Source organism: Bombus pascuorum, chromosome 14, assembly GCF_905332965.1.
Source record: "Bombus pascuorum chromosome 14, iyBomPasc1.1, whole genome shotgun sequence".
Classification (NCBI taxonomy): Eukaryota; Metazoa; Arthropoda; class Insecta; order Hymenoptera; family Apidae; genus Bombus; species Bombus pascuorum.
Window position 1 is genome coordinate 6,050,830 of NC_083501.1, and position 144,179 is coordinate 6,195,008.

Genomic DNA, 144,179 nt, shown 5'->3' on the forward strand with positions numbered 1-144,179 from the left:
GAAACTGGAAGATAGTCCGAGGGGGCGAGAAGCTGTCTTCTTCCCAGTGAAATTTGTAATATCAGAATATCGCGAGAAAGCGTGTAACATTATCCCGAGAGACCTACCCGGTTCTCAGTTATTCCATGTGTTTACGTTCAATAACGTAAACGCTGCGTCTCGGGGAATTCTTTATTCAATCGTAAAGTTGCAAGCCGGGCGCGAGATGAAACAGAACACGAGTGACCATCATTTTGCATAGATGAACCAAACGTGTTTAAAATGTAAACGGAGCTTAACGTACGTGTTTTAACGGGAGAGAAAAAAGAAAGCGAGAGAAAGAAGTTGGAGACGTTCGGATCGCGATATTCGGCCGCGGAATTTAGGAAAGTTGCGGAATTCTTAAGATTGGTTGGGTGAAAGAAACAAATCCATTAATCGTTGTCCTATTCTCTTGTCACGCGAATCGATTCCCATTTACCGCGGAATAGTTTAGAAATCCGTCGAATCGCTCGAGATTCTGCAAGTCTTACAATCGTATTTCGAGATCTCCGTGAGATTCGTCGGTTAAATTTTACGTCACCGAACGAACACGCCTAGAATCTTAAAGTACCGCGTTTTTGGTGGAACTCCATGTCCCGAGCTCTTCGTCTATAAGTCTGTAAACTTTTATGTAATAGAAATGAAATTTAATTTATAGAGAATAACAATTGTATTAATCGCGCGGAGTACATGATCTATTAAGTAATATATTTGCCGGAATTGGAAAGCAATTAATTCGAACACCATTAGCCGCAGACTAATCAAATTATAGCAGTGTTACCATGTAATATCGGGATCCGAATGCCATGTTAATCCTGTTAGAGCGTGAGTGACTATTAACCCTTTCGACGTGGACAGTAATTGATGAAAAGTGCTATGGGTAGTTCGGAGTATGGACAGTCTCGCAGAATATCGAAAATTCCTCACATATTGTCCATTATTTTGCGCAGTAATCAAAGATATTCCTCTCGAATAGATCCCGGTATGTATCCCTATTAATATTTCAAACTTTGCTTTGACTTTCCCTGTTTAAAGTAATTTGAAAAAAAAATTGGAAGAAGAATGCATAAAACACGATGGAATTCGAATGAATTGTTTCTACACGAGGAAAGTCGGGTTCCAGGATATCTTCGAGCAGCAACCTCCCGATGGAGAGATTCATCAATGGATCACGGAAGCATTGTACGTGGTATACTCTCTCTTTCATGCTACTGCAGACACGGCGCGTGACCTAAATCCCAAATACTTCCTCGGGGTTTTGTCACGAGCCTGTACAAGCCTGTGTGCAGGAGATGCTCAATGTCTGGCGAGGAACGCCAACCCCTTGTATTCACCCCTTGCACCTACCCCTTGCACTCACCCCTTGCAAAGCACAACAATGGTAGGGCCACGGAAACGATGTCTGAGAGTTCTCGCGCATAAAAGCCGCCTGGTCTCGTTAAAGTCTGTTGTTCGAGATATTGGCCGTGCATACATTAAGAATAGGCCCTATGATGAACGATCTCCGAGGATCGTGCAACTTTTGAGGACTCACTGCCTCTTTGATTATTATTATCGGTGTTATCATCGAATAAAATTATCGAGTATGGTAAATATGTATAACTAAATATTATAGCGACGAATGATGGTAAATAGAGGATTGTCACGTGAAATGAAATTTTCACGTTTTATCACGTAGCTCAGCTTATTTATGTATTTTCCAACTCTCTTTATACGCACAAAGTGAATACCTCGGCATAAGCAACCACACAGTTCACTAGATTTCACGTAATACGAATTTTTCTTTATGAATTCTCTTTTTCGCATTGACTCGAAGTTATAAGATTACGTTACTTTCCATTTAATTATTTGTTTAAAAGTGACCCAATTTTCACATGCATATATGGCGGAAACAAATTTGTGGCAGGGCCATGGTTTGTTGTTCCCCTTTTTTATGACATGCTGGCCTTGCTAAAAGAGATGGAAATGGGACGAGTGTATTTTTCCTGGCGCCACATCATGGTGGCTACTCTGCGCGTATGTAAATGCAATTCGTGCCGCAGCGTGCTCAATTTTGTTTCCCTCGGTTGACATAGCAGTGTCGTTTGTTACTATTTATGGAATTAAATTAGCGATTAAATAGTTTAAGGGGCCGCGACTCGCGTATACAAGAGTATAAATAACTTTGCTTTGAGTTCTGACATGAGGAATGGTTATAAATATTCAATTGAAATTTTCTTCGTGGAAATTTCTTAAAACGAAAAAGGAAAGAATCGATGACCAAACTCCTTTAAATGGCGCCGACATCATAATATCATAAACAGAAGAAAGACTGCCGTCCAACGGAGAAGATATGGAATTCTAAATGCAAGTCTCTCGTTGGGAAATACGAACCGGAACAATTTTCTTTCGCAGACAAGACAAAAGACGACGGGTAATTTCCAGTTGACTTCGTGCGCTGCCAACGACAAACGGGTTCGCATAATTTTCGCCTGCAGCACATGGCTTGTTCGTTTTTTAGCCGTCCGCAATTATTGTTCTCCAGTACGGTGCCACAAATTTTCTAGCCGATTACGCGCGATTATGCACTACAAACCCGGCGTCGCGGTATTTTCGCAATCACGCCTACTGTCCACGATTTCCATCTCAATGAAAATCATCGATATTGTTATTGGGCAGTGGGAGGGCGTGTTTTCGCGCTAGCGTTTCTAAAAATGGATTAAACTCGATGAATCAATACATAGTTTCGTAGAACGTCGATAATTAATTACAAGCTTATACAAAATCTTCGAAACGTTCAGGAAATAAATTTTCCATCCGAGATAAATACGATATGTCAATCTTTGTTGATTTTCTCATTTTTCCCCGCTAGTGGGAAGTATTTTAATACGAAACATTGACTTGTCCCAATTTTCATCTGTGTGATCCTCATATAGAAGTGAAATGGAAATTTACATAGAACCCAAGTTCCATGAGTAATTAAGGAAGTTTTTAATTGGAAGAAAATGGAAAACCATGGAGTAAATGCTATTGAAACGATTAACAAGCTAGATAATATGATTATCAGGTCGCGGTGCGTGTATCCTCATCGCCGGGTGTCCCTGATACAAGCCCTTCTGCCTGGTGGAAATGAGCTGGAACAACGGCATGTATATCGGCCGCGCATAATAGAGTTATTGTAACGAGTGGTCGCGGCGGGCTACGGTGTTATTCGGCGTTATTCGAGGGCTGGCAAGGGGGGTGCGATCATAACATAACGCATGGGAATGTCAACGGGTTGCATTAATCGTGGCGGACGAGCTGCGCCGGCTCCATTTTATTGAATTATATTAATCCATTATAATACGCCGAGGTGGATTTATCGCGTTGCCGCTAGCCATTATTCCGAACGAGAGATCGGGCGCGACCGTAAAATTAGACTATCGAAACGTTGGCGGCAGTTATCGGTTGTAGCACGATTACGTTCCGAAGAGAGCCCGATTAACGTTATCGATGTTTGACGTATTGTAGGAAAGGGGATTACCTGTAGTCAACGAACATTACACCGTTCACCACGTATATTCGCCCCTAACGTTCTCTTTGTTGAATCGCATTCGCAAATCGCTGTTTAATCGCGGCTTCGTACGAGCGGTGAAACATTAAACGCGTCACTGCTCGTCATACCGTGCTTCTTTAGATCGAGGTATCAGAGCTTCGTATAATTTTCATTTCGCAAATGCGAGTTCTAAGAGTTGTCTCTCCTCGATTTGTAGCGCTACTGGCTGAAATATGAGTTTCATTATTCGATATTAAACGATATTTTATTTGATACAACGGAGTTGGGGAATAAAAAGCGAAGCTGCGAGTTTGACGAATCATAAATTGTGCTTCGAAATGCGTATTTGATTTTGTAAATGCCACGGCATACTGCGAAACCCGGGTTTATTTCCCAACAGATAGTGAATAAATATTAATTATCTGCTATTGGCCGAGCAACGTACACGTTACGCTCGTATGGCTGTATGAAAATAACGCGCGCCGCATTAATTTTCGCTTCGGTCTTGTGTATCTGCGTAGCATATTGGGTTGTACGTTCAATTTCTCACACGATATATCGTAAATACATTCCTCGAGTTCTGCTTGTTTTTTTCCCCTTGCCATACGAATGGTTTCTACATAAACTATTCTACTCGATGTCGAAGTATCTCTACAATATGGAAACCGAATAACATCACCAGTGTGTTCCTGAATAAAAAAAATCATATGCACTATGGGCCTTGGTCCATTCGAGATAATCGTAATGGTCGTTTTCACTCAGAGTTACCTACCCATCAAACATACTGGTAAAGACACCATATATATGAATTTATAAAATGCAGCACTCGGTTAAGGGAAGAAACGCGCACGGAGAATATACAGGAAATGTTCGCCGTAACGACTCGTAACCAAATAAGACGTGGCATGCATTATTGCATAGGATTCCACGAAGTAATAGAACGCGCAGCAGCGCGCATAACATGATACACACTGCATGTAGAACACAGAAGTCGCGCTATCATTTATGAAAGTTGGAACGAGCGTTGCAAGGAGTAAGCAGAAGACGAGCGCGGTCGCTTCGGAGACGTCGAGTCTCAATAATTCCGTTCAAGGAAAATAAATGGTCGCTTAACGTACAACGGACGTATAAGTAATTCTCGAGTTCCATTAACGTTAAATCCAGAAGATCTATTGTCGCTGCTATTTTACCGTTCGCGCGTTTCTGCCGCATAATGAATGCCCTCGCAGAAACGAGACAATAGGGTGTAATTTAGTAAACGGTCGAGGTTCGCGTGACGAGCATGGCCCGGGAGGCCGTTACAGCCAAGCTATACCGACGAAATTGAGACGTATTCCGAATGGATTGCCGGCTCCCCGCGCCGAGAAACGAGCGTTTCCCAGGAGCGTCTCCGCTTCCTTTCCAGTATATTTACCCGGTTCCGAGCTATTTTGTTCGCCTTCCCTCCAGAGCGTGGGTCAAGAAAATGGAACCATTCCAAATCAGATTACACCATACGTCGGGCATTTAAAACAGTTTCCATCATCCTCGTGTCCTTTGGCGGAAAACCGAGGATTTTACGAGCACGACAAACAGCTTTAATACAGAGACGTTTCCGATATTCGAGTTTCTTCTGACCATACTCATAGCGAAACCTAAATCGATAAACATGCCAGGTATATGTAGTCAGTTTGCTACATATAATCGACAATTGAATATTTTTGTAAAGAGTCTTTCATGTTCTAACAATTTTTCCAACATATTTGCGATGATATCTTCGAGTGTTACTATGCTAGTTCCTTTCCTTTTGCTTTCTTCAATAACCGACGTATTCATTTATTATTTAGGTATAGTAGATTTAGCGAACGTGATAATAAAAAAAATAAGACCAAGGATCGCACTTGATAAAGAACAACCTTCTTTATTAATAAATTATCAATTAATGAAATCTTCGTACAATTCTATTTCGGAAATTCCGAATAACATCAAAACCTTATGGAATGTCCTTTACGGGACCGTTAGCAGAATGATTCTATCGTGTTGGGCAAAATAGAAGGAGAGGGGCAGAGAGATAAAAAGACAGAAATGGAGAAAGGCAGAGAGGAAGAAAGAGGGAAAAAAAAAGAGAGAGAGCGTGCGAAATTCCAGTCGGTCGATGCACGTCTCGAGTTTGCTGTTTCTTAACAAGCAAAAAAAAAAAAAAAAAAAAAAAATGGTGGGTACAATGGGAGGAACGAAAAGTCGGGGGCAAAAACGCGGAACAGTAGAGGCGGTAGCGGTTAGGCGGAAAAAAGAGTAGGAATGATATCGTCGGTCGGAGAGAGGATGGCGCAGTGGCGAGACTCGGATGCCTGGCTCTCTCTAATACAATTGCTTCTACAGCAAGTTTCTCGTGTATAGAATGGCGGGTTGAGCTGGCTATAGAGGTCTGGCCTTTTCTCCGCGAACGATGCTCGGTGCATCGTGACTCGAGGTATCTTGCCAGAAGTGCAGTTACACTGCACGGTCTAACGGCGTGCTGCACTCCTTATTAATAGGTGCACTTGGAGAACTGTGCACGCCACCGCCGGACTCCGGTAGCCTAGTCTGCCGAGCGAAAGGTTAACAATGGACCTGTACCAGCCGGAATAGAGGAGGGCTCAATGGTTCTCGCCATTATTTATAACACATCGTTTGAGCCGAGGAATGGCCAGAGCTCGCAAGTAAATCGTTCTGTCGTTTATTAACGTTATCCATGAATTCATAGCGCCCCGGTGTTTGATGAATTTGCGTGCCGCTGACGCGTCACTATTATTTCTCTCGATTCATCGCGCAATCCAGTTTATGGAACGCTGGTAGTTTTTGCTCATGAAGTATTTGTGGAATCATTCTGAATGGAACGTTAATTAAGAAGGGAACAACGGACTCGATTTACTCTTGCGTTTTTATTCAGATTTTTCGTTATTAGTCGTATTTACATGACACGCTAATAAAACTCATGCTACTTGATGTTCAAGCCATGCACAGAGAGGATTGGAATGAAGCAGGCTCCAGGGATATTGCCTTCAGATATTCATTAATCCTTTTCGTCGAGCAATCTCTCTCGCCGGGGTGCCGTAATACGGTTTACCCCGGCGGTGGTCCAATTTATTTTAACAGACGTACAAACCGCCCGCGCCTGTAGCCGTACTTACTGTCCTGACCGGGTCTCGCAGTGGGGTGGCTTCTTATTAATAGCTGTGCTTAGAATCCGAAGGTCCCTTGTAGCACCTTGTACCTTTGCTGGCGTTAACAATAGGTACCGGATGGAACGGTATAATGAGAGGCCACCAGGGCCAATGGCAGCGTTACCGAGAACTTACGTAACAAAGAGAGCGATTTACAGGTCAATGTTTCAACAGAATTTCACTAGAAAGTCTATTATCGACGGAGACGTGTCAGAAACAGGCTGCTTCGTCTTTGTTATTCCAACCAATTTATCAGATTATTCTGACGCTTGTGTAACTTAATGCCACATAATACACCCCTCTGTATATCAATTTTGATAAGTTATTCAAGTTTTCGTTATGCGAATTCGAGCATAGCTGATTTTCGTCTACATGAATCTCATTTATTTGAACGCAATTTTAGTTAGAGTTCGATAAGAGATTTCCGCGCTATACTTAAACTAATTGACAATATCGGAAAGTACAAAATCTCCCCTTTCAAACACCGTTTGAGTTATTTCGATACGACCATTCGTTTCTGAGATATAGCAGTTCAAAGTGAATCATAATTTCTGAAAGTTTACTCAACGCCATTGATCTACTTCAGCTCAATGCCACTGACGTACCTCAAGCACCTGTGCGCTGGTCAGTGACAGACATCGAGTCAGCATTTTTTTTTATTACTCCTACATGCGACGCACGCGTTTTCAGGAAAAAATGTGGGTCACGTCGTTCTGGCTCCAATTGATGTGCTTTTTTGCGCGCGCTTTGAACGTTCGGCTTCGAAGCACTATAACTGGAAAATCGTTTAAGATACCGACGCGAAACATGCGACAGTTTCGAGAGTAAGTTTTGTTCTACATTTCTTGAGTTTATTTCTTTTAAAATTTTGTTTCTTTGCGGATATACTCGCTCAAAATTGTTCTTTCTTATTATTACGAATAAATTGGTTCATTCTAATCTGTAATATTTCATTCGTTTTATTGATGACTTTATTACCGCTGGATGAGAAAACCTATTGTTATCGTCTACTTATATCATGAAATTCAAAAATTAATAAAAAGTGAAATTTATCAGTTAGATTTCTGAGAGACTCATTTTGTGATTTACATTTTATGACATTGCATTTTATATAAATCGATACGAAATGAAAAAAATCTTCTCATTTAAGAAAGTTACTTTTTACTCTTTACTTAAAATAACAATGAAAGACGTACCCTATATATAGTTTATAGGATATAGGTGGCCTGAGTTGAACGAACTCTCAGAGTTAATTACGCTTGGTAATTGCAACTCGGGTCTCAGGGCACTGAGTTAATGTGCAAGTTTTGCAGGGATATTCTTTCACGAGCTTTGAATCACACCGCTTTCAGGCTACTTCCATATACCGGCGTCGTACGTTTCATCGCCGTGTCGGTTCTTCGTCGTCCGGCTCGACACGTAATTTAATTCGACAGCGTTTGTGACCCGTTCGAAAAATCCAATCAGGAAGTTACTATTTGTTTTTGTCGGATCTATACTCGCGGTCGCTATCGTGAATTTTTGTTAATTAGACGTGGAATTCAAGGTACGCGATTTAGCTCGCGAAACATCGAGTATTATTCGAGTTAATGAGAAACCGTGTTTCATAGCTTTTGCAATTGCAGTAAATTTAGCAACTGTAAGGAACAATCACGGTTTTGTAACGAATCGTTGAATCGTGTAACCTCTTAAAGAATTCGACACTATTTGCACCAGGGATTAAACCTATTTTTTTATCGGAGTAAAATAAAAATGTGATTCCTATTCGTTTTTCGAGATTTTAATAAATGGGACATCTCTGATTTCTCGTTTCATCGTGGTTGGAATTAATTGCTCATAGGTTGAATGATTCAGTATAGACTCGCATTGAAGCGGGCATTATTGAAGCGAGCAATTCGATATATCCCCGAAGCGGATTGTTTTGGTTTCGACGTGCCAGATCGGAACTGATTGACGCTCTGGGATGTACTCGGCCTGACCCGGAGTTAATTACGGAACCTAAGCGAGCCGCAAGCTCACTCTAAGCTGCTCGGACCAAGTTCCCATTATAATTAATTAATTAGCCGTATGAGATGTGACTTAATGGATAGTCCACTGTATACCCTTGAAATACCATTTGGTTTGATTGTCGGTCGAATAGGTAATTACCTGTACGATCATAGTATCTCATCACTGATGCATAAGACGCAAAGAAAATCTTCGAGGATTTATCAGGAAATTTTCCCCAAAGGAATGAAGTTACTTTAATTTATATTTCTATAATTTACACGTAGTACTTACCAGAGTAATGGCGTCTTTGATCGATGGGCTAAACGTCTCGAAAGGGCGCTCGATAAAGCTATTAGCATGTAATGGAATTTATTCCACAAACGCTAGCTAGATTATCGTTCGATTGAATCTTGATTGGGCCATGTCTGCAAGGTGATTGAACCAGCTAGTGTAAATTCAGCCTCAGTGTAGCGTATCTTCGTGTCTGTCAAGGCAAGTCTCAATAGTCGAAACACCAGATAAGGGCGTTTAACATTGATGGGCAGTAAGATGAAGACAATCGATAGCTTTGGTGTATTTTTATTAACCGAAAGCCTATGCTATAATAAAGAATGCTATGTGTATACATATCTTCTATCTATATACAATAAATTCATCTTCCACAATGTCACCGTATAACACAGTTGGCAACTCGAAATCGATTCTCCGTTCTCTCGTTTCTTGGCAGGAGTGACGCGCCACTCGGTCGCGTTTATTCGAGAAAATTCCGTATGCCGGACGATCGACGACACGCGGTGGATACACGAGAGTACAGAGATAAAGGGATAGGGAGAGGCAAAGAGAGAGAGAGACAGACAGAGCGAAAGACAAAGGGAGAGACAAAGAGAGAGAGAGAGAGAAAAGGAGAAAAGTGAGACAGAGCCGCGGCAGTTAAGATTTTTCCGGTAGCGGTGGACGCTTATGGAGAAAAAAATACCTTGAACGAACTCGCGTCTTCTAAAAGACCGCCCTCTTAATTAACTTTAGTGCTGATCGTCGGGACTATCGATTAGAGTAAGTGTAATATTGCTTGCGCAGCACTAGAAGGACGAGTATCCTCGCGGTATATTACGAGAGCATCGTCAGTGTGAACATCGTTTCTTCTTTTTAAGTCGCGATATTTTATATGCTATTATTTACAAAAAATCCTCACGTATCGTACACACAATATATAATACGAGCATCGAAATGACGGGAATACTTTTTGGAGGATGGTGTGATTGTGGATGTTTGGAGAAACGGCATTTAAAAAATCAGTCTTCCTAGGAGAGATTCGAATGTTTCAAAAGGGGTCGTTTACATCGTTGTTCGGTTCATACGAATGGTCGAGAAGGATCGGTAATTTGTCTCCTTTTGTCCGCTTTTGTTTCTAGAAAAAAAGGTCAGAATCGCTTGTTGTCTTTTTTGTTTCTCGTTACTGAGCAATACATTCGCAAGTCTTTTGAAAAGAATTGTATCTCTTTTCGACCCGCTTCGAATATCTTTTTGGCACGTGTTCACGGTCTCGTTTCTCATTGTCAGATCCATTCACGCACGCGGATTAATAGACACATCACGACGATCCGCGGAAATCAGCGACCAATCGAGACTCTTCGTTAAAACCTATGCGCGTCAGTTTTGGCACTTTCCTTAATTGAATTGCCTGCATCGATCATTGACGCCCCGCTCGATCTAGTATTTAACGGATTCCTTCTAAAACTGAGCAACCTATATCCGAGTCGTGCCCGCAAACGGGACTAAAAATTAGCGCCATGTTGACTCGTTCTTCGACGCTTCTTTTTCACAGGACCTAGTCGTCGTTTCCATGATCCTGACTAACCAAAAATACCTACACAGCTGGGTGAGTTCTTCATTTCGATTCCACGGTGCTCAGTCTCTTTTCGAGACTCCTTTGGCTTGTGCTACGAGTTCAACGGAGTGGTGCCGATATTGCTGATGAAACTGGGACACGCGTTGTCCGCTCTGTCTCCACTTTGCAACGAGAAATGCCTGTAGGACATGTACGCTTGTGGATTGGACGAAAGTGGCTGGTCTCTCTTCTCGGTGGACCTCTGCTTCTTCATCTTCATGTAACCTAACACGGAGATCAACACGATGAACACCACGAAGCCCATACAACTGCCAACTATCAGACCCAGTCTTCTGGTCAATATGTTCGCCAGACTTCCTCGGTCGCTCATTGTTCCGTCGCCAACGATCGAATCAGGCGCGTCTAGGGTTCTAACCTCCGTGCACTGACTGGTGAGCGAGTTCACCATCGCGGGACGGGCCGAGCCCTCGATCACGTCGTCGTGAGAAGCGTTCCATTGCCAAGAGCCAATGTCCTCTGGGATTGACGTGCCCCAGCTGCCCAGTCCCAGCACGCAGATCAGGTACCGGGTGTCCGAGGCTAACTTCGTCAGCCTCACCGAACGTGCTTTAGGATCCAACAGCTTGCCTCGCACCTGGAAGTTGTATCGAATGGGGAAATTTAGTATTTCATTTTGCAATAAATACTCGGACTACTGACAAGGGATATTCGTAACTGATACACTTAATATTTGTCATCGTTTATGATTTAGAAACATTTAGATAAAAAAATGAATCGGATAGAAGGATCGCAAGTGGATTTTTTAAATCAAGAATATATTTCACATGAAGAAGTTGATTCGATACTAGTCGATGTGAATGTCTTCCTGATAGATTCCATATTCGTAAGTGAAACTTCGAATACAGCGAATATAAGGAATATATCGGAGTAAAGCAAAACGTATAGACCTTAAAACGATTTAGAAATTATACGGTGTGGAAAGGTGTATAGTAAGGAGAAATTCAAATATCTCTGCATGTTTTATCGAGACTTTTATGCAAGCAGAGAATAAAGATATACGGTTACCTGGCAATTTATGCGACATTCACAATAAAACAATAGACAGGGAGAAAACGTACCTCATCGACATTGTCCAGCGCGTGGTAGGCCACTTGGTAGCCATGAAGGCCGGAATGGTTTCTGCTTTGCCAGGACACGAGGACGGAGAACGGTTGGATGTCCTGAATCGCGAGCTTGAGAATCAACGGAGCGGAACAGAACTCGTGGGGGTCGAGATCCAGGAAAACCAGACCTTGCAATTCCGGCGGCTGTTGGCACTTGAGGAGACCGTCCTCTACATCGCCAACCCCGACACCGTTTCTTCCGCGACCGCGACCGCCTCCTACTCCACTAACCAGCTTCTGGTGGTCCCTCAACCATTCCCAAAGCTCTTGAGACTCGCAGCCGCAGACCAGAGGATTCTCTGCAGGAAGCGACGCGAAACTTAGATGTTAGGAATCGCAGTTGATAAAAAAAAAAAAAATACAATAAGACCGTAAAATGGAGCAAAAATCTATTTCTTTCAGTTTGATAATTTTAGATGAAATACATTGAATATCTGACTGGACTGGATACTTTGGTGAGCAATTGTATGTTAAAGCAAATTGTCTGTGTTTTATTTTTATGTTTTATTCCATTCATTGATGATATTACACGAATTGATATTATTTTCGTATTTTTGAAATTTTGTAAATGTAAAGAAAGTTTGCTTTGTGAACATGGAATTTATAGTATAGGAATCACACGATAGAGACACGAACATGATCATAACAGAGCAAGTTTGATGGAGAGCTATGAAAGCATTGATCGAAGACAGCACGTGAGCAGAACTGTGTGTTGCACAACTGTGTACCGATTAAATTTGAAAATCTTTGATAGTCGAAACAGAGCAGGATTAGGGAAGGTAGACGACAGACATTATACCGTAAGGGACCAGTTTGCAGACTTGAGAAGAGAGGATGAGAGAGAATAGTAGAGTGTGTTTGATTGTTCAGATGTTGAGTATCGATTCGAGGCGATTGTACGTGACCAGCGATATGATTGGATTTCTAACACTAGTAACTCTATTTGGATCGATAGCATATAGAATTATTCTCTCTGCGTTCAGCTGGCCGCTCGTTTAGCAGAAGTTATGCGAGCAAATGAAACATTGATACTGCGTTAATTCTTTCCCGAATTCTTTTTCTTCGCATTTTTCTTTTATTTTCTTAAGCGTCATTGCACAATTTTTTAACCCATATATAGACGTTAGCACGAAATGTAATTCAAAATATTGTATGAAATAATTCGAAAAGAACTATCTTCGATCATTACATTACCTTCGGCGCGTAGACTCCGAATCTGCGTCTCGAGAGGTCTGAACGCATTCAACGGTAGGTTTTCCAAGTAATTTCTACTGAGATCCAGCAATCGTAGCTTCTTGAGCGGTCTGAACGCCTCGCTGGAGATGGCGTTGATCCAATTACCATAAAGATGCAGCTCCACCAGGCTGACCAAATTCTTGAACGTCACCTTGCCCACAATACTGATCTGATTGTACGAGAGGTCCAATATCTGCAAGGACTTCAAGTCCTCCGGGAACTCGTCCAGCTCTTTCAGTAGATTGTGGGTCAGATTCAGGATCCTTAGATGCTCCATCCCTTGTAACCTCTCTTTCGGTAAAATGTCCAAGTTGTTGGTTCCCAGATGCAGGGTTAAGAGGTTAGGCAAACTTCTAAATGCCCCTGGTGACACCCTCGATATGCAATTCTGGCTCAAATACAAATGCAATAGAGCAGGGAACGCCTCGAAATCTTGCGACGTTACTATGCTGAGATTCGTGCCTGATATGTGCACTTCTTGAAGAAATGGGTACTTCGCTTCCGAAGGGAGAACATGAATCCTATTCAAGGGATTCCTAGTCAAATTCAACCAAGTTAGCATAGGAAGATTCTGACCGGATAACGCTACAGCTGGAATTTGTCTGAATTTATTCTCAGAAAGATCCACCTTGCGAAGTGTCGAAGAATGAGCAAAGAAATTTGCAGGAAGAGCGTTTAGATGGTTATGACTGAGGTCTACGGAGGTGAGACAGGATAGGTTGGCCGTGGCAAAGCCGGACATTGTCTCGATTCGATTGTGGCTGAGGTCCAATTCCCTCAGGTGTTTGAGGCTGGCGAAACTGGCCACGTCCACGTTCACGATCTCGTTATTGGATAGCGTGAGGATCTCGAGGTTCAAGGCATTGGCCAAGGCCGAATACGGAATGTCCTGGAACCGATTGTGATCCAATTTAATCTCTCTGAGAGACACGAGTCTGTCGAAGATACCCGGAGGTAGATTTCGTAGGTTGTTTTTGTTTAAGTGTAACCGGGCCAGGTTTCGATTTAATACGAAGATGATCTCCGGTAACTGAGAGATCTCTGCACTATCGACATACAATTCCTGTAGAGATGGCAGACCGTTCAAGCTGTGTTCTGAGATTTGGCTGAAGTTATTCCCAGATGCGGCTAGAGTTCGAAGGCCTGAGATGTGTAGGTTAAACAAGGCAGGAGCCGTAAGGTGATTGTCGTCGAGATTTAAATCGGATAAATTATTGAGTCCTCTGAAAGCTCCGCTCTCTATATTTATAATAGAACAATTCTTCAAATTCAACGTTCTGATTGGTAAATCTTCTTGAAAGATGGCGTCGTGAAGGACAGTTAGATGATTGTTCGCCAGATCTAGGACTTTCAACTTCTTCAAAGCTGTCAGAGCGTACGGATCCAATCGCCTGAGACCGTTATCCTGAAGGTACAATTCTTCCAGTTCATGCAATTCGGAGAACGTTCGTGCTGTAATATGACTGAGTTTGTTCATGCTCAGTTCAAGGAATTTTAGAGCTTGCATGGGCTGAAAGGCACCGTCCTCTATCCTGGATATCGAATTGTTGGTCAAATAGAGTCTCTCGACCAGCAGCAAATCCCTGAACAGTGGCGCCTGCAGGTGTGTCAATTTGTTATGACCGAGCCACATGATCCTAACCGATGCTTGGCCACGCAAAGAGTCGTTGTGCAACACGGCTAGGCCGTTACTATCCAATTGAATGGAGACCAGTGAACTTCCACCGGACGTAGATTCCGAAGCGGATAACTGGAACACGTCTCCCAGTACGGTGAGCTGATTACCTTGCAGATTGACGTGTTGAAGACTGTGCAAGGTTCTCAACGCACCTGTTTCCATGTCGGTGATTGCGTTGTTCTGTAAATGGAGCTCGAGTAACGATGGAAGGGGCGAAAAAACACCTCGTTTCACCTCGGTGATGTTATTGTCCTGTAACCGTAACTCCCTCAGTTGATGTAATTTTAAGAAAGTGCCCGGTTGAAGCTCATGGATCTTGTTACCGTCGAGAGACAGCGAGGAGAGGTTCTCGCAATGCTCGAGGAATTCCAGCGGCACCTTTTCGATGTAGTTGTTGCTCAGATGCAATTGGGCCAATTGGGTCAGACTGGTAAGACCTCTGCCATCGATTCTTCTGATGGCGTTCTGCTGAAGGTAGACAACCGCCAGGCTCACGCTGCCGATGAACGCGTCACCGGGGATTTCTAGAATATTATTCTCCGCTAGGTAAAGCTCACGTAATTCAGGCAACCTGGCGAACACTCCGCCGATGTAGTGAATGTGATTATTGCTCAGCTCGATGTTGCGTAATCTTTCGTTCCCCTTGAACGTCGCCACGTCGAGAAACACAATCTTATTATAGCTCAGGTCAATCGATTCGAGTTCCTTGAGCGAAATAAATGCGTCTTTGTGGATAGTTTCTATGGAATTGTAATAGAAAGATAGAGTGTGTAAAATTGGACACGATCGCAGGCAATCCTCGGACAGTTTCTCGAAGTTGTTGCTACTTAAGTCTAGGATCAACAGCGCGCTTAATAGACTATAGCCGTCGTCTGGTAGCTCGGATATTTCGTTCCAAGCGAGTCTCAGCGAGGCGAGGCTCTCTAACCTTCTTAATGGCGCCATGGGAAACAGCTTTAGCTTGTTTTCCGTTAGATCCAGATCACTGAGACTGTCTTCTAACCCTGCAAACGCGTATTCCGAGATTTTCGATATTTGATTGCCCTTTAGAGTCAGCTTCATTAGTTTTAATCCGTAAAAGCAATAGGATGACAGGTCCTGTATCAAATTGCCTTCAAGATCCAAGGCTGCTAGTTTACGAAGGTCAGCCAATGATTTCTGCGGCACGTGGAGTAAACGGCTTGAAAGTAGGGCCAAGGATTCTAAACTGTCTTTTAGATTCGTAAATGCACCCTCGCTGATTTCTCGAAGGGATGAATGCGATATTTGTAGATGCCTGATCTGAGAACCAGGCGGAAAGCAGCCGTCCTTCAGTTCCTCCACGGTTTTGTCCAGCTCGTAAACGCTCAACGACTGCACCATCGTGCCTGTTCCTGGAAACGGTCGTAAAAGGCACCGCCATTAATTTCATTAAGTCGCGATAACGCGGAATTTAGATTTGACAGCATTGGTCGGCCGAATGTTCGTTCGCAGTTTATAGAGAGAGTAAAGGATAATGACGTCGTTTGAAGATGTTGTTCTTACTACGCTGTTATTATGTTACCTTTTCGCTACGTGCGATCGTATGATAATATTTTACTTCGAAACAAGATTCTGGTGCATTAGAATCGGGGCACTGGCTGACTTTACAGCGTGATTCAATAGCAGCAATTTAACTGGTTGAACGTTTGCCTGATTGCTACTTTTTAAGAACTTTTTCTGATTATTAAATTGTGGTTTTACTATGCAGATAACATAGTAATTCAATAACTAAAATTTCTTTAAATTTTGACATTTTTATAGTCTGATTCGTCTCTGCTTAATGTACTATATGTATATGTACGACAAAAGTTACCAGCTGATTTAATCACGGCACAAGAAACAATTTAATTGCTTCAGCATCATATTTTCCATTATTGTGACCCGCAGTAGTTAATGGTGCCAATTTTGCCGTTTAGTAATAGTTTGTAAAATAATATCGGCTGTGTTGAGAACAAAACAGAATTATTATGAACCATTTACGTCATTATCGTTCGATGACCCGCGGCGACTTCAAATTTCTATCCCTCAGGAAACACGGTGAATTTATAGCAGGTGTTCGACGTATTAACTGGTTAGCTGTTTTTAAGGACTATACTCGTCAATGAAGAGATGGCAATATTTTGTGTTATGACACATTCATATGAAAACATTCATTTCGTTACAACTTAATTCTATTGTAACAGCTACGCGTACTGTGTGCTTATTTTTATGCGACACATTTTATATACACACTTTTCAAAGAGGTCGCAACAGCTAACCGGTTAATGGAGCTCCAAAAATGTAAACATTACGCTTCTAAGAAAGAAACATTTGTTGCTTCGATAGCATCGTTATTGAATCAGCCGGTACGTGACCTCGTCAAGAACTCGAAACGTTTACGCGCTGTCGCCGCGGCGTAGTGGCCCATTAAACCCTAATTGATCCGCTATACAGGGCTCGCGCCCGCCCCCGACAAATTGGTTACATTGTTATCTTGATTATAATAACAATCTCTCGCAGCGTGTTGGCGACGTGTTTCGATGCAGCCCGTTTTGTTAACGAATGAAAATTGAACTGCGAGGCGGACCATATCGAAAAAGTTTCTCCGTCGGAACTTGCATTACCCTTTTCCATGTTCTTCGGCGTAGAGCCCCGTGACGACAGTTCATGGCGTTTGCATTAGGTTCTCAGCCAATGTACTCACCGGACGCGCTCAGAACGCTTAAGAGAGTGCTCCTCAGGGTCTCCTCGGTGGCTCCGGCGCATTCCAGGAAAAGCCCATCCTCGAAATTGTAACAGGGACAACCGGGAATTGTTTCAGGAGGCGGGCACTCAGCTATTTGGCCGGTAGTTCCCGTCAACGCAAAATTGTGGATCAGTAGAAGCTGGAGAATCAGCCTGAGGACGCCTCGCGTTGGGACGTTGGAAGGTCTTCTTCGTCGCTCTCGAGATCTCGACATCGCGACGCTGTGAGCTTCTCCGCTGGCGAACGATCTTCCTGAAACGATACAATGCAGAGAAAATTGTTTAGATTGCTCTCTTTCAATTTACTTCTTCATGGTTTCGGTGTTGTGATTAAAATAGCTTTAAAAGGAGTTTAAAGTAGGCCTCGGGTTGATTGTGATTGGAAGAAGGTATTCTAAAGTCCTAAAGAATATCTGCAAAAAAGAGAAAATTTCTTTAGAAGCGAGGACCTTTGGAGTAGCCTGTATATCGTCAATTATCGCGATCGATGCAGCGTTCCGAACGATAATGAACCAGTCCGATAATAAGAGTACCGTCTCTGCCTCTTTCACGGTATTTTTTTTTACTCTCCGTTCTTATCTGTCTTCGACATCGTCATCAGACTGGAAAATATTAAGAAGAGTCGAGAAGAGGAACTACCATTACGATGTCTTCGTGTTCTGTCTTTTAATTATTACGAGCCTGAATGTCTCCTGCGCAACGCGGCTGCGATTTAATAATCTTCTTGTTAGCTTAATGATAACGTCACTCCTTATCTACTCTCGTTGACATTTTCGGAAATTGCACATCTTCGCTAGTGGATCAGCGAATTGTACGCACGTCTTTCTTGTCATTTACTTGGCGTTAAAACGATGCTAACAACCAACGAACCCCCGTAACTCGTCGTTTCTTGATAATTTGTGAGCTTTTTCGAGGAAGAAATCTCCAGCTTCAACCACTCAGAAGATGCAAAAGTTTCGAAAAATATAGGTAGAAAGAAAAAAGATTTATAAAGCGAAACAGGGTGCCCGTCTGACAGGATAAAGGTGAATCAAAAAGTGGATAATTATAGCGGAGCAGGCTAATGATTTTTATCCAGCGCGTCGTGTTGCAGCCTCTACTAATTAAACGCTAATTAGCTAATGTAGGGTGGATTGTCAGAATCGGAAGGGGATGGAAGAGGGGACAGAGAGAGAGAAAAAAAGAGATAGAGAAAGAGATAGAGGGAGAGAGAGAGAAAAAGAGATAGAGAGAGAGAGAGAGAGAGAGAGAGAGTGAATATGGTCGCGGTATCTTAACACGCGTTTCCGCTGGGCTCGATCCGTTGTTAATAATTTTGCAAGGAAACGTTCTATCAAGAGAATCATTTAAATAGTCACCCGCAGCGATGTTGTCGATGATTTCTAATGAGTTCCCGTCTGTGTGGCGTCCGGCTTTCATATAGCGGAAACACACGATTCATTTATCGTGTTGTTCTCAGTTCTCTTCCTTTCTACACGCATTTACTGCAGGATTAACATTTACTTGAAAGGTTGAACAGAATAATAAACTGTTATGTATTGTAAACAAGTAATGTAGCTTACTATAACGATAAACGATCGTACATGCAGTTGTACGAATATTATAATTCGAACATGTTAGACATTTCTCAAAATTCAATGATTCCAAGGTGGAAACATTATTCAATTAACGATGAAATCGTTTAGATTTTCTGATATCAATTGGGAATTCCACGAAACTTTCAAAATTGTTAAAAAAGTGCCATTGATAGATGGTTTAGAGGCTCTAGCCCAGTCGTGAAAAATGGTGTATCTACCTTCTATCCTCTTTATCTTCTTCGTACGAAAGAAATACGAATATAGACGAGGTAATTAATATAACTGTATAACTGTAATTATATAACAATAATAATAACATAAGGGTATAAATGTAATTAATATTTCTTAATTACTAGGTTGTTACAAAAGTTCCACTCTCGATTCGGTCGCTCTTAATTCTTGATACTTTTCCGTCATCATTCACCATCCGTCACTTTCTCATCGATCACTGTGCTAAGCAAAGTTTGTTCCTATGCGGGCCTCTCTCGATTAAATAATTTCTGGCTTTCGTTGCCCGATTTGCCCGTTATAGATCGCTTGTGCGCCGTTAATGTATCACATAAATAGCAATCTTCCGGCGTGCCACGCAGTCGGGATACGCGGGTTTCCGCGCGAGACACATTCTGAATACAGCGATTTCCTGTAATAACAATCGTGGAATTATGCATGCCAACTGCGTAGACCGCGGATCCGAGGCTCATTCCGTCGCATCTGGCGCATGGATCATATCTGGGACCTGTAAGCGAACGACAGGTGTAATAATGTACCTGAAGATATCGGGAAATCTTCTGGAATATGGAAAAGAAATGGAAAATGGATCGTATAATAAACGGCGAATTATTCTGTTTACCGGTTTAATCTATTTAATATTAACGCAACATCTCATTTGCGATTGTTTTTTTAGGTAATCTGTATAATTGAATATAGTATGTATGTAAAACGTACTTTTATCATTAATATCAATAAAGGATCGCCGTTTACAATTAGAAGTGCAAGGAACGTATTCGTGTTTTCGTTACTGTTACCGTTATTTCGTAGTGGAATTGCAACGAAGGAAATTACAAAATACAGACCGCTTCCCAAACCGCGAAATAAGCGGTTCCCGTTTTTATGCAGCTGCAACTGCGAATGGTTTCCCGCGCTTTTTGTGTTTCGACCGCACGAACCTCGGCGGAACACGGGTAGGCCATTTAACGCGCTGAGTGGTTAGGGGTTAGCACCGTGTCGAAAACTCGGCGTGCATATCGTGAAAAAGAGATCCCGCACCGGCACTTGCCTCTATATTGCCCGGAAATTATGCTTCTTGCGTTATAACGAACATTCAGTTTCCTGACTCTGCAAAAAGACCAGAGAAACTCTGTTTCACGAATTTCCTAATGCGGCGCAGCAGGCAAACTTGATGGAAACAGGGTCTAGATCGAAGAGAAACGAAAGTTCTTAATCACTCGAGGTAATTTAAATGCGATTTAAATTTACTACGAACTGATAGCTAGGTAAACTAACTGGACGGCACTTTAAGATGTAAACTTGTCAGATACCGCATCAGTATTTAACTTATTGCCGCCTTTAACTCCAAATTTATCGGTGGTTTATAAGCTAAACTTGTCAATTTGTAAGTTTATGCGGGCTCAAATTGTTTCCAACTTCCAATTAGAACTCACTGGGAGGGAAAATCTTCACGCGTTAAGTGCAGTGTTGGTCACTGATGGTTCGACAGTAAACTTTTCGCTTAGATAATGGATAATACATGTATACGTTAGAAGACTTCACCCCGCAAATCAGAAACTCAGAAAAGACTTTGATGATTTAAAAAAGAAAAAATGTATCTTATAAATTCACCAAACATTAGTTGGTAAATTATCGCGACGATCTGGGAAACTTTTTCGACGCTTCCCTTTTATATTACATTGTTCTCGATATCCAATTTCAAGAACCGGTGTAAAAATTGTGTCATCCTTTTAGGTTCTTGTAAGTTTCATGCAGGACCTACACTGAATTTCTGCTCTGATCAACACGAGCTGCAGGAAAACGATGATCGATGCACTGGTATGAACCGGATCATAACTCGTCGTGTACTTGGAACATCTGATGGAAGACAGGCGAGTCGCGGGTGATCGTTCATGTCAGCGGACGCCTATTAGCACGGACACGTTACTTCCATTTCCGGTACCGGTAATAACATCGCGAATTCCTGTCTGCCTTGGAGTATTACTTTGTCGGAGAGAAGTTCTTGTTCCATCGTGGGGCGTACTACTACGTCGCGCTTGTAATCCCATAAAAGCCGCGTGACGACGCTCCCTTGCGTAAAGGACGCGTTTTTACTTGCTACGAGTGGGCCACACCGCCAACCTCGTTCTCTTATAGCATTCTCTGTTCCGACGACCCCGTTTCGACATCATCGGCCGCATCACTAACGGCGAAAACTTGCCACAAAGGGTAACGTGTAATTTTTTACGAGCAACTCGTGCTATTTCCATCAAAAAGTGCGACCAGGCGTGTATATTTCCTTGTGAGATCGTAATTTGCTGCTGACATAAGGGACTCTAGTTGTAACCGATGTTTCTTAACAGCGTTTAATTTTTCGTCTTTTCGCTTTTTACCTCCTATTTACTGATTGCAATGGTGAATTTAAGAACTTCTGAGTTTTCCTTATGTTATCGCAACAATTGATACATAGTTAGAGATGTAACTTGAACTAATTAATGTAGATGTGCTTTCATAAATAAATAGAATAAGTGATAAAAATTAGTGAAATAAATATATCGTGAATTACAGAGAGGGATTGGAAGAATTTTAGAATTAGCTCTGCGGTTTAGAAAATTTGTCATTGGTACATTAAAAAGGAACTGTACTGGAAGAAGTTCTTGCAGAATATTGGAATAGAAAAGGAGCGGCGTGTTAGGAGATGAAGTAAATGGCGTTCTTCTCACAAGAGATTAGACGGAATTAGAATAAGTTAAAATAGTTATAATTAAGTACATAAACTGTGCGATACTTTAAGTTGCAAAATCCTTGAGATAATGGTTTGGAATGTTGTTCTTACGATTCTGAGCATTCTATGTGCTAAAGAGATTATAAGTTTGCCTCCTTGTATATAAAATAAAATGTACACGGCTTAACAATAGGAAAATCTAGTTTCTTTTAGTCCAGTCGAATATACAAAACGAAGCTGCAAACAGAATTTTGAAACAGCTGTTAAAACAGCTGGTCTCACGTCGAGCTGTGGCTATGGGAAAAAATGACGCTTTCTGGCCTGGTCCTCTGGAATTCAGATTCTGCGGCGCGTTTTACCGTACAACCGTGATAAAACGGCAGAAACATTCGGGGAGGTCATGAATCTGTAAAAAAGCGGAAGTTAAAACGCGTTCGGTCGAGCAGAGTTCTCGCAAACGGGCAACTTGGTACCGCTGTCTCGACCATTCTAAATAAAAACCGTCTCGTTTTTCACGACGACGCGACGAACACGTCTTCGTCGCGTTCGATTCAACTCCACTTCGTTTGGGTTGCCGTATATTTCTTTTATTTTTTCTTTTCCCCTTCTCGTTCTCCGTGGTTTTCTTGTTTTTTTCTTTCCCCTCGTCGTTCAACCTCATTCGCGGCGTTGATTGCGACCGCACAAAGCAAATATGAGATAAAAGTATTGTTTTATAGCGCGGTATTGTTCGAGCGGTTCCGACGAGGCACACAACTGTGAAAGCGGAACGAATCGAATTGTTTCGAACGTTGGATTTCGGCATGATGCTGAGGAAAAGCCTCAAATTGGTACTGGCGCAAGCGAGAAATTTGGAAATGCTTTCAGTTGTTTAAATATATGCCCGCCACGAGTCGCTCGTCGTTTATGTTCCTCTCGAAAACTCTGCTTCCCAAAAAATCATTCGATGTATCTCCAATATTTGGAAAGAGGTTTGCACCACGCCCATCTTCTTGTATTTCTCTTGCCTCGACAGATTACGGAAACTCCAAACAGGAATCAGATCTACAAAAAGAATTTCTGTAATTTGAAAGAAATATTTTAACGTAATAATAATACAAGATAATTCAAGTTCTTCCAGTCAAGAAGATAGTAACTAACGAAATAAATACCGAGCAAATTGCTCAAATTTCTTTTAGCGCAATATAAATTCGATAAAGTTTAATAATGGAAATTGACTAAAAGAATTGCAAACTTGGGCTCTTAATGGCTTAAATTAAATATGTCGAATGATATTATCTTAATTGGATCATGAAATAGAATTTCCTTCGAAAATTCTTCCTCCACTATTCTTGCGTGTTATATCAGCCAGTATCAACACGATATTCAGCCACGAACGGAGGAATTGGTGGGACGATCAAAGATGTATTCACGTGGAAGGGACAAGCTTCGGAGTCGATCGGGAGACGCTTAAGAAACGGCGGTAGCTTCGGGGGATTCTCGAGCATCACTCGCCAGCCAATCGTACGAAGATTAATGTTTAAATTGAAAACGTTCCCTGAATCCCAAGTGATATTCTGCCTTAATCGACCACCTCCAAAATAACCGAGAGTTACACTGTGCAACGTTCGATGGTAAACAGAAAATAATCCGACCAGAGTTCGCCGACGTTGGATCTTCTGCTCATGCGTTCGACTCAACGCGTAATAGCTCGTGTATCCGATGACAGGCATTTGTCAACGAGATCCCCTTCGAGATTTTTTATGGGGATCGGCTCGATGAAGAGTCTTTAAGGGAACGTTATGTTAGGTTTTATGTGGTGAATCGGACGAGATGTGCTTTGGGATAAAGTCGAGGGAAAAGAAGGGACGTGTACAATCAATCACAAAGGCCTATGTACATTTCCTAGATTTTATATATCCAATTTATTCGGAGAAAGCAATAATGCATTTTCTCATACAACTTGCGCAAGATGGCTGTGAATTTATTAAACATAATAGTGTACCTTTAGGAGGAACGTATTTTATATCGTATTTTATATCCTTTTATTAACTTTTTTGAATATCGTTGAGATATCGTGTTATTTTTTAAATACGTATTCAGGTAAAATTAATACCGCAAATATTGCTAAAGTTAATGTCTTTGTTAGAACAAATTCAAATTCAACGAATGTACGTAGATTGTAGAATGGATAACGATGGGAAGAAAATACTTTTTAAATGAAGAGTATATAAATGGAAGGAACGAAGAGAATGATAAAGAAGAGGAAGAGAAAGGGAGCGATAAAGAAAATTGAAAATTTCACTCGGTGAAATTATTTTCTCATTTCCTTTGGATTTGCAAACGTTATTCGTTAACCGTTCTACGGCATACGTTATAACGCATTTCTCATTTATGCAGAGAGCATTTAAATGTAGTCAGAGGTTTTGATTTAAAATCAGTAATTAATAATTAAACAGCGGCGTATTTATCGAACACTTGGAAACGGTAGTTAAACTCGCATGTCAAATCGATCGGACAACGCCAGACGCGCGGCCGTATTTAATTCAAGTAACGATAACTGGTACGCTGCTTGGCGCATTCGTGCCACCGGATTAAATTACAATTCATATTCTTCAGAAAATAAATTGTACAAATAGAACTGTGTAAACATGAAGCCTCGTCGACCAACAATCCGCCTACAAATCTTGCAATACGGAATATCGGCTACCTGTCCAATCATCCTACTGTGATAAATTCTGTTTATACGCTGCTTAAAAGGACGAAAACTTCGTTCGGACGATTCATTTGACCCGGTGTACATTCCGATATCGCATCAAAAGATGTTATTCTATCAATAGGTTATCGAGAAAACCACGCGATTTCAAAGAGTGATATTATCTTTTATCGAAAATTAATTAAATAGTGTAACCGGACGATAACTGAAAAGAAACCTCACAGTCCGATCTGATTTCAAGAAGTATCGCGTCAATTCTGACCTGACTAGGGCTGTTTCATTTACTCGGTTCGTCCAGGCTTTCTACTTACCCGCCACGCTTTCCTGGCCGAATCGAAACTTCAAAGATCGTTCGATTCCTGGGAGCAGCTACTCACGATCAGAGAGATCGACTTCTCGCGGATATTGCTCACCGGTGCATCGGCTTTTAACCGGTTTACCTTGTTCCCTGGTGGTAGAAGGGCAAAGGCTAAGTTCAGTCGGCCCCGGGAAGAAGCTTCCAATTTCCGCGTTCTCGCGTCCGCCTATCCCCTTTCAAACGTTTTCACTTCGCCAGAGAGATCTTTCTCGGCAAGTGACTCCCGAAGAATCTCGGAAACTCGAGGTTTAAGTGAATTCGAACCGCGCCTCGGCTAAGATTACCACCTCCCAATTTCGCTTTTCTCGCGATCCCCGTCCTAACGGAGATCGCTCCGAATTCCTCGAACGCCACAGATCCTTTTCTCCGTCGTATAGTTTTTCGTCGTTGCCTCGGAATCGCGAGCCGTTTCTTCCAACGAAACTTCTCGTATCTGCGCGAACTATCTATCGAAACCGGCTGTGTATTCGAACGATCCTCGTAACTGTTGGTTCGAGTCATTCGTATGGAATAGTAGGCTCGATTGGAATAGATCTCGAATCGACAACGGCTGCTGCTTGACCTAAATTGCCGTCAAGATTATGATAGTTAGGAGAACGCCTTTGGAGATCTCTCGATTCAGTGGAACGATACTCGAGCAAACAGAGATTAACGATGTTGCTGTACCACTTCTCTCTGATCCTCGGGTTTAGCGGCGTCGTGATATCGTACTCCTTTGATTTCGAATCTTGGTTTGAGTTATAGTCGAAAGATCCACATGACCCGAGGGGTTATTTTCCAACAAAGTTTTCTACTGGGTCATTTAGCCGGGTTGTCCGAATTGGATCAAGAAGGACTGCTCGTGTCATTTGTCTGTGGGTTTCCCAAACGCTACGAAACAAGTTTAGAGTTCGAGCATAATTGCGAGCAAGTGAAATTTTGAAGCTTTGAAGTCGCTGCTATCACTCCGGTCATACGTGAGTTTTGCTCCCTTCGCGTGCTCACGCTTTTGCGATTAATTCAAACACGGTGCAGTGGGGTAAGGTTTGGAATTCGATTCAAAGTTTCTAACGACGACTGTTTACACGTGCTCCGGATATTACTAGGGCGAAAGATCAACAGATTTGTCTGAGTATCGGATACAAAGCCAAGCATAAAAATAAGAGGATAAAAATATCTCTGGATAAAGAATTAATAGACGAGACAAAGTGTGGAACGGTCTATAAAGAGTGGGAACACTTTTGAGAATTTTTCAACGCCCATTAATCACCACGTGTAAAGGAATCCATGAAATATGTATATGAGTTCCTTTCCATTTTTCTTTCAATCATAATCTATGATAAATACGGCTGAACAAGGTTCCCTTGATGTTGAAAATAGATTATTTATCATTCACGGAGAAAGTTCATTAAAATAAAAAGTTACACAGAGTCGTACATAGGAAAAAATATGTATAGTTAAGCACGGTATAGCGATTTCTTGATTCCATGGGAACACAGAATATATCGATGAGAGTATATACATTCCTAGTATTAATAACTACACAATTAATGCAAATGAGGCAGTCAATTATTATTGCGTGGCTGAACATGTAAAATATCGCAGTATTTTAACTTTTTCATTGGAACATTAATTTTAAAATTCTCGATAATTCAAGGACAGCTTATTAGACCACTGAAAACTTTCTATGCAAACATGTCATAAAATTGTCTTCTACTTCCTAATATAGCAGAGCCAAGATCAAGCAACGTAAGCTGATAGTTGCGGCGAGGAATATTAAACGGTTGTTCTAGCACTTAGACGAGAAAAATCTATGTCGTTCTTTTTCAAAAGAAGCGATGTACATTATAATTCGAGCGAAGCGATTATTATCACGTCAGTGTATATAAAATTAACTTCCTCTTGTCCTTTCCTCAATTGTTCCGTTTGATTCAGGTTCAGTTTAATCTTAGACAATCCGATTTCTCATAGAATCAGGAATTTCCGCGTATCAGCTGCGTTTATATCAATGCCAGGGTATTTGAATCGCAAGAATCAAAGCGTCTTTTTGAATTTCGACAGACAGCTGTCGAACGAGATGGCCAAGGCGTGGGGGGATTTCGTTTCTCGAATTAGCCGAGTCGCGTTCTCCCTGCTTCTTCTGCCAGGCCACGCAACACTGGCTTGGAATACCTCGATGAGCGAAACCAGGACGAGTGCAAACGTGATTTGAATATTCCCAGTGTCGATGGAGCCCAGGGACGGAGTAGTCTCGCGCACCCTTCCTCTCTTTCCGATTCAAAAATAAGAATTCCCCCTAGTTTCTAATTTTTCGGTAATTTTATCAGACATTAATTGTTACAGTAGTACTTTGTATTATTTTGTATTGCCTCGTTGAAATTGGCTCGTTATAATATTATTTCACAAGTTTATTTATTACGGGAGAATATCTTACGTAATCCGAAATACCAAGGTAAATTAATAGACGATCATCTTTTTTTGCATCTCAATTTATTTATTCATGGAATTAATCAGAACGATTTGTGGGCAACTTAAACACGATATACGCGCTTGTTCGAAATTTCTTAGGCCAATGATGGAATTCATACGCTGCTGTTCAATTCCCATTCAAGCATTCCCTAACCTTATTGAATGTCCTCCTAATTAACTATTTCCGTTTCCTGTAGGATACCAGGAAAACTTGCGCAAACTTCCATCGAGCGATTCAAGATTCGTTGGTCGTTTCCCCCGACAAACAGGCCGATCCGTAGCGTGTGGCGCGCGTCCCGGAAAAGTGAGCCCTCTTCAAACAGCCCTCGCGACGATTCTCCAGGGCTGAATATTGAATACGTTCGTCAAGCCGGGAGCGTGAGTTCCGGCAGCGGCGGCGATGGGGGAATTGGACGGAAACAAATGCCAGATATTCCGGCGGAAAGTGGGAGCGGTCGATCAACGAAAGTCCTCCCGGACGGTCGAGGCGAGGGTGGAAACGACCGGTCCTACGGATTCCGCGGGTATTGCCCACATATGTAACCTCCTTTCGGTCTCGTTTCCGGAAATCGCTGATCTTGGAACAAACGAGCGTTCCATCGAACAGTCCCTTCGCTTAACCAGAAGCGCTACTCTCTAGCTTCCTTACGTGGAATAGTTTTGGTCGCGATAGCTCTCGTGAATTTACTGCTCCTCGTCGCACGTGTAGTAACTTAAGGGTGGCGGCCGCTTAGATAGAGGAAGAGGGGCCAGAACAGGAAGCACAATCGCCGCTTCGACGATTTAAAGTTCGCCTGATTCGAGAGTTACTTCGGACCCTCTTTCGACCATCTTCCTGGATACGTTTCGCTCTTTGACGATCTACCTTCCATCCCTCTTCCGACTGAGATGAGAAGCATGATACGGCGCGATTGTCCGGAACATCAGATATTTCGAGGGTGATTTTCTGTGTGTTCAAAGAAAGTTTAATCGAGGATCTTGTATACTTTTTTCCTCACTATTGTAAACAAAAAGGGAAGAAGTCGATTGATGGAGACGTCGTGTAATTAGATTTTCTAGTCACAGCGGAATATTTCATCGCTCTTCTTTAGTTCAATCATGCTTTACGATTTATTCATATAGATTTTACATAAGGTGTAGCATTTTTACTTCGATAAGGTATTATACAAAACGTTTAGCATTAGGTCCCTAGGCTGAGCTAGATATTTTAAACGCCACTAGTTTGCTTTAAAACACACGATCTTCCGTTACAACGTCCTATGCATAAATTCTTACACGTTCCTGTATGATCCACCGCTTTCCGCAAACTAGAGGACTGCGACCACCAAGGCAAACCTGATTGATTCGCGGGCAACGACGCGACAACCGCAATCGATCAAACGCCGATATACGCTGCACGCAGCTGCATGTTCGGGCCGAGTGCATTCTGTCCGAAAAATCAGCGCCAGTCGGGCACGAGAGAATTCGAGCTGATTGCCAGGTTTCTGCCGGCGAATACCGATTACTCGATCGTAGTGGAGAACGATTCTACGACTATCGAACTGCCGCGATAAATCCTCAGAAGTTTAAAGGATGTCGTAATGGATTCGGGCTATATATCTTCATGTGGTACATTGATTCGGGTCGACGCCAACGGTCCAGAATATTCCGAGCGATCGAAAATTTTTGCGGCTGGCCAGGGATCTCTCGATCCAAGTCCTCCCGATTATCTCCGTTGCCTTTTCGAGTTTACGAGGCCTTGGTCAAGGAGACTGAGCGGTTGAAGGCGTTTTCTTTCGTGGGCAAATCAAACGGAAATTGCCCGGCCTTGCGTGCATAAAACGGAACGCTGTAACAGGGATGTAACAGCGAGTCGTAAAACACGAATGGATGGTGGAAGATACATACGCGAATAGCTGACGGTACGTTTTCGGTATATTTACCAGTTTTTCAATTCGTGACGAACAACCGATGTCTGTCAGACGGACGGGCGATGCCACCTCCCGTTTCAAACTGATGTTATTTTGAAGAAACGTTTCATTTCGATTAATAAACGATTCGCGGTAATATATGACGAACAAATAGAAGGAAATACAAATAGCGTGTATTATTAGCAATTGTTAAACGAGTAAACAATCTCGCGTATAGCGTATCGAATTGAATTATACCAATTATTTCTTATAAACATTGACACGAAATATTGTAAATATATTGTAAATATAGGAATGGCTGCAATTAAAAAATTAATTATGGTTTCCTGTTAGGAATTCAGCGTTACGCAGGTCAAGGGCGAGAAAACTGTGTTCGTTCTCACAAGACTAGTGGAGTTTTGGATAATAATGTAACTCCCTCGGGTTTCCACTCACGGTAATCCCCTTGCGGTAAGACCCGGAGATCGATATCGCTCGCGATACACAGAAATTCCCCTGTAATCGTGAGCGATGGTGGTCTAATTGGCTATGAACTTAGCGGATTCCTTGGAATACGAGGTCTATAACAGACTGATAGCTCCAAGTCTAATGCGTTTACCTATAATGAACGCAATCGAAATGGTACAGGGATCTTTCACGAAAAGTAAAATTATCTATTAGGATTCTCATTCTCGTTACTACTAAAAAGAGATCCATTTCGTTCATCCATTTTGTCTTTGAACAGACAGTTCGTCAAGGTACTTACTTCTATTCAAGCCATTTCCCTGTTCGTTACATGGTATTATACAATGCTACAAGAAAAGGGATAATCCCCTGAAATTAACATGGATAGAGATCACGTATATACTGGGCCGGCACAGGTCTCCTACCTAGTTTGGCTAATTAATCCATTCAAATAGGTATCTTTGTTATACTCCATATTCCATACGCAAATCACCTGCAAATCCTTTTCATCCCACGATGTGATCTCCGTTTTGTGTCGCACCGAACTTGTGACTTTCTTTTACAACGCACAACAGCTTTTGTCGGGTGGAATCTAAAGACCCTAGTCTTAAGCGTCATTTTAAAAGTTGTGCATCGGTGTATTAAGTTTATGCTCCTTGTGTACAGTTTCACACGTTCATTGACTTTTGCGTTATCATCAGGAGCTCGATTGATAGAATTAAAACTGATATTTTCAGATGTTACTCGTCAACGAGCTATCGTACGTATGTTAAAAATAGTAATAGTTAAAACTATAGATATATAAAAAAAGGTCACAGAATTGGCGAGCCAGAAAATTGATTTCTCTGTTCGAAACGCAACGCTCTACATTTTTCTCGTTTTACTATTTTCTTGTCGATCGATCTGGCCGAGTGGAAGAGCAAGAGCTGGCCGATTAGGTGGATGAAACGAGCGTGCCTAGGCGACACGAGAGCCGTTGGCGTTTATTAGAAACGGAATTCGACTTCATCCGGAGGACAGAGCTTCGAAGGGGTCGAATTCGTTTCACAGTCGCTTGTTCTTCTTCTTCGTGTTCCGGTTCGTTCCGACTTGGAGACGCAATGGAGATGGAATGGCCGAGTCAGGACGGAGAAAAGGGTGGATTGGGAGACGGGTGGAAGGATAAAGAATCCCCGTGGACGGGTTAAAGTATGGCGTAGTACAAAGAGCCGGAGCAGCTCAGCACTTTGAAAAGAAATATCGCTCGGGAGATAGGAAGGGCCGCTTCTTCTTGCTCTGAGGAAGCGTAGCGAGGAAAGGGGACGCCGACCAAGGAGAAACATCGATAGAAGGAGGCAGAGGAAACGCGTGTAGCGGCGACCGGATACGTATAAAAGAATGACTGAATATCGATTCGGGTGCGCGCATCCACGCCTAACCCGTTTTAAGTCTCGCCAGGGTATCGGAGTTGCGCGCACCGCGTGCGTTCCTCGCGCCGATGCAATTCCGACGATCGTTTATCCTCCCGTGGACAGTTTAATCGATTCCCCATGGTTTTAATCGGTGCCACCTCGTTGTTTATCCCAGTGAATCCGCCAACCTTCTGGCTCGCCTCGAAACAGGCTGTGTTGTGTTTCAGTATACAGAGCGAAGGAGCCCTCTGATCGATCTACGAGCTTCGGAACTGACTCGTGAATAGGCACGAGATATTCGAACTACGTATATATGGTTGAATTACTCGAAGTTTAATCCTCATTTTAGTTTCTAGCCGTGATACGGTGGCTGGTGTTTATAGTTGACAGAGTTTCATTTCGTTCCGAGTAGACAGTAGAATGCTAATACGAGGAGTCTGCGATGAGATTTCAAAGCGTGGGCGGATTAAAATTCGATCGGATAACGGTGTAAGAAGAAACGGAAAGTTTTATTAAATCAGAGAGAAGCGCGAACCGGGAACAGGTAGGTTAACTCGGGACCAGAGAATTTTATTAAAATTCACCGTTGCGATTGTTGAATCGTAATGCGACGGCAGACAGATGGATTGACACGCTCTCACGATCTGCATACGTTCTCTGTGAAGCTTACGGAGCAAAGAGAGAATGGAGATTGCCGAATTTCTTCGTGATGGCGGAGGACGAAATTTTGCCTGCTCGCGCTGGGAACAATCTTTGACTTTCAGCAGAGAATATGTAGAACGATCCGAAAGTAATCCGCCGCGAAACTTTGCGGGACAGTATACTCGCGCGTAGAACGTTTATGGAATTTTTCTAACTATATTTCTCCTCCCGCTATTTCTTGCCTCGATCACGAAAACTTGGTGTTCCATTACATTTGCATCATCGTGTACAAATCGCGGGAGCAAGTAGATTAAACTTTCCGCGGGATTGGAACGTGTACGTGGTTCAATCCGAAGCAATACTAGCGTTAAACGCCGCAACGGAAGCACACGGCACGTATAGCATAAATTAGTAGCTGCTTCGTGAAAGTTGCCCGGCAATCATAATGGACGACGCTTTAAAAGTGGCGCGGCGAAGTTTCCGTATAAATTAGAGGAAGTTCGCCGTAAACAAGATGCAGCGGCCTTTTCCACGCTCCGCTAGAACAATCGGGAAATATTTATCGTCGAGAGCGTACGCCAAATAGTAGCGATCACCGTGCAGTTTTACGGCGTTTCTGTTGCTAACCACCCTGGCAAACGGACGATTCCGCTTAGCTCGAAACTTACGTATTGCTGATCAAACAGTCGTATACTTTGTCTTCCAGTCGACCCTTATTCCGATCCATTTGCCACCGAACGACCGTCTGATTTTTGAAAGAAATTCTCCTTCGTATTTGGAGGTTTGTACCTAGCAGTCGCTACGATAAGAATAAGTCCAAGTTTTCATTGGAATTACGGAGATTTGTAAGAGGTGACGATAGATTGGTGGAAGCTGAGAATTATAGTGGTGTGTTACTAGTATTTTTTCAAATCATGAAATCGTTTCGTGGTAAAAAATAAAGTTACAGCTTAATTAATTACAAAATTAAAGGGATGATGTTTGTCAAAGTTGAAATACGTGACTAGATTCATATTCTTAGAATCTTCATTTACCATTATGATCTTTAGTCGGTCTTATTCTTATAATTCTATGATACTGAACACTATTCGAATCTTCAAAAATCTTATCTTGTGGAAAATTCGCATACATGTATAATAATGATAACATATCGCACAGAATGTTGATTTATCATTCAAAAAATATCCAGGTTACGTTTCCTGGATTCTGAATTTTATTCACTGGCGAGCAAATTAATTATTCAGCGTATTCCTGGGGTTCGGAGCGACTCAGACGGAAGTAGATCGGTGAGGGATCGTTGTTCGAGGACCGCATCGTTAATTTCGCGCCGCTCATTAATCCGAGGCTCGAGGTACGACGCCGCTCTATGGCCTAGGGAGTACAAACACAGTGCGAGAAACCAATTGAAGAAGGGGAAAGGAGAAAGCTACGGGCAAGAAAGGTTGGAACGAAAAAGGAAAACGAGTTTGCGAGTTTTCCTACGGTTCGAAATAAACTGACAGTATCGGATGTTGTAGAAAAACGAGGAAATCTCATTTCAATTTTTCATCGCTCGAACGGTATTAGATACACCTGTAAGCTAATTTCTGGCTGGACGGCCGAGCTTTCGCATTGCAACCAATGCTCGTTTTAATTTAGAACGAAAGAACACGAGTCGATGCTGTTCCAGTAAATTAACGAGCCATTTCGTTGCGTCGAGAGGTAAACGGATTACCAAAGGGAATGCAGACGATATGCGAAACCGAGACGAAAGGTTTGCGAATTTATTCGCAGTCTCGCGATCCTCTCGTCTTCTAATTGTACGAAACTCGTCCTGGAATTCCTCGAAGAGTCTCGCAACTTTGCCTGTTCGAATTGCGCTACCAAAGTTCTATTAGCTGCTGCTTGAAGATTTCGGAAGTTAGCTGAAATCAGAAGTACCTGTAAATCACCGGAGCCCTCCCAAATGAGCCTTGTTTAACTCTAAAACGTTTGAAAACAAAGATATTTCATCGCCGGTAGTTTTGTTTAACCACGTTTAATCAGGCTTATTTTACAAGTTGAAGGACTTTCGGCTATTGAAGTCTTTTTTCAAGATAAATTGTACCCTTCCACGCGATGTGTAGTTACTTCGGTTGACTTTAGATGGGTTCGTGGCACGACACTAAGCGGCAGCTGCCACGATTATGTGGCGGCCAATGAACACGCACGCACCAGACGGAGAATATTATTTTTAATTAACCGTCTCTCTGGCTGTTCGCCCGCCACACCGTTTCCATAGCGTCGTTAATCCGTACCACGCGACGCTATCGGAAATCCGCCAGGCATAATGTTATCATCGCCGCTTTTATAATTAGAATTCAAGTCCCTCGATTCGTCCTTTTACCCTAGACGATCCTCCGCCTCCGCCTCCGCCTCCGACAATTTCTTCTATGGCCATTCGAAGCCGCCAGGCCAGACCTTTTAATTTCTTTCACCTTCGACTTCGTTCTTCTCACGATCAGCCCTCCGTTTTCTTTTTTCCGACGCTGCTTTGTGAGAAAAATTGAGCTCTGCAAAGGCGTAGAGAACGTTTGAGAACTTTTATGTGAGCATAGAGGCAGCTATGTTTTGCGAAAACACGGAGAAATACTCGAGAAAAGGGATTAAAGGTCTTTTAATGTTTATAAGAGTTTTATTTCAGTATAGACAGTTAAGGGTGGTTTCCTACCGGCTTCTTGTTTTATGTTTTGTGGCTGAAACGACGAGAAAAGAGAATGTTTGGTTGACAAAGGAATCGTGCGGACAGAGTCTCGTGATATCTTGGATCGATCGGCGGATAGAGCGGATTATTTCGAGAGTTGCTCTAAAAATGGAAATTACACGAATTCCCGGAATGTCACGGAAGCCTTCAACGTCTTCTTGAAAGTATTAAGGCGCCCCAGGGATCCGAATTACAATAGTCGAAAATGTGCCCGAGGTCCAAAAGTGCAGTGTCTGAGAATCGAGAGACAATTGTCGACGTTCGTCGTTTTTTCATTCTGGATAATAGCCAGACGTTATTAAAAATGTATAACATAAATTCCTGTAATTTTTTGAAAAAATTACGCGTGATAAAACTCAATGATGAGACAGACGCGTCTAGGCGGATGGACGTTAATTTTACAAGGGTTAATGAAATTACCAGGTGAAATTTACGTTCGTGGAACGATGTTCTCGTGCCGACGCGTCGAACGCCACTCACGAAGAATTTAATAAATGAATTGAACACATTCGTGGCTGATCTGATAAATTGAACGAACGCGTGGAAAATGCCGGAACTGGTGTTAACGGTAAATTGTGGCTCGACGAAGCACATATTCTCATGAAATTCGTCAAAGCTCGTCCACCCGTTACATTCGATGTTGAATCTCCTCTCTTTCCGTCCATTCATTTACGTAAAATCGTGTAATTCCTTTTTGTCGTCCCTGTGATTTATCGTCTTTCCGATTCGTCCGCGCTGCAGTCACATAAATTTTCACGATTGTCAACCAAGATATTCGAAGATCATCCCGTAACAAGCTTTTAATCCCTCCCCCCGCCCCATTGATATCTTTTAACAAGTATCGCCGCGAAAGAATGGATTTGAAAAGAGAAGACGCTCCGATAAAAAGACGACAAAAAGACGACAAAACGACAATGGGATTGGATAATTCATTTCTCCCGCGAGAGTATATGTTTCAGTTCGATTTCCTAAAATGACTCTGCTCTTCCTCGATTCGTCGTCGATCGTAGAACAATTTTTGCGTTTCTGACGTTCGTGGAAATGCCCCCTAGCACCATAATATGGATCTATCCGAAGACATGGCTCCATAAAAACCACGGAACGCCAATGAAATCGTGAAAATACAGCATACAACGCGTTTCCTTATGGGCATAATCCTGCGTTCAATTTTCACGCCACATGCTCGAAGATATTTCTTTTTTATATTTATGGGAATTGCGGACAGTGTCCGTGTGAAGGACAGCGATAATGCAATGCGAATGGTAATCGAGATCACAGCGATCGAATCGAATTTCAAGCGTCTGAGAAAATGTATCGTCATGAGGATATGTAATGATATTTCTGCTCTTTCCTTATTTCGTTCTCTGTTCCTTCGTCGTGTCATTAGAATTGTACGATTTTCATTGCATCGTATATAAACGCACAGATTATTCGATATTGTTAGAAAATATCATATATGGCACTTGATCGAAAGAAAAATTTGTTTCCGAGACGAAACAGAAAGATTCACATGGAACACATTCAGTGTACTCGATGTTTCAACTCTCTCAATGCAATCAACACACTCAATTCACTTAATGAACGTGATGCACTTGTGCTAATCCAATCTACTTGATCTTACCTTCACTGTTCACACGACTATATTCCACATGGTACAATCTTTCACTTAAATAGCTCTTAATCAATTCCCCAAGATGTATTCAACGACTCACCATCTTCTCAGCAATGGACCAAAGACCAATTAAAAAAAAATTGCAATTAGAGGTTCAAGGAATAAATATCAAACAGAGAAAATATTTAAGAGGTATTATCGAGAAGAATCTTTGGACAAGAAACGGTTCGATGTTTCGCAGAGATAACTCTAAACCAATTTTCCGAGATATATCCAACGATTCAATGTCTTCGTAGAAACATCATTTTTCCAAAAATAATTAACCAAAGATTACTTTTCTGTAAGAAATTGTAAATCGAAGATTTAAGGAAAAAGTACCAAACACGAAGAAAGTGTTGAAGACATGGTGCTTCGAACAAGAAACGACTCGAAAAAGCTCTAATCTTTATCGAATGCATGATTACGTGAAAAACACGGAGAATAGAAAAATATTGCGGTTCAAAAATTCATAAGCACATCAAGAACGAGTTCCGGCGTGGAAAGGCGGGGCAGACACGACAAAAGGGCGACACCTTGCCGCAAAAACGTTCCACGAGACTTCCTGACCCCTCCTTTCGTTTTTCCTGAAATCTCCTCCCCTGTTTTCACTCGGGCGCCGCCGTGTCTACGAATAACAGATGCAATTACCGCGAACGCTGCTAGCGATTGCTTGTATTGTTGGCGAGAAATCGCCGCTTAGACACCGTCGGCGCTTTCGCTAAACGTTATTCATTATGAAATTTGTGGATTTCGCTTTTGAAAGGAGATTGGAGCTTTCTTATCGAGGTTGGTGGTTCGGAAGCTGGCGGAAATTTCCAAAGGGGAGAAAGACTCATACAGAGAAAGGAGAATTGATATTTAGAATGTAGAAAAGAGAAGTTTTTGCTAGCCGCGAGGCAAAAGGTATTCAGGCCTGCGAAAAGTGACAGTCCCTTAACAAAGGCGTTTAACAAGCGAGCGCGTCGCGCTCACGAGGAAAAAGACGGGGCTCGTTCTCGTGGAATTTATTCATGAGACTCGTCTTGTTTCGATGTTAATGACGCGTCGGATCCTTTGTGGATTCCTCGGTAATGAAGGAATGGAAAGAATGGACCGGCACGCTATCGATTACAATGCGCTATCGCCCCGGGTCGAGATCGGTTGCTCCATTACCGTCGTCGAACGGTCAAAGTCCGTGAATTACGCGGAATAAAAGTACCCCACGAGGTGCCGAATCGATCTCGTCCCGCCGAAACTCTGGCCATTGAGCTTTAATTCGACCATAGGAAGCGACCGGCGAATTTTAGCCGACTTTTTTCAATTTTTCGATCGCACGCCGATCAAGAGTGGATGCATGATTCGGTATACGTTAACGAAGTTGTCTCGAATAAATTGAACACGTATCTTTGTGTAATGTTTAGATAGAGGTAAATTGTTTTACCTCTTTACTTCTACAGTTTCTACAGTTCGAATACTCTAGAAATTTCAATTTATCGCTGGAGTAATTTGGCTCGAAGACTCGACGAAATTTCGTTTGGTTTTGATAGCGGCCGAGAATTTGAAATTTATTTGACGATTCGCTGATCATCGACGCTGACGCGCACGCAAAAGTATTGGAAACGTTTCCGGCTGGCACCGTACATTTTAAACGGGAAAACTATTTTACTGGAAGCTATTTGGTTTAAAAGGGCCCAGGGTACAACAGTCGAGCAGCGTAGGTGGCTCGTAAACAGAGCACGGTATCGATTCGCGAATCCGGTATCATGAAACATCCGACTGCGAAGAGATACTGCATATGAGACTTGAATATTTAACACCCGCCGGTGTTCTCTTTCAAGACTCGTTCCACCGGCTAGATTATCGAAAGATAAGCGTTTCGAAGAGTGGAACGAGGCGACAAAAGACTCTAGACGGGACCTGTTCTCCAAACATACCTTTCTCTTCTTATTTTCCATCTACAAGAAATTTTCTTTCCTACGCAGGCCTGTGCCAAACTGTATTTTGTAACGAATTTTATCAGAAGAAGACATAAAAATTGATATAGTAACATCGTTATTAATATAATAATAATAATAATAATAATAATAATAATGGTGTTTTTATAATTAATACTTGGAAGATTTTAGATGGTAAACTTCGAGGTAGACTCTGACAAGCTGAGACACGCTGTTATCTGTGTAAAATTGCTGTACGGGACGAGAATATAATACTGCGATACGGAACTTCGACCTACAAATCATCCCTGGTAATTTTTCCATTAATTATATTCAGTTTCTGCAGCCACGGGTTGCGGTTACTGCTACACAGCAGAACTTCGGAACTGGGTAGACCACTTCGGCAACTATAACTTCCGCATGGTTTGGATATCGGTAACTTCGCTACAACTTATAACGTTCAAATTAAGATTGAAGCCCGGATAATAACGAAATTACGCGGGTCTAAAGCATTTTATCTCATACCGCGAAGGCTCGTGCATTTATCCTAAATTGATGGAAGAAAAGGATAGGCCAAGGAGGGGAAAGAAGAAAATAGACGAAATAGAATGAGAATAAAAGGAAGAAGGGAAATGAGTGGACAGAGGAGGAAAAGAAGAGGAAAAACGAAGAAACAGAGAAAAGAAAGAAAAAAAGGAAAGGAAGAAGAGGAAATGGAAGAGAATTGAAAGGCAAAGATACAATTGGGAGTGCTATCTACCATTGCCCCTACTTTCTACTCTTGCCGAAGTTTAAAGAATGGCCTGTCTGATGTAGAATTTCTGTATCCACTTTCTTGCCATTCATCTCTAAATCTACTTTGTAGTTAACTTAAGCAAGATTCTTGACCACAAGTAGTCTGTAGTTCATCTACTAGACTATTGTATCTTAATGGAATCGGAAAGCTTTATCAGAAGCTGTTAAACGAATCAAAATAGATTGGTTTTCCGTAGCTTACATACACTAACACAGATTAACACAGATAGATTGATTATACAAGGAAATCACGTCAACGATGCGTTTCAGTCAAAACAAGCAGTCCGTTTATCAGTTAATACTCGAACAGTCGGACCATAATCATCGAGTGGAAACAGTTGGACGATCTCCCGAAGCAATCAGCCTTCCAGCGATCAATTAATGCTCAGTCAGGCTCAATTTACGTAGAACCTCAGACAACAAGTAGGTCACGAGATACCTACCAATTATTTGCGTGATCCTTCGACCTTCTCTCCAGACGACAGAACTCTGGTTTAACGTCTCGCCGAAGGCGCTTTCAGTCTAGAACCATTTGGATTCAATCGATGATATGTGTAGAAGTCTTAATGCCATTGTATCGATAACTGATTCAACAAACGTTACAAATACAATGAATTCAGAGCGAACTATTGTGTACAACTTAGTAAATACAGTTAAAGAAGTCAAGCAAAAATTTGTTTTACTCATTAAATACTAAATACATAAATATCTTCCGCCAACTTCCATTTCCATTTACGTCATATTAAAATCCATCTTTTCAGCCAAAAAGTCACATGGAAATGAAAAGATCAAGAAAAACGTACCTATAAAATTCTTCTCTTGAGATTTCCTTGTAATACAATCGGCCGGTCTAACCGGCAAAATGACGAACGCGATATTATTGGTCTGTTCAAACACAGATGCGATTAACCGAGCCTGTCAGGCTACTTCGCTTGCAGCGTTTGCGTGTAAACGCAGGAGTTAATCCAGCAGCATGGATCCTGCGATACGCACAATCTATATAAATTGCATTTGCAAGTTTCTTGGTGGTAACGACGTTAACGCCGACATTGGATCGGCGCGAGATTCACACGTAGACACGCCGGATTCTCCGTAGTTGTCGGGCCAAACGGCCACGCACCCAGGCACGGGGAATTAACCTGGCTGAAATACAATCTGAAATTAGAGGCAACGCCGTAAATGATGCGTCACGTCGCAAACTTGCCGCCGCAGAACATCGACCGCCGTACTTGAGCGTTACGCCTGGCAACGGCTTAGCAATTTCCATCCCCGGCCGCCGTTAGCGGGGGTTGTTCGCCAGTCGTCACGCGCGATGCCAGTATTCGCGAGCAGCGACACTTTTTCGCCGTGAAACCAGACTACACAGACGGGATGGTAAATTGTTCAGGATAATTGCTTCTTCTGTTGTCGCTCGCGATCTCGCCGTTTGGTGGGTTTCGGGATCGAGGTTGGGGGGGGGGGAAGGGTTGGTAGAAACGAGACGTCGAGAACGCGCAAACTGGAATTGTTGGGATATTTTGTCAGCGCTCGCGTACTATGATTGGAAGTTTGGAATTTGACGAAGAAACTGGTAAAGAGAAAGCTTAAGGGAGGGATGTAAGGTCGTGCAGGAGTGTTGGCTTGCGAGCTAACTTTAACGCATTAAATATGAAGCAAAATGAGCGATATTACGTTTAAATGTAACAAAGAAATGAATCGAGGGACTGTCTGAATTATTTTACGATTTTATCCAGATTCTATTGCTTCTTAATCAGAGTACATTCTTAGAAGCACTTTTACTGTTACAGTAGAATATTAATTTCTATTCTTTTTAATAGAGTCTTTTCGAAACGTCAATATTGGTTTTGTCGTTTTTACATCACTTTGCAGTCGCTAATGCATAATTAGAGATTCCATTACTTTCACAAAGTATCGTAAATATATTTTTCTACCTTCGTCGTTGGGTTAATACTAAAGTCATTTACGCTTGCTACTTCAGTGATTGCTCCTGTTATTAGATGTTACACTTCCTTATAGTCAAAGGAGTTACCGTTAAGCGTTAACAGCATCATTAGCAGATATTAATCTTCTTTCAGATTTTTCTTTTTTTTTTTTTTAACTCAAACATTGACAAACGTCCGTTTTCGTAATCCAACTGGCACGCCAGGGACTGTAATTATCGACGTAGTGTAGCGTCTTATTAATTTTGCTTCGTTATTCCAAACGAGATTGCCGGAGTAACTACTAAGCCAAGTTTCGCGAGAATAAGTTTCCACGGATAACGATAATGAATAACGAAAAGGAAGGAAATCTGGCCGTGACTACAAATGCACCACGGAGCGGTCGAAACTCGCGCAATAATTTGTTTCCATCCCGTTAGAGACGTAAGAAATTATTAACAAGAATAAATGTAGAAGGATCTATGCGTGTCGCCATCTCTATTTTCAGCGACTTTCCAAGACAATCTTCCTCTAGAGAGAAACATCTTGAAAAGATCATCGAGGAGCAACAAAAGCCTGCTGTTCGATACAATCGGCCCGAAATGTCTCCATGAAGCATGCACCGCGAAGCATATCCATCTTCGTCGATGTTTTCGATAACTTCCATTATTCAATATTCCCTAGACAACACAAAGCCCATATCTCTGACGTGGAATGCTCGAACGAGCGCGAGAAACTCGAGACGTTCTTCGCACGTTGGTACAAATTTCGAGACACCCCTCGTCATCGACGAGTTGCGCCTATCGTTGCAACGAAACGGCCGATGAAACGCAACTCGGGCATCGAAGTACACGTGTCGTTTGGTTTCCGACGTGTGCGCGCGCGGTATAGAGAGACCTGGATCGGAAATACGTGACCCGGCATTCCACTTATCCGTATCACATACTCGCGTAGACGTATCGACGACAAGAGACTTTTGCTTCTTTTTCGCCGCGCGTCGTCTATTTGCTTCGCCTTCCTTGGAGCTACCGAATAGGACGGCTGAACGTCTTTTCAATCGGATCCCTTACGAACAGGCAAATGCACGCAGTCTCGCGTTGCATAGTGCACAGCCCTGACCGCGTTTCCGCTCGAAACGTTATTGCCAGCTGAGATCCGGCAGGAAGTGAATCGCGCGCTCGCCGAGAGACATCTAATCCGGCGAAACCGCAGATACCTCCGGAGCTCCTTCACGCTGCGTCGAGCCCCGATCGAAATGGAATTTCCAAGCGGAAATGAATGTTTTCGTATCGCAGTATAATTGAACCCCGGGTACCTTACTCGATCGGCTGAATTCATGGAAACTAATCTTGGACTTTCGGGAATTTCACCGATGCTCCCTCGAATCTGGAAATCTTCATTTCAGATAAGCTTATCTGTGCGACGGTAGTTGGTTGCGTTTCATCAGTTCGACGACCGCGATCGAAGCTACTGGAATTTGTTGAACCAGCCTCTGCAAGAGGTTTGTAAATTTCAAGTGTCTTCGCCATGCTCGAAATCGAATTCTGGAACATTATAACGACACGCCCTTTGTAATACGCCACGCGTATTTATCTTCTCAATGGCGTTTTAGCTGTGTTATGCACGGCTTTCAAACCGAAAATGGATACAGAATGCTGTAAAATCTGGCAAAATTGAACTGAAAACGCAGCGCTGTCGAAGTTTGTTTCTCGCGTTTGTAACAATGCGCTCGCCATTTTACAAATATTAGACATTGTTTGCGTGTACACGTGTATGATTTTATTGGCTTCATACCAATAGAGAATAGCAGCTACGAAAGCAAAAATAGCAGAAGAGAGCTGTCGTATTATGTTACAGAAATTCAGGTATTTTGTAAACGCTGGACCAGCGAGTGAAACATCCCTTCGTTGTTGTTTTTCGGGGAACATGGATTTTCGAGGATAGTTGAGAAAAATTTGAGCGTAACAGACCGGACAAACGGATATTTGCAATCGTGTCGTCTGTTCACGGATTGTCTCGTATGCACTGCGAAACACCGAACAAAACGTGATAAATGTTTTTAATAGTTGTGTGGACACGGACTACAAGAACCGACTGCATGTCGAGAGTTTCTCGTTCCGCCTCCCTCGATCCTCTATCGGTCTACAAAACCTAGCAATCATAGTTTTCGCGATCTTGTTAACGAAAATGTAGATAGACAAATAAAAAAAAAGGAGGAAACCAAGAACTATATTCGTCGAAAGTATAAAGAACACAGCTGGAACGATTAAAGATTCAGAGTCGCGTTCTAATCCGATCAGTTTAGTATACCATTGGTCGATTTTTCCTATTCCAACGAATTTATCTTCGACGGAGTCACGGAATGAAAAATGCAGCAGCTTGTTGCTGAACGAAATATATCCGAGGAGAAGGGGTTTCAACCTGGAAGTTTCATTACGTGGCAGTTGAAGGAGGGAATTTTTTAGGAGATATGGAAGGGGGCCTCTCTCTTTATCTCTCTCTCTCTCTCTCTCTCTCTCTCTCTCTCTCATGAAAAATCTAATACGATGGTAATCAGGACCAGGACTGCTTCGATTCTTCGGTTTACCAGCTCCATCCGCTAGCCAGAGAACCGAACTTGAGCATTGAAATTTATTGGCCCTGCCTCCTGTCTCTCTACCATTCTCTGCCACTGCTGTCGCGCATCTTCCCAAGACAAGCCTCTCGATATCATAATAATCCCAGTCTACTCGACGTCGAATCTCGTAAGCGTCTTTTCTGTTTCCCAATTGTGTTCCGCGATTTTATTCTTGGTTCGAATGATTGGTGTTCAACATTAAGGACATGTATTCATCGCAATAAGTAAGAAACTCTTAGCGAATATGGATGCAGATGTCGTTAGTTTCAAAATTATAAAACGTTATACATCCTGTTTTAGTTCGTTCTCGGTTCAAAGGATAAAAAACAATGTAGGTGATTAAGTATAATGACCCGAGCGTACGAAGGGAACGTCGAATTACGTTGCTCTGGTTCTTTCCACCCACTCGAACTAGTTGCCCAAGCAGTTAGCGAAGGAACAAATACCATTACGCCCACCGATACGAAGCATACGCGCGTCGCCGCTTGACGAATCGCCGCCACGCCTGTCTGCTGGACTGTTCACTGATCAGGAAGCCTATTCGCCGGCGGACAAATTGTTTCGACTGGCCGAATCGATCTCTTCCGTAGCAATCTGTCCGTAACACTGGCGAAATTGATGTCAAGGCCAGCCACGAGGCAACGTTTCAAATCACCAAACCAAAATCCTTCTATTTCGAATCCGTCAATCTCGAACGGACAAATTGCTTCGAAGACTCGACAGATCCAAATATTAATCCATTTCGAAACATCGGAACTGACGATTGCTTGAAAGACTAGACCGATCGAAATATTAATCCATTTCGAAGGATCGAACGTATTCTCTGCATTTCTATCCAACTATGCGTCGCATTATAGTTTCCCATTGTTAGAAAGTCAGATGCCGAGAGTCACAGATGCTCGATGCAACCAACCATAGATACAAGGAAGAAGCGAGCTTGCGAATCTCACCATTTTCGTCGATCTATGGATAAACTGATATTCCGTGCAGCGATAGCGACGCTCTATCGCTCTGGTATTCCATTGTGCCTCGACGTTTTCCGCCAACAATGGCCATATCCAACGTTTGCAACGACGCGAACGCTGGTTGAGGCTGGGTCTGGCGCGCACGGTTATAGACTACTGTGAACAACGAGGACACTTAAGATTTTCGAGAATGCAGTCTGCCAGGTACGTTATAAAACAGCGTTTCAGACAGCAGGTGTTATTAAAAGAACGATATCGAGCGTTTGGAATACCTTCCCTTTACGTAATCGTCGGTCTATTAGCTGTTTTCTCCCGTTTCGATGGAATGCCGCCGGAATCCGCGTTTTCTGGTGATAACGATGTTGATTATAATTCTGCAGGAAGCTTTTTATTTCGTTTTCCTTTTCCTTTTTTCCCCCCGGAAGAATTCGTTTTATCGGTTTCGTAAGATATTAATAGGAGGCTCGTCTTGCCTGTTCCATTCTTCGACGGCACTTTTCCTCCTCGCGGAGGAAACCTCTCGAATGAAGTTGGATTTAAAAATACTTCCCCTGTTCCTAGTAGCCATTCATTATTTAAAGCGAATCAAAAGAGTTTTAAGCAGGTAAAACTCGATTTAAAGGTACTTAGGTGCTTAAGCAGTGGCGCCTTAGGCGAAGAAGTTGGAAGGAAATTCGACGGGGAGATTCTTAAGTTCTTCGGAGTAGTTGGAGAACGTAGACTTGTTCGTACAAATCTGCTTTGTCAGTCGGCTAAAGAAATTAACTTGTTTTACGAAAATATTGTAAAATATTGGCAATGTTCGTGATCGGTCGGACGATAGAGAATTTCATGGAAATTCAAAAACGCAAAAATTTGATACTTCACGGTAGAAACGTGACATAGGGAAATTTATCGTACAATTTTCAATGTCCTTTGACAAGCTACCTCGATACACCATAAAACGTCGACGTTAAAAACCCGTGGGCGTTCCATTTTCCGGCGACACTAATGGGACTAAGCGATTGGAACGGTAAAAATTCCATGGTGACCTCGACGAAGCGCCGATAAAGTATCGCGATATACATCCGTTGCGACTTGCTGCAATTGCCGACGCCAGTGGAATCGTAATGAGAATGCTCGGCGATTCGCGTGACTGGGGTGGTAATTTTTATTTTAGCGTCGAAGTACGGGCGAATTGTAGAGAAAATAGGCTAGAGAATTTATGGTTATCTCGAGCAATTTAGCTACTCTGACGTTTGTCCAATTTGAGCGTGTCGACAGATAGCGAGGATGTTTGAACTTTCAATGCACTTCGATTCAGTGTTTCTGTGAAAGACATGTTCCTCCATGTCAGCGATCCAAGAAAGCTTTGTAGTGGCGAAATAGTTGTGCTTCTTTGGGATGGTGCTGGCTATTTCGAGAAGAGTGTCCAATAGCGTAAAGCGACGTAAAAGTAACGTAACACGTTCACAGTTTGAGACGAAACTGTATATCCTTGTTTTCAAATATTCAAGAAAACCGTACACGCCTTTCATACGATAAAATGTCGTATAGGTAATATTAATCCTTCGATGATGAAAATTCTTGCAAATACTTCACCTTTACACAACACGTTATGCATTTACACGATGTTAGTTTCTTCAAGTTTTCATTTATCCGAAACTATTAGGAACTCTGAGAACACCGATACCTTAATTCCATAATTTGCATACGACGATTTTTTCTAGATAGCAAAACGCAAAACAGAAACTCCAGAGCGACCAAGAAACGTTCCGGACACGATGCAGTCGGCGCGTCGAAGTACGCGGTCTCGCAACATCGCGAACGGTTGAAAATTCTATTATGACTTGGTTTTCGTGCATTTTAAACGGGCTAGAGCTCGGTTCGTTTCTCTACATCGTTATCGTGAAAACGGTAAGCGTCGCGACGTCTCGGGGTCGTCATTAGAGGCGAGCAAGTCGCGATTTCATTACCGACGCTCAACCTTAGGCGCCGCAGCCAGCTATTGCACATTGTATTCCACGCGTTATGCAGATGCAGTTCCGCATTACGCCATTCTAAACAGCACGCAGATCTGTATTAACTGCGAGAATTTTGGAGAACAGGTTTGCTCGCTGTTATCTCCGATCGCTTTTTCAACTTTGCTTTACCTTCGTTGGTTTATCAAATCGTTTTCAATTCGTTGCCCAGCGCGAAAAACAAACTTAACACAATATGGGATTATCTGATTCAGTGTGATGTTTGAATGAAACTCAAATCAAGCAACGAAGAATCCGTAAGGAAACTTTATGTCGGAATTATGTGACGAGTCAAGATGTGATTTTGGACAAAGTCCAGAGAAAAGCAGGGACGCAAACAATCAGTCGCAAATCAGTCTATATAAACTTGCTGAATTTTGCGTGTCCAATTTATTGAGAGAATGTAAGAACACATTTTCTCACGGAATAATGTATTCTGCATTTACGTACATTTCACTTCAACAAAATGCAATTAGGACCAAGTATATTAAATGTTGTACCATTTAATAGCACTTTCGTATGTCTACAGAAATTTGCTGCTACGAAAATGAGATGTATATAGAATGTAACAAAAGGAGGTTTATATTTTTCGTAGTCACTGTGCAAGTTTGATCGTTCTCAGCCACGATGCAGTCATGTTTGAAGTTTAAATACTAGAACAGCAACTCTATCTTAACCTAATTCCTTGCCAAGGGACGAAATGATAAGAAACGCACAAAGAGGCACATTTGCTTCTGATTGGCCAGATCCAAGTCCCGGTGGCACAAAGGAACTATTCTCCATCCACCTGGAGAAAAGCAGCTCGAGTTCCCCTGGAAGTTGGAGGAACAACACCGTTAAGAGATCGCGCTGAACGATCTCGAACGTGGCTGTAACGTCGATACGCAAACGAGCTGAAGCCGGTGGGTATGTGGGAAAGTCGGTATCTGGAAGTTGGAAACGCGATGCACAGTCGTCTCGTAACCCTTGGAATGAATTTCAAGACTTGTCGTGGAAGTTGGTCGCCATGATTTTGAGAACTCGTTACACCATCGAACTAGTCCGTGACCGGCGACCCGGAATTTTGATATTTCTCGCGGGGGCGAGAGGAAACCACCCTGTGAAAAGCACGCGGCATGACCGCTTTATGAGAAAAGTCCTGATAGTGCTGCGAAAAATAGAGGAGTTTCACGTTAAGTCCTTGAGAAGGGGACGTGGAAAGAAGCGTACAAAAGGTAAAGCACGCGGAGGAAGAGCGTACGAGAGGCAGCATGAGAGGGGAAAAGAGAAAGAGCAGAAAGGAGCCAAGAATGGAATGACCCGCAATCTGCGATGATGTGTACGGCTTCCAGCTATGTATTTTACATACGCCTGGCGCATGTGAAAATGGACAGAGTGAATGGTAAAGGCCCCCGACTGACAAACTCCTCGGGGAAAATAGCTTTTTCCTATCGCCCTGGAATGCTCGTTGTTAACCGTCCACATCACGGCGCGGTTCTTCTTAGTGGAACTTTCGGAGGTGGAAATTGTCGAAGAAACTCGCTGGTTTTTGGTAGAGGCAGAGCTGAGTAATAAAGCTGCATGAGTAGGTTCTCTGGTTGGCTGAATAATTGGTGAACTTGCGTGGCACATTTGGCCCACAAAAGATGCCAGGCAACTTGCTGGCAGAAATCTCTGTTTAACACTGGTGTATAGATATCAACGAACCTGAGGAAATTTGATATTTTCACGGAATTTGACCGCCGAGCGAGGAAATTTAGCGAACTAATGCGAAGGATTTTTATTGGAAATAATTGGATCGTGAGTTGAATTCATTTGCGAATCGGCTATTCGACTCGACCCGACGAATTTCAAAACGTACGGTGCGCATAGCAGGGGCTTTCAGTATTTCAAACGTGCCACCGGATTTCCTATGCTTCGCTGAATATTAATTTATCTTTTGCCTCGAAAATTAAGCTGGTCGCGAGCGCGGCTTTCGCCCAGGCACAACGAGGAATAAGGCGAAATACAGTATCACGATCCTGCATAAGATAATAAGGACATCCGGGAACCAGGGACTTTTATGGCTGATCCATACAATTCATTACAGCCAGCAGGTATCTCTTACGAGCTTGCAGCTTTGCATGCGAGCCCTGGCTGTATTCACGGGAACGTAAGCACCGTGTAGTTTCTGCCTGCGCGGCGTGACGAGCGATCCTGTAGGATAAGCTTCGAACCATAGAGCGAAATCGCTTGAAAATTTAACGTTCTACGTGCTCTAATAATCGCCGAAGCTTTGTGAAACGCGCGACACAGCTGACTTCTGCTCACTGTCGTTGTATCCCTTGCCTTGACGAGCGACTATTATCGAACTCTCTTGCTTAATTAAATTTGCCATCTTACGAGAAGCCACGTGATAGTAAATTTCTGTTTTTCCATCTTTCCTTCCTCGAAGAAATTCAACATCCAACAAGATTTCATTTAACAATCGTATTACCGATATAAGCAGTTCTGCGTCCAGAACTCTGGGATTTATTAATAAGTTTTTGAAACACATTTTTATTATATCCTCGTCCATTAGAAATTGGAATACTTTTCTCTTACGTGTTCTCTGCATACTGCCAATATCCGAGGAAAGAGATTGGTAACGATTTCATATAAATTTTTACGTGGGTTGCCCACCGAATAAATAAATTAGAAAGCGATGAAATTTTCGTTGGAACGGCAAGAGAATCGGATATTTTGTCAGAAAATATACGAAAGAGAAAAAGGAGGAGTAAAAGAAGGGCGAGGAAAGTGTTTCGGAAAGTTTGATCTTATCGAAGCGCGGCAAATCGGCCGCGATACACGAGCGAAAGTTTGGCGGATCGACGTGACCTATTTTACGAACGATCATGTACTTGGCGAAACGTAACAGCCGGTTGCATATTGAAATTTGATTCTACGTTGCCAAACATCGGCCGCGTAGCTCCCCGATGCTGAAAACTTCCCGCAAACATTCGATCTTAAGTAGAACGTAAAAACGGCTCCATACATAGGAGGGGATACTTTATGAACGTTATTTTCAGCGCATTTGTCCTACTTGCAGCCACCCTTCGTTCCAGGTCGCTTATAAAAGTTCAACTTCGATGGCTCGCGTTCCATTAGAACGCGCTTTAATTTATAATTTACGGAAACCACCGGCTTAACTTTGTAGTAGGAGTAAACTACCCACGTTTTTCGAAAGTTGCTACCTTGGATGAGATGTCGAAGCTTTTGCAACTTTATGAATCCTCCACTCGCCACGAGGATCCTAGCGAGGTCGTTTTTGTTGATAATTATCTCCCTGTGATGCAGTTAACCCGTACAATTCAACGCGATTTTAACAGTTATAATTTTTTCTTCTATTATGTTATGCGATAAAGAAACTTTTGAAAGCTTCTATAGTCGAATGACTACGTAATCAGATTATTTCGTTCTCGTGCACACGCGATAATTAATCGACAATTAAAACGGATGTGAACTATACAAGCTTCCTGAAACTTTGTTAGAGGATAGAGGAGAAATTGATTTGCAACGAAACGGAAAAGGGAAACTGCGTCGGGGTAAATAACGGTGGTGAAGCGCGATATCAGTCGGATTAATGATACTCGGACCAACAACGAGCCGTGGCGGGCTAATAACGCTGGCAACAACAGGCCAGAACTCTCAGGAATTGGTTTATTCCCCGACGCTCGCCGAATGTTAAAGTGTATTACATAGATTTCCGCGCTGACGGCCACGGCTCGCTCCACCCTACACCCTCCACCTTCCACTCTCAGAGAGAGGCAAGTTAATATTGTCGGTGGTGCTATCGAATTTACGTGGAGAATAAAAATACCGATAATCATCCCCGTTGTTTTTCAACGTGGAAACTATCAAGCTGCAACTTTCGATCGCGTTCCCTGTATTTTTAATAGTTTCTATTCTTTGCAAAAATAATTTCTAACGGTGGGGCATGGTAAAAAATCTAAGCGAATACGGACGAATATGGAATGGTTTGTTTAACATGTATAGGGGAGAGCTCGAGTCGCGAAAGAATTGCGAATTGGATCGGCTCAAAAGATGGCTGTTAACCGATTAAATTTCATATTTTTTGTCCGATGTGGTTAAAACTCGAGCGGCGATGAAAGTTTTTGTATCGCGATGTGGAAATTGATCAGTCACAGAAATTGATTAAAAACGAAATTGGATAAGAGGGAAAAGTTACTCGACTCGGTGGTAAATGATTCAGGATTAATCTATTTAAACTCCTTGGACAGGCAGCAATTAATTTTCTATTCTGTTGTAACTTAATGTTCGAAGGTTAATTTCACTTCTACGTTCGGGGTATTGTTTCGTTGAAACGTTTAAAACCAGTGAATTTCATTCACGTAGCTGATACCGCTTTCGAAAAATAGTTTCCATTTGCGACCACGAGCGTCGAATTTTTTGCTAATTGAACAAAACAATACCTTGTGCGCACTTTGAATTTACAAGTATCAAAGAGATTCGTTACTCTCCTTTACAAAAGCTCGTGATGTTACCCACACGAACGATGCAAAATATTGCACGATTGTTTGGCAATCTGTGGAAAATAAACCGATCCTCGATTTGTTATCGAATAACAATCAAATGTATTGTGTCGCTAAATTATCGACGAACAATGTATCAAAATTTCTCCACCGCTTATATTGCACACAAAGACATATAACCTGACTCAAACAAGAGGAGAACACGATAAATCATATTTTCTATTCTTCTTTACAAAAAAGCAATTTTAAAATTCAGTACCTCTAAGCAGGCAATTCCATTTTATCAAAATTGTCTTCTTATTTCGTTCCGGAACGAAACACGTTTTCTTTTTTTCTCTTTCCTTATATTGTCCATTCATTTTTTTGTTTATTTTAACTTATTTTCATTTGCAGTTATATCACGATAACATTCTTCAGCTTAGTCATAAAGTAGCATGACAAAGATGTACTCGTCATATTTTTCTCCTGTCAGCTTCGCATGTTCTAACCTCCAGGAAAACTTAAAGCAAAAATCAAATTTGCAACGTTTGCCAGATATCGTCGAAAAAAGCTGTACGAAAGAGATAAAAACGCTCGACGAATAATTGTTTCGATCATGATCAACTTCTATTATGGCGCGTTTCCCCCTAATCCCACGGGGAAAAGCAGTTGTTTTTGGAAGGAATTGTGGACCGTATCTTTCCCTCAGTTCGCGAAACCGTAATTGTCTGGGAGCAGCGGCGAGACCGTAGCGATGGCGTGTCCCAAAACAACCACGCCGAAACCATCCCTCGAACTGCCGCCCCGAAATAACCTGGTGGCTGAAGTGGCTTCGTCGAATCATCCTATTTTCGTTACAGGCCAAGCCGGCTTACGTTGCCTGCTCCGCTCCCGGTTCCTGTGAAAAACACGTTCTTCCTTGCTGGGACGCGCGCGAAATTAACGACACTAATGATCGTCGCCACCGGGGCGACGCGAAGCTGAGTTAGAAAAATAATTACTCGGCTCGATGTCCCGTGAATATTAAGTTGCCGAGGTTTTACAGCTGTGTTCTATCTCTGTGGATTAATGTCGGCGAAATAATGAAATTAATCGGTGTATCTCGAATTGCAGAGTCTAATTGAACAGCTATTCGAAAACACAGCTATATGCTACATATATATTTTTCATAGATACATATGTGTTCGAAATATATTATGTTTATATAATATAATATGCTCGTATTATGTAACTTCGAAATTTCATTAGTACTGTAAATTATCACGATCATACTGGTAGCTTGGAAACAAAATCTGACAATATATGCAGAAACTTAAAGATGTTTAGTGCAGTTTTAAATCTTTACCTTTTAGAAATGCGAAGTTTTAATCGAATAATCGTTTCTTGGATACAATTATCGCGTCTTATACGCAATCACGAGATATCTTAGTACTCGTGAACAAGTGTGCGTAATATCTTAGGAACGTCATTTGTTAATTAGTTCACTTGAAGTTTCACACGAGCGAACGTTTCGTTGCGGAATGCTATTTAGAAAACGCAAGATAGGATTTCGCGAGTTTGCGCGTTATATTCAACATCCGTATGAACGTTGCAGTTCCCAAATGCGTCGAAAAAGATGGTGAATCACGATCTTCGTTATCGTTGCTTCTAACAGAAGATTCAAAGCGCTGGCGAAATTCATAGCCTCCCGTCCTTCGTAGGCAGTTTCGTAAATTTTGAACGGTGTGTACGGAGCGATAACAATGGGCTCGATAATGATAACGCGAAGTTATCGCAGTGAACGGGCAAGGGGAAGATGAAAACGGAGATGAAAGTCTTAGAACGGAGATTGTTTCACCGCTGGGCAAAGTATCGCGTGTACGGATCCGTTGCAAGTTTCACTGACTTCTGCGGCGGGAGTTTGTTCACCATCGTGCACCGCTATTTCATTTTCCAAAGATTTCCTCTCTTCGTAGAATGCCAGTCGTGAATCGTCTTTTCGCTACGTTCTCGCTGTTTCACGAATCATCCTTGATCTCGGATGAAGATTGTTTCTCCGGGAAACTGACGAAACGCTGAACATTTCTTCGAAATCCATTATTGTGGGAAAATGTAGTCTTTGGATAAGCTCTACTCGTTGAATCTTCCAGTGTCTTTTTTTTCTAAAATTGACAAGCTTCCTGGGAAACGATACAGAACCGAGTCTCTCAGAAGCCAACTGGTCCAACTTCACTTTTTCTTGCTTTCTTAATTTCATCACACAAATGTGCATTCAATTTTTAAGAAATAAATCACTTCTTCAAGTTCGTTCATCGCAAGAAGATTGAATAATATCACAATAGCAAATTCTGAGATAATGTTAAAAAATATTGGTCGTAAAAAATTGTTCGTAAAAAATTGTTCGTAAAAAATTGTTCGTAACATCATTACTTTTCTGTATCGTTCAACTTACGAAGTTGATCATTGCGACTTCTGAATGGCTCAATTACGAGCCGCATAAATTGCGTCAGAAGTTTCAGCCGTAGTTTTAATTGTATCGTAGTTACATTTCAGTCGATAATTTAGAATTTTATTAGAAAACACATTTGGAGGTTTACCTCAGTTTCTGCAAGTGTCCCAATACTTATGTACTTATGGTGTGTATATCTAAAACGTTGCAAGAAGATTTCTAGTTCATTAAATTCCCTGGCGACAAACCGTGTTCGTATCATTTGGCTGGAAACGAGTGCTTCGGAGAAGCGGTAAATTCAGTGGAATCGCGTCGAGATTTTTCCCGAGGCGCAGTCACTTCGAAATTTCCCGGAGACAGAGAAAAATAATGCGCGATACGACATTCCCCGGGAGCATCGGATTATCCGTCACGCCTGGCTCGTACCGTTTGCATTTAAAGGCAACAAAACTGTTCCCATCTTGCTCCGGTTGTATTATATCGCAGAACAACGGCCTCTACTGTTATTCCGCGTTTATCTCACCCCTATACGCCAAGATTACGGTCACCTCTTTCGTTGGTGATCAGCTCTATCTTTTTCTTCGTTCACTTTGAGAAACGACAGTCGACCGAGTCGGTCGCGTACTCTCCGGGATTAAAAGATGAGTGTCGAGGAAATTGCTGCTGTTGGATGCTGAATCACGGAGAATCGTTATGGAATTGGAAACAGTCGCTTTGGATTTTGTTCAACAGAATGGACAAGTTAATTCAGTATTTTCCTTTGTCATTGTACGATTTTATTTGTATATAGAGACAAACTGCTCCTAATGAAAGTCCTTGTTGGGTTATAGAACTTCAAAGAAATTATAACAATAGATTTGCTCCAAAATACTTATATTTAGAAGTTGAAAAGACAGAGTAGTAGGAAACAGTGAGTTTTAATATATTACTTACTTTCTGCTGATACAGATTTGGTAATAAAATCATTACTAATTTCTTCCTCATCCTTGTAGTTCGATACAGTTTTCGTCAGGACAGTATGAGTATTATCAAACAGATAGGCCCCAGTTTACTAGCAGAAAAGATTTTCTGACACACTTTTGGTGAAAAGTTAAACAATGATACAAGCAAGCGAGATAAATTAAAATTCACGAAAACACCTGCAACCTTATGTAACGATATCTCCTCAAACGTCATTCTAACTGAAGACACGCTAATTTCCCCTCTGTTCAAGATCAATGACATCTGATGTACTTTAGACGAGCATAATTTGTCTATAGTTGTAAGTAGAATACAGTGTTCTGTATCTCACCGATCAATCCTCTAAAAGAGATCTTCGTTCCAATCGATGATTAGTATTCCAGTGCTCGCGTCATAAACTGTGATCGTCCTGGATACAGCGACGTCGTCCTCTCCCATTTGCTTGCTTGGGTCTGAAGCTGGTATTCATCGTTCCGCCGAATGAAGGAACAAAAGAATCGTCTCCTTTCGTTTTCGTTTTCATTTTGTATTATCGAGGTAAAAGACTCGGTCGTGGCGAAGACAATTACGAGCACGTTGATCGAAGACACTTCGCCCTTCCATTTAGACCAGTTTCCTTTCGGCGACAAAGTCTGCCTCGTTATCCGAGCGCAACGAATCCTCGTGCTAGGTGCACGTGATGTCATTAAATGGTTGTAAAACGGGATTGAACAGGAATTGAGTTTGCCTGGTTGCCTGCGCCGCGAAGTCTCCTGCAGTTCGGCCTGTTTCGTGTGACGTTTTGCTATAGAAGGAAATGGCTTCGATCTTCTACCGCTTACTATGATATTGATGCGGTTTCGTTCTAAGAAATCGTTACTTTCAAATATGTAGCCTCGTTGATCATATATATATTAGGATATCCGTTGACTTTGTTACAAATCACCGTGATTGACCCAAATTGTTAGAATTTTGTATTTGTACAAGGTAAAAGATCCAAAGCACGTGGCAACAAATCGTGAAATTACTTGCAAGAATTTTAGAACGAAATAGACACCGTTGATGTAAAAGTTATGACAAAAATTGAAGATGGATGAAACAGTTCAACGTTATAAATCAGATTTGTGAAATCATTTACAGCATGTCTTAATATTTACGAACGGAAGTGTACGTTCTTTGCTTCGAGCAGGTTTCCATTAATTACAGTTGGCTTCGTAGTTCTGGACTGCCATTCTCGGATTTTTCACCGTGCACCGGAAGTTATCGTACAAGAGAAAATAGAAAACGTTGAAATAATCGTCTGCTCGTGTTTTCTTCTTTGAGGCAGGTTTCAAAGACGAACGAGGATGAAATCTCGGTCATGTTGATCGAAGACACCTCATTCTTCCACTCGTTTGTTCCTCTAGCTGGTATCGGAGGAAAGTCTGAATTATTACATCGGTCCTCTGTCGACGTCAAGCAGGACGCTATGGGGTTTGAAACAATATCCCCTGCATCAGTTTGAAAGTCAGGTACAAAGTGCTCTCTTTCTATCTTTTCCTATGTTGAAGCTTCTTTTCCCCCGCATTATTATGGCCAGACACTGTGACTTGCAGAAACTTTGGCCCAAGTTCGGCACCGCAATATGGTCTTTTATCCTTCGCTCCTCTGTTCAAGTCTTTAACTTTCTCCTGAAAGACGACCCGAAGTTACGCGGAACGACACCCAAAGGCATTCTTTCAGAACACGTCCACCATCGGTCTCAGAATCTTGGCGAACTTCGCCCTTGTTGCATTTTTCCCCGTACAACTACCGAACGTGTTTGTTTCTTTTATAACTTCCTGTTACTGTTTTGTTTTTCCGATTACCCTCATCAATCTTCGTCTTTTTTAGCCAACATTTTCACAGTCACTAGTACCAACAACATTAGGTTGTTACTCTCCGTCGATGTGTAGGTGGCGTTCACTCACCTTCAGCTGGTACGCGTGTTTTTTCTACAATTTTTATGCACAACTCCTACTTTCCGTTTAGCGCACGGGTTTTCTCCTCTCGAGTACGAAGGAAAGTTTCGCTCGAAAATTTTGTAACCTCTGAGAGGTAAATTTCGAGCATGGCAAAGAAAATAGGAGAAAACGTGAAACCTGACTAACTGGGGATTTGAGTTGAAGACTCTTAGGTTGAAAACTCCATCGTTTATTCGAAAGGCACGTTGAACTTTTTCTTACACTTAAAGCCTTTTATAATTTCTCACGCTGGATGACTGTTAATCGATATACTTTCTTTAAATTTAATGCCATCTCGACAAATTATTAATTTCTATTAAACAAAATGTCAATTATCAATCTTATTATATTTGATCATTTCCTAAATCTCTCCGATTCTTCTGCTTTTTTATTTCCGCGTTCTAAATCATCCTACAAACTCCTCAGTACAGTACAGCGGTTCCCGCGTTCTGAAATTCACAACTCGCGTGTTTTTATTCCACGCCTGTACTCGAGTATCGTGAATGCGATACGAGAATCCCCTGAACGTTCCCAAACGCGATTACAAATAGCAAACGTTTGAATAACACACAAGTCTAGCGACGTAAGGCTGGATGAAATACGTACACGCGTGTGCCTCCTATCTCGCCGAAGACAGAAAGAAAGAAGTGGAAAGGGGGATGCACGCGGTTATAAAGCTCGGGTAATATTTTAACACGCGGCATTGTACTGACGGAATTGTAAAGGAAATAAATTATCGCGCCCAGGGGACCGGCCTCCCGCCGGTGTTTCCTCGTGGTCAGAACAATTTCGCGCAGAATCCACCTCGTCTCCCTCTCTCTCTCTCTCTCTCTCGTTCACCGTTTTCCTTGTTTTATCTCTCTGCCCCGTTGTTTTCCAAGGTAGAAAAGTTGCAAAAGAAAAGGGGGGGTGCACTCGTAAAATCGTGTTTTCAAGAACCGCCGCGTTATTCATCGCCGAAATATCGCGAGACGCTTTTTTATCGTTCGTGCTAGTAGTAAAACTCCTTTAAAGCGCGACGTGACGCTGAAATTGTTATTTATGGAAAGACACGCGCAGTTAGAGAGTGTATACGGATGAGATACTAAAACGAATATCCTCGATTCTTCTTTCGAAACGTTTTGACGAGGAACGGAAACCTGTTCCTCTTGGATTATGCTTTTGTTATATCAGTCGGTTCTTATAGAAATTCATTGTCAGTCTTTCGTTGCAAATTCCTGCTGGTGCTCTCATGTCATATACATATGTATAAACGTATATGTTATTTAGTGGAATACCTGGAAATCCTTGTATCACGCAATTCGAGACAAACATCCCCAAAAATTACTCTATTCTCCGTGGAAGCTTTCTCGTATTTCATCAAATCCACCCTAATTTTTTATTTCTCCTATAACTTTACTTTTTTAAAACATGTGCTCGATGTTATGAATGAAGTTGGGGAACAAACGAGGCAAACACTGGACGGAAAGTGGCGTGCTGAATTTCCAATTCTCTGCGTATTATCCCAGATTACCGTAGGGAACATGGCATTTTTTTGAGATATCCGCTGATACCGTGAAGCGGTACCGGAAGAGGATTAATTCGAGCACCCTAACCGTATGATGCGTCCGTCACATTTGGGAGCCGCTGCTAAGCCGCGCACCACCTGTGCCGTTTGAAATTGGATAAATAGCGTGGACAGCTCTCTTTGGCATGTCTGTGAGATTTTCCGCCACTGCTCATCGGGGATATCTCGCCTAACTGTGACGACAGTCTCGCCACCCACTATTTTTTCGCGCTTCGAGTCCTTTTTTGTTTCATCTCATCGCACTCGTCGACCGTGAAATTTTCGCAATTTTATGCTCCGATAAAATGACGTTACTCGTTGGCTATCAAATCCCCAAAATTGCTATTCCATTAGAAATGATACGCTAAGCACTTGAGACATTTTTTGACAGACTGTCTAAGACGAACGAAAAGATGATTTATCAGATTCCGAAATTCGTGACTGCAGGTACGTGGAACTGGCGGAAGTTCTTTCTCTTTGTGGATTTGCACAACTTGGCGAATTGCTCGTTGTTAAAACCGCGCTCGTTTCTCTGGCATTTTCGACGACGTTTCGCGTTACGAAACGTGATTCGGGACAGAAAAATTGCAAACCGATCAGCATTCTTCTCGCGTATATTGAACAGTCAGAATTCAAAAGTTCCCTTTATCCAAGGAAAATTTCAACGATATTATCGCATTGCCAAATGCAGTTTGACCAAATTATTTAAAACGTGCTGTTTCAATTCAGAATATTTACCCAGTTTAAATTGTAAACCAAGGAGACCTGTTTATTTGAAAAATATCTGGAAGACCTGTCCCTGACAGGAGTTTTCTGGCGTGCAATCAGACTACGTCGAGCTTTCCCACGTGAGAATTTCCGCCCCGTACGCTCCGAATACGAGCGTCAAAGGTTCCCTTTTCCGTAAGAGAAACGTTTGTCGCGCATATTTACCGTGGATTTTGAAGCGTGTGTGCCCGTCTCTCACGGTTGCGCCGCTTTCTTCGCGGCGATAAGTTGGGCGAACCCCCTCTCAAAGTTCTCTTTCATCGCGCTCACATATCTATCCACGTATAGAAATCGCGAATGGTTATGACAGTCGATTCAATGCTTTCCGCGCCTTTGGATGAGGCCAGGCGAAAACGCGAACGCCTTCAGGCTGTCGTTAATGCCATCGCGGTTGTCGACTGATCAGCGACACGGCCTGCCAGCTGCCATTGTGCCATTTTCGTGTCTTCGTACGGTTATTCTAACACCCATTCTTATACGACGAAGAAAGCGTTCTTTGCAAGTAAATGTGAATCATACGAAAAATACGCGTTACGTGACAATTTTCTGTTTTTCATTTTAAAATCCAATACCTTGTCAACCAGTCACATATTACCAAAATTGGATTTTTATCGAATTTCGTTGTGGAGTTCTTTTTGAAACATATATACATCAAACATATTTATTTCCTAGCTCTTTCGAAAGGTATTGATTCTCACACGATAGCTCTTACATAACACTATGTGAACTAGTTACCCATGGCAAAAAATTTTGTATTTGTAGGTTGAGAATAGGTTGTTCCTCTTTTTAAGGCAATCTTACATTACTCCCTTTTAACTATTAAATAACAACGAGGTTAAAGAAATCAACAAAATCGTGCTTTTCATACTTCTTCACTGCAATTTTCAAATCGTCTCAAGCATAGCACAGTGACACGATGAATGAAAGGAAATTTGAAACTTCGTTGTGTATAAACGTTCTCGGAAAGACAAACGACGGTAGCACCGAAATTTTGTAATTCATGATGGTGGAGCGATATAATAGAACAATTACCAACAAAGCTCCTCCGTGCGGCCATTTCTCCACTGGCTAAAAATTTATCGAAGCGGGCCGATTGTTGCCGGCGTTCCTGACAAAACGTCCGAGAAATCGGCACTTTAATTTCTCCACGGAAATAATGACGAGGGAGAGAGGGAGAAAGAGAGAGAGAGGGAGCGAGCGAAATTAATTAGTGCAGTGCAACAACCGGTTTTTCCTAGCGTCCAAACAACGGGAGAACTTCTATACGGAATTTTTCATTGTACATGATATTTTATAATTAATAAGCGCCATGGGAATTTGCGTTTTCTTTGTTTATCGTTTCTGAACGCCATCACGACGTACGTCAATTCGCCTGCCAAATGGAAATAATTCCAGGATCAAAGAAAGAAAACCTATTTGTTTGGTAATCAAGCGTCAAGAACGTTTCCTTCGCTTTTCTGCTGAAATAACGTTCGGTTTCAATTGAACGTTTTAATCACATTGTGACTTTCGCGAAATGCATGAAAAGTCTCGTTTCCTATCGAACCTCTCAGCAGAATTTCATTCTTCGTCAATGACTTGGAGATTTTTTTTCAATAAACTTCTTCTCTCTTTTCTTTTTCTTGGTCTTTTTTTTTTCTTTTTTCGTTTGGAGCTTGCAAGACTTCTCTTCATCGATTTACATTCATGCAGCACCCGTAGCTCCCTTCGTTGTATTTTTACTTCATTGTGTCCTCTCGCGTGGAATTCAGTAATGAAGCAGAAACGCGGCCCCTAACGTCGACAGGCTGAAAAGCTCGGTTTCCATTCGCCATCGTTCGTCGCGATTAACCAACTGAACACGCTCCGATCGCACGTTCGACGCCTTTCGGGGAAAAGCTAGCACGGTGGGAGGAACACGTAACGCGAACGTGTTCCTATAAAATAACACACAATACCGGATGATTGCAGTGTTCAGCGTATCGAAACCCGTTGCGAGAACTTGCTGCCTTTATCCCGAGAGTAACGGTTCGATCAGAAGCATGCAGATTTATGTAATGCCTCGGAGGGCGAACCGTTTTCCCACGGCGATTGTTATCGCGGTAAGTATAATAACAGTCACGTCTCTCGTTTTCGATAGCGTTTTCAATTCTCGTTAAAACGAACGGTTTAAGTAACGTACACCGTCGTTAGTAAGTATTAGGGCACTTACTGATTCTGTAGAGAACGTGCGAATCGAGTCGAACAATATATTTGTCTGAAACAATGTTTCATAATACGTAAAGGAAAATTTGCGAAAACTGTGATAATTAGTGAAACTTTTTATAGCATTCTTTATATGAGAAAATTCTAAACGAAATATAACAATTGCAGATGTTTTAACGAGTTTGGAGAATTTTTTTTGGTTTATCTTATTTCCTGTAAGTGTCCTAACGTTTTCGATCGGGGTGTAAATATGAAATACGAAGATTTTTATTTTCTATATAGTTCTGACTGTCTGAAAAGTGGTTATAAACTTTCTGCAAGGTTTAACGAATTCTGAAAACTTTGATGGAAGCTACTGAAGTCACTACGTTTGAATTTAAGAGCGGAGAGCAACAAAAAGAAACTGCAGATTCTTTTATCGACTAAATAAGAAAGGATTCCGGCTTCATTATTCTAGCATTGTTCGACGGATGCCTTTCAAGGAGAAGCAGAAAGAAATCGTTTCAATAACGATCGCGAGACAATAAAAAATATCTTTACTTTGGAATAAAAGCGATCGATGTCGAAGAACAGGGACGCGATGTCGTTTCGCTTCACGTGCAAGAAAGGAAACGGACGTTAAAAGCTTGGCTCGACGACGTGAACCGGTCCGCGAATCGCGGTGTTAACTTAATTAAACGCAGTTTTAAATTGGCGTCGCGGAGAGAAAGGTGAATGGCGTGCCTTCTGCCATCGATTAATTTGCTAATTTATAACGAGGAAATTTTCCGATGCAGACTAATTGAAACGTTGCCGCGTCACTGAGAATAATGTCCGCACTTGTTCCGTTTATTTCGTTGTGGCACGCCACGAGTTTTCTCTCTCTCTCTCTCTCCCATTTGCAACACGTTAAAACAACTTTTGCATAATTCCGAGTTCGCTGAATATTATATTTTATGTACACTACATGCGTCTCGTTTTTTTCATTCGATTTACGTCGGCAGACAGTTCTCTGCGACGAATAGAGCGTGTAATCAACCCTTTTAACCACGGATCAGAATCAACAAAATCATACGATAAATTGTTATTTAAAGAGGAGTGGTCACACCTGTCTACGTTGCGAATATTTATATTTTTTTATTTGCGGGGGTAAACTCGTCATATTGTTATACATGGAGTTCGAAGGAAATTACTATAATTAAACTGCGGATGTTTATTGTACGTTTGTTGGAAATTTAAATAAGGGAAAATGTGAAAATGTGAAAATATACATAATGTACAAAAAAGCATACACAGTATCAAAAGTAAAATATGTACTCGTAATAATAATATTTTGAGGGTGAAAGAAATTTCTATTCATGTTCCAGTGGTTTAGCGTTATGATCGTGTGAGTATGAATTTCTATAAAAATTCACGGTCTAACCATAGTACACGCCACAGAGAGTGTTTCCAAGATGATAAGGATTAACTAAATAGATCATTTTCCGACGAACAAAGTTGGTACGATTAATCATTCAAGAGCTGGATACAATGTATTTGAATGTTTTTTCAAGTATATAACAAGTACAATATATAAGTAAAATACGAGAATGCAAATTGAAGAATATGCAACTTAAATCATGTTCTTGAAATTGAAATGTCAGGCAAATGTAACCAATGTGACTGAGAGTGCTAAAAATTCTCACTTTTATTCATTTACTATGCGTTTGAAAGATTTTCCATTTCTTTAATACACCTCGAAGAAGGATTTTTCTACGAAATACCATTACCACGGGTTAACATAGATATATCCTGGGAAGATTATCGAAGAATTTCTATGGTGTCTTTTGTTCGAAGATAAAAATGTCGTGTATGATGAACGGCTGTGCTGATACGTGCAAGTTTTATTTCGTTGACGTTTTGTCTCACAGACATAGAACAAGCAAACCAATTTTGCATAAAATTTATGGGTGGAGGAACATCCTCTCTAGAGAAATTCCCGTCTGCATTTCCGGCGAGTGCTCGTAGAGATAGATTTTACAAGGGAATAAGGTTGTCTTCTTAAAAACTGCTGCGTTTACGGCGAACTAAAAGCAGGTCGCTTTTACGACAGAGCGAAGGAAACGAAAGATGATTTGCGTTTCCCATAATCATCGATTCGTTCGTAAAAATGTCAAGATTCTTAGTTAGAACAGAATAACTCGGATAATTACGTCCCATTCGTTCTCGCGTTTCTCCTCTCTTTTTCTTCCGCCCCATTCATATTTCTCGCTGAAACAAGCAGAAATAATACATTTTGCGAAGAGCAGGATGGAAATATCGTCAAAATTGTCTCCGTAGCGTCGCAACAGAGGAAATTCGTGCAAGATCAAGAAACAAATTTCAGAGAAATTGCTCGTGACACGGATTGCGAAAAAATCGAATCAGGTCAAAGGAATAGTTGCTTCTAAGGCGCTGTTTGACTGGTGCTACTAAAAATCGAACGACGCGAGAGGGAAAAGTTTCTTACGGTTTATTTTTCTATCGAAGCGCCGAACTATTCAGCTTCGACTTTCTTTGACGCCTGTTCCTCTTCCATCTCCTCTTCGTAATAATGCAGAGAAGTAATCAAACGATACAAAAACCTGAGTATACGTAAAGTCTATTATAGAATGCCTGTGTGATGTTCGATTTTTCGATTGGTCGATGCTCTGATTTTTTGCCAAGTGACATTAAAACGCATTGACCAGTCCCTCGCATTAAAATAATTCCCCAGTATGCGCCATGTGCGTGTGCTCGGCCCCCAGCCTATAAACCAGTATCCCGTCCGATGGTGGACGATAATTTATATCCGGGAATAGAGGATCCCCGACAGAATCCAAAGAGAGAGAGAGAGAGAGAGAGAGAGAGAGAGAGAAGAAAAGAGAAGAGGAGGAGAGAAAGAGAGGGGAAATTTACACAGCAGTCGTAGTAGATCGACGCGCTTCAGATCTCCCCTGCTCGCGCTCGAGAATTTGTGCAATCTGATTTCGGGCTGAGAGAGGGTTATTCCTCTCCATTATTTCATTAAAAGGCTGAATCATGCCTGGTACGACCGATTTCCACAATTGAAATTTTCCACTAAACGTTAACTACCATTCACTGAGTCGTATGGAAATTCTTTTCGGACATGCGGTGACTTTTGTCGATTTTAAGATCATCGAACAAGAAAATGATAATTCTCGTTCGTTTCGCGGATGGGAAAATGATAGCGCGCGAGACCTTTCAGCGCTCGATTCGCATGGAAAATCACGCTTAATCGTGACGCGATAATGTGATGTATCACGAAATATCTTCGCGGATGACGTTCCTAGAGACGATATTTCAAACCGGCTCGTTTATCAAACTTTTTTGCAATAAGACAATGCCGCATCTTAACGGCTCCTTGACTAATATTTTCACCGTGATTAATGTCTTCCGAGATATTATTCCTCTGCGCGCTGGCTACGATGCTTTCCGTTTTTCCCCTCCTTTTTCACTATCGTAAGTACTTGCAATCCCTCACGTAATCACTTTAAGTTACGTTAAAATGAAATGGCTTATTTAATTCGAATGAAATGTTAAACTTTTCGAACAGAGTAGAACTTTATTTACACGGACGAAATGTTACATGTAATTAGTGCCTGATTAATTGAAGTTCATGATTCACAATCTTCCTTGTTATCTCAAAATATATATTCTGTGTCAGAGTTAGTTAAACTTTGCAGGTTGCCTGCTTCCACTATGAGTCTGTTTGTCCCACGCAGATTTATATAAACGGAGTGCTACTGTATCTCGGCAGAGAAAAGTGCCAAGAGTATAATTAAAAATATTTCATGGAAAAAATACTTTAAAAGAGCAAGAATTGGAAAATAAGGGAGGGGAAGAAAAAAGCACTTCGAGTAAGTGACAAGCGAGGTAGAAATACGCTTTTTCCAATCACAAGTTCATCAAAAAGCGCTTTGAAAATCGCGGTAGCTGGCAGGGAAAACGTGTGACGAGCCTCGGGACGTTGCGGCTAGCGTTTGCCGCGTCGACAAAAATTGAAGAAAAAGCGTGACGAAACGGTGAAAATGCAAATGACAATGGTTGCTCTCTCTCTATCCCTAAGTCTTTACCGAATAATAGCGTATTTTTCAATTAAACACTACCTATTTTTGTTTCCGCGCGACGCAGCCCGGTACAAAGGGTGTTCCATTAATTCGAGATCACTTTGTCCTCTCTTCTAGAGCGAACGCACGATGGAACGAGGCGACGAGAAGAGAAAAGGTCGATCAGGTCCGTCCAGTTAGAAAAACTGCAACGACCAAGCAGGAAGCTCGCGAGCATTAAGTTTTTGTATCGTTGGAGATTGGCGAAGGCATGAAGCTCTCGCTGTGAAGTACAAAGAGCCCTCTCTTTCTCTATCCATTCGGGCTTCTTCGTTTCTTTCTGCCTCTGTAGCTATCCAATGGGCTGAATGACGGGCTATGAGTTCTCTTGCATGGCATATGTTAATAGAACACGCGTGATATCTGATGAGTGCGAGAGTTAAGTACTCCAGCAGCCAATTTCCATGGAAATCACGGTAGCATCGAAATCAGAAATAATTAGTTCCTCGAGACGATCGGTTCGTGAACAGCTTCGAACCCATAACCCGTTTATATCGCTTCGGAGGAGCAGATGATGGACGTTCTGCCTTTTTTCCTTCGAATTTTCGAGTGATACTCGAGCGCTATTAATGAAAGTGCTGTAACGAAGTATCGATATGATTTTATTCACTAATCCACACGCGCCGTTGAACGGTTTGCGATAACGTTATTTCTGATATTATACCGTCGTTTTTCATTACACGCACGTACGACTTTTCAAACACGGAATACCGTTTCATTCGATCGAGCACGGCAGAACGTTGCAATGTTGTTGGTGAAATTCTGATGATTTTGCGCCAGATGTAGTTTCAACCAGCGTGTCCTGCGTATATACACACGCGAAGCATCGTCAGCTTTGATTCGCGTTTACGAGCTGACGCGCTGAGCTGCTTTCGCCACTTCATTACGATATTTGATCATGCAAAGCCAACGTATCGATGAATCTGCAAATTCCGGACGGAGGAGAGCAATGTCTGCGAGTCTGAGCAGACTTTTCGCGGTTTCCAGTTATCAAGCTAACGATGCCGATTGCCAGTGTCTCTGCTCGTTTTGTTCGAGCTCGTCAATATTCGTGTTTAGCTGCATCTAGATATCTGGAACAATACGTTGATTAAAAAATAGATAAGGAAGGGAGTTATTTGGAGGAAACGTGCTCGTCGCGCAACAATACCAGCTATTTTATCAACAATTCCTACGATTCCGCTACCATTTTCGTTGCCGACGACCAAGTTAAATTAGATTCGAGAACTTCAGAATTCAATTAAGAAACAACAACAAAGTTTTCTCCGCTGAATCCAGGTGGAAATTGAAGGAAAATATGTATTTTTTCGCATTCGAATCATCGGTTGCACTTGAAATTGCGGAAGACAAATCAAGAGCGGGTGCAAAACTACGAGATGGTGATAAAATCGTGAGTGGATATACGAGACACGGGAACGAATTTTTCGCAATGAAAACATCTTTTCGCATCGTCGTCGTTTCTTTCGTGAAAAAGAGAGCTAGCTTCGGCTAATTTAATTCCGATAAAGTGGCAGACGACTTAATGCGATCGCCTTTGGAGCGTCTTAAAGTTTCGAGAAATAGCTAGTTTCACGACAAGGACAGGTAGTATTTTTTCCTCTTCGTTCGTAGCTCTTTGTCGAAGTAAGATAAATAAAAAGAAGAAAGAAATAATGATTTCTCAGCTTTTTAATTGAATTTATTTCTCTCGCTCCGTTGATTCGTCTCGCTATTAACACGATTTTCCTCGACGAAACACGCGTTCGTTGATGCGTTCGTTTAATATCGCACGGAGATATTTTACAATATCGTAACGTTAAACGATCTTGCATTGGAAATTTCTCGGAAACTGAACGCAGTACCGAATAATAATAATCAACGAGGGTTTCAACATCCACTCTGTAAAAAGGAACTTTTAATTTGCTTTATAAAAGACAGCTATTTCGAATGAAAATTATACGAGAGGAAAGTTTGAAAAGTTATTAACGTCGTAACACAGACGTATGTGTCCGACAAATTCTCTTGTCAGAACTGATAATCGTAGCTGTAACAAATTTCCACGCAGTTGAAAAATTACCTCCTAATCTCGTTTCGTCACTATCGATGGATTTCTAGAACAAAGTAATCCGTCAAGCGTTTTCGAAAATGAATTTCAAGATGAGGCAAATAGGATAGGAATTGGTGAGTATGGACAAAAGCCAGGTTCTTCGAACAAAGGGGTTACAAGTGACACGAGGGACGGCGTTTCACAATGGCCTGCGGCCACGAACGGCACCATTGGCGATCGTATGTCGAAGCATAACCAAGATACGAAGGAAAGGGGCAACACTCACGACGGGTAAATACGAGTAACAGTTACCTAACTCGGGATCGACAGATATGGGGGACACTTATGAAACAAAGTAACGTCGCATTAAGTCCCCTCTAGCTTCGCGGCTAGCTTTGTCTGGGGCAAACCCTCCGGTTCCCTTTCATCTGTTCATCGACCACTCCCGCATTATCTCGCGAGGAAATGCCTCTCGGAGATCGTTTGCGCGTGGTATACGCGATAAGCGGCCAGGAGGACTCTGGAAAGTATGGAAAAGCTTTTGTTGCGTGTACGTTTATCGAACCTTCCCTACTACTGATTCCAAGCTTTTCATCGATTCTCCAGGCTTTCGTATTATGTATCAGGGAAACGTTAAGAGCGTTCGGGATACCGAAGATACTAAGTTCGATACACGCCGTTCTTCTCATAAGATTCAAGTCTCTGCTCGATAACGAAGCTTATTTCCAAGGGGATATCGGCGGTCAATGCCGTTGTAAGAATAACGAATCTTTAATAATGCGACGCCGCTAACGAGGAGAGTAAGGAACGAGTCTTTTCTCGCTGTGACATCGCCCCGAGGCGTCGCGTCGCTTCGACCTAAATGCGACGCGGCGAGGCTCGACATACCGCGCGTGCATACACCTCTCCTTTTTCTGCTTATCATCGGGAGGCGAGACATCAAAAGGGCGGACTTGAGCGATGTCGCGCGAATCACGCGCTTGATACGCCTGAAACACCGAGGCCAGGTATTAACGAGTCTCCTCGCGAGACCGAGCGACAAAAAGTCGGATGCGACCTCGCTTCCGGCCTTTTCACGACGGGGGCAGGGGCACGTTTTCTTCTCTTCCAAGCCAACCCGCTGGAATCGGACTCTGCTCCCTTTCACCGGACTCTGCTCCCTTTCACCGGACTTTATTGTGACGTCTCTTTTCAAGGGGAGTGTCTTGACACTCGCCGACCCGTCGCCTGACTTGTGAGTGGCATTTCATGTCGCCGCCAATCCGGATTCACCTAGTTCCGTGTCTCCGTCTCTCTCTGGCCGCTCTCCCAATTTTGATGCCAAGCCCGTCGATTATTCTGCTCCGTGAATGTTAACACAGTTCATAATAATACATAGGAACGAGCGACGATGTTGCATGGTATGTCGTTTGTTAGTTGTAGCTAATTTCACGGCACTATGAACAAGCGTGGCTCTCTCGTCGGAAATTCAAGAAACGTTTCGAATTTCACAATTTCATAATTCGAAGATAGCGACCGAGCATGGCGCATGTGTCACGCGACGACACTATTTCAACGCCCGAATTTTGCCCGGCTTAATCCCGTGATCTTAGGATTCCTCGTTTAATACCGCATCAGAATAATTCCTGACCCCGGTGATATTTCCCGTTGGCAAGGAATTTCGGGCACGATTCAAAGTTGGGGTATAGAGATTGCGCCCCCGTTCTCTTACCATTCTTGTTCGCGCGCCCACGCTGTTCCATTCTTCTCTTGCTCTGCTCCCTGTCTCAATTATGGAGAAATTTCGTTCCGCTCGTGAGGAGTAAATGAATCGAGATGACGGCAAACATTAAAGCGGTCTGTGATAACGAACGATAGATGATACGAAATAGGATATGGGTTAATTATGAAAGGAAACATCGTGAGCAACATGGAGGCTGGCTGGTCGAATCGAAACAAATTAAAATCACAGTAATTAGCAGGTGAAAATGTAAGCTGACTGGACGAAGGGCCGACGTCGAGGGTATGTTAATTCCAAGAGCAAATTATTGTAATTTAGTATTGTGAAGTATTGTTTGGAAACGCGAAATAATAACGCACTTGAATGAGTTGACTGATAAATCGATACGATCGTCAATTGGATATTTACATGATAATTATTAATTACAGCCGGTAACCGTTAAAATAACGAAAATCACGCTGCGATATTGAACATTGTGTAATTATTATGTAATTATTATGTAATTATGATCTGCGACAGTGGTTGCGCGCTTGCCACTTTATTTCGCGTCATGCTCACGTTGGTCGGGTATAAAGAGCGTGCTCGGGTTTCGATACCGTTTCTAACGAGTTTAACAGACTCGTAAACTCCCTCGATATCCTCTCGAGAACCGCTCGAACAGATGCTTCACGTTTTTCTCACGTTTTAAGCCCTCCGTTTAAAGTCGTTCGAGGAAACGCTGGACGCGGGACCCTTCCCCTCGAAACGTTCGGTAACGATAAGCGAGAACGCGTCTTCGCTATAACTTAAATCTTAATTGCCCTCGAGAACAATGAACGAGTTCCCTTTTCCCGCGAATAGACAGAAAAGCGCGGTGACAGTGACGGAGAGACGGAGACGAGCAGAGAGTTTAGCCGAGGGAGTTGATTAGTAAGGAGACTGGAAGAAGTCACGGCACTTTCAGCCGGTCCTGTGAAACAGAGCTGAAGGAGGCCGACGACGAACTCGCGACAGAGTTACAGTTAGCTTTTCATAAAGTTGCCTCGTTATATAAACGTCTGCTTTTCAGTCGTCTGACGCATCACGTTGAGAGCCAGAGGTGTAGACGCCGGACGTGTATACGACGAGCCAGCCTGTCTCCTAACTGTGTGCGGCTAACAGGTCGAATTCGTGGTTTGCTAACGCAATATATTCCACGCAGACCCTGTGATATAGCCTCTCGTAAGGTTTACGGCTACGTTGAATCCACGACGTATAAACAACTCACGAAATTGTTCGAACACTTGTTGATACGTTTTATGAATATGTGAAGCGTGTTATACAAAACTTGGCCGCGATAGAACAAAATTTTTTTCTCATTTACTAGTGTCGTTCAGTTTATATTAATTCTTTTTGCAATCGTTTTAATTGCTTTTAGTAGTCACAATTTGACTTTATTTTATAATCAGAACTCCATACTGGAAAGTAAAAAACGACGTTACTTATAGAACGATATTACGATACATACTGCATCGATTCGCAGAATGAAGCGGGAGGATATTTGGAAATAAAAATTGCCGGATTACAGCCATAAATAGCTTCGTTTAATCATTCAGAATTAAAAAGCCGATTTGCACGCGTACATGGTATTCTGCCTTCATTATTATTTTCGTTCCAACCGAAATGCTTTATAGGTCGAAAAGCATCCTTTAATTTTTCTCTCGATTTGTGTTACACGTTCATTCGCGAATCGAATTACTCGATGGAAGCAGCGAGTAGTTACACGACGACATTCATACCGCGTTAATGCGCACGAATAAAATATAGGATTTCAAAGCGTGGCGCATTAATTCAAGCCAGTAATAAAAGAAACATGTCATTGCAATCAATTAGAGCGGCGTTACAACTCGATAATGAAAATGATTAGATCTGCGTGCATTGACACGGCTGACGTTAGCCGTGATGCCAACAGAGAGGCATTGTGCGCTTTTGCGAACGCACTGGACAATCCCCGAGCGTGACAAGCGTGTTATTTTGCGTGTCATTATTCCTGTACACCGTTGGTTTATTCGAATTACAATTTTCATCGAGCGACGGGTCATTTATTTTCCCCGGAGTGACGGTCTTTCTTTATTACAGGCATTATTTTTTCGCGGTAATAATTGTCAAAAAGTTTGATTTTTTATCAACACTATGACAAACTACGTCGTCGCTCAATCATCGAAATTAATATAGCTATTCTATTACGCCGTTCAATGTTTCTCTCGTTCTATCATAAAACCTGAATCAGTTACACTCCAAATTTTGTTGACGCTTTTAGAAGCGGACTAACGTACTGTTTTTAACGTGTACGAACACGAGTAGCTTAAGAAGATATTGGATTACTTTTAGCAGCATTTTGTACAAGAGATTTATCGCAGTCGCCCAATTTTTATGAATTTTTATACACACAACATTTTATGAATTTGTGTAAATATAAACGAAACTTAAGCAAATATTTGTTTCGCATTCTAGAAATAAATATTATATCACCATCAGAAGTTTGTTTGCACATTGTGTATGCCCTGAACGCTTTCCACGTATTCAAATTCTCCATAAGTGCATAACAAGTCTCGGTTTACCCATAAAAAACATATTGTACCCATAATAGTTATCCACGTGGTAAATGTGCAAATATTTTCTTGAACCATAAAGTTAAAAAACACGAACCTAACGCAGAAGTGAATATTTGTTTTAACGTCTAAGAATTTCTATGAATTACCACACCACAAATCACAATTTAAACGAGGCATCAAGTTAAAAGTTGATCGATCCACTCGAAGTCGTGTCATTGATGATGACAGATGAACAGGGAACTCTGTGAGGTAAGGAAGTTGTGATAAAGCCACGGAAAATCCGGAGCGTGTCACAATATTGGTCGAAAGACGGTGGAGTGCAGTGCCCTCGGGCACGTCACCGAGTCTGCGGCAGGGCTGCTGCACTTTCTCTCTTTCGCCCTCTCTGTTTCCCCGTCCCCCTCTTTCCCTCTCTCTCTCTCTTTCTTTCTTTCGCTGTTCCTCTCTGTGCAAGCATATCGCGTTGTCTCGCCCGGAGAGATATTCATAGAAGAGAGGTCTCGAGCGAACTTACGAGCTATTCGTGGTTTCCCATAAAGGACGATAGACGACGGAAGGGAGAGGAGATCGTCACTGACGGTGGAAGCGACGTTTTATTTTTGACGCGCGAAACCAGAGAACGACCGATCAGAATGGACCGCTTCGTTTAGTCCGCCTGGACTACTCTTTGGAACTTTACGGTGTGTCGTTGATAGAATGGAGATCGCACACAGGTCGTTAGAACAATCGATCGTTGGCCGGTTGGTGATTTGCAATTGACGATTCGTTTTTTCTCCGGACAGATTTATGTATTATTTATTTGTTTATTGACGACCCACTAGAGACCAACGTTGTGCTACCGAAACGTTTCATTTGCAATTTTTTTTTTAAATTATCTTGCATTATCGAATTTTGCTTCTCTAATATTGTGACTGTGATATGAAATTCTAGAGATTCGTTTAACATTTCTCTTATCATTATTTGTTTCGTTGTATTAGAATTTTATGAAATTTACAGAAATTAAAATGGTTATAACATAACGATGAAGCGCCATCTGGTCCTTGACGGATTAATGAAAAAATGAAAGTTAATGAAATAGGGCTATGCTTTGAAGATTTTATCAAAGCTTATGACTAAGATTGACAAGTGATCCGTGACTTATGGTCGAGAGTGTAAATTGAATCACTGGACTCGTTCTACTCTGGATATGTCAGATGTTGTTTGCTTTGAACGCGTCAGGCGGTGTTCTGCGAACTCGACAGGATGGAAGTGCGATGAATGACTGAGTAATTAGCGGTTAATTGCTTAAACGTCAGCCGAACGTTGCGCATCTCGATACTGCTTTTAAGAAGTTTCCGCAGGGAAACTGGAAGTTTCGACGGCTGAACGTACACACAAGAAGGTATCCTGTCTGTCTGCGAGGGCTTTATGGGCGCAAAATACCGAAAGCAATTAAGCTCCTGCGGCAGCACGCGGTTCGATACCGATTTTGCTCTGTAATTACTTGAATACTTCGTCGAGTTTTAATCGTTTCACTGCCGAACACTCGGGCAACTCTTCTGGGTTGCGCAAAGTCTCTAAGAAATGGATTAACCGTAGTAAATTCAATTTTCCAATCACGATAGTTGGGTCTCTTTTACATGTACCGCCAGTAATTTGTGTGACGCACAAAGGAGAAGATCAATTAATTCGCACGCGTAACGTATACCAAATATTCTATATGTATATTAAATCATGTAACTTTCGAAATATCTGTGAAACTTTGGCGACACACACTTGCATCTTTATCGTTGTTAATTACCAGAGGCACACGAATCGTCCATTAAAACGAGAGATAGGCGGGAAAGCGTGTAAAAGCGCCTGCAAGCGCGGTGAACATTTTAATTCCTTGGATACGAAGATATAACGTCGGCCACAATGGAGAATTTGAGTCACGTATATCCCCTTATCACCGAGCGCGATGCTCGTCGCAAGGAAACGAGGACTAATCGTCAGTGGGTATTTCATTAACTCGATAGGTTAATTGACTTTATCGGTATACGCCGGGCGTCGCTAATTGCAAGAGGGGTTTCGCTCTCTTTGGCCTCGACGTCGGCTGTCTTTGCTGCGGTCGAGCAAGAAATTTGGCTTCGCCGTCTTCCAGACTTTTTGCCAGCTGGTCTCTTAACTCCTTTTCCACGGTCTCATCTCGTCCATTTGCGCGGTCTACGCTTCACCATCGTTTGCGGCTACTTGCCCTCTTACAAATGTCTTTCTTTCTGCGAGAAATCCTCTTGATATTGTTGCGTTCGGGGAACGTGCCTTGATTTACAGACGATGATAAAGATCGGAAAGACGGATTAGCGGGTATTTCAATGAAATTGAAAGCAATACCATGTTCGCGTTTTATTAAAATAATCCTTTATTAATTCAAGTAGCAACTTCTTCGTGTAATCTGAATAAACGATTTGCGAATATAGCGGCACTTTATATATCACAACCTAATAAAAGAGGAATTAAAGTATCAAGTCGTAATAAATTTGTTTCCGATTGCTAATCCGCGTAAGAAAACGTGTACGATGAACAACCAGCTACAGGATTATCGAAGTTTCGCCAGTTCAGCGAATAGTGTAGTTAGAATTAATTAGCGATGCAAACCAGCCGATTTCCCAATTTCACCCCGGCACACTCTACCTTGGAATGCAAAATTGCTTTCCTACTTAGCACCCCTACGCTACGGATTGCTTTCTCGTGGTTCAACCGTTTCGTGAACCAATTTCGAATCACCGTCAGGGTCTTAACAAATCTGTTTAAGAAGCCGCGATATTGTCGAAACTCGGTTAACAACGAGGGGCGATGATAAATTTGATAAAAGTCTCATTTCAACGACAGATCCAGTCTCCATAACAAAATTGGCCATTTGCAACCCCTAAATTGAAATCGCAACGATTCCATATTAACCAATTTTTCTTTTGCAGGCATGGCTGATAGGATCCGCGTTACATTTGTACAAATAGCGTTCGAAACTCCTAGAAGCAGATACAGAGCAGAAAGTGGATTGGATAGGGATTTGTTTGCCGGACAACTACCCCAATCAATTGAGCCTTTCCAGACCGCCAACAAATAGCCTCTGCCTAAGCCTACTATCTATACCACAAATCCTGAGCAGAAGTTGCCTTGATCCACTAGGTGTTTACCTACGGACACTCTCTATTTGTCTTACTTCTTTGCAGCAAGTCCTTATTCAATTCATAAGTATAAAAACCTCGACAAATCATCTATCCGTAAGAAAAGAACAAATATTTTGAAACTCTCTGCTAAATGAACTAATTTCAAGGACAGAGTAAATGTCTCTCATGAAATATTCGAACTGTCGTAGAAACCGTTCGTGAATATATCATGTAAATTATATGAAACATTTTGAAACGTCATGGTATCGTTACGAGACTCGATAAATTTATATATCGCGAAATATCTTGTAGCTTCTATACACATTTTCAAATTGCTTTCAAATTACAGTTTCAAACCTTCAATCACAGTGGCAATGAAAGTTAGAAACGTCATATAACGCACAAGATACATCTGAAAGTTTTCTATGATAAATGTCGAAATATTTTCCGGAGTTATACACTATGCTTCACGGCTCGTCGCAACCCTGACGTCTACAGATTCAGGATTTGATTAGCTCCGCCGTTCCTAAAGCCGTCTTCGTGAGCTCGCCGCACAGACAAGTCTTATTGTATCGAGAATTCTCGAGCATCGAAGGATGCGCGTCGCTAAACGTCGCATTCACCGTTAGTCGGCGAATCAATTTCCGTCAGAGTCCCATTAACGATCAGCCGGGGTGGCGACGAAGGGCAAAGGGCCTCCTCCGCTTTTCCCTGAGAGATCTCCGGCGACCCTTCGTGAATTTATTCGCACGAACGATCGCTACGTCGCCGAGGAATTCCATTAATCGACGCGCAGGCACTTCGAGGCGACAGAGCAACCGCTTTATAAATGGCGGTGAACGTCGTTTAAGCTCGGATTTATGCCCCGCTGCAAATCCGAGCTTTCTCATCGATACGAACGACTAAAAGGGCGGAGAGACGGAGTCGAGCCTTCGATCGATTCTCTTTCTCGTCGTTGAAAACTTGTTGCACAATCCGATCGATACGCTTGCAAAATTGAGCCGCCCTCCATGAGCCGCTGTACTCGCTGTAATTGCTCGTTAGCACCGTGACGCCAATGGAAACGAGTCACATGCGACCTTGTGGACGATTACACGCGATCCAGATCATCCTCGAATTTCATCCGTGCATGGCTTGGTCGGCTCCTGTCGAGGACGGGCGATGTGGGTAGCTTGGAGAAGATATTTCGTCGACTTGGTTGACGGATGGATTAACTACGCTCTATTTCAGGTTTCATTATGTCAGAATACGAGAAAGTTTGGATAGCTGTATCTAACAGTCTGAGTATGCCAACACATGATATTTATCGTTATTATTATTACTATTATATTTATCTTTATCTTACTTTATCATTTAACAGATGAGCTGCTATTTCGCATTACAAGCTTGGAGAATTCAAGGATTCAGTAATTATTATTATTATGTCTTGCTCCGATGTTTCCATTAGAGAAAAGATAGTATTTCTTCTAGTACGTACTCTAGTATCTTGGGATATAAGTATCAATCTTATTTGATAAAGTTATTTGGTCTATGTTACTCCTAATAATTTTAAAATAATATTTTTCGAGCTTTTTGAGAATTTTTTAGTCGGTCAATTAGCGCGCGCAAGTTGAACGAGGTCCATCGTGTTTACATTCGTCATTATTACAGTTGTTCTCTGTTTAAAGTTACTTTAATTGTAAGAGTTTTATAATTCGTGTCTTAGTATTATACATTACGCATTTTCTGTTTAATTGTTCGTTTACGAAACAGAACTGTTAGTCTACACACGATTAGAATCCAATATTTGTCGTTTAGCAGGGAAACGTCAGAGGTTATTTGACGCCATTCGCTCGAGAAATCTTCCGTCGAAGCCCGACGACGCGGATCATTGTGTGCATAATTCGATGCGACACCGCCAACTTTTCTAATAAAAGTTACCGTGACGGATTCGCTCCCTTTCGTCAGCCTATCTTCTTTTCCGATTCCGTGTCATCGTTGCGTCACCATCAGTCGTCCAACATCGCCATTGGAAAAGATTCCGCTAACACGTCCATGAAAGGAACGCGTTAACGATCAATTTCTCGAATCTAAAGAACTCTGGCGTTCCCTCGATTTCCTCTCCGAAATGAACGTCTCAATTCACCAACGCAGATGCAGAAGTAGAAGTTTTCGACGCGACGAAGTCGCTTCTAAAATAGGGATCGTCGTTCCCCTGGGAGTGTACGACAACGAGAAAAAGCAGGAGGAGCGCGATAACCATTCAGAGCATGTAAACAAGCGCGAAAATTGCAAGGAATCGAATGACGGGCGTGCCAAGAGAAAGGGCATTCGGTAGCGTTGAAAGCGTTCGTGAGAACGACACGAATCCTCACGGCTGTGCAAATGTTTAATGTGTAATTAAAAACTAACATCGTCTATTATGACGTATTTTCTTGTTCTCGACGAACGGACCGGGCGTTACACCACAGGCTCCGGCTAATAACCCGAGTACTTTTGCCACGCGACGCCAGAGAGAGAACCTCTGTTTCGACTTGGCGAGAAATTACTACCACTGGGACAAGTTTGCATAACCGGTGGAACTCGGAATACTCGAACGCCCGAGGGGCCAACCGCCAATGTCTCTGAATTATTAACGGAAAATTAACGTTTGTGTTTCTTCATGAGGCGGAGGCAGACCGTGGGGCGCGCAAGGGGTTGCCTGGGCTTTCCATCTGGAGCCCGGGAATAACCGGTTCGACATGGTTTCGACTTCTTGCCCGCGAAACGTGGAATCAATGAAACGATTCGAAAGCGTATCGAGGCGTTCTTTTGTGGTCGACCTCGTCGTACACCCTCAGGGAATTTTTCTTTCAGTTCGCGCACATCTCGTCCTCTCGCACTAGCACACGCCACAGAAATCGAGAGACATTGTGCGATCGTTCCAGGTGGAACGAACCACGCTACGAAATTTCACGATCAATTTTTGAGAAACGACTGTAACCTCGTACGCATTATCGATGGAAAATCGGGGATTACCTATCTTCTTTGGAAGCCGGTGGTTCGGTGATGAGCAGCTTTGTTGTTCGAGAGTGGAGCCTCGTTAGACTCGCTTTATGGTCCATTTATGCAGTGACCAAAAAAAAAAGAAAAAAGAAAAAGATAGAAAGAAGCAACTGGTCTATTTATATCGAGAACCCATTCGAACAGAAAGCGATCAATATCTCTCATCGCTGAGCGTCCTACATTTCGTTGAACCTCCGCCGCTTATAACGATTTAACGCGTTGTTATACTGCCTAATTACATGCTTCGGCTCGCGTTATTCAAATAGAGTCACGATCGCGTTGACACAATTGCGTTTATACAGGCTGTTTAACAGCGAAGCTTGGCCGTTACGTTCCGTGGTCATAATCAAACAATAAAAATATATAAATATTGCTGATTTAAAATCCTTTATGATAAATACAATGGCATGTCAATATTTCTTGTAGACACTGTAATATTTCTTGCTCGATTATAACCATAGGACATCGCGACAAATGTATCCTGTTAATCCCTGGAGGACATTCTGCATACGCACACGCAACTCTTTTGTCCGTGAAGATGTGTTCTCGCCACGACGACATCATAAAGTCTTGACCTTTGTTTCATCGGATGAGAACAATATGAGATGCAAGACGCAATGAGGCGTGGACGAAATCTAGCCGCTCCTAGGCGCTCCTTTTCTCCAGACACTGGACGCCATAGTAATGTACATGCTCACGAGTAATTACCATGATTGCCCCGGTACCGCGGCTGATTTCGCTTCTTCCCTCCTCTGTCTCTTCTTCCCGCGCACAATATAACGCGTTCTCTTCCTCTGTACTTTCACCGGGGCAATTACTGCTCTAATTACAGCGTTTCGTCTGCCGGCGCTACTTTCGACGACTGACGCAGTTAGCCGAAATTTCGTCGACGGCGAATCCGCGTACCCGCCACGTGCCAAATTGCTCACGCGTTCGTATGATTCGCGGACATCAGCTCGCGATATTCGGTTTGCTAATATTGCACATACAGTAGCTCATGAGAGCATTCGAAAACTTACTGTTAGGTGCGCATCATATCCGTTATTACTTTGGTATTAACGCTAAAGCGCAAATGTTGTTCAGTATTCGATATTAAACATGTATTTAATACTAAAGATCTTCCCACTAAATATCGGCATATTAACGTAATCAATAACCAAATGTAAATAATATATAAGCAATAATTAATATAATCAGTAAAGAGAGTCGTTCGTATTTTGCCAATATAATCACGGTGGCCCTGTCTTATTACGTTGCCAATGAAATTCCAAATTCTATTTCGTGTCACGCTTATAGTATATTGACGAAAGGTTTCTATGAGATTTCCTGAAACGATTTAAATTAATTTAATGTAGTAAATTTCGTTTCTGAATTCTCTAAAAATCCTACCTTCTCTGTTTTATACCGTTGAACGTATTATAAAGAATCGATACAATGCACTTATTTATGCATCGAAATCTTCTTATGACAGTATTTCACGCGTGGACAAGATCCTCGAGCAGAACTATGACAAACCACACCGAACCGACTTCACAATAAATTATTCGAGTGCGCCTCGATTGCGAACGACCAGATTGCACGGCCGAGCACGCGTGAAATTTCATTTTAATCCGATTTAAAAGGTAGCCGCTGTGACTGACATCGTCCACTTGTCAGTTAATTTAATAGAGACATCTGTTTTTCCGCTGTTAATCAGCAGAAATTTCAATTTCCCGACTAAACAACTAAATAAATGAAATTCATGTTTCCGCCACATTGTTAGCTTCTAAATCGTTCAAAATAACACTGTAATGGCAGAACAATTCAGGCGGTTTAACTCGCTTCCCAAAATGTATAGACTCCCGCAAACTTGACGTTATTATAAATTTAAAAATAAGACTTCATCGATTAGCAGCATTAACGAACGCGCATAACGAAAAAACGCATGTATTGGTTATTAAAAAAAAATCAAACGAACATGCAGTGGTTAACACGTACAATTTAATCTGGCTTATTGAAATATTCTGTATTGAATTATTTTAGAGCCGTAACCTCGCCCAGTTGCTTGAGACTTTCCGCATCAATTCTCCTTCGCAGCTATAAATTTTCAATTACATCACAGTTATAAATTTTCAATTACTTTACGCCGCTCAAATTATACCAATTTTCAAGCAACGATGTGCATAAGCGGATACGGAATAGTTCCACCCCAATGGAGAATGCAACTGGCCGCGACAGCAGAGTCACATGGTGGGATCAAAGGTCCCGAAGGAATGGAAATGCATCTTTAGAAGACGGACGTGCCGAGGTCAGCCAAAACTCGCAGCCTCTGGAACCTGTTGGCTACGTTCCAGGATTTCTTTGGCCAATCGAGCCGGCCGATAGTCTGCAAAACACACGGCGGATCTTGCGATATCTCTGGACAGGCAGTCGCGGCTCGTAAAAATTTCACTTCGAGCCATTTAATCGCGTCCACGGAACGGAACGATGGATGTATCGGATCTCTCGCACGAGTTTGTTTTACGTTGGTGATACGGGCCCCGATTTGACGGTATTCCAGGATTTATAAAAGCCCCCCCCGCCCGCCAGGCCAATTTAAATGCATGAATGTAGTCGGATTGAAAAATGCACGACGATCGTGGATCTTGAGCGAGGAACGTGTCAAGTCGATGGAACGACAGCAGCTGCGGTGGCTGGTAAAGTTTTCAGCATTTTTCGTCGCTTTGATGGCTATTCCGCGTGGCGAGTACACTGTTGCTCTCTGAAAGGGATCTTAATCCAACGTGATCTCAGCTTTTTTGGCACTCACTGCTGGCTGCTCGTTTCGCAGGCGTCGATCAAGTCGTCTACGCGAGGAAAGAACGTTTTCCTATAGGAAATTCGATAAGCGAAGATATGCAGAGATTCAAGAACTTGGTTTGAGTTTAATTTGTCAGTGCTACGCTGCAGAAGTAATGCTCTTCGTAGGAAGTTTGAAACTTTGCGATCCCTGAGTTTCATACTGTACTATAACACGATGAAAAGAAGCGTCTCTGATATGCCTATCATCGATTTATCTCGGAGCAATTTGCACGGCTAGCCTCAGTCGTTCTTTGATCACAGCCGCGGCGGGTTTAAAGACTTTCAGCGCCCCGGATAGTGAATCCATAAAAGCGGATTCCCTGCTGAATATAACCTTCATTATAATATTACCCTTTGTAATGTGTTGGTCATTCCCAGCGGGGTTTCCGCGGTAATACAGAGGTGTGTATATACATCTATACATATGTATACATATATGCGCGCACTATATGAACATATACACGAGTAGTCACAGAAAAGCTATGCGTACGGCTGCCGTGAAACGATATAACCCCAACGTTCCACTCGTGCCAATGAGCCTTTCCGCTTTTTGTTCCTTTTCGTCCTGGCGAAACCGTGGTGTATCTATTTTTCGCCCGTTATTGATATTCCTCGCTGGCCCCTTTCCATTGTTCGCATTCCTCAATTTACGATTCTGCCGAGGGGTAATTTTTACGATAACAGCGCATCAGCAACAATACCAACTATTCGCCCTCTCTTCTCCTCGTTTACCCTCTCTTCTCTTATCAAACTCCCTCTTCTCCCTTTTTATGCTTTCTTTTGGCCTTCGTCATACTATATTTTCCTTTTTTAAATTTTTTTTTTTTGAGAAATCGTGACTGGACTTGTGTCAAATCGAATGAGAAGGCTTTTGTATCCCAGACGATATTCCGTGTCCGTGCGCTCGCACCAGCCTCAGCTACGAGCGCATACAGCGCGATGACTGAAAGGGATGACACGACGTATACCGGATAACGGTAGGTGAAAATTCGTGACAACGAAAGAATATCCGATAGATAGCGCCGGGTTCACGTCATGCGTGAAAGCGTATCGCGCGGAAACAGCTGTTCCGACACAGGCACACGCTCGCTCTTTCCCTCGTCACACCCTCGCCAACACGGGGCTTTCCGTCTCGTTCTGGCTGACGTACTCGTTAGCACGTCCCAGCTGGGTCAAAGGTGGCCGATAGTGGCCAGGTCGCACGGTTGCGTGGCTCACGATGCGCCATTGCTGCAAGGTAACCGGTGTTGTAGCCTGTCGTGGCTCACGATGTTTCGTGCATTCGGATAATATAGAGGAGTCGTGGGTCACGGTTCTTAACTATGGCGGAATTGCTACGATCACGGCGGTAGGTTGTAACTGGCCAGGGTAATCCACGGTTAGGCTGTTCACATGGACCACAGATGAATTAAGGGTGGGTCGTATGGTGACGTAGATCACGGTGTTACGTTGTAACTGGACGTTTACACAAATCAAAATCTAGGATAACGTAGCGTTGTTCGAGTCGGAAGGATGTTTGAGTGTAATTAAGTAGTTTGTCATGTAAATCGATAAATTTCGCTATGAACAACTTTCAAGCTATCATCTACGTTTGGATACGAACTATTTGAATATTATTAGTACTATTATTAGTCACGCGATAAACTCGATGTATATTGAGTATTTATATTAACAATTCATCTTGCTAATTTATATAGCTCTACCATAGGATCATTTGATATTGTTTTTTATATCATTTTCTTGCTGGGAATAAAGTACACGATATATTCTCAATTTTCTCTTCAACAAATTTGATTATTTTCGCCAAAGTTCAAGATCGGATTTAAAAACGTTGAATCTTAAATGACTGAAATAATTATACCTTACGATAAGTTTCTATAGATAGAATCTGAACTAGCTCACACTGCGGTATCATGTGCAATTGTATTTGCTATCGAACGCAATTAATTAAAACGATATCAGCATCGTGTTTGTCACGGTGGAAATTGTTCGAAAGCTGTTCGACGCGGATTTGTTGTTCGACACCGATTTGCCATCGAAATAATTGCGATCAATCTCGATTTTCAATTCGTGTCAGTCTTATCCCCCGCAGGAAGAATCAGTAAATGATGTAAAAGTATCGTCCCTTGAATTTGGTTTAACCATTCGAGTCGCTTAACGATTTCGCGTTCATCATTGTCATCGAGGACATTTGCTTAGCGCTAGCATTAGAGGACTAATAAAACGAGGAAAGAAGTGGCTCGAAGGAAGGCAGGTTGAAAGATCGTCGCGAGCAGAGTGTGATCCATCAAAATCAAAAAAGTGCTGCCACGACGAAGACGCGTTTTACTCTCTCGTGGCACTCCACAGGTACTTCGTTATTTTTTGAGATCACCCGTTGCTTTTTTTCTTTGTTCGCGTCTGGCGATAAAGTTTGCTTCATTAACTTTGTATATATAAATTCTTTTGGAGAACGTTAAGAAGAAACATCAAGAGACGCAGGAAATGAAGAGAAACACGAACAAACGAAGGAAGAGACGCTGATAATGAAAAAGGGAGCGAAGGGCACAAAAGACGGATTTCGCAAGTTTACGATCGTTGAAAATGTCCAAACATATTTTGTTTGCGCAAACACGCCTCTCAGCTTTCCTTGAATAAATATCTGACGAAGAGGAGCAGGTTACGCGCTAAGATTAATACCTAAATAGTATTTTCAGCGGCGACACATACGAAGCGTAAAGAGATTAGGATCGTTCGTCTCACACTATACAGCGTTCCCGTTTTTACCAATTTTCTGCTAGTAAGTTGATAGTAAACTGGCGATAGAACGCGTTAAGCGGATAACTTGATCGCGGTGAATAGTTACAATAGCAGAAAGATTATTAGAATCTCGTCTTTTTATTTCGCTCTTAATTGCATTTTATGCGCACACAGGCGGGTCTTCAGTTTTCGCGCGAGGCAGTTCGCGGAAAGCGATGAATGAACGGATTTATGATAACATCGGTAGGCTGCTTAATTTCTTTCGCAGCCGGTAAATGAGCCATCCGTCAAAGGACGCGAAAGGATTCAAAGACAGCCGTTGATTATTTCACTGGAAATTCGTGCAAAACCATTTAGAAAAAAGCTGGCCGGTATTGTGAGTCCTGATCTTCCACCGCGAACACGAACCACTGTCAAACTTATTACTCCTCTGAACAAGATAACGGCAAAGCGAAAAATATTCGAAGAGCGTACATTCGGCGATCCTAAAAATTTTATTTTTGTCCAACAACGATGATGAAACTTATTTCGAAAAAGGACGCGTACTCTTGAGAAACGAATTGCAAAACGCAACATGGACAGAGAACGCCGGGATTATTTCGTTGCACGTTAGAAAGAGCGTTTCGCGAATGCGAGTGTTGCTCGAACGACAAAGCGTTCCTCATTAAATTACTTCTCTATTTGCGGAATGTCGTTCTCAAATATTAATTACGCTATTCGGCCGTTGAAAGTTCTCGACAAAGGACGGCCTAGTAATCGGAGAGACGTTTTAGCAAATGAAACCGAGGGGTTTGGGCGAGAGAGTGGAGAAAACTGACAGTTAAAGCGGCGACGAGTTCGCTGTCTCGATTAGTACCAGCCATTATAAACGGGACATCCGGGAACGTTGAAAGGAAGAAAGAGAAGCGCGGGCGACGGGAGTACCGGTGAAAATCAGTTTAAGCCGGCGAAGAGAATGCGAGGGCCGTGCCGCGCGAAGAGAGGACAGAATAATGGATGGTAGGCCCGTAGTGTCACGTGCAGCATGCCGAAACCGCGCCGTCCACACACTCTCCATGGTGTTAATCAAACGGCGTATGAGGTAACCTGCTGGAAAGGCATTTACGTTGCTGGAAGCTGACTCGTTGAAAAGCCAGCGTTTGCAAAGGAACATGTATAGAAGGTACTTTGCTTAACTCGTTTTGCTATTTCGGCTTCCTGTGAATGAGCCCCGTTCGTTCGTTTGGTTGGTATAATATTCTGTACCGCTAGAAATAGACGAGACTAAAAATTCCTATGGTATGATTTTTCTATCGATATAAAAATATCGAAAATTTTTCAAAGTCCTGCTTATATTTTCGTGGTACTACTACGAGTACATGAGCATCTTCTCTATCGTCTCGCATCGAAACGATTCGATAGATAACACGTTTCAATATCCACGAACAGGGATTGAGTCAGCACTTAAGGGAAAAAATGCCATTCAGGATCAGCCACGCATCCATTCCCTTTTCTCGGTGGCTCATTCATCATTACAGCACATCTTGTTCGCATTTCACAGTGAAAGCGTCTTTGTGCTAGCTTTCCACGATACCTGATCGATATTTTTCAATAAATCCACGCATCGCATCGCATCAGCCACGTTTCAGACGACTCACGTTTCAATCATGTCCTGGACACTGATGTCTCGACTGTAAAGGATGCTACAGCTTCGACAGCGAGTTTCGGCACACGTGGCACATTGTATTTCCTCCAACAGACCGTCCATCAAAGCGTTAAGAGACGGCATACGTGCGGCGAACACGATGGGAATCATTTTCCATACACGAGAGAACAGTCTCTACTGGTAACGAGGCGAGAGAGCTCCCGATTCTGTAATTCGGAGGCCCGATCATCTGTAATCCTCGACCACCGTTCTCCCGAATTCGAGACTCGATTATCACACGCGAGATATTATGCTAGTCTCCGCTGACAGGTCTCCGTTGGCACTCAATCAAACCGCGAAACGGATTGATGGAGTTCTCGTTGCCCGACCATTCCTCGTCCCTACCCCTCTATTACGGCCAATGTGGCACGCGGTTTAAAGATACCCCGATGGAATTCCATTATCGATTCGATCAACCTAGACGGTTGTAAGGCCGATTATCGATTCGTTGTGTCTGCACAATTAGAAACGTGCATTGATATTTGCATCGATTGGATCCATGTTCATTAAGGCACTCTTATTTGCTTCGACGAACTACATGCTTCACGTGCTTGTAAAGTTTGGCATCACCTTTACGAGACATTCTATGTTTAACGTATGTCATGTTTCACTCACCATTTTCGTGATTTTCAAATTGCAGAGTATTCGTGGGAATTTTATTATCGAGGCAGTTGTATCTCGAAGCATCGATAAAACTTTTTACGCCATCCAGCGAATTTATTCTAAGCTAGAAGAGACGTGATCGTGAGACTGAAAACGTGGTTGTTGGCTCCGAGCGCCTGTAAAAAGGCAGCCGAACGAACAAGACGAATGTATAAATAAAAACACAAGGAGTAGAATAAGCGCAGGTGGAAGAGTTAGGAGTTGCCGGAGCGACACGACGAATACGCCGACGTCGTCGATGAGAGACCAATCGACGATGAAACGCGAACGCCGAGACGCGACGTCTCAGAAAATTTCCACGGCACCGGTTTCCCGTTTATCTCCACGAGTGGCGTTTTATCAGGATATTTTGTAGAAAACAGCGCAGAAAGAGGTAAAAAGAAGGACTCGTACACAAGGCGGACTCCTTTGCTCCATTTTCTATGCGACATAGTCGAGATAAAGCCAAGAATACAATTACTTAGGTTCCATAGAAAAAAGAGAAAATTTTATTTTTAGCCATGACTCTAATTTGAAAACATCATTTTATTCGTCTCCTGAGTGTGGAACACGATTCGTAGACAGTTCAGAGAAAGAACTTATTGCTTTTACCACCCATGCACCCGTGGCTCCGTATTTTCCCTGAAATTAATGGTCGATGTAGCTTCGAGCGTAACTCGTGTATAGCCGCGCCGACCGGGCAATTACCTCGAAGTAACCCGCGTAACGCTTCTAATTAATTAGCCCAGCCCGTTCTCGCGAGAAGGAATATACTTCCGCGTTTCAGAGATTATTTTGTTCATGGGTGCTATCGGCCACGGGGGAAGCGCACTCGGCAAAGATTCCTCTACGGAGCAACGCGAAATTAAGGTACCGAGACGAAGAAAGTTCAAAGCTTTCCGCTAGTTTTACTACCGAGGATGATGAATATTATTTTTGGGAATATTTCGTGCTCGCGAGCAGCTTATACCCATCGATACTTCAGAGCGCGCGAGCTATTTCGAAATTAACATTAAACCACTCGTAACAACGGATAGAAACCCGAGAACGTATGATTAAATGAACTCGTAAATTCAGCAATGAAATATTGAAAGCATCGCACGGCTGTTTCTTTACAAAGTATTTACAGTGAGTATTTACAGTATTTTGGAATATATCGTGGAATAAAAGGAGCAACGTTTCACGCAGAATCATTGTTCCGTCGTGACTATGAACGAGACCGTAACGAACACATCGTATCTCTACAGAGGGATATAATTTTCATCTGTTTTGTTTCACGTGGAAAATAAGTGCATACTTGTTAACTGACGTGAATACTGAAATTCTGTTCTGCCTGCACGAGCAACTTTCGTCGGCTGTTTAGCTGTTCTTGGGGCTCCCCTTTGTTCCCGACTAATAGCCACTCGTACCAAAATAATTTTCGAAACTCGATACCGCGGATTGAGAACTACCGGCTTCCGGAACAATTCCAATCATGGCTACTTCTAATGACCTGATTATTGTTTCACGTATATTGGTTTTTAATCACAACGGGCTGGGATGCATCTCTGGGTTTATCCAGAAATAATTCAGGAACGTAGGACAGGCATCGATTCGTCGTTTATTTTCCGCTTGCCTTTTCAGAAATAATCCTTAACTCTGACTGAGCTTTTCGCGCGAAACATCGAACAGATGTACTGTTTCTACGATTGCCAGATGAAAAGCGCATCGCTGAAAGAAAATGCGGTTATGCCCAAGTTTGTTCGTTATCGATCAACGAATTGCACCAGCATATAAGTCTAGCTTTCGCGTTGTATTTGTCGTGGTAAAATAAACATTGTTGCGTTTCAAATTGTTTTAGTTGCTGGAATGATTCGTTGTAGCGTTCCTCATGATACGTCAATATTTGCTCGATTGTCGGATGAAGTATGGATCAAACACTTAATGCTTGATAAACGTTCGACTAACCGTTCTTGCAACGTTCCGCTATTGGAGTATTTTAGCTGAAAGTAAAACAATTTTAGTTACAATTTTTACCATCTCCAATTTATTGCCGTACTTTGTTCTCTTGCTTCGGATGATATCGTCATTGAGAGAGATTACGAAGCTATTTCTATCGAAATCATTAAAAATACCAGAGAAAGAATTATGCGTCGATAACTAGATTGGTCACAACATCCATCGTACGCATTATCGGGATGGCGGAACCGAACGATCCCAGATAACAGTGGCGTAGAACGATTATAAAAATCCGTAGCCGCTTTATCGAGACCGCGTGGATGGATCGTGGAGTCGTTTCGGGCAGGAATCGCGGCGATCTGACCCCATTGTCGCGCGATAATGAAGCCGCGACGAGTACTCGCTTATCGGTGGGAGCGGTCAGGTTATCTGGCCAACGCCGAAGCGCGGCTTCGACGACCCCGCGATCGCTATTTCCGCGAGCCGTCCCAATGTAGCAACCCAGTCGGACCAGACCTAATTTGTTACACGACCGCTCAGCTCCACCCACCACTTAATCGGTCTCTGACGACCGAGACAGCTGTCGCGAATTAATTTGCCTTGCAGGTGTCAGACGCAGGATTGCCATCGCGTTGTCGAGCTAATCTCGACGATTCGACGACTTCCGGCATAGGCTGTAAATTACATTCGCTTTATTTTCTTTGGAATCTTTTTAGCTTTCGAGAAAAATTCAGAGGGATTTGTGCCAGCGGTGGTCAGACTGTGTCTCGTGAATCCCATACGACCTTTCCATGCAATTGCTTTCTATAAATTTGACACGTATTATATAAATACGTCATAAAATATATCATATTCATATCATATAAATATATCATAACCTTTATCGACGAACTCCAAAGACTTCTAAAGACGAAGCAGTGAATTAATTCAGTGGCTTATTTTATTTTATCAAAGTTAGAAGATGTATTAGAATATACAATAGAAGTTCATTGCACAAATCAGGAACGTAAGGGAAAGATTCCATAATTGCCAAAAAAACTGCTGTCATTGTACCATAAGTATCTCATCAAACGTAGCTAAACTGTACATGTACTGTAGGAAATCGTAGGTGAAAAGGAATTAGCGTGTGATAGAATAGAAGTCAAACGACAGTCCTAAAATACAAAACTTAATAGTAGGAATTCATCAAAAATTAATAACAGTCGATATTTTTTAGCGCGCGAGGAATTTGCGACACGAGCTCTATTTCGAAGTTAAGTTTGTTTTATATAACAGGGAATAGTTTAATCCGAAGAGGAGTAACCCGAGAAGTCGGATATGACGACAGAAGGTCCCGCCGATGCTCGAAGAGTAATCAGTCGATGCTCGTACACCGCTAAACGTTTCACGAACAATATCTGAACTGTTAATAATCGAACAATGAGCCAAAGAGCTACAGGCAATCATGGAGGGTCGTTAATTTCAAACTGAGCGCGATACTCTAACGAGCTCGTCAAGATCGCTTTGTTAAAGCATAACTTATATTCGTTAGAAGTTGAGTAATTAATATTATATAGTATCGGGAACAATGGCTCGTTGAAAGTTCGAAATTCCTGTCACTTTGATATTGTTTGTCGGTTTGCATACCGATCACCGGAAACTGTGTCATCCGTATCGCTATATTCTGCCACGTTTTCTCTGCATATTCAACGGATAATTATTATAATTGATGTTGCCCGAGAGCTTTCCCATCGCGTGCCAGCTCAAAGGTATTTGAATTGTGATTTGCCTTTGATTAAATTGCTTTTAATTTAATTGGCTGCTCCCGAAACATAATTTCCTAATTCAGCTCATTGGTACCGTTCTTTCGGATAGAAAACAACGATTGCACATTAAAAGGTGTTGAACTCGTTGAAATTCGGCGAATAGCTTGTTTGGGAGGGCGATACGCGCGTAAATTTCGACCTTGGCAAGCTGAGATTCGGGTGGGACGGCAATGCTTGTGGTCGTAGAGGAATGCACCGAGAAACCCTTAGAACGCCGTTTACAACGATCTCGTGCAATTACCATCGCGTTGGCCCCTGCTCTCTCGAGGAGATCAGTCGGCTGACAGGCGTTTCGCTTTGGTAATTCGCCCGAACCGTTTCGTATGCCAAAGAATGTCATTAAAGGCGTTGCTAAAGGCTCTGAGCCAGCGTTAACATCCTGGGAATTTTCTTGACCAGCCTCTACGATAAAGGCATTTCCCTTCGGAGAACGGGAAAAAAGTATTAAAAGCTTTCGTCGTTAACGTTCGCTAGGAACGACGCGTTCTCAAACACACCGGAAATCCCTTTGAGCTTCGCGGACCTTTTACATCGCGTATCTTTGTTTCGAACGAAAGCCGAGTATCGTCGACTGTCAATATTAATCCGGGGCCAATCTCGGTCCGTTGCACTTCGGCGATATAACACAGGAAGTGCACAATGTAAACTCATATTTCGTAATGCACGATGCAACGTACATAAATCCTTGCCATCCGTAGATAAATTATACGCTAATGCATCGGAATGGTCGGACGTCTTACCGCCGGACGTTTCTTTGGCCGAGTACCAAAAGTGCGCTGCACTTTCGAGTGGCCGGCAAATATCGCGTTACCAACCGCAATTCAAATGTCACCGGGTAATTCTTCGACCGATGCCAGCAATTGGATTAATTAATTACAGTTCCGGGTCCCACTCGCATCATTCGAGACACACCAGAGAATATCTTTCTCTTGAAAGTATCGAAAACGCATCTTTGACTGATGGTTTGAGTTTCTTCGTATTTTGTATATACACTGGTTCACGAAAGTGTATCAAGACTTGTGGAAACGTTTCTAACATTTATACGAAACATTTGGACGTTTCATTGGCACTCTTACGAGACTAGAATTATATTGGATAGGTTATATCGTAGAGTTATATCGACAGATTTATATGTTGTTAAATATCGCGTAGTTTCTATATACATTCTCAGATCCCCTTCACATTCCAGCAGTATAATCGTGGTAGTCGTGTCTCATTACAGCGCTAATGAAATTTGAAAACGTTTTGTACGATACATACAATGTGGACATAAATGTTTGCCATAGAAAGTGTTCACGGACTTTCGTGAGCCAGTATGTCTCTGAAAATTCACGAATTCTCTTCCACTAACTTTATCAACACTACACGTCGTTGTTTCGACTCGAGACAATTTCCATAGGTCGAAACAAAATAAATGCAGACTCGTGTCCAAATATTGACAGAAGTCAATTATTTGCACGGAGGGGAGCAGCCTCCCATAAGTTATTCGTACTCGGCGCCTATTTGTCCAATTAGGAGAAGGAGTATTTATCGGGGCGCGAAACTCCCAGACAGCTACAAAACGCTAGACCACTCGGCGATTTTCTAATTGTTCTATGTACATTCCACTCGGCGAGCTTTTACGATTCTAGTTCAGACGAGCGAAGAATTTGTAGTTTATGAATCGTTTGGCTAGCGAAATTTAACCTCGTATAAAAATATTTAATTAGCTGTTTCGTTTTTGACTGGAAAATACGACCGTTATCTCGACTCCGGTATCAATGCGATTCGATAAAATAAGCGAATTCTCTCTGTTGTTCGCGGAATTTGAGCCGAGCAATTTTCGCACTGCCGATCGTTTCTGCTTGAATCGGATCATTTAACGATGTAATCAGGGACAATTAATTACTTGAAGGATTTTCAACTATCGGGTAATTCGTTTTGTAAATTTGACGAGTATGCTATCGATAGACGCGATGAAATACTCGTTTCCTCTTCTAATTGCCATTGCTTCTGCGAATTTCGGCCAATCATTGTCATTTCAAGCATACACGTTACGTAACGATGTATTGCTTTCTCTCTATATTTTCCTTTTTTTCCGCCCCTTCGTAGATATATGAAAAGACTTGCCAAAATAGACAAAATGTTGAATTTCTAGTTTTTCACGGAAACTGTATGGATTTAAAACGACGCATTTTCTGTGGATTTGAGTGATTTCAGGTAAAGTGTATCGATAGAAAGCTTGTCGCTCTTGTACTTTATACTTCTCTATATACGTATCTTTTATTTCGATCTTTTTAGTACACGCCTTATGTTGTTGTCGTAGCAAGTAAACAAACAGATAAACAATAATTGCAATTTTATATTATTCCATCGTATTAGATCTGGTAAGGTTTGCACGCTGGAAAGGGGAACGAATGGTTTAGGAGAGGAGAAGCGTGAAAGAAGTTGGCGCATTCCCATACACTCGCGGAGACTACGAGAAAGTTTGAAGACAAATAGCGTTTGTCACGCGTGTGAAGTGTGATTACGTGCTCCCGATCGGCTGAACGGGGGCCGTGTGATCCGCGAACAAGTAAAATGTAAAACAATTTCCGACACTTTGATGCATGTGCGTATACTTTCCTCGTGAATATCATCGGATGTTACGTTCTCCTTTGAGACCGGCTCGATTATGTTCCTCTCTCCGCTGACTGTGTAAATATTTAAGATCTTCTGTATCTGAATTTTCGTTCATATCCTACATCCGCGTGAATTTCAACGAAACGTTCTACAGTTATATCGAACAGTTTCAAAATTAGGGAGAAGTCAGGCGATTCAAGTTTGGTGTCTCTTTCCCAAGTACGATCAAACGTGGACAGCGGAACTTTTTTGATGCGATTTACATTTTCCCCGATGAGCCGCCGCGTCAAACGCATTTAGTCGCGGTGCTGCGCAAAGAAAAAAATGCGGACGATGGAAAAACAAGTAAACGCAAAGAGATTTTAGCCTTATTCCGGCTGACGGGAACGCGCGGGAAATTCGAGCTCGAATTCGCAAACAAAGGGAAAACAAGTTATCCGGCAAATGGACGAGCGATCCGTTGATTGAAAATTTCCAGCCACCTCCCTTTCGGTAGCCAGCCTCCGACCTCGCGGATATAAACGGATTAAGCTCTATCAAAGCAAAATACGTCGAGAAAACAGAGGAGAATCATTGGACCATAGGCGTGGCCGTGTTCGAGAACGAGTCCCGTGATGATTCCATATGTGACCGAGGTCCCGATCTTTTGATACACGACACGACATTCGACGCGACACTCTCCAGGATCAAATCGGCGCAACAGTATCATCCTGTCAGAATACGATGACAGTTTACAACGTTTTGTAACTTTGTTGGTGTCGACTCGTTTCACAGCTGATTCTATTCCTAAATCCTTTTTAAAACATTCAACGAATGTGCTAATTCAACGTGAAACTTTGCATTAGCCACGATTCTGTATGCTAACGAATAATTTTCACACAATGACTATCTTTATTACGAAGCTTTGCATACGTAATGGACACGAATTATTGAAAATAATTGGGTACACGATCCGCTAATATTAAATTGTACATGATTTTGATGTAATCCAATATTTGCGTGCAGATTGATTGGCGAGTCATTCGTCGCAAAAGAAAAATTGCAAGCGCAAATAAAATGACACTTACCCTTAGAAGCAGGCAGAGAAGAGGACGAGAAGCGCGAAGCGCGCCGCAGAGACGTCGCGATGCACACTAGCATAATTCCACTTTGACACTGGCAAGTCACTAGCACGCGCGATCACCAAGATCAATCGTCCCCGGATCGGCAGCACGACGAGCCATCGCCGTTACCGCTCTAGTAACGATTGGCCAGTTCGATCGGCATGATTGCTACACGACAATCGCGCGCGATAACCCGGCCGGGTTTGCCGGATCGATTCAACGAGCCAGTCGAACGTCAGTCACGGTGCTGCTCCGAGCAGAAACACTCGATGGAAGAGCGTCAAGCATCGTCTACTTTCGCCCAACTATGCAGAGATTAAACGTTGGCGCGCCTTTGCCCACGATTTTCATCGTACCGCGCGATCCACATCGATCTCTGCTGAATCTACCTTGGTACACCCTTTCGTTTTAGATTTCCGTCCACCGTGCGACTGAATTTCAGCCGAACCAGTCGAAGGTCACGGATCTTCGACGCATCTGTTGGTCTTCGCTGCCTGAATTGGTAGAAGACTGCTTAACCCAGATATTTCCTTTTTCCCTTGGTCTTTCCGGTAGATTCGTCGAATTCCTGGGATGATTGCCGCGGATATGTCGTGGTTGTTCCCGGCATCCGCCTGTGGGATAAAGAATTCGGTGATTTTGGCAAACTACCGATTCTAACGATTAATAGCGTCAGGACGGAAAAATTGCCTGGCAGACTGGGTCACATTGGATGGATGTTCTTTGTGAACTTTTTGAGATGGGGATGTATATTGGTTCGTGAAAATACTTCAACGTGTAACATAGAAAATTTCTACGTTGATAGTATACGTGTTACGACACATTTAGAGATATTATACGTTGAAACTAAGACGAGACACGTTAAATCGGTAAAGTTTGAAACAAATCGCGAACAGATATTTAGCAGAGGATTGGTATATAGTATGAATAGCCATCGTAAGCATACAACGAGTGTTAAATATCATCTCACTGAATATTTAGGTTTATTAATATAATATTGACTGTTTAAATAATTTTCTTTCAAACTTTATCGGCATAATCTTGATAACGGAGTCTCATAACAGTGTAGCTGAAATTTCAAAATGTTTCGTGTAACATACAGGTTATTGACAGGATTGATTAAAGTAATATGATTTTGCTTATCGAGAGAGGGGAAAAGAGTGGTGGAGGAGCAGGGGTGGAAAATATTGAATGAAATTCGTTGTTTCCCATTGCGAGGTTCCTGAAATTGTTCCACGAAGGGAAAAATGCGGGAAGATAAATCGGCGACATGTACATGGCGCAGAGGGGTGGGGGAAAAATGGAGGTGATAGGGGCGGTTCGATCGGTTTAATCGTTAATTCGCGGCGTATCCGCTGTTCCTCCGAATTTTCGGCCACGGCGAACGAGTACCGTGTACATTGTTAATTGCCAGCGACCGCTAATTGAAGTTCGCGCGCGTGCGCCAACGCGTCGAGGGATTTCTGGCATCGAAGTTCGTAGATACGTTTGTCGGGAAAGAACGGTAAATTATTGAAACATTCCGTTGCTACATTAATCAAAATCTCGTATATACGTAAATTGGAAAGATCAGCGCAACCTATCGTAATTCCGCTCTAAACATAGCCAATTTCTCGTTGAACGAGCAGCTACTTCATTGCACCACTAAAGTAGGCTAATGCATTTCTAAAGCCACAAGCGGTTTATTTTATTTGCCCTCGTTTCTTCGAGCATCGATCCATCGAGGAAGCGATCTCGTGCTGAGAATTCCATCGGTCCCACCATTATCTCGGCTTTTCGAATTTGCGCGGTAATCTCGCCAGATACGAGGACCATCCTGCCATCCTAGAAATGATTAGCAACGATCGTTAAGGTTCTCACGGTATTCATAAATCGGTCCGGTTTATCGCTGCGCCGCGTTCAGCTCACTTTGTTCAGCCTCTGGTATCCACCTCGTAACGGCGACTTAATGAAGCCGTAAAACGCTGGCGAAGTACGCAACCCCCCCGCCCCGGCTGCCACGGTTTTATGGTTTTGATCGCTGATCGTTTGAGGAGCGATGCTTCGACCGGTATCGCTTTAGAACTAGGAAACTGGGAACGTTCTAAGGGTCGTCCCAGAAGTTTAATGGTCCTTGGTGGGCTTCGCAAGCACCACGGTGTTGGATTTACCTGGACAAATGATTGACTTAGCCTGGTTTTCTTTTCTAATACGCGATAACAAAGCTTCTTCGTACTCCTAAGGTACCTAATATCCTTTTCTACGAAGAAAATTCAACTTCTAAGAACCGATCGTAGGGGTAACTCGAAAGATATTGATCTTTCGATAGGAATTTTCACACGCTATCGTAGACAGAAAAAGAAGATATCTAAGCTTCTTCTCGATATTTCTCACTGTTCTCGGGGTACATAACAAAGAAAGAGAAAATTTTGCATCTTCTTCAAAGGATGATTTCGACCCCTAAAATCATCAATAAAAGATACGTATACGTTACAGATCACCTATTCCACTTGCATGCAAGATTCGTAGTTTTTTTCAAATTCCTAGCTTCCTTGTGAAATTCTTCTTTAGCGAGATCGAGATGGATCAGACACGAAGGCGAAACGAAATCGACGCTGTCCATCTTCGAGAACCGTGGAAGTAGGTGGTTCCCAAGGGTGCAAATCGAAGGAGGAACAGCGGGTGAGAGATATGTCGGAGGAATGCACGCGTGTGCACCGCGCACGGTCGATGCCCAGCCGTGTATGGCTGCGCATTAAAATGTGACAGAAGAGAATCAAAATTCAGACCGCAGCGAAATACCGGTGGCCTGCTAGGGTTCTTTCGTTCGCAGAATTCAGCCTCGTGACGTCAGAGATCGGCAGCGATCCTCGGCGATCATCACGATATCGGTAACAAAGATCGTCACTGCGTTTGCCATGCAAATAACGCGTATACATATTTATGCCGCGACGCCGTTGATATTCCTTTGATAGCGATTCCATCGACTCGTCTCGTCTTTTTTCCAATTACGACCTCTTTATCTTATCCATTTCCAAGACTGATTCTGTAGGTCACGGATGTGCTTTCTAAATAGGGATTCGCAGCAATTTTCTTTTCAAATTCTTCCGACGAAGGTTTTGAGTTAAGCGGCGAATTTATCGCCGAAGTGCAAAGCGTGTGTTTCTAGGAATAAAATCAGACAGGTTATCGTGTCGCTTGATTTGCCATGATGCGTCACTTGCACGCGAGAAAACCCGTGCGACGACTTTGATGGTCAAACTCCGGAAACGAATGTATCAAAGGATCGATCGAAACGCTTATCTCGCGATCTCTTTTTACGAATTGCGGCTGAACGTCGACGAAAAATCGCGTGGATGTTTGTCATAGGTGACGTCTCGCGCCCACGCGTTTCAAACGACGAAAATCGGTTTCCTGGGCGAAGTCGATAATCGAACGACACTGCTCTCGCGGATGATCGTCTTTGATGATGCGAAGCTCGCGTTAAAACGTGAAACGAATCGCAGTGAGTACGGTGTTCCTCGCTCGGAACAACGCGTATTATGCCTGACGTCGACCATCGATTTTCTCTCGATTTCAACAATCGAGGCCTTGATACTGACGTGAGGTACAACGTTACGGAAGATGAAAAGTCGAGGTGTCTATAGCGAGTAGCTTGGCTGTGACTGTCGTACTTTTATTCTTTATCCGTTCCTATTTCGCGAATTGCAGCCGAGTGCATTCTTCTTCTAGAAGCGAAAGCTTGGAATGAATAGTAATAGGAATAGAATTGCTACAATTGGAGCTTCCGCTACTCGTTAATGTTTCTGACACTTACGTTCGTTTCCTTGACGAAAACACGAGTCACCATGAATCACTTACTCCGAGGACGGCTCTTCATCAACTTCTCATCCTCCAATCATTTCACTTTACACAAAGTGCCGTCCATAATCAGCGACGTAATTGCACTATACAGTCACTTGTATATCGATATAATATACATGAAAAAGGAACACAGCTTCGTGATCGTCTAAAAAATGTTATATTTTAGCGAAACAACATTCTTCTGTTTGAAAGGAATATCCTTCACATCCTAAACGGAAATATTTTTCGATCTTTTCCAGAGATTGAAAGGGATAAAGAGTCTCATTCCGCGGAAATTTTTCCATAAATATAAAGTCTGCCGGGTATAGAGATATTTTGTTCGTGGCCGAGACGATTTAATTAGGCCGCGTGTACGTCGGTCTCGCAGCTGGCGAAGGGTTAACGCACGAAACTCACCCCTGGCCGCCGCGAGGGTTGCGCGTTTTCACGTAACACGGAGGACGGTGCGAACCGAAACGACGCGTCCTCTCTCGTTTCGTCTCTGTCCCTCGGCACTCGAGATTGATACGGGCCGACGGATCACGAGATTAAAAGTCCTCGGCAAGAAAGTTGGACTCGTTGCGAACTACCCTCTATCCGGCTGCCTTTATTAAACTTGCTCGCCTGTACTTCGGGAGGTAAACGAGGTTCAAACGTTTTTGAAACGTGACTCTACCGTAGCTTAAATTTAGATTGAACAAGCGGTTTCGCTTTGTCTTCGCACGACCAGAATCTTTCACCGGTCCACCGATCTCTTTCCACCCCTTTTCGACAATGTTCCGCGATCTTTTGAATCGTTTTCTCTCGCTGACTCGTTGATGGCTGGCTCATTAATTAGCTTCCTATTAATGCAGAGGAAGAAATATTTAGAGATGAATTTCCCTTGCGACTCGTTCAGCTTTTTTCAACGACGTTCACGTTTTACCGTTTGCGTTTACGTAAAGAAATACGACAGAAACATTGCAGGTATGAAGCGTCTCTAACAATTATTCTATCAAAAGAAAGTATAAAGTCAAAGCTCTGGAAAAATGATCGCAACATGCTCAGGTATTCCTACCGCGAACGATGCAACCACAAACTTGCCGAGATTTTCCGGTGAAGCCTAGTGCAACCGCAAAAGATACTTCACCCTACGTTTCCCTACCGCAACACCAACAGACCCATCCAACCTCACATCCACGGTTCGTCATCAATCAATCAATCCTTCTCTTCACTACCTATCGCTACGAATTCTCTGTTTGCCCAGCCGCGTCGCCGAAATCCCCCTTCAAACCGATCAAACAACCCATCCACAAACACGGAACAATAACTGCGTACCGATAGTACTGGAGTCTTCGTGGTAGAATTTCTGGATCGGATGATCGATATTCTGAAAAGCGTAGATGGTGGCAGACAACGCTTGCAGTTGCCTTTTTGTGACTGACAGCCGCGTGTAATAGGAAGCGATCGTGGTTCAGAAGCGGCGAGGCGCGGCGTTGGAAAAATTGCCACGGTCCGGCACACAACGAGAGTGGAATTTCTCGTGGACGATTCTCCCGAACGATCCTAGGGACGGGACGACGTAGGGCGCGAGCAGGGACACGCACTTCGGCACACGCATTTATTTCCGTCGACGGAAACGTGACACCCGGTGGAAACGCTCGCCCAGCCACGGAACCGTCGTCGTTCTCATTGAAGAGTCGCCGGCGGACTGCGAGCCTCCGACTGGATGGGAGCGGTGGAGCCGGCGCGAGACGCGAGGGGTGGCGAGACACGGAGAGAGAGAAAGGGAGAGAGAGAGAGCGCACGTCGAGAGAGAGGGAAGAGGCTCGATTGAACGCTGGACGAGAAGCGGGGGGCGGCGTGGGCGGGCGTTTGGATGAACAGAACGTCGACGATGGGTCCGAACCCGAGAGACGGAGAGAGTCGAGAACCGAGACGACGAAGGGACGGGATGAGTAGTGATGGGCATTCGATCCTCTGTGTCGCGAGTTTTCGAGCGATTTAGTCGTACAGAGGTTACAGTCGCTTCGAATTTAAGGGTGTCGAACGCCGAGAGCTTGTGAAGTTTGAACTCTATCGTCGAGTTGCGGAGAAAACCCTTTCTCACCCGATAAAGGCACGTTCTGACAAATGTTGTGACTAGGAGCTCGCTTGCAAGTCGAACGTCTCATTGTTTTTGGCAAATGGAAACGAAAAATTATTGTACCGCATCTGCTGTGTAACTTTTTTACTGGTTATGTTATGTTACATTTTGACGATGTTCATTGACTTTTCTCCGTTGCTGGAAGTTCTTTGACATTTCTAATAAGCCGCCAGAGACTTGTATTATCCAGACGGATATGTCTCGGCTATGAAATAACTCAAAGCGCTCTTGAGTCCATCGCTAGCAAGATGGCAGAGGGAGAGTCGAGAAAAGAAGAAGCGCGATATAGAAAGGAAGCAGAAGAGGACGGATACAAATAACATTCGAAGACGGAAAGAGAGACTCACTGAGAGGGTTCCACCTCGCTTTTCCTCCGTTTTCGATGCGTCCTCTCTTCCTGTTGCCTTCCACTTTCCTCTCTCGGCACATCGTACTCCTTTCCAACGCTCGCGCACACGTCCGACCCCACTTCTTTGCCCTTTAATGCGTTTCCTTTCTTGACCATCCTCCTCCCTTCGTCGCGTTTCCCCGACCACTGGCAGCAGTTTGTCGGTACAGTTTCATACGATATACGGAAACCGTTACCAGTCTGCGGTTCCACCGACGTTGCAGGCGAGATACTTTGATTATCGAAGGAAAACGAAGTCGATGTAATAGAGGTGGAACATCCTGTTCTCTAGGGGATGATCTGGATTTCAAATGCTGGACAAGCATGTTTAGTTGCTCGCAGGAAGCTTTTGCGCTTTTCCAGAGGAGCTGCCCTCGAGATATACGGAAATCGTAAAATCGGTCAAGGGTCAAAGTTTAAATATTCCAGTTACTCAGCACGAACGAGTTAGCGAAACTATGAAAAGATAAGGTTTAAGACTTTACTTAGGAAGGAAAATTGGCGACTGGTGCTTGCCGATTTTAATGAAACTTTGCACAATTGCTCATTAGGCTAACCTAAGGTTTTTGCCGTATTTGGTCCGTTTTCATTTCAATGGCTACTTGCATAGAAAACAGTGTAATTGTATAAGGAATTTTACCGTTTATTTACGTCACCAATAATCAATCAGTTTTTGTCAGAAATGAACCTATCTTACTTGACAGTGTTAATCGATGGACTGAAAATCGTAATGGTGTAAATCAAGATTTTGAGAGTTGAAATTTAATCGTGTATTCCAGCTTTCAGAAGCACCATCCATTTATGTTTACTTCAAGTTTGACAACTACCTTCATTTGAATGCAGCGACAGAAGCCAACGTACGTTCCAACGTATACCTACTCTTCCAAGCATAAAGACCAAACGCTTGAACGAAAAAGAAAGAGCCTGCCCTGATAATCCTAGACAGCATACAAGTCTTCATAAAGTGCTATGATTTAATAGGGATCTCATGGTCGGAGTTCTCGATGGTGTTTAGCCGTCTTATCGTGCTCCTGAAACGTGACGGTCGACGGGCGATGGTATCCGAAAATTTTATGGTCGCGGACTAAACGTGTCTTCAAAGCGAATTCGCGTGCACACGTGCTTCTTCTGCTCGTCGATAACCGATATTCCGCGAGAATTCCTTGAAACGTCGTATAATTTCCGGCTTAGCTTGCTCCTGGATGTCAGCCCGATGTAAATTTTCTGTCTCTAAAGTATATCCCCGTTCGCAAGCCATCGTTGATCCTCTTCTCGCCTAACTTCTCACTAATTGCCAAAAAAGTCGATGTTAACAGCTTTCGTTCTCGTCTCTGGACTAGAACAGGATTTGTACGATAGAAAACTCTCACGCGCAACCATACTCGTGAACACGCTGCGTTCGAATCGAGGGCTTCCCCGTTGCCGGAGAAGTTATCGCGTTAATTCGACCGTGAATATCCCACGATTTGCACGACTATAGCTTTGAAAATGCGTTAAAGCGATTCACCGCAGGCACTTGCGCTTTTACACGCCGTTGGAGATACATTTCTGGTGTTCACAATTTGACCGTGTCGACTAATTTAGAATGTTTGTAAAAGACTTTGGGGTATTATTAAGCATTCTTTCATTCTACATAACTGACTCTTTGATGTTTAAAGTTAAGAAGGTAAAAAATCCACTGATCTGTTTATTACCTGAATGTCCACGTTTATTAGCGATTCTTTGTAAAGGAAAGAACATTCGCATTTCAACCGGTCTTTATAACATAATCGCGCAAAGTTTTTCACACACAGTTTCCATATGACTGCATATGTCATTCCGTGTATTTTTATTTTATACGTTTTACGGAATTACGTATCGTTTGCCTTTACAGAGATCGATCCTTGGAGCTGATGATTGTGGAGACTAGAATTATAACACGAACACACAGCAGTTATCAGAAGACAGTTGCATTCTCTGGAGGACTTTTGACAAAGAATTCAAATGCAGCTGGACAAAGTCACATGCATTCGCAGCATGTCCAAGCCAAACTGGCATGCACTGGGCAGCAGTCCCGCTCGATGATCCAAATCGAGAACGAACTCCGTTGCAAACATATACATGGAATTAATGAAACGACCCTGCTCGAGGCAAAGGGGAGTGTTCGCAAGTTTTCTAGAGTGGCTGAACCCTGGTTCTCGTCCCGAAGAAGACACACCTATCGCACATCGATTGACGTGGAAGCTTTTAGAAAGCAGCGCGGGAAGGTGTTCAACGGTGTGTGTGTCTCGACGACACGCACACCAAGAAACCTGAAAGACAAGAACTTCAACATGAGCCACAAGCTTCGAATTTTCCATGGGCTGCTCGAAAAGCTGCGCCAAGATTAGGTCAGCCGGCAATTTCCGCGCCAGTCTTTCAAACTGCCGCCTCTGCGACGCCTGGGGCGATACCAAATTTTCTGGCTTTAAGTTTGCGCAGGATCCGAACGCCGAATAACGGCAGTTACCACGATATCCTTTAAAGGCAGTCAGTAAGACAGAATTTCTATAGAGTTCCTCTTTGAATATGGAATAAATTGGAGATTAACCGAGTGTGATCAAACTACTGGTTAATCTAACATTAACCTGCAGGGTAGATTCATTGTGTGTGTACAGTGTATCGTAAAAGAAGCGTTATCTTTTTCTTTTCTTTTTCCTTCTATCATCTTTTTATAGCAATTTTGTGGCAACTTGTAATTATTTGACTTATCTAGTTTCCCTAATTGTCGATTTATCCAATTTTGTCGTGGTACGTTTGACGCCTCAACAACGTATTATCGTAATAGAAGCTTCTTGTCAAAACAGATTATCCGAATTATGTCAACGAATAACGACACTGATTGATTAAAATTGTAATATTGCAGAGGTGTGTTTTATCACCATTTATTATGATACTCCAAGTTAAGAGAAGTCCCATAATAACCCGTGTACGAGCTTTTTACCATGCAAGGTGTCTGTGGTGAACAACAATATTTTCCGTCTATCTGCGAAACTTGGCACAAAGGCATCGCGTTTCAGCGGGACGTGTTTATGACGCGTCGAACGGAGCATCGGGACGTTGGACATTGGACAGCCGGCGATTATGCAGACGTCGTCCGTTGGGATTCGCCGATATAAAATCGCACCCGTTTTACCCCTGTCGTCGTCGTCGCGTACGTGACGCTCGGACAAAAAGCCGTCTGCTGGCCCTGCGAGCTTCGCTGGATCGGAAGTGGCGGACATCGGGTGAAATACGATTGCACGCTGTCGAATGTGTGGCCGGCGAGAAAACGAGAAAGAGCCTCGACGAAGAGAGAACTGGCGTCGAATGCCAGCTGATTCAAACTTCGACAGTGTGCAAATTCGTCATGCCTCGCAGTAATTCTTGATTCCTAACTTCAAAAGTTGGAACTTGGCAGTGCTCGGAGAAAACTTAAGAATATTTCAAGGTGCAATTAACGTGTAACATTTCATTTGGATTTTTTTTTTTTCGATCGATTGTACTGATTTCTAGGAATTCGCCTAATATTTTTTTTTGCCACTTGGATTTGATTATTTTATGAACATTGAAGTAACTGTATTTGTGATATTATGATGAATCAATTGCTGTTCGATCTGATGGTTGGCGAAGGGGTAAGTGACGAATCTTTTGGAAAAGAAATTGGATAATTAAGATATGGAGGAGGGGATCACAAATTTTTTGGGCAAAAATTGAGAAGCTAGGATTATCAACTACTCCTAGAACATTTAGAGAGGTGTTGCATTGAAAAGAGGCACATGGATCGCTTACTAGTTTGATTAATGCCTGATCGATCGCGAAGGATTGAAACGGGATTGCTAGGAGAAGAAAGCCGCAGCAATGATTTGCATGAATATTCCAGCAGGCGCCTGTCTTCCTTTTCTAGCTTTGTTTAACGAGTCTCTGCTGTTTTGTTATTTACGTCCATCAATGAATAACAATGAACGAGTCACGTGTACATATAGAACGCGTCTATAAATCCGCGCATGGCGTGACAAATCTCGAACGAGGTTGGTTGCAGGGCCGACTGTTACCGGTTGCTGCGGAGGACGCATTAAAAGTGGCGGAGCGATGCGAAAACCGCGCGATCTCGTGCATACGACCGCGATTCATGGAGATTGCCCTCGACCAGGTCAGGTTTTTCTTCGCTAGCCGTGTTTTTTACGTCCCGAAGGAATTACCTCGTAACCAGGCAAAAGCGCTTGATAAGCAACCACTCGAATGCAGAATCCTGCCTGTATCTCCGTGAAAGGATTTGAAGTTGTCTGATATTCGAGTGTTTTATAAAATCTTGATACATAATGGTCACGATAGAACTCTAAGAAATATCGAAAAAAATGAGAATGTACAATAGAATTTTGTACAAGTAGTTCATCTAGTACAAGCTCTTGTGTTAATATTGATAGTTTAAACTTAGTACTTATTAATATTAGTAATTTTTGTATCAGGCATGTCGTACTATGTTGGTAACATTCGTTTTTCTCAGACTATATAAGTCCTATGTGTCTGTGTTTTGCTTTTGGCAAATATAATTGCATCTTACAAAGTTATAATAATTTTATACATGCATGGATATCGTTTATATTTTCCCACCATTCTAACAATAAATCGATTTAATCCACAAGATATTATAGCCCTCGTATAGTATTGGAGTTCTAGTATGAACCAGGTTACCCCATTACCACCAGAATCATCTCGATCGCGAGGGTAAAATTCCGGTTCGTTACAGTGGTTGGGATGGATGAATGCGGATCGTTGGTAGCTGCGTTTACACGTCTTCGACCAGTTGATATGTACCATTGCCGGCCACTTCACGGATGAGTTTCGATGGGGATATTCCACGGATTGGCCACGGCCCGGCGCGGTCGCGAACGCAAACAAACCAGTCCATCGAATATCGGCGTAACATTGTTTCACACCGGGACGAAAGCCCACGGGAGAGGAGTGGCGTCACAACGCGTGACAATGTTTTGCAATTCATGCACGTAGGGAGGCGAGCCCGGTTCCGGCGCGCGATCGAATAACCATTGAAATTTTACTCGGGGATACAGGGATACATACCTTGGGCGCGACAGCTCGCGGAAAAACAACCGATCTAACCCGCAGGGAACTATTACGGAATGAGCGGACCGATTTTCAGCTCTGGACTAGCCAGAGTAATTGAACCAATACATACGTTTACGCGAATGCTCGGAAACTGTTTGGGATTGTTCACACTTTGATAATGCAGTGGCGCGGTGAAGAAGGAAAGAAAGTGGTGGAATGGTCGATAAAGCGACCCAGCACACCTGTGAATTGGAAATTTCCTCCTGTTTTTTTAACGTTCAATTAATATCATCGATTATAGATGTTTGGATTGGAGGATCAGATATTTCCTAATTTTATTCTATATTATACTTAATCACCAAAGTACAGGGTGAGAATTGAAACGATATACATTAAAATTAAGTAACGCAATTTAGACTCTTGCGGATTGACTACCAAACGCTGTTGTCCACCTTCTCAGCGTAAATTCACGGATAGCGAGCATAGAAGGACCACTACAATACCCGTCTGTATACCGAGAAACTGCATTTCATACGAACTTCGTGTTTTCTGGTTCGTCTTTCCGACGAACTTTTAGATGTACATCAGTACACAGTGCTAATTTAGCGGACTAGAGACATGAAGCAATCCTCATAGTCAGCATATTAAGATCGTCTCCATCGATAGCAACGCGTTACAACAAAATTAATCGATTCACACAGCAAGGGAATGGAAAGCTGATCGATCCACATCGGTTCCATTGATCCGCAACAGTAGAGCTCGCGTAGGTGAAACGCGGTTCCGGAAGAGGTTGGCGGTTCCTTTCCGTTTTGAAGCTACGGCTGTACTCTGTGTGCACGCTAGGAGCCGAATAATAAGCAGCGGAGCGGAGGAAGCTTCGGCCCTGGTAATATTACGTCGGATCGAGGCTGGTAGATAGTGCGCTGGCTCCTCGTCTGGCAAGTTCCTTTGCTTCCAGAGCAACGGGTCGTCTCGCCCGGAGGGCGGCTTATCGTGGCCGAGTACAACCGCTGTTCGAAATTTCCTGGAACGCCTACGACTTCGCGAGCGAACGAGAGTTCAACATTCGCCTTGGAGAGCAAACGAGAGAAAGAGAGAGGAAGAGAGAAAGGGACGAAGAGAAGGAGAAGTTTACCGGAAACGTGGCAGGCACAAAGCTCGCTTTCGGGCGAATTGCGATTGAGCGTTCCGGCCCGCTACTCCCTCGCAAACACGCCGCGACGATACCGTCGGGATTTAATTCCGATTCTGAACCATGCGAGCACCTCTTGAACCATACATCGTCCTCGTTTCCTTTTCGCGCACGGAGAAGGTACGCGCGTTATTTCGACGTGGGACGATCGCCAAGACACGGGGACACAAGGAAGATGCAGAGAGCAAAGGGTAGTTTGTTGGAGCAATTGATAAATTCAATCACTTCAGTGGAGAATTTGTGGTATTTCTAAGTAACAGAGGCTTTAAAATGGATAGTGCTGGAATACGTTGATATATCGGCTGAGATAGAGATCGATTATAAGAGTTGGTTAAAAACAATGACAGTTTTTTTATCTGTGGATTAATCGAGGCTGATGCGCAAAAGTACTGTTTATTCTCAACAATGAAGATTTTTCTGTACATTGGAAAAATCGCACACTCACGTTATAGTTAGACTTTCTTTAGTGATTACTTCATAAAGATAAATTAGCATTAAGTGCCTCATACAGGGACCATACGATAGAGTGAAAAATACGATAAGCACATTTTTGTGGACTTTCGATTTTTGTATCAATTCTTGGATAAAAAGGAATACGGGAGAAGAGAACAAAAAATCCGATAAATTCAAAGATATAATCCTTTTAAAAATAGGTGATAGATGTACAATGTTGTGTCATTGTTTGAGTTAATTAATATCAATCTACGTAACTAATGTTATTAATATTAAAAAATATGTTTGCTCACGGAGGGTTGACCGTTTAAACAGTTGTGTCTTTATGTTTGGTTCGAAGAACCGTGGAGAACCAGGAAACTGGAACTGATACCAGGAGAATAGGAGCGTTAAGCACAGACAATACCAGCAGAGGAAGAATTTCAAATTAGTGGTGAACGAAGCATTTATTGCCTGGTAGTGATAGCCGCATAGATATTTCGTAGCGAGCAAGTTAATGGTTTTCTATTAGCGATTATTATCAGGCAATTTTCTACGCGTAATTATTGTATAACTTGAAATTCACATTAATTTTCCGGAGCTCGATCTGTTCATTTCATAACCGGAAGTTTGTTATTCGATGCATGAATAAAACCGATAACGAGGAGTACTCAACCTCGCGTAATGCAATTCAAGTAGGATCTTCGAGATTATCATAAATTAAGGCGGCAACTTTGCCAGATACAACATAGTTCATGTTGCCACGGCAAAAAGTATGCATGCCGTGGAATTAATATAATAGGAAGATTTCTAGCCTGGTCTCGAGGCTAGACTGTGTCAAGTCTGTGTCGAGCTGTATATTAATTATACTTAACACTTCTAAAGTTCTTGTTCTCATCGAACTAAGCACAACTTTTAAGAACTAAAGAGCTTTCTGGTAAAAAGGTCTTAGACATCTATAATAAATAAATATATATAGGTACAGAGTGAATTTTCTAGTCAAACAGTTGAAAATACTATCCTGGTTAAATCTTTTTAATCAAATACTATAGCCGAATCACACGCTCATTTTTATGTATAACGAAACTTCCAATAGAATTTACTCAATCCACCGTTTCCTCGTATGTTTTGTCTCCTTAATTGCACATTTAACCAAGAGCTATTCAACAAAGTTCCCTATTAATTTTGCTATATATTCTTCTGTCAATACGATTTCATGTATATTTTGATTTCCGTATAAAATCGTAATTGGAAACGTGGCATAAATTATATTGTCGCTTTTTCGAGGCTCTCCTTTTAATACTCCTAGCATGGTGATATTTTCAACGCGGTAAACAGCAGGAGGCGGGGGAGAGCAGCACCGCATTCGATATTATAACATCGAAATAACGCGTCGCCAGCAGCGTCCGTCATACGAACAGCTTATTAATATTTATACGAGCTGCTGTAGGATATTAATACATTTCGGACAAACAGATTGTTCCGTTCACGTGGCACAGCCTCAGAAGCTCATAATGCTATGAACTTAGTGTATCTCTGTAAATATTCACGAGACTAAACGGCACGTATGCGGGATTCGCTTGAGTCCCTTTGGCACACGTCATATTCAAAGAGGATCGTTTTTCTCCGTTCTAGCGTTAGGTTATTCGTTGCCAATTACGAATATTTTGAAAATTACTGTGAAAATTATCTGGTTTATACTAATATTATAGAATATTCATATTGAATTTCTGGAAATTACTGAAACATTTACAGGATTAAAGTAACAAGATTGCAAGAATGGAAACAGATAAATGGGACGGAGAATAATTTCTTTAGCATATTTGCTTTTACGTAGGAGTTCTGTGAATGACTTTGCAAGAAAGGAAGGAAATAAATAACATTCAAGTGTAGTTTGTTTAATACGTATGATTTCGTATGAAAGTTTCGCAGAGGAGCGTGAAGTTCCTGCGTGAAGAGCTACTCGGTGAGGAATATCGCAGAAATAGCTTACCGTGAACGAAATTTAGTTAAATGCATGCAAATTCTGGAAACGTTGCTTCATATGAAAGAATTAACACAAGATTATTATAATCAGTATACAATTCGCATACAAAACGTTTAATATATTATAATATGCGGTATATTTACTGGTAGAAACAAGATGGTCGCTGATTTGCACTCTCTAATGAATTTAAAAATCAAGAATTAAAGTAGAATATTAATAATTGTTGAGAATAATTGCCCGTAATATTAATAAATACCGTGTTAATAACAGCCATATTATCAATATTAACTGCAATCCTAGATAATAACCAAAATGACTAAAATTATAATTAATATAATAGAGTGAATTATAAAAAGCAATATGATCAAAATATTTTCCCAGTACGATAAAATATATACTGCCTTGTGAGTCACCCTTGTGTGTCGTCGCATTTCCACATTAGTTCGATCGCGATGTTCGTATCGATCAGACGTAACATAGTTCCGTGTTCGAACACGAATACATGCATCGGCATTTCGTTCGTTCGTGACGATTTTCGTTTACGAAAACTGGTGTGAATATTATATTAGTAGTTCGGTTTCCGGTATACGTGTGCAGGTGGATGTTGGTTTTCAAACAGGTTCTCAACTTTTTATTTTATTTTTCATTTAGTATCTTCCTCTAGCGTGCAAGATGAATCTCGATCAAAAGAATATTTCTTCAATTCGTTTTGGCAAGGCACTGGAACTATAGTTGCGCGGTCTACAAACGATAAACCACATACTTTTTATTCGTCCGGTTCGCTGTCATAGCTTACGGTACATGATGGTAGTATTTTTTCTGGGTATTCTTACAGTGTAAAGTATTGGAATTCGAAGAATTTGAAATCATAAATTATTTAGTGTCAATTTGTTGGTTCGTTGTATATTTGAAACTTACTAGCGCATGTTACGGTAACTTGTATATTTTTAATTTATAGATCGTACAGCTTAACTTTTTCTTGGCTACGATCTGTAATTATTTCACGTTTATCGTAATTATTTAAGCTCTTCTCGATTGCAATTTCTAACTACTCAAAGTCTAGAGTCGGATAATTTAAGGATACTTCAGATTCTTTCGATCGAAATTACGAATTTCTCAGTGACAGTCCTATGGTGAAAGTCAAAGACTTTCTCAATTATAATTGCGAATTGTTCAGCGTCTATATTGCTTAGGATTCTTTTAATTAAAACCGCGAATTCTCCTTCGCGTGCGATTTGTTCCTGGTATAATAAAGAAGATTGTAATTGTCAATCGTCTTCTCGGAATAATACATAATCGTTTGCAGAACTTCGATTATTTTCATCGTGTTCGCAAGCGAGAAGTAAAATACACCAGGTCTGTATATTTTTAATTAGTTTTCATTTTGCGATCGACACTTTTCACTTTTGGAAGAATTTCGTTAATAACAAAGTGACCGTGGATTGGTTGACCATTTTGGTAGCGATCTTTATTCTGACCTGGATAATCGACATCGTTTCTCAAAAAATAGTTACCATAAAACGATATCGAGCTAATAACATAACGCATTATTCTGCATTATACTTTTCTTATCATTTTATTAGTATTTAATCATCATTCATCACGACTTATTTCAATCGTCCTGACATAAACTATCCCTGATTCGATATTTCGTTCTTTCGTTATACCAAATCAATATCTTATCTCACAGTAAAATGAATTCCTCTTTACTCGTTTATACTCCAGTTCTATTTAATGTACCATCGAACAACCATTTATCAGTTTACACACGAAAGACAGATTCACATTATTACTCGCTAGCGATCATGCACAATACTGAGGGACAATGCCGCATAATACGATGCTCTCCCTTTTCAACTCTGGCGCGCACTGCTCTCCCTTTCTGTTCGTTTCGAGCGTGACTGCGTAGTGTTGCGACCGCAAACAATGAACTCGATAGGTGCTACACACGCGAGGTTAAACGGCCTCGTATAAAGGTCCATTGTGAAAATCAGTTAATTTATGCCAAACTGTTGCCGCTTGCCATCTGCATTTCGGACATCCCTTCTTTGTTCTTTGATCGCGACGAAGATTCTTTCGATTAATTGGAAACTCGCTAATGTTGCTCGTGAATCACGCACGGTAAGAGACTATCGACAATGATTTCACTGCTCGTCGATAAACCAATTCTCTAAAATGTACTCGATAATAGAACCGCTCGAAATTAACTTTATTAATGTCCTATTAACTTTATTAACACGATATTTGATAATTAGATTGAAGGAAACTTTTCGGAGCGGCAACGTTAAAAAGCTATCTTTTAATTTTCCGCATATTCGTAACACAGCAGCAGTTACTTTTTATGCAAATCGGGTCGTAATTACGTTCGCGTGAAAGATGGTCTCGCAACAAGACCAATTAAAGGATCCGTGGTGCGTTCGGTTCTCCTAAGCTGCATTCTATTCGCAACCATTCCGGAGGATAACGGTGTATGATCATTAATGGACTTCGATTATCGATTCCGTGGTGCCTGGAACACGGAGACACTCGGCAATGAGCACAACCCAGGAATAGGAAACAGGCTGTATAATCTTGTCAAGCGACGTTTGCGTTCCGATCGTTCCAACGATGCATTCTTAAACGGTTCAATGAAACGTTATCGAATCCAGTGGCGGGATTTCTGACGCTTCGATTATAAGCCACGTTGCAGTTCAATTGATAATCGAAACGCGACCACGAGTAATCGCTGAAGATTTTCTCGATCCGATGAAACGCAGTATTCCGTCTGTTACGTAGATACACGAAACATGAACTCGAATCGTGACAGGTACATTCAGTAGTTAGAGTTTCCCCCTACAGAATAAACTTATTAACGTTCCATTGTTTCTTGCCTCTCTCTCTCTCTCTCTCTCTCTCTCCCTAAGAGATAAATTAGATCGCTAAAAAGCGGATTTCGGTTTAACGATAATCAACTCTGAATATTTCTGCGTTTTAGAATTTCATTGAACAACCGAGAACTTGACAGCATTCGTTACCACTGCCTCTCTTCCTGAAACAATACACATTCACTCTTGGTCGTACAAAACAAGTTACTCTGTTGTAGAATTCATAGCTTTACCACGCTATACGGAACCAAGGGAACAGTGGCCAGGTCTGTTTTGTCGTGATTCCGTCCGGTTCACAAGAGGTCTCGGTCGGATCGGCGGAAATGCGCGGAGAGTGCCGGGTTTCGGATCGCGTCGTCGTTGCAACGACGGAACGCTTAAACGACGACGCCTGGACGTAGCAGAGCCACGGTCCTCGAAGCTCCATCCGCTTTTCGTGCGGCCATGCGTGACCGTATGCGGAGCTCGGTCAAACGGCCGCTTTGTAAACCTGTATTTGGCTCTGTACGACCATTGGTTGACATGGTTCCGGTGGCTTCTGCCATGGTTACGCGTTTCCGTTCCGCGTTTCGACCTGAAATCGACGTATCGCGCACTGCGCCGACCACCGGGGAACCTAGTGATGCAATCGGCAATGCAAAGAACCGATGTTTCCGCGTTGCAACGAGTCCTTTAAATAGAAATTCTGCCTAAAAGATTTCCGATCGTGGTTTGCGTTAAAACGAATAATATTTCAGTAGGATAATCGCAGGCTTGTATAAAGAAATGAAGAAATTAACAAAAAGTAGAGTTTTATGTATATATGTAGTATCTGATCGAATCTGGACAAAAGGATTCTTCGTTTTCTTCGTTTCTCATAAGATAATTAGCACGAAGTTCGATGGAATGGTACAGCAGAGATTCGAAGAGGAGTAGAAACGCTTGCTAGCAAATTTGTGTGGAATTCCTTTCGGTTAGGACGTACGAACAGATCCGAGCGATATATCACGGCGTTGATTTTGGCCAACTAGGTGGCAGCGAAAGCTGCTCTCGGTTTCCAACGTGCGCAATATTTTTACGTTAATTCGTTGATTCTCCCCGCCGAGTACGGAGATTTATAATGAAAGTTTATTGGCGTTTCCCACCAGTGGCTACGTGGACAAACGAACTTTCCAGTCTGTGGATCTCTTCGTCTTTCTTTTCTCTCCTTCTTCAAAATATAATTCTTCAAAACTTGGAGCTTTGGAAGCATATACAGCTTTGTCAACCGTTTTCTCGATTTTTCTTAGATATTTCATGCAGTTCTATACGTTTAAACCGCTTGTAAACTCGAATGACTGGACAAACGTGTTGCATAGAGGATCGTTGGATTCCCATCGATATTTGTCTGTGGCGCAAATAAAATTACCAGGCGGAACGTGTTTGTAATTCGCAGCTGATACGTAATCAGAGGCGCAGCGTTTCGGCGGCCTCATCAACCGCGGCTTTCCGATCAAATCATTTCTTCGTTAGACGCTAAACACATTCCCGCCTGTCTATCCATTATGCGCATAATGCAATCAAAATTGCACGTCGAGCGAGGTGCAATCGTTGCCCGGTAACGCACATATCGCCCTTTGCGTGGCACATTGTATTACAACGCGTGTTGTTCGCCGAAAGTTGTTTGCTTTTTCCTGTTACATATGTCGGAATCGTCTGCAATGATTCCCATATATTAGGTCATGCTGTTGTTGCTTAAAAACCTTCAATTGCTTCGATGAATCGCCGAATTTATCGGAATTCAGATCGTGAAGAAATAACGCTCGTTACGATTGACGAATGATTTATTGAAACTATACTGTGCGATTTTGTGAATATCGATTTTATACTCTGTGTACTCCTGCAGTCTTAAAAATCTGACTACACTCTTCGTTTTTCTATGCTTGTCAAAACTCCGTCGAATTTTTGTAATTATATAATAAAACGAACTGTGTGTGTTCGAAAACTGTAAAGGATCTCTATTAGTATGATCGTTGAAAATTATAAAATTCGTGACAAAGGTACTTGCTGTTGATATATGCGAACGTGAAACCTAAAACTGTATATCGTCTGAATATATTCTACTAAAATATTTCCAGTCACGTATTATCCGAGTGTTGGTATACAGGTGGCCAAACAGTTAAAATCTGCTTTTCTAAAACAACTATCGTTTCTAGCCATATATTAAACCTGATCTAACATGCAACTCCAACAAACTAGGATCGATGGTATCGGATACTCGCGCGGTATTTTCGGGAATCTTGGTGGAAAGCAGAGCTCTTGGAGTAGCGATTAATCGCGTGAACAATTACCGGAGAAACGTCGCAGAGGCGCAGCGGACAGTGAATTGAAAGTAAATCGAACGCGGCTACGGAATTCCGCCGCCTCGTTGCCCGGCTCTATTGTAATCGATATTGAATCCGCTCGGACACACCGCCGCTACGCTAACGACGTAACGAACGAAAGAGCTGCAATTCGGGAATCGATGGAGTTTGGTCAGCTCTCGGTCGGAACTATTTTATTTCGTGGGGACGCGGTCGCCTCTTTTCTTTTTCTTCCATTACCATCCGGCAATTACTTGCATGCACGCTACCCTGCTTCTTTGGTCGGTATCATGGACTTTTTTTTCGTGCGAATAGAAACGATTGCGATGGGATATTTAAAAATTCGAGAGATGCGATTTTGAAGCTTTGGTTCGAAGAGCTTTGTAGATTTTTCAGACCTTAGGAATGATTATCGAGACTTTGAAGTTTTCTGTAGATTTTGAAACACATAGAAACTTGGATATTCGACAAATAAATCGTTCAGAACTTATATCGTTCGCCTCCGTAAACCGAAGAACAGGAAAAGGTGATGACGTTGCGAGTGTCTTTCTATTTATTTTTTACTATTTTTATAAAATTCTTGTATTGGACGAACCGATGAATGTAAACTGTACGATGGAAGAAAGTGAACATTAATCGCGAAACTGAGAAATTTACAAAAGGTGGAGTGGATCAGTTTGGTTTTCAAGGGATTCGAATAGCTCGCCACCCCTCGACAAATATTCTAATCAAAAGATATCACTGAAAAATTAATTCGTGTGAGATGAATCCAGTCGACGAAACGTGTTGTTGTCACTCGAGCGGAATGCCGGAAAATTGAGGAACCGACGAAAGTCGGCTCCCTTTGTAATTTCTCTTTTGTCGGATACAATTAGTGGTTAACTTCGGTCACCTTGCATGCCTCGCACGTCTGAAAATGCTTCATAAAGCGTTCCACCCGTTACACGCTGGCTATGTCTGCCTTCTGTGTCCTCCTCGTCTCCCTTTATTCTCGCGAGGTTATCCACTCGGACGTTTACAGCACTCGAAACTTTCGGTCGTGCTAATGAGAAAGAAACTCGTCGCTCGAAGATTTACGGTGTTCGAGGAACAATTTTTAAAACGTTCCTCCAATGGAATCTGGATCTGTGCTTTCTGTTTCCACCTCGGAAAGTTTCGAGAGCTTCGCTGGTGCTTCTATTCGCGCTAGTAATCTTGACAAATGTCGTTTCGATTTTGAAGCACGTTTCCTGATGTCTTCATCCAATTTGTCACAGGAGTAACACAGCAGGGTTGGAAACACAACGGGTGGATTTCTGTTTCTCTTGATCTCCTTCTGTTGATTTTCTTTACCGCGACAACGATAGGTGTCGCGTAATCTTAGAATCATTCCGAGCTCGACGAGAAGGCCAATAGAATTTACACGGCAAGAAGGGAAATAGAAATGGATCGATTACGCGGAATACACGTTCCGCTACGACTAAGCTCTTTCCAAGGAACAAAAATAACCGAACATTTCACGCTACATTACCCGTAGATACGTGTTCCTGGTATGTATCCAAACTTTTGATTGATAGTATATGCAACGCCTCTTTTCAGCGTTGCCTTACCCTCGGTTCCCTCGCGCAATCAGCTATTTATTCGCTCACCCTCTCGCTTCTCCCTTTCGTTCCGACGGCAAAACTCCAACCACCGACGTCTGACGTGGCGGACGATGCTATAAAAACTGGGTGGCAAAGATCGTGGATAGATTATATCGCGAGAAGATTGGCAGTTAGCGAAACCAAAGATAAGTACGAAGAGTTTTATTTTCGTTGAAGCAGGTCTTTCGGTTTGGAATCTTCTTCCTAAGATTGGAGAATGAAAGGAATCCTTACACTCGAGACGTGAGGTTGCATTCGAAGGGTTTATCGGAATAAGCTTCGAGTAATCGATGGAAGCAGCGAACTTGAGGCCACTGAGATCGAACACAATAATCGCCAGACTAGGAATGTTTATTTAAATTCATATTTTTATGATCCAAAGAAGCGGAATGCAAATAGAGATGTGCATATATCAAATGTGTACTCCTTTGAATATTTTATCGAATGTTGCATATTACGTCCATTCCGCTCATTTTTGCTCTCTTGAATTTCACATAAACGCATAAACATTCGCAATTAAAATATTAACATTTCTAGAAAATAACCGGGGTGAAAGTTAATTATACGGCAATAGTAGCTTACAGTTTTCAATTTCCAATTATTCGACATACATCGCAGAACGAATCCAAGTACCGAATCAGCAGAAATGAAAACTACGTAACGCCAGTTACTTAAATTGCCAAAGCAAACCAACAACTTCCCGATTACGAAGCTGTCCTTCTAATCCTCGGAGCCGACTAGAATCAGCGATTAAACTATTTGCAGCAGTCGAAGGAAACTTACGGCGGCCGGTTTAAAAGTTGCCCCATGCTCGATTTAACTTCTGCTTCATAACTTGGGCTATTTCTCACGGAGGAAGGCCGAGAAGAATAGCCGTGGGAATTCGCGGTTACGGCTTTATTCACGTTTTACTTTAATTCGCTGTTGTTTTTTGGCAAATGCACGAGCATCTCGCATGAATTACGATCGCATCGGAGATACGGAGGTTGAACCGCTACTTAATAACAATTACCGCGAAAATTACGACAAGTCGAGGTGCGCCATTTTTATACCCCTTTTTCGCGACCTTCGCCAACTATTACCTTCTCTCTCCTTTTCCTCTTCCGCTGTTTTCTTTATTTGCTTTCGCGTGGCAACAGTAGCCACGAAATTTCTTTCTCTTCCTCCGCAAATCCTTCGTTTCTTTCGTTTTTAATTGTGATTTATCACGGACTCGTGCTCGCTCGTAAAATCTTCCCGGCAACTCCGTTTCGCGGGTCGCGAGGTGTTCCGTAGCTTTTCATGTAATTAAAGCAACTAATTAAAACAATTTTGCCCCGCGGACATCAAAATGATGATGTTTGGTAGTCGTTCGATGAGTCCCCAGGCGATCTCCTTTGTTCGAGAATTTTTCTTCTCGCGGAGACGAAGGAGAGAGATTAACAATGTTATCGATAAATGAATAATTCATGGTTGAAAAGCTTTCAAAGATACGTTTTGCCGTGATGGTAATAAGAGATCTTCCGATTCGAGGGATCGTTAAAGCGGCCGGGTTCCTTCGCTGTCCATTTAGACACGAATAAATTATTTTAAAGTTAAGAGCGTCGTGACAGTAAAAAAAAAAAAAAAAAACGGCTCGTTCATTTTTCACCGGGCTCACTGGAAGACCGGAAGCTACTCCGTGTCGAGCCACTAATATCCGCCATCCTTTAATTTCCTTAGGGAAATCGTTGGTAAAAGAGTAACAAATTAGAGAACGCTAAATATCCAATTTTCAGGATCTTGTATTTCATCATTAGTTTCGCGAAAAGGCGAAATGCGAAAACAAATATGCAATAAATTCTTCCTACAATCCAAGGTTGAAGTATAAGAATCATCCTTTCTTTTGGCTATACGCGAATTCGATCGACAGAAGGGTCTCCCAACTTTCATTAATAAAGCGTATTTCGCGATATAATTTACAGAATCGATGTCGGTGTTCGACAACAAGAGCAGGTGGAATCGACGACGCTCAATGGCTATCATTTGGGCTCATCCTCGCTCCGAGTCCACTTATCTTCCGTTGAATACGGCGTTTCAATTAGTCCCGCTCGCAGGGTACTTGTTTGCAGAGATTCAGTGCACCCTGCCGCTTCGAAAAGAAGATAAATTCGAAAGAGGATTTCGTTTCTAGTAAGTCCCGAGTATATTCTTCATCGTGACCGCTCTTCCTCCCTTTTTTTTCCTACTCGGCTTCGTTATACCTTCTGGGGCTCGCTTCTCCCTATTCTCTTTCCCTTTTCTCCCCGTTTCAGCCACGGGTTCCCTTGGAATACAGTGGCCGCGAGATTTATCGCGGTTATTAAAAATTCGCGGACAAGAGTCACCAACCTCGGTGTTCTTGATATCGGAACCGGGATTGACCCAGCTACAGAAGGGGATCGACACGATTTATCGGTGGATCGACGTATCGAGCTTCGGCCTCGCGGATTTATCGCGTCCGTGATTGCTCGACACGGTCGACCCTATTTTCTTTGTCCGGAACCCTTGCGTTTTCTGGCAGATTTAGTCCGCGCGGTTCATGAACCGAGGGAAAAATAATGAGTCTGCGGGTTCGAGGGGGAGAAAAGAATCTTTTCGCCGCACCTTGCTCGCAAGAGCCGCGCTCTCATGAAAGGGGAAGTCCTGGCGGGAAACCGTTTGCGCGGACCGAACATTAATCCTGCTCCTCTCAGTTCATGTTTCGATTCTGGTTCGGCTAATGGCGGCCTGGTGTGTTTCCAGGCTCTTGACAATTAATGAAACATCTCCAACGAATTAATTTTACATCTTTGTTTCTCTCATATACCCTTTATTTAGCCCTCGGATCCATGGTATTTTTTGCCAGAGATTTGGTATTTCGCATCCACCACTCTGACTTTGTTAATTCATCGATGTGCTGCATGCAATTAGTTGAATTCTTCAGCTTTTACCTTTATTTTCCAAGTATACTAGTCTCTTGTACGTTAATTATGACGTTTTTTGCCTGACCCGCAACTTTATTTCAACTTGTCTAATTAGCGTGTTGCTACTCACTCAAATGCTTCTTTTCTACCAACTACTCCTTGTTTCTACGCATTAACGCAGAGCTGCCTGTGTAGCCCACTAATTATGCAGCTTTTCTCGTGAACCTTTGTTACAGCTACTTTTACATGCATCTCTGCTCCTACTTTAGCGTTAATTACTCTGTCTTGTGTAAGTTCTTCCGTAGCGTTTAACTACTGCATTTCTACTAGCTTGATTCCCTTCTCTCTTTTTCTCTTCCCACTTGCTATACTATCTTTATTTTACGATCGCTCTATTTCTGCTTGCCTGACTACTTCGTATCACAAGGTTTGGTTTCGCTTCTGGCCAACCTACTTTGGTTTGACTTCGCGTCCGGCCAGATAGCGTCCAATTCTACTTACAACGAGTTACTCCTGGTAACGTTCCCCGCTCCTTGATTTCCTTCGTCGACTTTACACCGATATCACTGCTCCTCATAGTTTAGATTACATTGAATCGTATTGAATAGCAGTGAATCGAAAATTCAGCAAAATCATAGCAATAGGGATCATTTCATGTCAAATCGGTCGCATTCTGACCTCGATGCCAAGGATTTTGATTAAGACGAAGTATTATATAGTCCACGTGGAGTTAGAACGAGTTAAAGTCACCATTTTTGTTGGTTTCCAATATGTTTAATAAATACGAATTATTTAGCTTTGCAGTGTTTTCCCGCTCTGATTATTTTTCTCTAATTTTTTCCCAATCAGACTACATTTAGGAATTTTTATCTTAGAAACTATTTTGTTGTTCCTTTTTTTGATCTCAATGTAGGAGGTTTGACGCATTGGAATATATATTTTTATATTGTATAATTTGTCTTGCAATATTGAAAATTACAAATAGATTCTTATTTTGCAAATTTTCTCTCAGAAATCCAAAGCCAAAAAAAAAAAACGTGACAATGTTCGTGTATGTTGATTTATCCGTAATTTCATTAACAAAATACATATTGTCAAAAGTAGTGAAATATTTGGACACTCTCGTATAATGTACGTCATTGTAGCACATTATATAGATGCTAATGAGAAGCCAATTTAAGTGTATGATATCCAATCGAATGTGTAGAGCGTGATAGAAACATTACGAAATTATAAATTAAATTAAGTACAAGATGAATCCATCAATCACCTTACCAGTTTGTAGTAATATTCAAATCAAATAGCTTTTCCTATAGTTGTGGCGAGAATTTCATCATCGTTGGATGAAAGAAAAATCGCTGACAAACGTTGTTGAATTGCGTTTGTTCGCCAATTTACGAGCGTCGGTTTGTCAAGGAAACTATCCCTGACGTCAACCTCAGAATCTGGAAAGTTTCTCGCGACGAATCGTGTGGCGTTTGTGGGAGGTGGCGAAGAACCGACGGAACAGGTGTAGCTTGGCTCGCGGCGAAATATTTCCGCGAATTCATGCCTGTTCCCTGTGGTATTTTCACGGCTCGCTGGTCTCCCTTTTTATCTGTACCCGGAGGAAAATCGGTAAAAGCGAGAATGCGAGGCGATCGCGCCCCATAAGATATTGGCCCCCCGTCGCTTTTCATGCCAAAGATGAGAGAAGCTGGTTCTATTTTTGCGGCCATGGAATCGCTTATGGAACCATGGAAGAATTCGTTTGCACACAGGAACGTATCGAGAGAGACAAAGAGAGAGAGAGAGAGTGAGAGAGGGAGAGAGGGGCATATTCAGGGCATTTCGTGTTACTCTGAGCGGAAATGGTAACGTTATGGTAAGAATCGTTGAGGATTTTCACGGTAAATTCGTGGAGCTGGTTATAGAACGCGTTGTAGAAGTATTGGTGGAACAACGCCATTTTACGGGAGGGTTCTGCCAGTGTAATATTCTGGAAGGGAAATTCCATTGTGTTCTCATAAAGTCGAGGCCTAAAGATAAAACATCGGCTTGAAAACGTGATATTCCCATCGGCCGCGTTTTACAAATATCCGATTTTATTGTACTGAAAAACATGACGAGATCGTTTGGAAATAATGAGGAAATTTTCAGTGGTACTAATTATCGTGTTTATAATTTATTAAATGCAACGGTGATTGTATGAATCGCAGTCGCAGATCCCAGTATTTCCAGATGATTTTACGTCGGTACGCGGCGAAATCGCGGCGATTTTATTCAGAAGGAAAAGCTATGGCGTGTAACGGTTATTTCTACGTGCATGTTGCATCAATATTTACGCAGCAGCTGCGTAAACAATAAAGAGCTTTCCGAAATGATGGAAAATATCGTTTATCGGAATGACGAAGGTTTCTGAGAATGATTGGCTATTTTATTTTATTTGTTATTACCATTATTTATCTATTATATGCCAATAAATTAAAGGTTTACGCATAAAAGAACAAAACACGAATCAACATTTATGAGTTACGTTACAGCAGCAATACCTGTAGATTGTTTAAAACAATTAAAAGGATTACGTAAAAACTTGATTCTGCCTAAAGAATGGTTCGCTGTGAGGTAAAGACACGAACCGAAACACAATACGAGTTTTATAATACGGAAAGGAATTTCATCCAATCGATCGTACACGACTCGATAGAACGTCAACGATGTTGCAGTCTTCGAAAGTAAATTTCAATAAAAACGATCATGAGAAACAAGCTGGATCAATTCGCCGCGGAAATTGCCGTAATGTATTCAATCAACCGGTAATTAAGCTTCTCCGCGCTTAAAGCAAACCGTGATTCCGAAAAAGGGCTTGTCAATTTCCAGACATGAAGCGAGACTTAATTACGAAAATCGAGGCGAGCCGCGGCGGCGCTGGTCTTCGTTTAATTAACCGGGCATTATCGTTCCAGAGGATCGATTTGTTAAGCCGCGGTCGAACTTCGTCCTGTCTTTGATCTTCTCGCATAAATGAGACGAGATACCCGCCCAAAGTAGGAAAGTTTATTCCCCGTGATCTTCTCGCTCGTTAGAGTGGAAGTTTGTTAGAGTTTAAGCTAGAGTTTAAATTAAATTAAAAGGCTGACAATATGGCTGCCGTCGACCGCTATCTGTGATTTTTCGAGAATCCAAAAGCTCTCTCTCTCTCTCTTTCACTCTCCGCTTTGCCAAAAGAAAAAAAAATTCCTTATGATTTTAAGATTACTTCGGAGAGTTTCTCAGTCAAGAAAATACAGCCATACCGTTTCTCAAATGCGCTGAACTATATTGTCCGAACAAACAACTCCGGACTTCCTGATTACTTGTTTCACGCGCTCTTTGAGATCATCCCCGCGTTTGATCAACTTTTACGCCGAGTAAACGAGCTTTTCGAGTATATACTCGTGTATATACGATCTCACAATTAGCATCTTCGTAGCATCTACAACATCTTCTCTGTCGAGCGATGCTTCGATTTAGATTTTCTAGAAGGTGCAGCGGCAAGCTGGCTAATTTTTATAAACGACGTCGCCGAGCATCCTTTTTAGTGATATCGTGTTGCCCGACGAGTCACTGGTTCGCTTCACTTTTTCCAGCGGCCACTCCGTAAACATGCAGACGTCGGATCTGGACTGAAAGCACCTAACTTCAGGAAAAGTGTGCGTTTTTACGGCGCTGCTACCTGACATATGAAACCACGGGAAATTTCCACGAGCTTCCTGGTTAACGAACGCTGGCAAGGAAGATGGAGACGGTGGTCGGTTCCTTGTCGCCAGAGATAAGCTGCAATTTCAGGAGACCTGGGAGTTTGCGACGCAATTTTCGCCAAGGAGGAACGCCGGATAGAACATAATGTTGACCCAGAATTGAATTATTGAAGAGCCTATGTTGTTTATCTATTTAACCAACGAGAACGTGTATCGAAGAGGTGAGCCTGCTCGGCAAATCGTTTCGACTCGACGATCGATCGAGTGTAATGGAATTGTAGTTTTTATGGTTTCGGTTAACTGATTTTCAATTCCCCGAAACAAAGTTCCGTCTGACCAGCTTCTCATTTCCTTGAACGAGAAACGTACACTGTTCTACGTTGTACAGAAAAATTCATATTTTCATCTGGATGGCGTGTTCTTCTCAGCCGCCACCTGCAATAACCGCGCATAGGATCGCACATTCGCGACGATTGATTTCAGAACTCATTACTTCGTCCATTCTGATCGCTCGTCTCCTTCTCGTTTCCCTGTTATCGAAAATGAAACTTATTTCGAGCCAATGGATGCTGGGCTGCTTCGTTTCTTTCCTCCCCCTCCATCTCCTACTCTTCACTGTTCCGTGAAGCAGCCGATCGGTCCTCGACGAGGGCAAATTTCAATTTTCACCCGGTTGCCGCCGCGATAATCGTCCTCCTGGCCTCGCTCGCTTGCTCGCCGGGCGCTTGGATGTCTGCTCTATCTCTCGACTCTCTGCTTGGAAAGAAGAGAAGATACTGTCGTTGCCAGCCGGTCGGCCAGCGAAATGAACTTTATCGCACAGCTGGGATCTTCATTGGAAAACGTGCGCGCTGCAGAGCGCGAGAAAACTTGCCTGACATTGCGGCCAGAATTCATAGTTTTCGTTTCCGTTGGGTCACTACTCACCTTTCTACACCTTCTTTCTCTGTCTTTCATACACGTATGCGTCCTACTGATTTTAACTATGCATTTGTCACCACTTTTCAGAACTGTTTTGTTCATTTTTTTCAATGGATCAACATGTATAATCGAGGCTCGTTGAATGTTTTATTTTTCGTTATCGAATTTTTGAAATTGTTTTTCGCCCCTTCTTTTGTCTTGTTTTTTTTCAATTTGTTTTTATGTGTCTTTGTCGCAATTGTCTCCAATTCCTGTCGCCAAATTCCATTCCTTTCTGTTCCCCCTTTTTTCCTTTTGTCTTTTGAGCCGTTTGCTCATGTATTTTGGTGCATTTCGTATTTGGGAATAATAGCTGAATTGTTCACCGAATGGTCAGTTTCGTTCACCAGTGGTAGTTCCGTGCAGCCAATTGTGGCCACTAGTGGTCATCGAATTTATCCGACAACGGAAAAGGACTTGGAGAAGCTCTTGAATTCCAGATAATGATTCTAATTTGCTTCAAATATTTGTCGTCCTTTTTTCTTAAAGTTGTCCTACATAGTCCTTCTTTTTATCGTGAAATGAACTTCCAAAGTGATCGATTGAAATAGTGAAAAATATAGAAACGAAGAGTCAAGGAACTGAACGTTGGTCAAAGTATCGAAATCAAATCTACTCGCCTTACCAGTTAAACTTGCTGGATTATTTTCTTCGTTTACGATTACTATCGCCGAATAATTGCTTGTTAATTTCAGTACTAACAAATAAACTAAGTTATTAATTTAAAACATTCATAAAACAGGACGGTTCTTTATTATCTTTTCTCTCTATCTTAGTTACACGTTTATTATGTAAGCTTTCATCGCAGTGTTCATATTACGTCAGTTACGCTCTTCTTGACCCTACGTTGCACTCCCTGTCAGTTGCACTTGCGTTAACCCCTCCTACCTACAGAAGTAGCTCGACAACTTTTTACTTTTATTACAGACGTTCCATTTTCGTCGTTGCCTTAGTTTATTCCACGTGTTCGCATCATCCTATGATAAAATACGAAGAACGTATATTGTATACGATTTATGAACGTCCTTCTTCTTTCGTATTATAGACAAATTTTATTTTTCTCCTCCATCGCACAATTCACGATTTGATCATTCTTTCTTGGGGTAGGGAAAGACACGAAACGACGAAAGTTTGTGCACATCGAGCCAAAGAAGCTTAGTTCGACGTCAAGAAGATCTCAAAGCGACTTCTCCCCTTTACCGAGCCATTTTTTTTTTTTCTCACCGACCGAGAAATCTATTTCTCACCGGCGAAACTTCTCCACTTTTGCGTAAACGGCCCGCCATAAAAATCTGCATGCCATCATTCCAATGATGGTTATCCCTTGGATTCGATTCGCGACTCGATCAGCGAAAATCGTGCGAGATTCTTTCTCCTTTCTTTGCCGAGTCGCTGAATATCCTACAAAACGTTTCTCGACAGACGCAGTTTGGAAACTTTGCAATTTATTCCACCTTCGATTTAACAGATTAACGTTGAACGATCTTTGTACGATCTATTAGATCGTTGAAGATTATTTAAGACGTTCATCTTACAACCTCGTGAAACAATTTCTGCTTCTATCATATTCAGAGTAAGTGGGATACAAAAGATTATATTTGCAGGATAAATGTAATTTTCATTTTAACTGCATGCCAGCAATTTATAATTCGTCGGTTGCATCATGTATCGTACTTCTACAATTTACGGAAAATAATCTCCTTCGGTAATTTTAAAATTGTGTTTCCGCGCCACGAAGGTAAAAGCTTCTGTATTATGTGGTTTAGAACGAGTAATCTGATTTCTCGCATTCAGGGATTTAAAAAAAAATTCTTTGAATGGCTGCTCTCCGGAAAATTTCGTTCTCTTTGAAAATATTTCAACCTTGGATCCGTCAACGAATAGAAACGTTTTCGAGCTACGATTTTTACTCGGCGTGTACGAGCGCAAACCGAATCTGCCAAAGATTGTTCCGAGGCAATTAGTTTCGATACAGGTCTTCCTATCCAATCTCGGCAAACTGCGTTTCAAGAATATTCCTCAGTGTTTTGCATTCGAAACGCTAAGTATATTTTTAACGAAAATCGATTTTCAACGCGCCAACACATCGATACCTTGAAACTGACGAATCATTTTACAATCGGACAATGGGAATAAATTGTTCGGCGATATTCTTTACTGGTATCAATCAAGCCAACTCGTTGTCGTTTCCAGCGGCTTCCCGGTGAACAGACAATTCCGTATCAACTGTTTAATAACGCAAATTGATTTTGTTTTAGGTTCGATTCATTCCCGCCCGGGATCGTTCAATAAAAAGTTTGTATCTCTAGACGCGTGGACAATTTCAATCTCAGCGTTTTTATTATTGATAACAAAGTGAGAGGATCTTGTTAGTGATGCAGAACCAAATTAATAAAAGTTACACAGCTCGACCAGTCAGGCAACGGAAAAGAATAGGCGGAGAAGGAACGGAGGAGAGTGGAATAAATATTTATATTTATCGTACGATATTCAGGATGCTATCGAAACATTAAAATTGAATATCGTTTAATTTTTTTTTAATTAAATTTTTGAATTAAATTTCGTGGTCAATCAGCCAAGGTAAATATATGAAATGGAACATTTATTTACCGATACATATGTATACGTTAAATTAGGTCGTTTCGTGAATAAAAATTTTACGGTATTCATCGATGTATGATGTATTTTTTACTGATTTCTAAAATTATAGTCCACCTGTTTGATGAATTTTTTAATTTTCCATTTTAAAAATTATCAGGGTTCTGATTTGCAGTATTCGATTACTGGTTTGAAATTCGGTTAAATTTCGCTCCGTTGAATCCTGTAAAGGATTTTTTTAACGATCGAGATAACTAACAATATCTTCGTGCTGAGTTTAGAGAACAGAGTGAACGACGTACCAATATTCAGCTACATGTACACTTTCATTCCACCTTTTATCCTATCTGCTCTACAATCATGATAAAACAGAAATCCTCCCTCCATTCCAAGTGGCAACGATATTTTTCCAAAATGCGCGACTATTCTACCTTTCCCTATCCCAACTCTGCTAAAAAATCTTCGACCGTTGAACTCTGGACGTTGTAGAGGTTGCAGAGAAAGGGAGAGAGGAGCAGCTCCCGTCGCCGGAGAAATTTTCCAGCGCGTCGAGAGGCGGTTAAGTCGCAATCTATATGCAAATCCCCGAAATCTCGGGTTCTCGTTCGACCACAAACACCGTGATTACGCAATTAAGACGGCCCTCCTGGCTAGTTACGCGAGACGTTCCGTGACCAGAGGAAAGAATGGAGCGCGGCGCAAACCCCGAACCAGCGAGGAGATAAAGTCGACGAAGAGCGTCGCGGAAGGAAAATTTACAGGGGACGCTGGGACGCGATATAAGTCAGCGCCATAAAGGGTAAACGAGATCGCCGGAGTCGTTGCCGGTTACTACCACTACCCTCTCTCACGGTTCTTAGTTTCCGGGAAACGAAAGCTTCTTCGTCTAAAGGCATCCCCCTTCGTCCGCGTAACTTTGCCGGAGCTATCAGTCTCGCTGACGCACGGTATGACCAAACAGAGAACGGAGAATAGAGAATTGCAGAAGACCAGCGTGGAAGGTGGATAACAGAAGAGAAAAGGGAGAGACGAGCTTCTTCTCGGAAAGTTTCCAGCGGAAAAGTGGTCGATGCTTTTTGTCGGACAAGAAGGACGCATGGATGCGCTGGCTTCGTCGTTCTCCGACCATTCGCGTGGCCATTCCCGTTATCTCGTTGCTCTCGTTCTAGGTTAGTTACGCGGAAATTTCGTAGCCGCTGCAGGTAGCCATCGCGATTAAGAAGATATCCGAACATTAGCGGACGAATTAAGCGCGCAAGAAAGAATACTAGGGCGGAGAACCGGGGAACAACGGCGGAAGAGAAAGGCCAGAGAGAGGATCGTCTTTCCTTCGGCGATAAAGGGCGTATGGTCGAACGCTTCTCGATTTTCGAAGCTAGAAACCAGGGGTTGCGCCTTTTGTGATTCAACGGGACGTGAGGCGATGAGAATCTGCCGCTGAAAATAAGGCAGCGTACTGTGAGCGCGAGGATAGTTCCCTCGTACGGACTCATTTTACGCCGACTGGTTCTGGCGTCAGCTCGAATTGGACGAAGCTCGACTTGGAGGCTTATTTGTCGAACGAACCACCGATCGTGATGACGAATGGCGTGTTCTATTAATCGAAATTTTGCTCGTGTTTTCAGTTACCGTCGTTAGTAGAACATTGGCGTGCTTTTAATACTATCTTACTTCACCGAATCCTCAGCAGCGACTAGAAATCGAGGAACGGACAATTTGCGTCTCCAGAATCGGTGAAGGGACATCGAGATTTGGCCGAGTTTCATTCCATAACGCGGAGCGTTATCGCCAGTGACCATTTGGTCGATACGTTACGCGAGTAATTTACGACTCGTAGGTGGAAGTTTATGAACGGGAAGCAGGGTCATCGCACAAAGCGTTAGTCCGGCTGTTTGCAAGGTAAATACATATAAGCCGGGTCGCACGTTGACCCACAATAATCAATGCGAAACGCCAGTTAAACGTGTTCGCGATTATTCCCGGGCGTTTGTCGAAACGAATTTACGTTAGCTTATTATAATGTTAATTCGCGGAGGGTTGTGCCGAGTACATAGGAACCGGGATACCGCGGTAATAAATTCTACCGCGTTCTGTCACGCCTTTGTGTCCCCCGACGCCAAATTGAATTTCACCCGCGTCGTTTATACCTCGTGGCCTGCCTCTAATTGCGCTGGCGCGAGCGGTCAGAAGCCACGCTGCTCGCGGACAAAAATCTCAACCCGTCTCGTTTTTCAGATATTCGTCGGCACGTATGTACTCGCTCCTCGCTGACAGTTCCCTGCGCTGTTTAAGTATTCCGCACGGTTCACTCACACGTGGTCATCCGACGGAATATAAAGAACAACTTTCGCTTCAAAAGATCGGCCGAACGCGTCGCGATCGACGCGCCGTTTGCAAGTGCAGCTGGAGAGTATGGGGGAAATGAAGCGTCAACTCGCATCTCGAAGAGAGCAGCAACGCGAAGAGCGTAGGATAGAGATCTTGGGGCTGGATCTCCGATAGACTATCCAGTTTAGGCAGTCAGACAGCAAGAAGGCGGACAACCAGCCATCCAAAGCAGGGAGGCACGGGCTTAACGATAGAAAGAAAAGGAAGAACAACGGTTACATGTGACTGAGATATCGGGGGAAAGACTGTGACAGGATTCGGCGAGAGGTTGAAGCGAAGGAAGGGGTTGCTGTTATTCAAACGGCATGTGAATCTACTGTTGGAGTCGCACACCCGGCCCCGCCGACAAAAGACATTCTTTTCGTTGGCGATTGAATATGCGATTCCTTCTCTGGCTCCATTCACCCACGCTGTGCATCGCTAGAGGCACCTTTTGCCTCTTCTTCTCTTCCCCCTCGAATCCTCCCCACCCTCTTAGCTATTCTTCTATTCCTCCGTCTCCACTGTTGGTCGTCCCTTTTTTTCTTCGTTTCCGTGCGATGACCCGACCGGTTCGTTTCGTTTTGCTCACTCGGAGGAGGATGGACTGAGAAGACGAGACCTGGAGAGGAAACAATAAAGCTCGCGACCACGTTTATCATACGCTACTGGATACCGTGTCCCACCACGGACCTCCGTGAAACCGAGTTTCCTGGCCATGGTTCGCCTCGTTGAAAGACGTTCGTTTCGGCCACACCAGCTCACGAATACATTTTTAAGCTCAGCCTGGAACGCGTCGCCGTTTCGTTTGGCCGCGTCCTCGGGAAAACTTGCCGGGTGGCTTTTCTATTTGAGAAAGCGTTCCCGATACGCAACGTGGCTCGTCATTGTCGTGCCAACTCTTTTTATACACGTCGTGCCTATTGTTCCTCGGATGCCCTCGGGATCGGGAGAATAAAATTAAAAAAAAAAGAAAAAAGAATTCGCGCTATCGTAAATTCGAAGCGTGTACACTCTGGGATTTATTATAAAATTCCGCAGTCGGTTTAATCTCTGAATCAGCGAGACACGGACTCTCACCATTGTACCGTATCGCGAAAACACGCAACCCTTTATTTCTGGCTACGTGAAAGCCAGAGTAATTTGATAGATATTGGACAAAATGGAAGCTTGATTCCGGGAAATCATAACTCTCCGCTTCGAAACTTGCTATTGTTATAACATGGTGTTGGCAATAAGGTCGATTCTCCGGGCAAAATAAACGAGCCTCGGAACAAGCTTTCGGAAAACACGATAACAGGTGAAATTTGAGAAAAATGTGCGTGGAGGCTGGCTTCGGTGTAAAATTCAACGTCCGTGAATTTCCTGTCGTCCAATTTCGAGTAACAAACCGACGAAATTGTACCCCTGGAAGCTGGCTCTTATAATTAATTCACGGTGCACGATGGTTCACAATTAATTCGACCGATGGAGCGCGATCGAATCGACGACCGTCGACTGTCAAACCCGTCCACTATTTACCCGGCTATCAATCCGACAGAATCCACGAGGTAAGAAATCCTGGAGAATCACGATTTGCGAACCGGCGAGAACGTCGTGGGCTATATTCCCTCGCGGAGATTTCCTCCTCAGCAGTCACGTGCGCGGAAGAAGTTTAATTGCCTCGATAAGCCCGCCTGAATCGACAGTTTCGAAGCCGTTGGAGCCGAAGTGGTTTTCTTCCAGCCACTACAAAAAAAAAACCGAGTCTCGGAATTCCGTTAACGGCGAGTAGTCTCTCGGTACTTTCTTCTGAGACGTATTCTCATAACGAGACTCCAATTCGATAAATCGAATTCGATTTAATCTGTTTGATCCTTTTCGAATTCTCGCGACGTAGTTCTCGCAGGCTGTTTACTTGTTCAGAGAAAAAGCGATTGGAAAATGTGTACATTTATGAGATACAAAGTAAAATATCGTACAAACTGTTCCATAATATGTTGGACTTACTTCAGCAGTGGACAGGGGACACAGAAACTATGGAAAAAATTCGTATAAATTATTGTATTTTATTTGACCTTGTTTCAACGTTATGGCAATTGTTGTCTTACGTTAACCCGCGAAAGCTTATTTTCCTAGAACGTGCTCGAAATGATAATCCTCGGTTTGTACGCAAGCAAGTGGTCGTCGCGTCAAAGAATTTCGCAGTGTTTCAAGAATTCCGAGTATATGTCGAACGATACAGACCGAGGATAGCCATTTGGAACAATTTCTATGGCGGATTATCAAAACACGAAAGTATAGTATAACTTTGAAAGAAGCTTAAATAGGATACATGTTCGTATGAATTTTTGTTATTGTTTTTGTATCTCTTGTCCGCTCCTGAAGTGAGTCTCGCATGAGACATGTAATATAAATAGTATTAACGAAATGTGGACAGGAAAGTGTCCATTCGGCGACTGACTTAAAGATCATCGAAACGATTAAATATTAAATCGACTAAAAAATGAGCATTACGATGATATTTAACTGGCAGTAATTTAGAATGACGTAAGTTTTTAAAGAAAAGTGAAGTATCTCTGTAATGTCAAGTTACCAAACCATTCAGAGTTTTATGTAGGAATAAAGTATCAAATCTAGAAGACAAATTACCCAGAGGAAGGTCATTAGGAGATTAGGAATGTAAGAAAACGTTTTATTATCGCGAAAAAGACACGAGCTTTTCCGCCTTCGTAGTTTCGAGAACCTGGTTAATTTGCATTTCTGCGCGTGCCGTTTGGACAACCAACTTGAAACGAAAGAACATCGAAAAATATGCATGAGACACGCATTTGAATGTTCGTTCGTGGAAAAGTGACTTTCGGAGTGATGTCGGATTTTTTAAGCAGGAAAAGTTTCCACTTTGAGTGGAAACCGAGGAAAAAAGAAACGGTGAAAAAAGATCAGAATCGAAAAAAGGAAAAGTCGACTCCTTGGCGAAGCTTCTACGAGCCGATCAAGCGAACCGAGATGGTGGTGCCTTCAATTTTCGAGGTGAGATTTATGACGCAGTTGGAGAAAATTGAACACGAACCCAGGAATCTATAATCTATGACGATGTAATAGATGCGCCCTTAGATAATAATCCACAGCGAACTTTATGTTCTCTATCAATAACAGCCGCGAAGTGTATTCGATTCGGGGCTGATAGAAAAGCATAGGCGTTTCATCGACTTCTGAATTATCGGTGTAATAGGCATCCCAGTCGATCGAATCTTTCTGTGTCTCGTCGATCCATTCCTTTCATGGATGAATTCTCTGCAAATGTGTCGTAACAAATTTTTCTGGTTCCAATCAGAATAAAAGAAAAGAAGCCATAAATTTTGTTAAAAAATGTTTAAAGAATGAGATCCTTATGTTACAACGGATACGTCTAAGTGTTTCGAGTAGTGTCAAAGACTAGACACATGTACTGTTTGGAAACTCATGGATTCGAATACTCTGAAATAAAATTGAACGATAGACGTTTCTAAAATCCTAAGAAGTTAAAGTTTCACGTTCGATAAGACGAATCGGACGAACGATTGGATATTCGTCTCGTTTTTCGGATCGAAAGCGATACAAATAGAATCCGCGTAAGCGGAAGCAAATCGACCTGGAAGTAAGTCGAAATTATTAATGCTGGATCATCCGATTCTAGTCGATGATCGCATTTTGGATAGATTCAGCGGCCGGAATTCGAATCGAATTATCGTTCGCACGTGGAACAGGCGGATTTTCGATTCGACCCAGAGCGTGGCGACCATAACCGAGAAATTCTCGTTGATTTAATCAGTCAGATGAGAAACGCTCTCTATGGTCATTCTTCTTCGTCTAATTGCGGCTTATGTTTCATATACAATAAGCGCGCTATTGCAGTCCGAAATATGCGAAGGCATGAGGTAAGAAATTTCTAAATTGAGTTTAATATCGAGCTCGTGTTTTCGCAAGCGGCGTGTTTTCAAAATTAACATGCGCCTCTTGAAAGAGTGGTTGCAACCGGGGGAAAGAATTTTCGAGTGTGCGAAAGTTTTCAGGAGATATCCACGGTGGAAATAATTATTATCTCGCGAGCGCATTCTTCCGATATTTGGAAAGTTTCAAAGATTGGAGTATAAAGACGAGAAGAGTGAAAATTATGAAGGTACTTTTACGGACTTTATTTTAATATTTGCTTTTTAATTCATGATCAGGTGAAATAACGAAGCTTTGGGAAAGAGTGTCGTTTGAATGGCTAAACGATACTACGTGTTGAAAATATATTTTTGATAACAGAAAATCGTAAAGTGGAATTTATGTTATTACCGGTAACATGACGTTTCAATTACGAGATGCGTTTGTGCGCGGTTCAATTTAATTTGATCGTACCTGACTGATCTCGTTCTATGATCGATTTAGCGAAATTGTACGATAAATAAAATTCCTCAAACATCAAACGAGAGCCGAGTCTTTTCCAATTAGTGTAATTGTGATGTACATATTAACGCTGGATTGGATCAATGAAAACAAAAATGCCATATTCACAGAGAACGTAATTTCTGTTCGAATTATCGACCCGTCAAAGGGGTCGTTATTTCGGAAATTCTCAAAGCCTGGAAAATATCGAAGATCATCGGTATTTATCGATTTGTAAATATCGTCTGAATGGCGGTAAATTTTTAATCAATACTCATATCGGTACACTGAGAGTAAATATCGAAATTAAAATCAAAACATTTCTAATTCAGTTTGTATCGCATCGGTGATCATAACGTATGATCTTCGTTTAACGGCAACGTTCCTATAGCAAACTGAATTTTATATATACGAACGATATGCCAGAAAATATATCCTAGCGTCGATAAGTATTTGGACACTCGGAACAATTTCGTCAAAAGGTTCATAATTTTGCTACATTTCCAAATTATCGTAGAAGAACGTTTCTCTACGGTTAATTCTTTACCCCTTGTCATGCGATTTATATCGAATGCCACTAGATTTATATTGAAACAGGAAATATACTTTCATCACTCAAGATTCCTTCTATAATAAAATATATAAAATCTACATACTTCGTATTACTGTACAAAATTTATATAAACTTTTAGAATGCATACAGATCTAATATCAACTACTGCTTCCGTCGATATCTACTAACAGTTCAATTTGTCTCAGATAATGTCAGTGGCCAAGTTGAGATTAGGGAATCTCATTTGAAGTGTATTTCGTATATTTAGAATAACTTAGAACCATACAAATATTTACAAACGATAATATAAATCTCATTTAATGCGCGCGATCTAATAGAAAGCGATTCACTTCTGAAAGGAACACCGTTATTTCAAGTAAAAACTTAATAGCGAGGAATCTGGAATTGTACATTACAGCACTATACCGAATGCAATATAGTCGATTACGAGGGGAGGCGGCTAGACGCTAATAATACGCGAGAGAAGCTAACCGCTTCCTGAAGATGGAGCAGCAGCGAGAAGGGTGGAATACGACAATAATTAAGAGGTCTCGAACCCGTGTTCATGGAGGATCCGTGCAGGAAACCAGGACCATCGACACACGACAGGTCCTGCCGGCATTGTAAGTGGAAATTAATAATCGCGAGGCACATAATAGCCGGATCTCGAAGGGAGCGAGGCAGTCTCGACGTAACTATGTCCGTGCACTCGAGAGTCTGTACAGTTTCGTCCTGAGGGTCCTTGTTCGAGATACCTTGTCCTCAGAATTCGATCGTGGAACGGAGATCGTGGAACGTTCCCGAGGGACGATCAGAAACGCCAGTCTTTCAAATTTATTTCGAATCACCTCTGAAAGTAAGCAGGCGAAACGTTCCACCGCCTTTACGCCGGTTGTCGAGATAACGTTCTTATCTCACCTGGTTATGGGGCTGATAAAAGCCAGAAGGAGAAGTCTCGACAGCTGAGTCGCGAACGAGTTGTTTAGGCAAGAAATTGCTGCACGACCATATCTTTTCCATCACAGAAACGGTGTTAATGGACCGCGTGACCTGGTTTCTCGATTAAATTTTAGGAATTTCCGTTTCTCTTCTTATAAAATATAGCGAATAACAGTGGGAAAAAGACGGATCACGAAAGAGGGTTGTTTCTGATAAAAAAAAAAAAAAAACAAAAAAGAAAGAATACATCTGTAGGAAAGAAGATTTATATTTTAAGTTCTTCAGACTGGCTAAATACCAAACGGAGGCGAGAATTTATTTGAGAAGCCAGCGTGATTCTTTCCACGATTTCTTCCGACCCTTCTTCCATCCGTCTTTGCCGTGGGTCTTCGCTCGCGCGTTTTTCTCCCTCGCTACCTGCTTTTTCTAGCTTCGAAAACTCTCGCCACGAGGGTATCTCTCCTCCTTCGATCGGCTCGTTTGTTCACGTCGTACGTCCACGTAGCATTTGGATAATTTCACGTCTCTTCTGTTTTAATTCGTGACGTTTCACCCTACTCGATGGGAGAATGGTTTTTGGGTAGTCGGCAGCTTCGCTCTCGCCCGCGATACGATTTTTCGAGCATCAATAATCGTCAGCTCCGTTAAATAGAGATACGAAACGAACGCGTTGGGGCGGTGATAATTAAATGCGAACGAGCCCCTGGCGCTTATAATTAATGGATTTTTTAGCAGAGCGCTGGCCAAAAGTCTTCAGACGCGTATGAATTCCACGTAGCTGCCCTTGGTGTCGCGTGTTCCTCCGGCTGCATTCTTTCAAAGTTAAAAGGAAGAGGGTGTGGTCGCCGCGGCTTCCGTCGAAATTCGAATTAGTTTCGTTCTTCTAGACAAATTTGCTACAAACAAACTTAACGAAACATTGTTCCTCGTTACGAAGGCAAAGCCCTGCGTTTTCGCGTTAAACCCATTATCTGGATATTATCAAACTCGTTAAAAAATTCCTTTCGTTTGGTACTCGCAAAAGCCTGGTACATTAACAATCGCAGTAATTACCCAAGAACGCGAAAATTATTCAATATTTATCATTAATGATGATAAAATGTACGATTCTTTAGATTTTTACTTTTTTAATATAATATTCCAAGCTTTATTTTTGATCGATAGTTTAACATATATCACTGATTCTGTAACACAAATATCATTGCATATTCCTATAAAGGTAACGCTGCTAATAATTTCTCATTGCAGTTTAAAAAATAAAATCGTTTTTTGCTATATTTTTATTTTTATAATACAATATGATGTATTTGATTTTTGGTTAACATCGAATTAACGATAATGAAACATACAGCTCACCGTAACTGAAATCGTTGTCGTGCGTTTAACAAAATTTATGAATTGCTTTCTAACTTTAATAAATGATTCTCGACTTTAAAATTACACACAACATGGAAAATCCATTTTTATCGTATCTCCTTTGAGCCGATCTCTAAAATCATATTCGCGATTAAATAAATGGGAATACGCTCGATAAATGAAAATTTAATTCCCTGCTAGAAGATAACCCAGTGGAATTCGTGAGATCGTTGGTTTGAATTTTTCGACCAACTCTGGCTCGGTTATTATTCGCTCAGGTCGTTTTGCCGGGACGTAAGGGGTACATGGTAATTTTTCAAGGGAAAGTGCACGATCGCATAAAAAAAAGCCGTGCTCGTTCCCGTGAAAGTGCAACACGTCAGCCCGGGAATGAGCTATGAATATAGCTTAAACAAGGGCAGCTTTAAACTCGCGCGTGCTCCACCTCGGGGTCTCGTGTCTACTAATTTATCACCCGGCGTTCATCCAGTTCAGCCAATTCATCTGGCCGTCAATTACAAAACAATCGATGCACGATTAAGTAATCGTTCCGTGCAATTAATTAAAAACAGAGTGAACCGGAGGCGCAAGATTTACCGTGCTCATCGACCCAGCCGCTTCATGGTTAACACACGTCTTTCCTGTGAAACCTGGCCATGATTTAACCAATATCTAATTTAAAGTTATCCCAAGTCCAAAGTGAATATAATCAGCATCCAACGACCGTGTCTCAATGGGAACCTAACTCTCGCGTTTTGCTTTCTGTAATTAGGTTTGACCGAAACTTGCCGCGAATCTAACTGAAACGCAACTAAATCGAGCTAAAACTTAAAGCACGCTTGGCGAATGACAGAGATACGCTTTAAGATATTCGCCAGAGACATCCCCTGCATATCACTGTAATTTCTATCTACATATTCCCTTCAGTTTCTTATTTTGCCAATGTAATCGTGATAGTCGAATCTCATAACAAACGTCGGTTTTCAAAATGTTTCAGACATTAATATATTCATAATGTATTCATATCTGTGTAAATCTGTATACATTTCGAACGCTTAAGGGAATAAACCGTTGAATTTTCCATCGGCACAAAGACAACGCGATCCACGATGACAAGTTAATGTCGCTATAATTCCTTTAGTTTACGGACGACAGTGTCGAGGGAACTTATCGATGCGATCGAGGGACACGCGAACGGCGCTGTTACGCGCCAACCAGGCACCGGTCGATCGTCGAAAATTTAAACGGCGCGTATTCGACATCATATTTCCGCGGCATGATCTATGAAGTTGGAAGTTACCAACGAACTCGCTTATCCGATCCCTCGGCTCGTGAATCGAGTTCAATACGCGTTCGATTGGATCCGCGCGAGGAAGCGTGCCTCGCGTTATCAGATAACGCGGCCGAAATCTGCGCTCTCGCAATCTCGCGCTCTGAATTACGACCGTTTTCTACATTTCGCGTAGATCGTCAAATTATTTCGATATGGACTAGGAATAAAACGTTTCTTCTCGTTTCGAGGATCAACGAGTACCGCGTTCGAAAAACGAGAATAGGAAGAGTGTAGTTCGTGAGATGGGATCGAGAGGCGGTGGCTAACGAACCGATGGCGTGGAAAACTTGATTATGTCTCGCCGCTTCGTGGAAAGGACGTATCCGGTACGAAAGACGTGCTCCACTTTGTCTCGGATAAAGAAGCGCGACCCTGTGAACCAGCATATTCTTAAGAATACTTGTTGCTACCCAAGCTAGGTAAACAACGACCACGCGCTAACTTGTCATCGTCGAATCGCTCTTATCGCACAGGGCGAGTTGTAACGTCGTAAAACGGGATTCGCGGAGCGTTCTACGTGATTTCCTTCGGACAAAGTTAAAACTGAAATAACTGGCTGACGGACATTTAGATTTACGGTATGTTGGCGGTTTTCTGTGTTCCGAATCGTGGAATTTTATCGAGCGGAGAGAGGATTTTCAGTTGGCTGTTGTGAAATCAAGTAACGCCAAGATGACAATCGAGAGGAGAACAAAGGTAGGGCAGGTCGGAGTATCGTGTTGCCGCGTTATGGGATTGAATATCCATTGGCTCGGCCAGGTGCAGTTTGACGCAGCAATAGTAACGGTAATCGTAGCAATAATTTCACCGAAATGCCAGGCTGGCAACTCTAAAGTTTTAATTGGAACCTGTCATACGTTGAAACTATACGCCGCCACGGAGCGTGCGGACACTGTTGGAGGGTTTACGAGCAACCAACCAAGCGAAGGACAATAAAGAGCGTTTGTGGGACACGTATGCGCTATTTTGTGATGAATTGTCCGCCATTATCAAGGAAATACCAGGGAAAACATATTGGTTGGTCTGAATAAAGGGAAAAGTCTGTGGTCGTACAGTTCTTTTTTGATATAGCACACAGACGAAAACTGTGTCTTTTATTTCTGAGAGATGGCCAACGATAAATTGTCAGAAATGGAGAAAAAGGAAAAACACGCAACGGGGAAATCGTTATTGCAAATTAATTACAGTAGATCGAAATTCGGTATCCGAGATTACTCGGAAGATCCGACAATCCTCTGGATTTCCAAGGATATTTTGAAAACGAGTCGTTGACCGATATATCGGCGCTCGATTGATTTCCTTTGCTGGAGGCTGCTACCGCAGCCGTATCTGTTTGCGAGAGGAGACACGTTAAACCGAGGCAGACTAATTAAACTGCCTTTCGACATTGCGATCGATTTCAATCACTCCTTATTCCGTTCTCTACTCTTGGCCCTAAGTATTTCCCTCGATGTCGAGCATTTTACCGACCTGTTCGCTACACTAATTGACTAAACGACATCTGTCGCTCGCTGTTTGTCTTACCGTACTCTTTCCCCGTTTCCCATTCGGCATTCGGCCACGGCCACTCCATCTGGATCGTCGTATCTGTCTTCGTTTGTGTTACATACGTATGTGTATGTATACGAGCTCGGGACTGAATATTTTTTAGCTCTTATCCAGTCTCGGTGAAATGGTAGACCGAGGAAAATAATCGATGCTTGGTTGATTTAAATGTAACGATTAAGACAACTCTCACGAGCCAAACCGATCAACTCTACCTTCTTCTAATCCCTAATGATTTATCTTCTATTATTTATATTCTATTATTATTAAGAAACCAACGAGTTATTTCTATAAAATCATTTGTCACAAAAAAGATGACGCAAGTAATTTTAACTGGTAACTAGTGTCGATTGTATCTAATATTGCAATACTTTTTATTCAAAGATAATCTTGCTGTACGATCGGATTATGAGATCGATCAACGACAACTTTCGACGACTATTATTTCGTGTTTTCCAGCACGGAACACCATCCCCTCTCGTTTTATCTGCTTTGTTGTTCCTCGTTTTCCTCTCTTCCTTTTTCTCCAGTTTCTCTCTCTCTTTCTCTCTTTTTTTTTGTCGTAACCTAACATAGCTCGTTAATTCGGTCGCCAGTGTCAAAAGTCACCGCGACGCGGTTGTCACGATGTTAAATTAATCCCAGTAGGAGTCATTTCACTGCCCCCGTGCTAATGGCCCGCCACCGGCAGCACCGTAACGCAGCCATAAATTAATCCTCGCCAGTCGTTACGTTGCCTTCGAATGGTGGTCCATCGCCATATAGGGACGCGTCGCGCCATAAACGGGCCGACGCGACGCCGTGACACGTATGTAATCCTACCAACGATTCGCTTGTTTCGCTGTTTTTAAAACTGCTGACGAGTCACTCGACAAACTCAGATCATCCTCGTGTACACGATCGTTCGACTCTACTTCGTTCGTTCGACGCGACTACTTCTATCGGCAGAAAGGACGAATTTGGAAAGAGTGTATTTGGAAGGATTTAGGAGTATAGGTTCTCCTATTTGAGATTATAAGGAACGAGCTCCTTTATAAGTCGTTCTTGGTTTGTACAGTCTATAAGCTGCTATCGATTTCTGTATTATGAAATATCGCGAAATAGTAGTGATAGATGGAGTATTTGTATAGGAGCATCCTATTTAGATGGAATGTGTTTTATGTATTCCGTTATTGTAAAGCACATTCTCACCAATAAATAGTAAGACAGCTACAGAAAATAAGACGAACCTGAGAAACCTGCGAGAGCAAAATATAACGAAGTGCAAAATAAATCTATGTTTATGGATCTTTTTATTTTTATGTCATTTGGCGGCTAAAATGAAGAATTTTAACACGCTAATTATAAAGGCGTAGCCGTTGCGCACACATTGTCGCTTATCTTTGTTGGTTCCTGTCTACGGATACAGTTGTTACACGTGTTAGTGATCGGTAATAACTAAAATCCAAGTAGCAATTGTATTGTCCTGGTCGCGTCTAGCCCTTAATCCTCCAGGATTATGGCACGTCTATCGTTGTAGAGCAGGAAACGTCCAGCTCTTGATTGTCAATTAAATGTTCGAGACCTTCTCGAATAGTAACACGGAAATATTTTAATCGTCGAAAGTAACAGATATTTGCTTTGAACATTTGCGATGAATAAATTCTAGAAATCGTTAGAGCTGAACAAAAAGAGTTCATATGACTGTGCTTGGATTTAAATGTGACGTTGTATTAGCAACGTTCTACGGGTGACAAGGATACTATCTTTTTCTCATTTTGTTAGTTAAAAGCAGCGGAAGGTGCAGTGCGACCGAAAAGGTTTGAATACCCGTCTAACTACTCTGCACAAAGGAGAGCTTCGTTCCAAGGGATCGAAAAGGAGAGAAAAGGACGAAAAGGAAGGTTTGATAGCTTTTTCGAGCAAAAGGTGTAATTTATACCAACTGCTTGAAACTTCTTGAGACGAACGATTCGTTTAGATTCGCTTTTCACCAAAAAAACGAAGTCAAAAGCGTGGAACAGATTGAAACAAATCTTGCGAGAATCATCTCGTCGCTTCAGCTTCGATGACGTAAGGGAACGTAATCAAATCGTCCAAGGCATGAACTCGATTTTACCGACGTTTCGTAATAGTATCATTGTATTGGGTCCGTGGAAAGGACGAGATAAATTGTTTACAGACGGCGATATCGCACGCTCGAAATCATCAGTCCGTGTTCAAACAGCTTTCTCAAATTTCCCTCAAGTGACGAGATATTTTGATGCATAAATTCGCTGAGAAAATAAGAGATGTTGAAATCACGATCATTATTCACGTATGTAAATATTGTTTCCACGTACAGAGATGGCGAGAGGAATCGGGAAAGCGAGTAGAAATACCGTGACGGCCAACAATAAATAAAAGTTTGCATCCCGTCCGCGACAGTGCTGCGTATTGTCTCACCACCGCGGAACGCGTTATAATCCGTACACAATGGATCTTACGCGCTTTATACACCGGCGAGATCGACGAGTGCTTGACCGACGAAATGAATGAGATTAAAATACCGTCGCGTTATAAAATTCAGCCGGGTGCATCTGGTAATCTGCATTTCCTCGTGACGAAACTTAAAATTTGGAAGACAGTGGCACTTGATCGTTACTTAACGTTTAATCAATCCCTTACAAACAGAGCTTTAACTTTGTAATTATAGATCTTGAAATGAGGTATAATGTACCTATGTATAGAGTAACAGCTATACTTTATCGATATACTTTATAGATATCAAAGCAAAAAAGGTTACGTAAATGTAGATCATTTAGAATTTCGTTAAAAGGTTATAGCATGGAAATATACGGAACACAAAGAGAACGGTATTTCGAACTTTAATATTGCCCCTAATTTTAAACCATTGCAGTTTTACGTTTGAATAACTGTTTCAATGAAACGAAACAAAACCGAAGCGAGCTTCAGTTTTACGATTACGATAGAATAATAAAATCAACTTTTTGATAAAATTTTTAATATTTTACATTTATACGATACTCGTGGTTGATTACATCTATGGGATACGCTTAGAAAATGTAGGAAATGCTGGAATATCCTGTGCAATTTTAAATCACAAAGTGACTCTACATCGTGGCGAAAGTAAGTGCAAACAACGAAGACGGGAAACGTTAAATAGAACGATTAAAGCAGTGATACGGTGACGTACGGTTATCCCGTGTTTGACTAAGGAAAAGAAGATAGGCGGCCGCGAAGAAGTTTCAGGGGTTGAAATAAACAGGGGGCGTACGCACGCGGGCAAACAATTTCGAGGGTGGGCTGTTTGCATTACGCCGAATCCCCTGGAATCCGTGGGGCAAGAAGTTTCCACGATATCTCGAAACTCCAGGGAAATATGCTTATCCCTGGGAAATACCGATCGAGAGATGCTAAAACGAAATAGGGCCGGTCGTTCCGATTCGTCCGTTCAGCTTCTCTTTCTATCCCCCGGTCACCGATGTTCACGGAGCACGCCGAAAATCGGGTCATTCGAACTTCTTCGTGTATCGGTTGTGATCGAACGACCACCCGTGAACGAACGAGCCTTCTAATCAATTTGGCTTGGCCAGGGGCAAGAGCACCCGCCTCCCTCCTCGTTGCCTCCCTTCCACCCGGCTGGACCAGCTTGTTTCTGCCCGACTCTCGGCAAATTGCTTATCGAGTCAGCATCTTTTGTTTTTTCCTTTCTTGCTCGCGCGAAGCACAGCTCGATGTGTTTTCGTGTTCTTTCAGTTTCCGATAACCTGTTCGCTTGTGAATATATACGGGCAGAAAAATATACGAATCTTTTATGAATATACCATGTGTTATAGGAAAGAACTTGAAATTTCGTTAGATTCGTTATGAGATTCGATCGTCATGATTGTATTGCCAAAGTTTGGAACAAATATGAAAGATCCTTTTGTGTTATATGAAACAGTGTTTCGTAATAATATATACGTATGATTATACTCATATCGATACCCTACCGCATCACACCGTAAACACGTTTCTCTCGTTTTAGTCCATTTTATCAGCCGCGGACGCTGTCAAAAGAGTAGAAAGGCGACAAGCATCTCTGAGAATTGTCTACGTCGATGCTTCAGTTTGTTTTCGAAGGATGAAGCAGAATTTTGTATTTAGAAGAAAGCCAGAGTCATAGCCGTGGACGACGCTGAGTAAACGCGTTTAATTTTCCCGCAGGGGAACAGATTGACTGGAGGAGCGTTTGCAGTCAGGCAGCTGCCAAGTTTCGAGATCGCGACGGCGCCACGAGTCTATCGAACTATTAATTCCATGGATGGAAGAAACCGTATTGACACGTACGGTACGAACTGCGGAGGACAGGAATCGACGACCGATTTCCATGGGATAAGACTCGTATCCGATGACCAACGTCCTCGAATAATCGACCGTTTTATACCTCGATACACGAATCTCGTACGGGCACTGAGAAACGAGATAAAGACGTAGTCCGATAAGGATAAAAAGAGTCTGTGAGCGAACGTGGAAGAGGAAAATGGCTAGATGCCAATTCCATCAGATATTAGCATGGAAATGGAGTGTGATTTGTGGGCTGGGACTAGCTGCGGCGTGGACGCATATTTTCGTGTGTGCACGTGCAGGAAAAACGCGGCGTTCCGTTCGTTTCGCCTCGGCCAGCATCCAACCAGCGCCGGTAACAAAGTTAGAGCGACGCCAGAGGGAAGGGACGACGATGATGCCCGGCATCCTAGCAGCTGAGCCGACAAACACATCAACGGTGTATACCCTCGGGATTAAACGGAAAATTTATGACTCCTCTTTCACGTGGATCGTATATCGATTCGGCGCTACGTTGACCGAGAGATTGTCGCGAACAGGGAGGTCTCTTTCACTCCTTCGCTGTGCCCTTGGCTTCCCCGGATGAGATCTCTCATCGTTTATCGCGTTTAGGAACGAATTACATTAACCCATTCGATATTGTTTTTTCATTAACACTTTGGTTACCACGTGAATTTAATATATACTCTTTTTCTAGAAGAAATTCTTTTACACGACGCGTGTGTAAGTAGGGCTGGCGGTAGTGGTTTCTTTTTTTAGGAATGACTAGAATATGCGGTTAAATAAATTGCTAACGCGAATACACCATCGGTTTTCCACTCAACCAAGTCACAATATCGGAAACTTTACTCCCATGGATTGATTTCTTCTGCTCACGCACGCTGAGAGCTCTTCAAACTTCTGGCAGGCAGCTCGTGTCAAGGGTCTCTTATTTTTCTCCACTCCAACTTTAAAAACTGCTAAACGTGAAACGTGTCCGGCAAACTTACTATTTTCGCGCGAGATTGATGAAAATCTGTGCGATTCTTAATGCGCTAGCTACACGGATCGCGTGAATTCTGTCTCGTAAAACTCGCGGAGCAACGACCTCGACAACGTAAGTACAAAATCGATTCGAGTGTGTATCCAGATGACAGAAGATTGATGGATAGACTCGTAACTACTATATTGGTTAACTTCTTCGATAAACACACGCCTTTATAATCTCGTATCTACGGCGAATAAAATACAATGAACACCTTGGAACATCCCCCTTCTCTCAATAAAAATACACGTCGAGAAAAGAAAATGAGAGCCGGCTGGTTGAGAAAACGGGCAAGAACGATCAGTATGAATGGTGTATCTTCGAAGGAGGCACTACGAAGTCTCGTCATGTTCAACACGGTGCCAGAGAGCCGGTGGGATGGGATGGGAGGGGTGGCATACCAACGAGTTCCCGCAGCGACTCGTTCCATGGAACAGCAGCACCATCCCCGTGTCCTGTGTCCCATGTTTCGTAGCAGAGAGGAAGAGAAAGGCGACTGTTAACCGCCCCCGCGCGGTCCGTTAATATTAAAACCCCTTATGTGTGGTTCGTGCGGTCTCCGTAGGCCGCCGACAGCGCGTAGATTTACATAATAAAAGAAGCCAGCCGTATGACAAAAGGAAAGTAAATCCGACGCGAGATTCGTCTGACCTAAAAACAATTGCCTGCAAGAAACAATCGCCGGTGAAACTCTGTAGGATACCCTAAACCGTGCGCACGGTAGTCTTCTTTTGGACACGGATGATCGATGGCGTCGACAGTGTCTTCCGGTTATTTAACGGCAGCACGAAGAACGGGTTAACCGATAAGGTTTATGCGGAAAGCGGTTAACAGCCAGTCCAAATTCGGATCGAAGCTTGGAACGATGTAGCTGATAGTTGTCAGCGGAAGTTTCTCGCTTTGGTTTCAACGGATGCAGTCGATCTCTGTTCAGGCTTCGTCACACAGTTCGATGAACTTCTAATTCTCGCCAGAATTCGGAATGCTCGCGAGAAGTACGAACGTTCGACGAAGTCTAACGAGTTTCGAGTTCTCTGTAATGCCTCACCGTGTCGGAGTTTTAAGTCTAATGGGTGCAAACGATCATCGTACTTTACGATCGACAGATCCCTGTACAACGTTCTCTGAAACTTTGACGACGAAGAAAATGTCTCGTAACCCGTGTCACGCGATCGTTCTGAATTCAAATCACTGTTTTAGGGAGTAATTGACAGACGTTGACGCTGTCACTGGGCGAGGCGCATTATGCAGACTCGCAGAGAGAACTACGCAACGCTAATACTTGCACCTCGAGAATCGAAAATTTCCAGCATACCACGGAAGCAAAGTGAAATTTCATTTTTCCATTGCGAGCACGGCCACGCTGGTTTCGTATAATTGCCAAACCGCGTCCCTGGCTACTCTCGTGTATTTGCGTGTACATCTAAATTTATTTTTTTTTTTTCTCTCCTTCGCTTGCATAGCCGTCGCTGTGCACGCTTCTAACGTCAAATTGCATCACGTAACTCCGGCCAGATAGGCGCGTGATTAATGGGACGCCATGAAAAGTAATATCATCGCCGGTTCCTGCTCGGTCATACCGCGGAGATACTCGCGGAAATAGTAGTTCACTGACGGCTAGGCAATATAAACCACGGCTATCTGCATCAATCTACATGCCACGAAATATCCGACTATTCCAACGCGGATGAAATTGTGGAGAACTTGTTAAAGAAACGTTTATTTCGAACACGGATACTGTCTGTGCTTTGATTTTACGAAAATAATAAATTATTTGAGAA

At 42.4% G+C, this 144,179-nt stretch overlaps 1 protein-coding gene and 1 long non-coding RNA gene across 2 annotated transcripts; one reads left to right on the forward strand and one right to left on the reverse strand.

The window, feature by feature from the left end:
* Window positions 1-9,271: 9,271 nt before the first annotated feature.
* LOC132914122 (chaoptin-like) lies at window positions 9,272-98,096 on the reverse strand. Its single transcript, XM_060972959.1, has 6 exons — window positions 97,724-98,096; window positions 92,549-93,198; window positions 17,340-17,633; window positions 12,916-16,008; window positions 11,677-12,020; window positions 9,272-11,192 (listed from the first exon to the last, which is right to left on the reverse strand). The coding sequence occupies exons 2-6, from the start codon at window positions 92,619-92,621 to the stop codon at window positions 10,650-10,652; spliced, it is 4,347 nt and encodes a 1,448-aa protein (XP_060828942.1). The 5' UTR covers window positions 92,622-93,198; window positions 97,724-98,096; the 3' UTR covers window positions 9,272-10,649.
* Window positions 59,862-62,352, forward strand: LOC132914228 (uncharacterized). Its single transcript, XR_009659542.1, has 2 exons — window positions 59,862-60,572; window positions 60,958-62,352. It is a non-coding gene; the product is annotated as an uncharacterized LOC132914228 (long non-coding RNA).
* Window positions 98,097-144,179: the final 46,083 nt, after the last annotated feature.

Bases quoted from the DNA above. Each gene is read 5' to 3' on its own strand.
- LOC132914122 (XM_060972959.1), bottom strand. From the start codon at position 92,621: ATGCTAGTGTGCATCGCGACGTCTCTGCGGCGCGCTTCGCGCTTCTCG. The intron at 16,009-17,339 runs GTGAGTACATTG...GACCGTTTCCAG, and splicing joins AAGCGTTCTGAGCGCGTCCG to GAACAGGCACGATGGTGCAG. The intron at 11,193-11,676 runs GTACGTTTTCTC...TACAACTTCCAG, and splicing joins CGCTGGACAATGTCGATGAG to GTGCGAGGCAAGCTGTTGGA.